Consider the following 116,519-nt stretch of genomic DNA (forward strand, 5'->3'; position numbering starts at 1 on the left):
AGCCTAGGGAGACAGAGTGAGACTCCGTCTCAAACAAACAAACAAAAGAACAATGTATAACACATTTATGCTTCCAAGATTTTATTTTGCTTTACTTCACAATTATTTTCATCTTGGTTAAATTAGAAGTTAGGATAATTGAGGCTCTATTAAAAGCATTTTCTTTAAATATTATTCTCCTTATTTGCATTTGGCTTTTCCTCAAATGGAAAGGAAAACGATATCCAAATAGACAATTTTTAAAAATCTCTCCTTATTTAATTACCTGTTCATATAAATATATGAAAATATATATGCTAGCCTTTTTTTTTTTCTGGGAAAAACTCAAAGGCTACAATTAATCCTCTTAAATGTGAGTCCCATGTTTTCTCTGCTTTTGGAATCACTTCAACATGTGGCACAGCACCTGCCTTAATATTTTTAACATTATATTGACTCCTTTTGCTGTTCCTCTCGAAGAAAATGTCTTCCTTGAAAAAGTGTGGTGTCTAACCGATCCCAATAGCGCTTTAACCCATGCTCTTTCTCTTTGCATCTGTGGGCACAGCACTGGTTCCCAGACTCTGGGGGTGGGGGTGGGGGGTTTCTACTGGACCAAACCCAGGATAGACTCCGTCCCTCACTTCTGAGATCCAGAGGCTGCCTGTCTGTGGCTGGGCTGCCCAGCCCTTTGGAAGAGAGTAGGTTGATGGAGCCTCTTCGAAATCAGGCAGCAGTGCCCGCGCCACGGCCTCTGCAGGACAGACTCCAGCATCCCCGGGGTGGGTTTCCGGAGGCCCCGCTCCCCGCCGCGCCCTGGAAAGGCTCCAGAATCTCTCGGCCTGGAGGCCCCTGGCGGCTTCTGCTCCCAAGCGGGGAGTCGCAGCCAGGCTACAGCGGGCTTGATCCTCAGTGCTGGGTGGAAAAACCGCGGCGGCAAACGCCGGGCCTGCAACTGCTGGGTGTCGGCGTTGCTGGCTCGCGGGCGGCGGCGGCGGCGGCTCCGCGACAACAGAGGACGCGAGCAACCGGCGCAGCGCCCAGCAGGGCCTTGGCGGGGTGGAGGGGCGCAGGCTGGGTTAGCGGAGCAGAGCGGACCGATCTGGTGCCCTCCGTGGCCCGAGGCCTGCGGACCTTCTCCGTTCTCCGGCCCAGGGCGAGAGCGGGGGAAGAGACAGCGCCCCGATAGTGGCGCACGCTCTCCGCCATCCCCGGGCCTCGCGCTTTCACCTCGCGTGCTGGGGCGAGGGCGGGGCTGCGGGGTGTACTGGGTCGGGGGTAGGAAGGACCTGCCAGGCCTTAGCCCTGAGCTATCCGTCATCCGCTAACGCCGCGCTCCCTGCATCCCTGGCTTGGCCCCCAGGCTCTGCGCCGCTTGTCTGTAGCAGACACAACTCAGCTCCCTTACTGTCCTCAGGCCCGGCTATTTCAAGAATTCCAGAAAAAGAGTGCACCGGCGTGTGCGGGCCGGTGCTGCCCGGAAAACCCGTGAAGCAGGCACGCACGGCCCGGATGCAAGCACATCTGTCCCCTCCCCCAAAGGTCTCCCCAGCTTTATTGACCGCGTGGGTGCGGGTAGGGATCTAAATTTGTCTCCCAGATTTTCTCTGAAATCGAGTCTCTTGGGAGTGAAGGTCCATATGATTACACCACGTCCATAGCAGTCGCGTTGTGTTCAAAATGGGCATGGGTGCTCGCGGCGCGGATACTGAGCTCCCCAGAGACGCAGAGTCTTTTGCCCCAGGGGCTTATTCCTGTTTTCTCAATGGAACAGGTCTTCGAATCTCCCCAGGAACATCTCAGTAAGTAGGGGTGTGCGTGTTTGTGTGTGTGTCAGTGTGTGTGTGTAAATGGTTCCTATGAGCTGACAGTTTGGTATTTAAAGAACAAATGGACATAAGCACAGAAGTCATGACTTTTCTATGGATAAGATTGAGATTTCTGAGATTTCCAAGACAAGGTTGACCTGTCACGGGATAGTATTTTCAATCCTTCTCATTAAAAAAAAAAAAAAAAAAAAAAAGCCTGCACTTCTGTAGAGATTCGTTGGACATTCTTGTTAGTATCTGAGATTACTTTGATGTTCTAAGTTGAATACAGGCATGCATTTTCATAATAGAACATTTGTCATATCGTATGTATTCCCATTGCAGATCATTTTCCCACAAAACTGTAAGCTTCTTCAAGGCAGGAAGAGCTTTTATTCGCCTCTGACTTGTCCCAAACCAAGTAGTGCCTGCAAATATCAAGTACACAATAAATGAGTGTTAATTACACCACTCACCCCCAATCCTTACATTTCCTGTAGGCTCTAAATATTTCTATGTGTGTGCAAAGGAGAAGAAATGGAGGAATGTGGACATAGGGTTCACAGATACTAAATAAACATAAAGACATGGCCATCCATGCTGATGGACATTTACCAGATAGTAATGGTGCTCAGAATCAATTTGCTAATCAAGTCTCCATAGTTTTAGGGTTGTTATGTGCAAGAGGTAGGAATGACCTACATTATCAGGCAATTCTCTTAAAAATCAATATCTGGATATATATGTCTCCCACCCCTCAACCCCCATTTTTTCTTCCTTTCTATAGATTAGGTGTGGTGTAAACCATTATACTTGAAGTGGAAATGAGCTTGCTAACCTGTGATACCTTACCTTGGATTTACGGGTACATTTGGCTAACCTCATATTTCCCTTTTTGCATTTTTTCACTGGAATCCTAAGATAACATAAACTGGTGAAACCTGGTTTGGGTATCTAAAATACTTGGGAAAGTGAACTGAAAATATTAAAAATCATTAGCTGCCTTAATTGTTCCTTTTTCAACTCAGTGATACTATTATATCCTCTCTTCTCAGCCTTTGAATGTACTTCCCAGTCTCTTCCATGAGTAAACGTTTGAAGATTAAACATTTGAAGATTCTACCTTGTTAATATGTAATATTAACTGATACTGTTTTTCATAAGGGGTTTAACTGTGCCTGGTCACCTTATATAATGCCGCTTTAAAAACATCACCATCACTGATGCGTTATAAAACATTTATTCTGGACAACATAGTATGTAGAACACTTTCCATTAATTACTAGAAATCTTTTGAAGAGGACGCTGCCCACAATGGGAATTATTTTTATTTTAGATTCTTGTACTAAAAAAATATACTTCACTCAGAGTAAATGAAAAGACTGGGTGCCTCATCAATATCATTGTTTCTAAATTTCTGTAGACTATTCAGTTGCAAGAGAGATAGGTCTTTTGTCTAATGCTCTAACGGTAAAAAAAAAATATATTAGTTTTATTAAGAACTTTAGGGTTAAGCTCTTGGATTTTTGTAGCACCTCTTCTACTCTTTTGTTCAGTGCCAAGTATTAATTACTTTCAGCTTATAAGTAAAATGTGGTTCAGAATGCTACCTCTATTTGTAGCATTAGGAAAAAAAATGCTGTAGATATTTATAATAATTCTCGACAATATTGTTTTATTTTAGCATCAATTTCCTCTCCTCCGTTATGATTTTTAAAGGAGTCCTTATTGGTGTTTTTTTTTCCTTGACCTACTTTCTTTTCAATAGCTTTCATATATAGCCTGTTGTCATTGTTGGTGATTTCTGTAGAGTGTAGTAGAGTCTAAATCACGGTGAAACAGAGTAGTTAGTTATCACTTATTCTAGAAATGTTTTCGTGGTTTAAAAGTCATCTGGTCTGTTCATATTCTGACTTCTTTTAAACTATGCTTTTCATGAATTTGCTCCGTTCTCCAGACTGAGGATTGAACCTCATTCTGCTCTGACCCAATTGTTCTTTTCCTTTGTTGCCTCCACCCCCTAGAGAATGTGTTTCCAGGGGACAGGCGTTCTTGGTGCTGAAGAGGAGGAGAGTCAAGTGAGACGAGATCTGGTACCTCACGCACTAGATCCCTCCTCTCCGGCCTGGTGAGAAGTCAGAGACAATTTTGACAGTTCATAGTCCTGCCTTGGCTCTCACGCTTGCGGTCCATGGGCGGGTTTTACCTTCTCTCTCTTCCTCTGCTTCTGGCCTGCTTACAGGCCAACAGCAAATGCAGCCATTGCCCGAGACCACTCAGAACTCTCCCTGTGCCATCCTCTTGGGGAACAGGAGGATATGTCCGTAGAAGACTTCGTGGACTGGGGAAAGCCACGCCGGGATCGGGACGCCGGAGAGGGTCGCCCCTCCCTAGGCTTTTTCCCGTCGCGGCGCCCACGTGACCGAGAGCAGGCCTTCACCAGCCCGCCCCTTTCGGCCGCTGCTGCCCACTTCCCGCTCGGGGTAAGTAAACCGCTGTTTTCCGCACCGCCCCAACCCCGCCCTTCTCCTTTCCCCTTGCCTTCACCTCCCTCGGGCTCTCTCGCGCCACTCTCCCCACCCCCATATCTTCCCCATCGGGCCCTTTGTACGTGCTCGGCGCCGTGCAAGCGCGCCCGGCACGTGACCCCGCCGAACGTGGCATTGTGTTATCACGTGACCCAGGTGCGTACGCGACGGAGCGGGGTGTGAAGATGGCGGACGAAGAGGCCGAGCAGGAGAGGTTGAGTTGCGGCGAAGGCGGCTGCGTCGCGGAGCTGCAGCGCCTGGGCGAGCGGCTCCAGGAGCTGGAGCGACAGCTGCGGGAGAGCCGGGTACCGGCCGTGGAAGCGGCCACCGACTACTGTCAGCAGCTGTGCCAGGTGAGGGCGCCCGGTGGTCCCCTCCCCCTTTCCCCAGCTAGAGGGGGAAGAGGGCGAGCGAGCGCTAGGCGGCCGAGAGGTGGTCGCCGCTTCCTTGGCATCATCGGCGCCTCCGCCTGGGTGGGAGCGGGAGTAGAAGGAAGGCGCCTTTGTGTGGCTGCAGTTGTGGCGGTTGTTGTCGTCTGCAGCTCCTGGCTGGGGGAAGGGAGTTGTGGTCAAGGCGGAAAATCCCCCCTCCCCTTTCCTTCCCTGAACTCGGGACTGCGCGGTCCCCGCGGCTGAGGAAATGTACACGGTGCGGATTGGAGAGAGTAGGAGGAGAATGGAGGCCAGGTTCTCTTCCTCCTCCTCCTTTTATTGTGCACTGGGGATTACCGCGCCTCCCGCCTCTGCGCCTCTGCTTCCCACTCCGACGGGCCTCCGCCCCCACTGGTTTGATTCCTGCTTTCATCCGTCCCGCCCCCAGCCCCGGCCCTGTCCTGGCTGTCTCCGGGCCTTTGTTGATCGAGTTTCGCCTTAGGACTGAAGGGGCCTTTGTTGATGTTCGGAGGAGCAGTCCCCGCCGACCCCTTCTAGTTGAGCTAGACGTTCGGGAGGGGGTGCTTGGCGGAGGTTGTCTCCTCCTGCCCATACTTGCTTTCTTGGTGCATCACTTCTGTGGTAAAGCTTTATCTCCTTAGTGTAGAGGAGCTGTGCCTGTACATCTGTCTCAGGTTGAGTGTCCTTTTGGGGCGGCTTTTCCAGAGTCCGTTTCTCATTTGCTTTCACCCTTCGAGGAGTATGATTTCCACTATCCTTTCTGTCCCGATCACCCCCTCACCCCTGTTTCTTGGAGTCCTTCCTATTTGGCTTCCTGATGAAGTGGGAGAAGACTGAAGTTCATGTGGATCTGTGCTTTGGGTAGTTTCAAATCTTTTCTTTGCTTGCCCAAGGGCACTGCTCACCAGTGACTGCATTCTAACCAGCATTTGCAATGTTAATAACACTGTTTGCTAGTGATGAAAATCATTTCATCCATGGTGAAAATCGGAGAGTTTGGGACTACATTTGGACTTCATTACGAGCCTTACACTTAGGTTTAAAATTTCAAGGTAGTGTTGCTGGCTGTGGTGAAGACTTTGATTTGATTGTCTTGAGGAGGAAAAAGACACAATTTACACAGGTCATATTTAGAGTTAACTTGTGAGTGTATCATTACAGAGAATTCGTTTTGGAAAAATACTGATCTTAACGTAGAACAATGGTTGACCATTTTAGCTGAGTAGATTACATTTTCACTTATTTTTTAGCTTCCAAATATTGAAATATTTCCTTTATTATGTCGGGGATACGTGATCACATACAAAAGAATCTCCGTTGCTGTATGCACTTTATTGTCACAAATTATTTGATGGCTGTTCATAATCTTAAAAACAAAAACTGTGAGATCAAGTGGTGACGTCTAGGAGGATGTGCAATGCGAAAGCTCCCTACTTAGGTAAATAGGTCTGGTGAGTACCTGTGGCAAAATTAAAGTCTCATTCCTTTGAATTTTAATATTAAAAAATTGTTGAAATTTCTCAGTTTCTCTGCCTTGCAGTACCCACTCATTCTTAATTGGTCTTTAAAGATTTATTTTAGAGATAAAAAAATTTCTCTAAGATACCCATAATAGGAAGTATTTCATTTGTAAGTCGAATCAGTTTTTATATAATAATCAGTGAAAACTATTAAAGTCTAGCTTTGCTGAAAGACATTTTCCCCTAATAGTGTCCACTGATAGTTTTAAGGCTAATTACTGTAAATTCTTTTTTTGACAGCAGTATTTGTAAGCAGGATTAATAATTCTGGGAAAATAGAATCTCATGCAAGCTGGACTCCCCCCCGCTTTTTTGTGAGTGTGTGACGTTGTAAAGTTATCACTTAAAGATTTTTATTTATTTATTTATTTTTGAGAGATGGAGTCTTGCTCTGTCACCCGGGCTGGAGTGCAGTGGTGCGATCTCAGCTCACTGCAGCCTCCATCTCCTGGGTTCAAGCGATTTTCCTCTCTCAGCTTCCCAAGTAACTGGGACTACAGGCGTGCGCCACCAAGCCCAGCTAATTTTTGTGTTTTTAGTAGAGATGAGGTTTGGGGTTTCACTGTATGTCGGCCAGGCTGGTCTCGAACTGCTGGTCTCGAACTGCTGACCTCAAGTGATCCACCCACCTCTGTTTCCCAAAGTGCTGGGATTACAGGTGTGAGCCACCGCGTCCCGCCAGACTTGAGTTTTTTAATGAGTGAAACAGCATTTTAAAAATCAGAATGAAAGTAATTTCCTATATCAGTTTCATTAAGTGATTAGTCTTGCCACATAAATTGTTATTGATGCTACTGACAAAAAAACATCAAACACTAATGAAACAAATGCTGGATTTGTGGATTTCAAAAATTATAAAATATTTCATACACTGTAAGCTCAGAATAATTTAAATACACTTAAAAGTAATCTCCATTTGAAACGATACAGAGTGTGTCTGATTTCCTCTGGAACATTTTCTGGGGTGGGGTTTTTTGTTTTGTTTCTCAGGTAACCTATTTATGTTAGTGATCTTGTCAAGTGGAGGTAACTTGAAACAATTGTTTATTTATGTTTATTTACAGGGGTGGAGGTGGCTCACACCTGTAATCCCAGCAGTTTGGGAGGCCGAGTTGGGCGGATCGCTTGAGCCTGAGCAACATGGCGTGGCCCCTTCTCTACAAAAAATACAAAAAACAAAACAAATCCAAAAAATTAGCCAGGCGCTGTGGCGAGTGCCTGTAGTCCCAGCTACTTAGGAGGCTGAGGTGGGAGGATCATTTGAACCCGGGAGGCAGAGGTTGCAGTGAGCAGAGATGGTGCACTGTGCACACTCCAGCCCGGGTGACAGAGAAAGATCCTGTCTCAAAAAAATAAAAAATAAAAATAAAATTGTATCTTAGCAATTATCACCTAGCATTTTGATACAAAGTTGAGTGAAGCAATGGTTAACAATTAAAGAATTTATTGGCGCAATCTAAATATAGTACCAGGGATACTAGGAGCTAGAAATTATGTCTTAGTTTCTAACCTTGAGATTATTATTTAACTTTTTCTGTTTAAGCTTTTCCTGTAAAACTGGGATAGTCACACGCTTCAAGAAGGCAGAGATGAATAAACGTTTGTCAAAGTTAATGGGCTTCAGAATTAATATTCTGTCAGTGTTGATGCTCAGTGCTTGTGTAACCCTTAGTTTTGCATTTACTTTAAAAAATGAATTAGTTTACATTCTATGTAATTTTTATGAGCAAAAGTTCAGTTTCTGGAGAATGTGGTGAAACCCACAGAAACAGGAGTTGCTTATGATCCCTAGTTTATAGATTTTTATTTTTGAGTGAGGTAGAAGATTAATAGATTTTTTGAATTCTGAGTAGCAGAATAGAAACGAAAGGCATTAAATGTTTTTGTTATTAACAGTGTTGTTTTGCTCATTCTGGAAATAAGCCACCTGCCCCCCCTTTGCTTATTTAAATGAGAATTTGCTTAAAGCTTAAGTGGGAGGAGGGAAGAGTAAGTAGAGGATGGGCATAGTGGAGCGCCCGTCATAAATTTAAAATTTTTTTATATATTTTATTTTATTTTTGAGAGATGGGGTCTTGCTACATTGCCCAGGTATGATCATAGCACACTACAACCTCAAACTCTTAGGCTCAAGTGATCCTCCTGTCTCAGCTTTCTTTTCTTTCTTTTTTTTTTTTTTTTTTTTTAAAGATGTAGTTTAACTCTGTCACCCAGGCTGGTGTGCAATGGCGCAATCTGGGCTCACCACAACCTCCGCCTCTCGGGTTCAAGCAATTCTCCTGCCTCAGCCTCCCGAGTAGCTGGGATTACAGGCATGTGCCACCATGCCCGGCTAATTTTGTATTTTTACTAGAGACAGGGTTTCTCCTTGTTGGTCAGGCTGGTTCCGCCCCTCTCGGCCTCCCAAAGTGCTGGGATTACAGGCGTGAGCCACCACGCCCGGCCCTGTCTCAGCCTTCTAAGTAGCTGAGACCTCAGGCATACACCACCATGCCCAGCTCTTAAATTTCCTTGTATCTTTTCAAAGTTAGCTTTAATATGGGCAATATAACCAACTCATTTTCTTAAAATTGACTTAGAATAAGTATATAGAATAACCAGAAGTAATTTCTTGCATTTACTTGTTTTAGGATTATTACTGTATTTATTATACAAAAATTGGTTATAATTGGAACCTTTTAGACTAGTTAATTGTATTAGACTGGGCCAGTAGTCACTCATTCAACATTTCTATTGAACATCTACTGTATACAGGCTAGGCAAGGATGATCATGGTCCCTGGCTTCAAAGAGTTTATAGTCTCTGGAGGAAGGTAGACAGATAATCGTAGTAAACTATGATTTATATATTTTATCACTGAGATGAGTACAGTAAAGAGGGAGGTTATTTGGGAGTTTTAAAAGAAACATTCCAACAGAGGAGTTGTTCTAAAGAGATTTTAAAATAATAGTTCGTTGGAAAAATTGGCCATTGTAATAGTTGATTTGTTGGAGTATGATATTTGCTGACAGCACTATATACTGGACTGGCTGACTGGTTGATTGTAACTGTTACTGGCCATTGATCAGTAGTGATCTGGTGGCTGACAGTTGTTTTAAAGGGTTGAATTACAGTCGTGTGTGTATGTGTATACATACGTACATGTGTTTGTATATATATGTATATGTGTGTGTGTGTGTGTGTGTATATATATATATGCAAGGACCTAGGTTTAGATGTTACAGAGGATATAAGATACAGGACACTCTAATAAAAAAATATGTTTGTGTGTATATATACATATATACGATGTGTGTGTGTATACATACATGTATACGGTGTGTGTGTGTGTGTATACATACATATATATGATGTGTGTGTGTATATATATGTAATTTTCTTAGTTCATATAAGCAGGGCTTCTCAACTGGGCATAGTACTTTCCCTACCTCCAGTTCTCTCTTTGAGGGCACTTAGAAATATGTGGGATCAGGTTTTTGGATGTTGCTATGACTAGGGATGTGGTACTGGCATTTAGTGCCCATGAGCTTCAATGCTAAGTTTTCTGAAGTGATCAGGACCGTCCCAACAAATGAAAGCGTAATTCCTCTAAGTACCCTTTTCAGAAACATTGAACAGAAAGAAAAATAGTATATCTAGAAGATTTTTTTTTTTTAGTCCTTCTACTCTTTTCATATTGAGATAGTTAAGCTCCAGAAATATACTTTATTTGGAACAGGTCCAGGTAAATGATATTCAACAATATTTAAGTATAATTTATACTGACCATGAGAGGTCAAGAAACTTTCTACTTTCTTAGCAGAAATTACAAGCAATTGCATAAACAGTAAAACAACTTTTGCTAGGTTAAAGAGGGTAGCAAATTCAGCATAATTATCCTGATTAAAGAAAAGATTTGACATTTTGATATAATAAATTCTGTACTTTTAAGAAAGCATTTATATGCAAAGACCTAGGTTTAGATGTTATAGGAGATAAAGGATACGGGCAACTAGTGGGATATAAATTAGTAAGATAATATTTAAATATCACTTCAAAATGACAGCTGAAAAGATGTCAAAAGGCAGTGTATTAACTAACAAATTGTTTTGCTTTTTTTTTATTTTTTTGAGACAGGGTCTCCACTCTGTCACCCAGGTGGGAGTGCAGTGACACAGTCACGGCTCACTGCATCCTTGACCAACTGGGCTTAAGCGATCCTCTTGCCTCAGCTTGAGTAGCTGGGACCACAGGTGCACATCAACATGCCTAACTTTAAAATTTTTTGTGGAGACAAGATCTCCCTACATTGCCCAGGTTGGTCTCAAACTCCTGTGCTCAAGCAGTCCTCCCACCTTGGTCTCCCAAAGTGCTGGGACTATAGGCGTGAGCCACTGCACCCAGCCTGGTTTTGCTTTTTTGTTGTTTGTTTTGTTTTGTTTTAAATTGAAAATGTACTAATTGAAATGGTTTTTTAAAATTCACCCTGAGAAAGGGCATACAATGAAAACTTGATCTTTTTCCCATTCTAGAGGTCCAGTCTCATTTCCACAAAGACAAATCCCCTAATGGTTTCCAGAACTAGTTTGCTCTTTTTAAGAAAATAAAGATAACTACACTGTATCTTGCTTTCCCTCCTCCCAAAAGCATCTTCTAGCTCATTCCATAGCTGCTCATGTAAGTTTTTGGCTTTCCGTATTATAGTATATAGTAATTCTAGTCTATGGCTGGGTCTAATTAATCAGTTCATTATCAGTGGATATTTAGGAGAGTAAGTTAATTTTATGTATAGCAACTTAAAGAGTTCAAAGTAGGTAGTAAGCACTTCAGGCTGGGGTATCAGGGAAGGCTTTACTGAGGAGGTACTATTTGAGCTAGTCTTCATTACCTTTGTTAGCCATTATTGGTGCCTGATTGGTATAAGAAATAAAAACCAAATTAAAACTGTTAGAGCTACAGAATGTTTAGATTACATATTTAGGACATTTCTTTGTATATTTTATGTCTCATCAGTTTGATACAAGTTGATTCTTTTGTTTATATACATGTTACATTATAACTGCAAGATCTTTGAAACTAAGCATTTTCCTTAAAAATTAGACTTTCTTTTTGACTATTAGAGGCTATCTTAATTTGTAGGACACTTTAAATCAGAAGAAAAGACAGCTTGCTTGTTAATTAGTGATAATTACTTTAGGTATTGAGGGAGCAATAAGTCATTTAAACTTTTAGAAGTTTAGATAGTGCTCATGGGAAATAATTTTTTAAATGTTCATAATTAGTATGATTGCATGTTAGAGATAATAAATTCTACTTTGCAGAGTATGCTTATATCAATTGTAGCAAAACTAAGCTTTGCTTGCCCCCTTCTTATCCTTTTTGGACCTAAATTAAAATGAGGGAAGAGAAGATTTATTCTGCAGCTGTACTTCATAACATTTACTAACCTGCCAAACAGGATTTTCATAGGTTTTTAGCTATAAAACTGCTGCTCTACTTATTTTCTTGAGATTCTGTCAAAGGTGAGAGGTTACATTATTTTTCCCAACTCCTACAGATAAATTCAGTTTATAAAATTAACCAATCAGTGTGAGTATGCTCTTATAGTTGTAAAATGGAAAGTTTGCTTTCATTAATATGTTTGTCAGCATACATACACTGTGACTTTTAACAATGTATTATTTTCCAGGAGAGCCTCCTGATTCATTGTTTTTCTTTTGGCATTGGCAGTTGCACAATGTATCTCAAAAGAAAAATGTTACCTTTTCCCCCTTGACTTACATTAAAAAAAGAAAGACTAAAGTCCCTAAGTATATATGTTCAGCTAAGAAGATTTGTTAAAATTCAGTTACATACATAGGGCTGGGCGTGGTGGCTCACGCCTGTAATCCTAGCACTTTGGGAGGCCGAGGCGGGCAGATCATGAAGTCAGGAGAGCGAGACCATCCTGGCTAACATGGTGAAACCCTGTCTCTACTAAAAATACAAAAAATTAGCCGGGTGTGGTGACGGGCGCCTGTTGTCACAGCTACTCAGGAGGCTGAGGCAGGAGAATGGTGTGAACCCGGGAGGCAGAGCTTGCAGTGAGCCACAATGGCGCCACTGCACTCCAGCCTGGGTGACAGATCGAGACTTCGCCTCAAAAAAAAAAAAAACCCCCCAAAAAACCACATACATTTTAGTTACATATATCTTTTGATTTATTCTAATCAGATGTTTAAATTGTTCTTATGTGGGAACACTAAGGTAGCTATGGAGAATTGTGGAGTGGACCTCCACCCATAAAGAGCTTACAAAATCTATAGCATGTATCAATTGTTAAGTGACAGTATTAGATAGTAAGGCATCTAGCGGGGTAGTAAGTATGGATTAAGAGAAGTAGAGCATCTTGAAATTATTTTAGCTGAAAATTGAGCAGGAAAGGAAAACAGTATTTACATTGGATCTTGAAGGATTTTGGATAACCAAAGAGAAGTGGGAGGGATGAGAATAAAAGCTCAGATAAATGGACCAACTATTCAAACTGGCATTTTTGGAGAAAAATGCCAAGTGATAGTATTGAAAGGATAGATTAAAACCAGACTAAGACTTTAGGATGCCAAGCCAAGAAGTTTTGATTAATCTTGTAAGTGTAGATTTATGGTTACATGGCCTTCTGAGTTTGAGGCATTGAAATAAAAGTTAAATTCAGAATGTTACAACCATTGTTTCGCCCACCTCGCCCCGCCAAGTATCCTGTATCAGTTATTGTCATGTTACAAACTATCCAAAAACTTAGTACCTTTAAAAGAACAGCCATTTTTATTACTGTTCACAAGTCAGTGGGTCTGCTGAGTGGTTCTGCAGTCAGCTCTCATGTTTTCTGGGGCTGAATAGTCCCAGATGGTTTCATTCATGTGTCTGGTGGTTGTCAGACAGGCTGGTCTAAAGGCTTCACTTGGGCTGGCTCATTTTTCTGTTCTTAGCCTTCTCTAGTAAGGTAGTCTGGATTTCTTCACGTAGCATCAAGAGAGTAAGTTCTTTTCCACACATGCTTTACTTTGTATGCCCCTCCTGGTGTCATATTTATAATGATGTCCCGTTAGCTACTGCCAATTAAGTGGTCAAACTCAGCCACCTTGTGGGAAGGGGATCACACATACTATGGGTACAGGGAGATGTGATTCTTTAGGGACCATTTCTATAACACTCTACCACATGTCCCTTTTCCCTTTATTCCCTACTGTAGTGTGAGGCACTTTTATGGGACACATTTAATTTTTTTCCTTTCAATAGCACTGCTTCTGCTTTCTTTTTTGTCACTCATCTTCTCTAACCACATCTGACTGTCCCTTCGATTGGCAAAAGTCATTTGCATTCCTGCTTTCTGATCTCAATCTCTAAATAGAAGAGAGGCATCCCCGCCCCATCACTGAGACTTTAGAAGATTTGTGGAATGACCTCTTTTTTTTTTTTTTTTTTTTTTTGATATGGAGTCTCGCTCTGTCGCACAGGCTGGAGTGCAGTGGGGTGATCTTGACTCACTGCAACCTCTGGCTCCCAGTTCAAGCGAGTCTTCTGCCTCCGCCTCCCAAGTAGGTGGGACTACAGGCATGTGCCACCATGCCCGTCTAATTTTTTTTTTTTTTGTAAGAGATGGGGTTTCACCATGTTGGCCAGGCTGGTCTCGAACTCCTGACCTCTTGATCCGCCCGCCTCGGCCTCCCAAAGTGCCGGGATTACAGGCGTGAGCCACCTCACCTGGCCAGAATGACCTCTTTATTTACCATGGTTGTTTACCTTGATATTAAACCTGGTCTGAATTTGTTGTGTTACATTATCTCTACCTTGTATAGTCTAATAATGACATCCTAGTTCTTGTCCCAATGAACTTGCTTTTAACATTCCTTTCGGTTTTTGAAATTCCCCAAAGTTCTGCTTTTGTCTTTCTCAGTGGCAGTCTACCTCTTGTAACAGTGTTTCTCAGATTTCAGTTTGCAGAAATCAAAGAGAGTAAGTCTGTAGATCTCAGTTAGAGTTACAAGTTATTAACCTCAGCTTATCCAGGTTGAGCATTCCAAATCTGAAATGGTAAACACTTCTGGTCCCAAACATTTTCAGATAAGGGATACTCACCCTGGAGTAAGATATAACTTTATTTTACTTCACCATTTAGTTGTCACACTGAAACAAAATGACCACAAAACCATACTTATCTTTACTATGTGTGGCACATTCAGTTTTTCACTTATTTTAAAATGTTGCTCTTGATTTTATAATCCACCAATAGGTCATAACCCACAGTTTGAAAAATACTATTTTAGAGGGTCACTGGGATTCAATTCAGTAGTAAGTAAAAAAGTAGGCAGTTCCTATGTTTAAGCTAGTCTTTTAGTCTAGTTGGCCCAGAACATTCTTTTATTTAGGAGAAGCATCAAAATTAAAATACAGGTTTACATTTCTTTTTTTTTTTTTTTTTTTTTTTTGACATAGAGTTTTGCTCTTGTCTCCCAGGCTGGAGTGCAGTGGCGTGATCTCAGCTCACTGCAACCTCTGCCTCCAGGTTTAAGCAATTCTCCCGCCTCAGCTTCCCGAGTAGCTGGGACTACAGGCAGGCACCACCAAGCCTGGCTAGTTTTTGTATTTTTAGTAGAGACTAGGTTTCACCATGTTGGCCAGGCTGGTCTCAAACTCCTGACCTCAGGTGATCTGCCTGCCTTGGCCTCCCAAACTGTTGGGATTACAGGCGGGAGCCCTGTCACCTGGACAGTTTTACATTTCTTAAAGTGAATGCTAGAAACCCAACATATTATGTTCACAGAACCCGATTTGAGAAATACTGATGCATAGGAAAAAATCTACATTTAAGCACGAACCCAGTGCGCTCTCCCTCCTTCATTGGTTACTTTTTTCAGCATTACTTTTTATTATTCTACAGGAACTTCCTGCTCCCTTTAAATTTATTAATTTCCTCACAAGCATATCTGTTCATTTTACTGCCTTTGTGACTGCTTAGATAACTTTGCAGTGTTACAATAGTGGAAAGCCAAATGGCTTTGAGTTCAACTATGAGCTCCCCCACAATCTGGGAGAAATATTTAGCTCTAAGTCATGCTTTCTTCGAAAAAATAAGGCTGAGGTAAGGGATGATAAACACCTACCCATAGAGGGTAGTAAGAGACACTGGTGAAGGCTCCCAGCACAGTGTCTGGCACAAGGAAGACATCATAAACAAGTAGTTTTTGAATCATTCTCAACTCTACTTGTACCTTAAAGCCCAGCATGATCACGTATTTTCCAAGTATACCCTTCTCTGGTCTGCACTTGCTCTGAGAGTTACTTTTGACTTCTGTCATTGACTATGTTATGTTGCTTGTATAGCATGGATTTTTCAGTATAATTTAACTTTATTTTCAATGTTTGAAAATTTTTTCAAGCTTTGTCAATTTTGGTTAGAAAAGTATACATGAGTCATAAATATGTATGCATTTGTTGCCTTTTGTTTCTATATTGCATGCTCTGTGTCCTCAGATTTTGGATTCCTTCATTGTACATACAATGCTTTGATGTAGTAAGTTCTCCATAAGTATTTCTTTGAGATTTTTTCTCAGAGCTTTACTTGTCCTCAGGCATTAACACTTTTGAGTTTTGATTTGCCCAAGGTCCCAGAGTTAGGATATGGTTAGAATCCAGGTTCAAATTAAGTATATTTTGCTGCCTGTGTTTTCCGTGTTCTATTGTTAAAGAGTTACTTGACTCTTTTCCTGAAATAGGTTATACTGTTTTATTGTAGTAGTGTTGGAAAACTATTTTAATAGTAAAAATACTACCATTTATTTCCTTAAACTAGGAAGTGAACTGCAGGAAAAATCATTTATTTATTACATTAGCAGTTACTTGGTGCGTGATTTGTGGCAGACACTGTACTATTGGTATAGGAAAAATTTGCTGTCACTTCAGCGAAAAACTTGCAAAAGTTAAACTTCTGAAGGCAATCCTGAAATCTTTTTTCCCTCAGTACATTTTGTTTTCAGTTAAAGTAAAGCTGACTCTTGAGTCTTCTGTTTTAGGCCAGGTGCAGTGGCTCATGCCTGTAATCTCAGCACTTTGGGAGGATAAGATAGGTGCATCACCTGAGGTCAGGAGTTTGAGACCCACCTGACCAACATGGTGAAACCCCATCTCTACTAAAAATACAAAAATTAGCTGGGCTTGGTGGCACATGCCTGTAATCCCAGCTACTTGGGAGGCTGAGCGAGGAGAATCACTTGAACTAGGGAGGCGGAGGTTGCGGTGAGCCAAGATTGTGCCATTGCATTCCTGCCTGGTCAACAAGAATGAAATGAAACGCTGTCTTAAAAACAAAAAACAAAAAACTTCTGTTTTAATGACAACCTTGCTGTTTGTACATTTAGTTTTCCTGTAATACTTTTGAAATTATGAGATTGAGGAGAGCTATGTTTGTCAGATATATTTTACTGCTCTTTATGTGGTTGAGAAAGTAATTTGAACTAAGATTGTGTAGGAATTCTTGGCTGATTCAGAAAATGCCACCTAACTGGCATTCAAAATTAAAGCAAATATGATTATCCAGAGTGTAGTCCTTTCTTTACCTATAAAGGCAGAACCAAAAGGACTCTTAGTGAAGCTTCTGCATTGTCTTTGGTTGAAGGCACCTATCCTCACTCAGACTGTCATTGTCCAAAATCAGTAATGTTGTTTTACTTACAAGTTAGGAAATTCAGTTACCTAATTTCCGTAATCTGCAAATGGGTGGAACCTTGGAGTTAGAGGCAAGACCAACCAGATTGAAGAGAAACGGAATCAGTATTCAGAACAGGCACTGTTAGATGCTTTACTAACGATGAATTGTTTAATCTGAAGACCTATGAGATCATAGGATTCAAGAACCATTTAGTTTGTTTTAGTGTCCAAGTTAATTCAAATTGCCTTGTAGGACCTCATCATTACTACTATGTAATACTTGCTCAGTATGACCCAGTGTCATCAAAAAATGTTAAATTTTATTAAGTGTTTAGGAAGACTGAGGCATATGGTTAAATGGCTAAAACTAAGCAGCGCTTTAAAAAATAAAATTTCAAATACCTGGAAAATGTCTTCATGTGGAACATTTGGCATCCTTATTGATGCCTGATATATAGGAGGTGATGTTATATATTAGCTTCGTAATAGTTTTTTTTGAGGTCGAGTTTCGCTCTTGTCAGGCTGGAGTGCAGTGACATGATCTTAGCTCACTGTAACCTCTGCCTCCTGGGTTCAAGTGATTCTCCTGCCTCAGTCTCCCGAGTAACTGGGATTACAGGTGCGCACCTCCGTGCCTGGCTAATTTTTCTATTTTTAGTGGAGACGGGGTTTCACCATGTTCGCCAGGCTGGTCCCGAACTCCTGACCTCAGGTGATCCGCCCACCTCAGCCTCCCAAATTGCTGGGATTACAGGTGTGAGCCACCGTGCCTGGCCAATAACAGGTTTTATATTTAGAAAGAGGTAATTAAATTTAAAAATAGTATGATCATCCCTCGGTATTCGTAGAGAATTGGCTCCAGGACCCCCCTTAGATTCCAAAATCCCCAGATGCTCAAGTCCCTTAAATGAAATGGCATAGTATTTGCATATAACCTAGCACATCCTCCCAAATACTTTCTCTGTAGATGCTATGTAAATAGTTGTTATACGGTTTTGGTTTTTTGTTTGTATTTTTATTGTCGTATTGTTACTTTTTATTGCTTTTTTTTTATTTTTATTTTTTTGAGACAGAGTCTTGCTCTGTTGCCCCAGCTGCAGTGCAGTGGCACCATCTCGGCTCACTGCAGCCTCCGCCTCCCGGGTTCAAGCGATTCTTGTGACTCAGCCTGCCGAGCAGCTGCAATTACAGGTGCGCCACCATGCCCAGCTAATTTTTGTATTTTTAGTGAAGACAGGGTTTCACCACGTTGGCCAGGCTAGTCTCGAACTCCTGACCTGAAGTGATCTGCTCGCCTCAGCCTCCGAAAGTGCTGGGATTGCAGGTGTGAGCCACTGCGCCCAGCCTGCTTTTTTTTTTCCAGTGTATTTTCCATCGAGTTTTGTTGAATCTATGGGTATGGAACCCATGGATACTGAAGGCCCCCTGTAATTAACAATTGGCTTGGTTCCTCATTGCAGACAGTGTTATACAGATAATCAGAAAGCTATTATATCAGCTATTTGATATAAATAATCTAAATTAAGTCTAGCACTAATTTTGATTTACCAAAGTTAATTGAAGTAGTTATTTGTGATATTGAGAAAATTATTTCCAGTAAATAGGAATGATTATGCTACTTTTAAAAGATGAGCCATTAGCATTTAGTTGTTTTTTTGTTTTGTTTTGTTTTGAGACAGGGTCTCACTGTCACCCAGGCTGGAATGCAGTGACACCATCAGAGCTCACTTCAGCGTCCACCTCCCGGGCTCAAGCGATCCTCCCACCTCAGCCTCTTGGATAGCTGGGACTACAGATGTGCGCTACCATGCCCAGCTAATTTTTGGAAATTTTAGTGGAGACAGGGTTTTGCCATGTTGCCCAGACTGGTCTTGATCTCCTGGGCTCAAGCAATTTGCCCATCTCAGACTCCCAGAGTGCTGGGATTACAGGCGTGAGCCACCGTGCCCAGCCTAGAATTTGTATATACTCAAAATAGTTTACATTTTGCATTTTTCTATATGAACATATGCATGTATTGCTGATCTTTCCCTACTTTTTGCAAATATGATAGATTTCACTATATACAAAACTTAAAACATTATACATTAACTCAAAAGCATTGTCAATTTATATTCTGAAATAATGCAAATTTTAATTTTTTTAAAAACAAAACTTCTACAAGATTATTATATTATTTTAGGAGACTAAAACATAAAAGCCTGATACTTAAGTAGTTTGAATCTGGTGATTTATTCCATGACTTAACCTATTCATATTTGTATAATCTTATTTTAAGCCTCGGCTTGGGATTTTTTTTAATTGCCTCCTTAAAATAGGATAGTGCACATTGAATAAAATGACATTGTCAATAAAATTTATATCCTCAAACTGACCATGAAGTTCATCAGCATGAAGATATTTTGTAGAAAGCATTTCTGAATGCATGTGTCATAAAACTGCTTCTTGTAGTAATTAAGAATTAACCCTAGTAAGTGAAGTTGAATATGTTGGCAATAAATTGATCAGTATATCCAGTATTGTGACTTGCTTATGAAATATTTTTGAAAAGATTACCTGATACTGCAAATTCTGCCTAAGGAGAAATTATTTTCAACACCAAAAAACCTTTGAGGATTTACCTATAATTGAATGAAAATATTTGTGGTGTGGGTTTTTTAATCCATGAAAACCATCCTTTATAAATCTTGTTTTATTTGAGCAAAAGAAACTACATCCTAGATTTTGTCTTTCATATATAGTTTGCTTGACAGCCCATTAGATACTGTGAATTAAAATCTTGGGATTCTAAGGATATTGGTTTTTTTACATGTTGTTTATTGTGACCTTGGCATGCCACTTGTAGCTTTTCTTTGTTTCTTTATCCTTCAAATGGGGACCTTTTATGGTTGTTATTAGAATTGATGAAAGCCATAATTATTTTAAATGATTGTTGTAATATAAAGTAACATTTTCATTTACACTTAGACTACTTTGGAAACACTTTGGATGTTTTATGTATGATATGACCTAGCATAATTTTAAAACATTAATAATTCCACTGTTTTCAAGTTACCCATGATTATCACTTTTAAAAAATAACATTAAATTACTGATTAATTTGTTTGAAGCCTACCTTTTAAAGAAAGTAGGATTAGACTTTATAATAATTTATAAAAGATACTTTTGCATGTGTGTGGTGGAGGGTTTGGAGTTAGTTGATGGGAGTGAATGTGCCAGGAGATTAGTGGCTTTATAGTTGAAACCTTTCCTTTGTCCAAAATTTTAAACTAGAATTTGAGAGGCTGGGGATGAGAGAGAAGCTGGGATTATATAGTAACTAAAAGAACAGATTTTGAACTATGATTTGAATTCCAACTCTGGCACTTCCTGAAGGACTTCAGGGTTGTGGTTTTTTGTTGGTTTTTTTTTTTGTTTGTTTTTTTAATCTCTGTTCTTACATATAGACTAGAGGTAATAATATCTGCTTAAAGCTGTTGTGATTAAGGCATAATGTTTGCTGAGTACTTTGCTTATTATGGTGCTAGAATTACAGAGTAATTGTTAGCTATTAATACATTTAAGAGGAGTAGATCCAAAATGTTCCCTCATAAAATAACATTAGTTTTAAAAAGTTATTTAACCCACTATACCAAAAATGTTGTAATTTCACCAACATAAAAATTGACATAGTTTACAGTCTTTTTTGTACATCTTCAAAGTCTGGTATGTATTTTATACTGATGGCGTATGTCAGCTTGGACTAGTTAACATTTCAAGGGCTGTATACTCACATGAATCTCAATTGTAATGAAATATACTGGTTTGCACCCTTTCATTGTCTGGCACATCTACTTGTAAACCAGTGGGAATGTCTGCCACTCTCCAACCTCTATATCCTATCATCTAGATTTAAATCAAGATATACCACTAGCGGAACATACTTATTATTGAACATTAAACTATGAGATTAGCACTATGTCTGGTACTAGTTAAATGACAACAAAAATGCCTGACATGGAGAGTTCAATTCAACCATTTATCTGTTTGCAAATACTAACAAAGGTAACTGTGAATGGGCAATCTCTTTTTCTTCATAGCACTTAGCACAATTACTAATTTTCTATAGTCTCTTATACTGTGTACTCTTTACCCTATGATACCCTATGAGGGAAGGAACTGCATCCACCTTGTTTGCTACATTTTCTTAGTGAAAGCAGTGAACAGCTGTTTTTCTCTTTAGAACAATTTATGATAGCCTACCCCAATCATTAAAAAGTAATCAGGAAATTTCCCAGTAGTCAGAATCACATTTATCTTGCTTTCATCCGACTACTCCTCCAAGACACACCAGAATCAGAATGGTTGAGGCACAAATGGACAAGTAACAAAAGAACAGCTCTTTTCATCAACCTCTTAGACTTAAAGAAAAAAGAAAACAATACATATGCACCTGGTGGGAAAGAATAGTGAGTATTGTTGCCCAGGAGTCAGTGAGTGGCATGGTTCATTAGCACCCTGGAGACTAATTAAGCATTCTTTAGAATGTTTAACCATTCTAAGTTAAACAATAGAAGTACTATAGTAGTCATGATAAAAGGAAACCTAATACCAATAAATGCCCTGAGTTTTTCAAAATGCAGAATAAAATAGGACCAGGCATGGTGGCTCATACCTGTAATCCCAGCACTTTGGGAGGCCAAGGCAGGTGGCTTACTTGAGCCCAGGTGTTTGAGACCAGCCTGGGCAACATGGCAAAACCTCATCTCTATAAAAAATACAAAATATTAGCTGGGCGTGGTGGTGCACACCTGTAGTCCCAGCTACTCAGGAGGCTGAAATGAGAGGATCACCTGAGCCTGGGAAGTCGAGGTTGCAGTGATCCAAGATTGCACCACTGCAATCTGGGCGACAGAATGAGACTCTGTCTCAAAAAAAAAAAAATTTTTTTTAATTAAAAAACGAAATGGCATGTAATGATTAAAGGTGAAATCTGTTTCAAATAAAATTAAAAACCTATATTTAACTCATTTTTAATGATGTAATATTGTATTATAATTCTTTCTGATAGTCTTAAGATTATAGGAATAACTTTATGTAGTATAAAACCTGGAAAGATGGAAGAGTTGAGAGTGACAGCAGCTCTTACTTTTTTATTCTATATACAGTAAAATGGCACTTTAATAATATTGGAATTCTCCAGATTAATTTATTGTCAGTTTTGTAATTTTGGCACAAAAAAAAAATCCAACTCCTTATCAAGTGTTCCCTGTTTTGTAAACTGCTGATGTACACTAGCATTCCATATCATTCAAAACATTTATTCATCCGTTGTGTATAAGTCAATCTTTTAAAAACTGAATCATATTTAAAACTCCCTAAGGAAGATTACTTTTTTATTTTCTGTTTAGGCGAGCATTCCAAAAGTGGGGTAAATTTAGCTTCTTCACTGTGTTTCTTTCTTTTTTTTTCTTTCTATGGTCACTTTGATAACCGCTGGAGTCACTGCTTTGGAAAACAAGGTCCTAGTCCTGATGCTTTTTCTTTTTCTCCTCCTTTGGCTCATCTTCCCAGAGGCTATTCACATTAGTAATAATCTGTAAGTCTAACTCTTCCTTTGGGGTGACATCTGCAAAATTTGCTAGCTTGTGGTACCATCATCCACTTCATTCATCTCTGGGTCTTTCTGGTTTCTCTTTTTCTTCTTTGGAAGTTTTTCAAAAGCTTCTTCAGTGCTGGTTTATCAGAAACTTCAGAGCTCTTGGGTTGTAAACTAGTGATTGTTTTCCCTAAATGCAGAATATTTCAGTAGCATCTTAATCTAGATGAAACACTTCATATTCTGGTTCATCACCCACATTTATCTCCACAGCCTGCCACTGCTCAGCTGACATCTCAGGTTTAGGGATGGACGTATTAAAATATTTTTGTACAAAATAGCCAGTCTGACTAGAAGACACTTTGTTAACTGTAGTATAACCTTTTACCCTGGTTCAGGGCAGAAAATAACAAAATCTGCTTCAATGTTAAGATTAATGTGTCCTTGATCATCATAAATATCTCCCAGTTCACCACAACTTTCATGTTATATGCAATGGGGACACCTAAAAGGCTCTCAGAATAGTGCAGGAGCTTCACATTCAGCTTCTCTGCAATGCCAGTGTATTTCCTGTTAAGGTAGCAGAGTGATGTGCTTTTGGCTGGGCCACCAGGCAGGAATTCACCAACACCCAAGCAGCAGGATAGGTCGGCAGCTCTAGGAAAGGAAGGACATGTTCAGCCTGCGGCACCACCTCTGAACAACCTGCAGCCGTGTGGCTTGTCCAAGAATGTTAATCTTAGTGTTAATAAAATACTGTTCAGTTTCTTGTCATCTAGATAGTGGTTTTACAGTTAAAAAATAGAATAGGGAAACTCCCTTTTCTCCCCAGTCTTACCTGATACCTTGATGTATAAAATAAAAAAGTAACTGCTGCAGAACAGTTTGACAAGTAGTGCTCTAGAATATAACAGCACTGTTGGCAGGGGTCATGAGGGGAGTTAAAGTGTAGTTCTCTTCTGACAGTATTTTCTTCCTAAACTGGTGTTTTTTCCTCCTATTTCCTCTTTCTACTGCTTGCTTCTCTGTACTAAGATAGTGAATGTTCTTGTCCTAGAGTCATAATAAAGCCATTCCTGAAGAGTTTCATACCTTTGATTTAATTTTTAAAGACTTATGCTGCTTATTCTTGTCTTACGTACTGAGGGCCATTAAACTCATTTTTTTGGTACCTAAGATTTTAAATATATTTCTCTGGAATCATGACACTGATGTGTATATAGTATGAATAGGGGAATTATACTTTATCAGAGGAACAATATTATCAAACAGTGAAATTTATGCAAATATACTCAGTGCTAATGTTTCTAAAAATTTATTGAGAAGACCGAGGTTATCTTACACATTTCCCCAAGTCGTCATCTCAGATTTTCTCTGGACTTTTCATTTCCTTCCTGGGAAACCTAAGGAAGAAGTGGCTGTTCCCTTTCCAAAGTGCATCTTCTCGTATGTGTACTTGATCCCCACCACTTCAGAGAACCATCCCACTTTTTTGAGTCTTCATCACTTTTCATCACTTCTGTCTTTTAGCCTATGGACTAATACATGTCTTTCTCATCTTTTTGCTTCACTGGTCATCTCTCTTCAGATTTTGCCTCTTCCTCTGACTTCTTCTCTCCTTATATGAAACTTCTCCTTCCTAAAAAAGGTTTTCCTTAATTCTTTTTTTTCCCCTCATCGTTATTGCCAGACTTCTTGGAAAGGTATTGTTTTTATTGCCTTCATTACTTTTTCATTGCAGTTTGGATTCAACTCCTCAACCATACAGAAGAAAATGTTCTCTTTTTTTGAGTTGGGGTCTCACTTTTACCCAGGAGTGCAGTGGTACAGTCATGGCTACCTGCAGCCTTGAACTCCTGGGCTCAAGTGATTCTCCTGCCTCAGCCACCTGAGTAGCTAGGATTACAGGCCCACACCACCATGCCTGGCTAATTTTTAAGAATTTTTTTGTAGAGACAGTGTCTCACTATGTTGCCCAGGCTGGTCTTGAACTCCTGGCCTCAGGCGATCCTCCTGCCTTGGCTTCCCAGAGTGCTAGGAGTACAGATGTGAACCATCACCCTTGACCAAGAAAATGTTATTTTAATGGTCACCTGGCTTGGCATATCTGTAGTAGTTGTAGACCTGCATAGCAACCCAGCAGTTTAAAGACTATTCATGTGCCTATACATTGTTTTAAAGAAAATTTGTCAGCATTTAAGAAATCATAAACTTTCATATTGAAATGAGAGTTTGGGGCTTTTGGAAAATCAGAAGATCTGGCAATATTGAACTGATGCCTGGCTAAGGATTGAAATGGCTTCCTGGCCAACTCCTCTTGGCTGTTTAAAATGTTTGTGACCCCACCTAGACTTACCTTCAATTTATTTACACTACGCTCCTGGTTCTACGTTTGTGACTGTTTATTGTCTTTACTCCTTTCACCTTCTGGAAGGTAAATGATAGCTATTATTAATATATTAAAGAGGACTAGATCCAAAAGTTTGTAGTATATGTGTGGTGGGGGGGGCTTTCCCTCATAGGGAAGAAAAAGTATTAGCTTTTTCCCACCTGTCACTAGGTTCGTGGCTGAGTCACCTTTAACAGACTACAGATTAAGAAGAGAAAATAACACAAATTTATTTAATAAAAGTTTTACATGACATGAAGTTTTCAGAAATGAAGACCCAAAGATACAGGGAAACCTGTGTATTTCAGTGCTTGGATTTGATGAAGAATAGACAGTGGTGGGGAAATGTGATTGGTCAAAGCAGGTAGGATCTAATGGTAATAAACTGGAGGGGAGCTTAACAAGGCCTGTTTGTGCAGATTCTTAATGTTCCTGTGTTTTCAGAGATAAGGACATTTCCTTTCCTTAGGGAATAGCGAGGGCACCTCTGGAATGAAGGTCTTATGACCTACTTTAGAGGAAGGTCAGAAAATTGTTTTATGGCCTGTTTCAGGGGAGAAGGGTGGGAGGAAGTCAGAAACCTTCCTGCTTCTGCTACTTTCTCAAATACCAAGGTACCATATTTTGGGGTAGCATTTACTGAACCCTATCACCCTCAATGTTTTCTTCCTTTCACTCTTCACTAGCAACACTCAAGCATTTTTCCCAACTCATCATTATGTCTGAGGCAGGACTTTCTCCTCAGAAAGTGGTTCCTGATGACCTGGTTGATAATCCATGCTTTACATACTCATCTTCAGCAGTCATCCACTCTGACATTATCTCCCGTCACTCACTCTGGATAGGATTTCCAGGTGTCCATTATTTTTATAGACTTTTAGCCCTTGGCTTCCATTTTCAGTCACCTGTGGAACTCTTCCTCGTGGATGTTTAGTAAGTACTTCTAATTAAATATGTCTAAAATGGAACTCATCCAGTTTTCCCTCCATCCTCCCACCAATAAGAAAGCCTGTTGCTATTCTGATGCACCGCCTCCCCCGCCCCCCCCCCCTCCCCACACACACACACTTAAGTTTTTAATCCTTGGCCAGGCACGGTGGCTCACACCTGTAATCCCAGCACTTTGGGAGGCCGAGGTGGGCAGATCACCTGAGGTCAGGAGTTCAAGACCAGCTTGGCCAACATGGTGAAAACCCGTCTTTACTAAAAATACAGAATTAGCTGGGGGTGGTGGCACATGCCTGTAATCCCAGCTACTCAGGATGCTGAGGCAGGAGAATCACTTGAACCTGGGAGGCGGAGTTTGCAGTGAGCCGAGATCGCACCACTGTACTCCAGCCTGGGTGACAAGCGAAACTCCATCTCAAAAAAAAAAAAATGTTTTGAATCCTTCAGTCATTTTTAGCTCCTCCTCTCATTTCCACAGGCCAGTTACCAAGTTTTGTCAATTTTATTCCTGTACTATTTCCTGTATCCTTTGCTGCTTAAATTGGATATGTCATTACTGGCTACATAGTTTTCTTGCCATAGGAAAATTTAACAAATATTTGTTTTTTCATGAAGGTACTTTTCTGTCCTCCATTCACTTCTTTTTAAATCTGTCTTCTATACTGTCACTAAGATTATTAGTTATCCTTCCAAAGCACAGATACCATATTTGTTCCTTAAAGACTTTAAAAGACTATGTGATGTTGAAGAATTCAAATTCTGGGTTGGACACCATGAGTTAAAATCCCAACTTCACCATCTACTAGTTATGGGCTCATTTTCTTAATTTCTTTAATGAGGATAATAGTCATATCTACTTCATAGGTTTGTAAGGATTAAATGAGGCATCAGTACAGTGCACATCACATTAACAAGCACCATGTAAAATGCTACTGTTCCATGAAAACTAAAATTCTAGCTCATAAACCTTACATTCAGGAATATTTCATGCTTCCAGTGTCCCATCCTAACTGATTGGCACCATATCTCTTATTTTTTTGTAGTCTTAGGGCTTTGTAGTCTGTTCTTATACTACAGCTTATGTATCCTCCCTCACTTCTGTGCATTTGCCTTAGCTTTCTCCTTTAGTGTTTTCTTTTTTTTATTGACTTGGTTTCACCACATCTCTTTGCTTTAGTCTATGGTAAGGCTATTCAAATTCTACATTTTCATTAGGCCTTCCTATGCTACTAAAGGGATTTAATTACGTGTTCCTCATTCTTTTTATTGAACTGTGTATGTTTTTCATAGTTTCTTTGTATTATGATTGTGTTTCTTTCTTCTACCTCCCAAGCTGGTGTTCTTAAAAAGAGGGACCATGCCTAGTTTGCTGAATTGTAAGTAATTAAATCTTGTTGAATGGTTTTCTTCTTGAATAGGTGGTTTCAATTTTTGGAAGAAAGGTGAATTTTGTGCCTTTAAGAAGCTGTTCTTTACTGAAATTATGTTACTTTTGACTATTCTTATTTCATCTCGTTTCTGAATTGGATATCTATATTCAGGGCAAGGATTCAGTTTGATCAAACAGTTCTTATAAAGCAAATGTGAGTGTATAATAAGTAGTAGTACTCTTATTAGCTTACATTTATTAAAGTTATATGCCAGGAACTGTTACGTTTGTGTGTTGTGTATGTCTGCCTGTGTGTATAAGAGAGAGGGAAATTATTTATTTAGTCCTCAGCACCTCTCCGAAATAGGTGGTTACTATCCCTGTTTATTTATGAGACCACTAAGGTACAGAGATGTAAAATAACGACCTAGTCAAGTAACTAGGAATTTTTAACAACACAAGAAAAGCAGAACCCAAACTAAGTAAAACATTTTATTTCTTTTTTTAGGGACAGTGTGTAGGTGTGATTGTTGAAGTTTGCTTTAGGGTACTAAAGGAATTTGTGAAAGAAAACTTGAATCTTTTGAAACTAAGTTTCAGGAAAGCAGAATGTAAGCATTTTACCCTTGTGGAGGCTGAGTAATACCCTTATTTAAGAATGTGCTAATTAGGATTCTTTGTTCTATATTAGTGGGAATTTCATTAGTTTTGAATTTAAGTGATGTATAGGCCCTTTAAAGGTTGAACAATACATATTTATGAACTATAGTGATAGCAATTTGTTGAAGACATTGTTTCCCGATCTTTAAATATTAATATAAGATTAATTGTTTGTTTTATTGGATTAAACAAAAACAAGTCTGTATTTGTGATATATGTGGCTTTTTTTTTTTTTTTTTTTTTTTTTTTCGGGGGGGAGATGGAGTCTCACTCTGTCGCCCGGGCTGGAGTGCACTGGCGTGATCTCGGCTCACTGCAACCTCCACCTCCCAGGTTCAAGAGATTTTTCCTGCCACAGCTTCCCGAGTAGCTGGGATTACAGGTGTGCACCATCATGCCCAGCTAATTCTTGTATTTTTAGTGGAGACAGGGTTTCACCATGTTGGCCAGGAGGGTCTCGAACTGCCAGCCTCAGGTGATCCGCCCGCATCAGCCTCCCAAAGTGCTGGGATTACAGGAATGAGCCACTGTGCCTGGCCAATGTGGACTCTATATGGTATAAAGGAGTATGTAAACTGTGGAGAGAAGTAGGGCTATTTTCTACAGCAGTGGTCTTTAAATTTTTTAATTGGGTACCTTACCAGCAAACATTTGAATAGAAAACCTCAATATAAGTATGTCTAATTATAAATCATACGTATAAATATATATACTATTTCGGCTTATATAGTTTTTCAAGTCTGTTTATGATGTAATTTTATGCTTTAGAACAATTTAATATAATTTTTTTCCTGCTGTACTTCAGTGTACATCCTCTGTTTGGAAACCACTAGTTCATAGTGCTATGAGTAATGAAGTTTTCTAAGAATACATTATTAAATAACTGCCTGATTTATTTGCCCTATTTCCTCCATGTACAGAGACGTTACAGCAACAGCCCAGTCAGATTTTTTTCATGCTATCTTTTAGTCAGATTTAATTTAATGTGTATTTCTAGTTTATTGCTTCTGCCATGTTTTACTCTTTATGATGAAGATCCCCGAGTATTGAGTGTGCCAGTTATCAGATTCTCTCCCAGCTCTAAATTACCTCTTCATTACTTGATCTGCAATATTGGAGCCTAACCCTTTAGGCCAGGGGTGTCCAATGTCTTGGCTTCCCTGGGCCACATTGAAAGAATTGTCTTGGGCCACACATAACATACACTAACAATAGCTGATGAGCTGAATCGCAAAACAAAACAAAACAAAAAAACAGAACAAAACAAAAACCTTATTTACGAATTTGCATTGGCTCGCATTCAAAGCCATCCTGGGCCACATGTTGAACAAGCTTGCCTTCGGCATTTCTTCTTTGTATGATGTTAATTTTGTGAGTAGAGAGTGCTGGAAGGACAGTGCACAAGGGCGGGCTTATGGTTTTGTTTCTTCTTACTGTGAATGCACGGCTGCCAGTAGTGTGGCTATGGATATCCAGGGGTCCTCTGCCCCAGGTATGTGCCAAGAGCAGACAGACCCTTGTCTAGCTCACAGCCCCAGCGTCAGCTTAGTGACCTCCTCTCTGTAGTTTTCCCAGCATGAGGCTGCACACCCCAGACCTCATGCCTGCCTTCTGGAGAGCCAGCTGCCAATATTCCAACTTCCCCTGCATGTCTACTTACACTCAGGAGGGCTTTCCTTGTGCAGGCCCTGCTGGTAATGAGATTCTCAATGTCCCAACTGACTGTGTGTGCTCAACCTCGAGCCCCTTAAGCCCCAGCAACCACACAGGGAGAACTACTTTGCCATCCAGTGGGCTGCAGCCATACTTCCAATAAGGCCTGAACCCTAGTTATGGGGAGGGGGGACCCTCTTCTAAGTTTGTTCCTTCCGTGGATACCCTCACTCAGCCCTTGAGTACTTGAGTATTCTTCAGAGTTTTCATTACACATTGATAGTTATTTTCCTATTACAATTAATAATTGTAATTGAGAGTTCCCTGATTCCCCTTGCAGGAGATGTGACAGAGGTGTGGCTCACCTGCTTGGTCGCCCCGCAGCTCAAACCCCTAGGGCGAGCATGCAGACAGGTAGGTGCAGAGACCAGGATGGAAGCTTTGGGCTCTTGGCCCCATGGTAATGTCTAGGGGTGAGTGCCTGCAGCCCCACTGTTACAAAGCTCTTTCTTTCAGCTTTGCCGTCTGCAGACGGCTTTGAGTGTTAATCAGCTCAATGGTCCCTCTGCTTTATTGCAAGGAAGAGGGCCAGTGTGACAGCCTTCCATATCCCAAGCTGTTCCCTAGCGTCCCGGATCACACGCAGGCTCGAAGGATGAGTGCAAGATTTTACTGAATGGTGGAGATGGCTCTCAGTGAGATGGATGGGGAGCCAGAAGGTGGGGAGGGGTGGGGGATATAATCTTCCCCTGGGTTCAGCTGTTCTCAGCCAAACTCCTCTCAATATTCAGGTGCCTCTTTCCTCCTCTGCCATGCCGCCCTGCTGCTCTCTGCCGCTCTCCACCGCTTCTCTTGACATTCAGCAGTTTGTGTGTGTGCCCACTAAGGTCTTGGGTTAAATGGGGGCAAGATGGGGGAAGTGGTGGGCCAAAGGCAACTTTTTGGGTGCAAAAACAGGAATGGCTGTCCTCTTTTAGGGCCACTGGTCTTCAGACTTGAGCGTGGGGCATTTGCCGGGGATCCGCCCTCTTCTACCCAGTATTTTCCTGTCTTCTGTTCATGTGTATATGAAACTTTGCCTGTTCAAGTTAGGGTGTGGTTCTTTTTGGGTTTTTTTTTTGGGTTTTTTTTTTTTTTTGGTTTTTTTTTGAGATGAAGTCTCACTCTGTAGCCTAGGCTGGAGTGCAGTGGCACTGTCTCGACTCACTGCAACCTCCACCTCCTGGGTTCAAGCAATTCTCCTGCCTCAGCCTCCCAAGTGGCTGGGATTACAGGCACGCACCACCACACCCAGCTAATTTTTTTTTATTTTTAGTAGAGATGGGGTTTCGCCATGTTGGCCCGGCTGGTCTCAAACTCCTGACCTCAGGTGATCCGCCCATCTCGGCCTCCCAAAGTGCTGAGATTACAGGCGCCCGGCGGTTCTCATTTTTTTGATTGGATCCTACCAGATGCAATGGGCTAAAGTGAGTTAAATTACATATTATCCTTGTGCTTGAAAACTGAAGATTTGTACCAGTGCTTCCTCCTCACCCACTCATATACAGGGCATATTTGGGTCACTGCTAGTCCATGGTAATTAGCTTTGTTATTAAAAAATATCATGGTTGTAAATGCAGTTATTCACTCTAGTGGAATATTACTATGCAGGAGTAGCCCTTCAAAGTCATCGATCCCAAAAATGGTTGAGCCGAGAGAATGGAATAATTGTGTAAGTGTGTTTCCATAGTTAAAAGTCTATTATATTGTAATTTAAACAAGAAACATCAAATGAGAACTTTTCAATTCTATTACTTTATTATCATGCTTGGTAGCTTAAAAAATTTCCACCTGGTTATTTCCTTTTGAGTAAATTAGCAAATGACAGTCATGTAAATTATCTTTTAAAAATTTCCCCAAGTAGGAGGCTCGGGTAAAAGAAAAGCACTCCTACACTTTTAGAGGATGTGGGGTTGGTGAGGCAGAGAGACCAGAAGATGAACTATTGTGACTAATTTATTAGTGCTAACTTGTTACTAATAGATGGTTCATTTGTAGACATCTAAATATGATTGTATTCATTTTCATATTTGGCTTTTCCTTTGAAGTTATATGTGTAAAATAGTTGGTGATGATATGTTTCTAGAAATTGAAGGAGGAAAGAATAAAAACAAATTAACAATCATATTATTGATTCCATAGCAACGTGTTAAATTTGCTATATCCAGTAGCCTTTACATTAGTATAGAAGTAATGAACCTGCATTTTGTATTAAGTAAATTATATTATTTTTAGTAAATCAGTAAAACAGCAGGACACCAGAATCTTTTTGAGAGATTTTCTACTTCCTGGTCCTACTGCTTTAACTTCACTGTTTGTGACAACTTTGTGTAGAGAGATATTATTGAAGATAAAACTGATGGCCCTGGCTCTGTAGGTGATCTTCCCAATGAAACACTTATGGAGATAGTATTTTACATAAATTTTTAAAAGCAGTGATGACTTCTGTGTAGGAGTCAGTTTTTTTAAACTTAGATTATAAATGACTGTGTATACAGTGAATGTTGCTGAAAAAGAAAAAATGCTTGCAATAAAGTTACAAATAGTCATTTCCCCCCTGCAATTGAAAGAATGATGCTTCATTCAAGTCTTTGACACCTTAGAGTCAGTAAGGGTGTTAAGTACTAGAGGAAGTTTATAATCACAAAGAGCTGCATCTAATAATCTTAAAGGCAAATAGAATGCTTTGCAATAGACAGTAACAGGGAATAAAATAATTTAAAATATATATTGCTATCAAATACTTTTTTTTTTCTTACAGGCTGGCCCCTGCAGGAAAATATAACATCAAATTCAAGCATATTGTATCTAAGAAATGACTGTTTAAAAAAATAAAATGGTCCCTTCAGTTGAGGTTGAATCATAATTCTAAAAGACACAATCCTGAACACCATAATCCCAAATGTTGAAATCCTGAATGATCAAAATCCCTAATGTCTGAAATCCCAAAGGATTGAAATTCCATTAATTCTGGAAAAAATAATTTTTACAAACTTTTTAAAAGATGTTTATTTACATTTTTAAAAGGGGATTTGAGAATCATAAAATACCACAGAACATAAACCACTTTACACCATAAAATAGGCAGTAACGACATACATATTTTTGCAAGCATAAATAGATACACTAAGGATAGTCACATGGGTATAACAGTTATAAGCAGATAAGCCATATTCATAAAGAAATAGGTCACAAAGTGAAATGTGTAAATACATATCACTATGGTTGGTAATTGTATACACGCAGTATTATAACTGTAGTCATCTCAAATACCATGATGGACAACTGAGTCTTTTGATGAGGTCAGCCAAAAACTGTAATGATTCACCACCACATATGCAGTTGCCCAGAGAGCCAAGATCTCAAGAGATTTTGTCTTTCACAAATACAGATGTAAAAAAAGGACATCTCCATTTATTGAGGAAATTTCAACGTTTTCACATATACACACAGTGCTTACACACAAAGTCAGTGTTGTGATAATACACTTTTGTAGAGTCACATTTACTAAAATGCGTATAACGAATTAGAACTCTCTAAACCTTTATACAATTTATACCTCCAAAAGTGGAAATGATGTGAAGATGAAAGATAGCATAGCTAATTGGCACAGTGTGTGAAGGGGCAGAAGTAATACATGATTGAATAATTTGGCATGGGAGATTTCTCCTACTTTTTGCCTGCATTTTCACTTCTGTGAACTTTTGGAGAGTGGTGTACTCTACACATTTTGTAAGTATATGTTGTCTATTTGGAAGTCTGGTTATTGTTTGGCCATTGCAATTAAGTATTTTTCTGCTTTCACATCACCAGTAATAATTAGCTTTTAAACTTCTGTCTTTCACCATTAAGGAGCTTAGTGCGCTCAACTTACCATAGGCTTTTTTTTTTTGAGGGGACAATTCCGTTGATGTCTTCCATTGTGTTGTAAGGAATACAATAAGAAGGAATGATTGGCTTCTCCAATACTAGGTCTGTATTAGGGTTCTCCAGAGAGAGAACCAATAGGATATGTATATAGATGTATGAGAAGAGATTTATTAGGAGAATTACATAAGAGATTCTGGTGGCTGAGGAGTTCCACAACAGGCCATCTGCAAGCCAGAGACTCTGGGGTTGCAGTAGCAAAGCTCAGTCCACTTCCTAAGGCCTCAACCAAGGAAGCTGGTGGTGTAACTCTCAGTGGGAGATTGAAAGCTTCGAGGACCCTGAGGGGCTGCTTAGTGTAAATCCTGGAGTACAAAGGCCCCTGAGCCTGAAGTTCTCATATCCAAGGAAGCAGAAGAAAAGTCTTGTCCTAACTCTCAGAGACCAATCCATTTTCTGTATTTGCTCTCTTGGCTTCTGGCCAATTGATGGTGCCACAGTGAGGTCAGATCTTCCCTACCTAGTCCACTCAGACTCACACACTAATGTCCTCTGAAAACATCCTCCCAGACACACCCAAAATAGTGCTTTAACAGGTTTTTAGGTATTCCTTAATCCAGTCAAGTTGACACCTAAAATTAAGTCCGTAAGTCTGCCCTTTGACCACGTACTCATATGCATTTCCTTAAACTATACTTAGTTTCCAAATAAAGACATTAACAAAGGAATAGTTCCACCTAACATGATGCAACTCATATGATGCAAATGTCCTGTGTACAACCAAAAAATGTGCTAAACCTTTCCCCAGAATTCGACTTTCAGGATTTTGACATTTCAAGATTGATTTTCAGGATTTTAGACTTCCGGGATTTTGATATTTTGGATTTCAACATTTAGGATTGTGTGTTTTGGGATTATGATGAGCACTGCTTTCGTTACCGGTGTCACAATTTAATTAATACAGTAATTTAATTCTGTTGGTGTACCATTTGTATTCTAGAATATTCGAGAACTTGAAGCATACTTTCTTTGAGAGGAGGTCTTGCCCTGTAACCCAGGCTGGAGTGCAGTGGCACAATCTCACTCATTGCAACCTCTGCCTCCCGGACTCAAGTGATTCCTCCCACCTCAGCTGGGACTACAGGTGCGTGCCATCACACCCAACTAATTTCTTGTATTTTTGATAGAGATGGGGTTTCACCATGTTGCCCAGGCTGGTCTTGAACACCTGAGCTCAAGCGATCTACCCACTTCAGCTTCCCAAGGTGCTGGGATTATAGGCATGAGCCACCACGCCCAGCCCTCTATTTTTCTTACTTTTTATTTTTTATTTTTTAAACATTTGCTAATTTATTATAAAGGATTTTACAAAGTATTGACAGGAAGAGATGTATAGGGCAAGATATGGGGGAAAGGGGCTCAGGGACCTTCCACGCCCTGCCTGGGTACACCTCCCTCCAGAAACCTCATGCACGTTCGGCTATCCAGAAATTCCTGAACGTAGTCCTTTGGATTTTTATGAAAGTTTCATTACCTAGGCATGATTGATTACGTAATTGGCCATTGGTGATCAACTTAGTCTTCAGCCCCTCTCTGCTCTCCAGAGGTTGGGGGGACAGGTGGGGATAAAAGTCTCAACCTTGTAGTCATGCTTTGGCCTTTCTGATGTCCAGCCCCTGTCCTGAAGTTACCTATGGGCTGCCAGCCATCAGTCAACTCATTAATATACAAGGATGCCTTCAGGCATATTTTTCTAGGTTATTAATGGAGGTTAAATTCCCAGACTAGTTACAAAAAGTATTTTTTAAATTCACAGTAAAACTGTAATGTTACTTTATATTCTAGGAACAGGATACTGTGCAGGAAAGACCACTGTCAAATTCAGAGTTTTGTTTTGGGAATGCCTTAACACTTCATTTTCATTCCCTCTTCCTTCTCCAGTCCTCTTTCTCAAGTAGCTGATGTTCTCACATTTCTGTGAGTACACTTTGCATCTTCACTCAAACCTATTCCTTCAATATAGGAGAGCTCAGTTAGCTGCTAAAGAAAACAATATGAACTAACTTATGATACTGTATGGATGTGCCTTAAATAGATAAGATTTCAGGTAGATAATAAGTATGGGGAAATGGCCAGGTGTAGTGGCTCATGCCTGTAATCCCAGCATTTCGGAAGACTGAGGTGAAAGGATCACTTGAGCCCAGGAGATTGAGGCTGCAGTGAGCTGTGATCATGCCACAGCACTACAGCCTGGGCGATAGAACAAGACCTGGTCTCAAAAAACAGGCAGGGAAGTACAGGTGATTTGGAGGGAGGATAATTTGGAGTGGAAGGATCTCCAAAGAGGCAAGCCTCTCAGTTGCTGCTGTGTCCAGTCTTTTGTTATAGTTGTTCCTGTATTCCAGAACTTAAAGTAAAGAACGCGTGAACTAAAAATTTTTCCTCCAACTACTCATGTTACATTAGCAGCAAGGGTTCATGGGATAAATGAGGAGGGTAAGACTAGAGCCTTTGGTGTGTATGATTTTCTCAGCTCAGGACTATAGTTGTATATCATTCTAGTCTTTTTTAGTTATTAATATTATATGAGCTAGTAAATTAATTTTTTCCTCACTTCAGTGACATTGCGTTTAATTTCTAATCTTAAGACAAACAGTAATCCAAAGTTTTAGAAAAAAGAAATTCCTGCAGTAACTAGAAAAAGTTGTCAGTCTTCTCTGATTTAAATGTATATTAAGTACTATTAATTATGGGTCCAGGTCAATCATGATAAATATCAGTAAAGTTTACTCACTTTACTAAATCTCTGTACTCATGATAAATATCAGTAAAGTTTAAAAGAAAATCTTGTTCAGTAACTCACTTTACTAAATCTTAATGCTTGAAAACATACATATTTACAGCCAGATCTTAAACTGGAGAGTGGTTGAATGAACCCACTCTGTGGTCAAATGTTTGATATTTGGCCAGGTACAGTGGCTCACACCTATAATCCTAGCACTTTGGGAGGCCGAGGTGGGCGGATCACCTGAGGTCAGGAGTTCGAGACCAGCCTGGCCAACATGGTGAAACCCATCTCTACTAAAAATACAAAAATTAGCCAAGTATGGTGGCGCATGCCTGTAGTCCCAGTTCAGGAGGCTGAGGTGGGAGGATCACTTGAACCCAGGTGGCGGAGGTTGCAGTGAGCCAAGATTGCACCATTGCACTCTACCTTGGGCAACAGAGTGGGACTCTGCCTCAAAAAAAAAAAAAAAAAAGTTTGATATTTGCTGTTGACTTAATGTAGTTTGATACTCCAGATTAAAAGCTGTGTTTACTACTTAGCTGTTTCCCTATATGAGTAGTTGCAACATTAAATGCCTGTAGACCCCAGGCATGTAAATTAATGACTTGGATAGAGAAAGGACAGTGGGGAACAAGAGAGCTCTTACCCTAATTCACCAACTGCTACCTATCTGCTTATTACTGCCATATGGGAATGCTGGCTGGTGTTTGCTGAGTCTTTTGATTTTTCAGTGAGAACTAGGTCCAGTTGCTTGTGTATAGTGTCTCAATTTTGAAATATTGGCAATTAATTCAAAATATCTGGGGGAAAAGACCCCAAAAGACTGTATGAGCCAAATAAAACATGCCTGGGGAATTTATTCTTAGATATTTTGAGCATTCTCTAGTTTGCCAGTTGTACATGAAAAACAACTCTCTGATAGTGAGTTTTGATTCTTTAATTCTACCGTGGTCTCTGTGCTTTCATCATTATTCACATACCTGGAAGTTGTACAGTTATGAATGCATTTGGAAACAGGTGTACAAATGGTCAGCGTGGCTAGGGAAGGGAAACAACTCAGGCTGTTTTGATACCTTGAGCAAAGAGAAATCGCTAAGGTAAAGATACCCAACTGACAGATAATGTAGAAATCCCTTACTGTCTTCCTGGCCTTATATTTCTATTATAGGCCTCTATGCTTTGTTTAATTTATCCTGAGATCTCAGATTTTTAACCAGTATTCTAAGCTTCCAGAACTATATAAACATTGTATATATCCAAGAGTGATTTTATGAGTATTTCAGTGGAAGAATAGAGGAGAGCAAATCAGATAACACTAATTTGTAACCATGTTAACTTGAAAATTACATGATTATTTAAAGTTCTTACAAAATGCTTATGTTAAAATTAGTTTTTAGAATGTCAGTTTTCTTGTTTAATTTTCTGCATTGTATTAATATATAGCCAGCCGTAGTAATTTTTTTTTTTATTAAACAGTTTAATTCACTGTTGTTTTGGCTGTTTTTACTTGAAAAACAACAGTGAATTAAACTGTTTAATAAAAAAATTACTATGGCTGGCTATATATTAATCTAAACAAGACTTTTTTAATACAATGCAGATAAATTATTATAGGTTTGAAAATGAACATAATAATGAAAGCTTTTAAAAAGTCTTTTTCAGGCCGGGCACCGTGGCTCTTGCCTGTAATCCCAGCACTTTGGGAGGCCGAAGCGGGCCGATCACCTAAGGTCAGGAATTAGGGACCAGCCTGGACAACATGGCAAAACCCGGTCTCTACTAGAAATACAAAAATTAGCTGGATAAGGTGGTGAGCGCCTGTAATTGCAGCTACTGGGGAGGCTGAGGCATGAGAATCGTTTGAACCCGAGAGACAGAGGTTGCAGTGAGTTGAGATCGCACCACTGCACTTCAGCCTGGGCGACAGAGTGAAACTCCAACTCAAAAATAAATAAATAAAAATAAATAAATAAAATAAAAAATGTCTTTTTCAAAATAAATTTTTTATTAGTTTTAAATTTGTAGAAGCATGGGGAAGATAGTATAGTGAGTTCACATATAGCCACAGTTTCCCATTAGTCAGATCTTATATTCACATAGTATGTGTCACAATTAATGATCCAATATTCATATATTATTATTATTATTAACTAAGTCCATACTTGATTCAGATCTCCTTAGGTTTTTCTTAATTTTTTTTTTCTGTTCCAGAATCCCATCTAGGATACACATTACATTTGTAATATCTCCTTAGGCTCCTCTGAGCATGATTATTTTCCAAACTTTTCTTTTAGGAGTAATGGCCATGTAATGTAGTATGTAGAATATATGAATTTGTCTAATATTTTTCTCATTATTAGACTGGGATTATGTTTTTTTTTTTTACAGGGTGGGGGGAAGAAGACCACAGAGATAAAGTGCCATCATCAAAGATGTATATTCTCAACATGACTTAGCACAGTTGATGTTAACTTACCTGGCTGGTTTAATACTGTTTGTCAGATTCTACACTGTAAAGTTATTCTTCACCCTTCCCCTTCCATACCGTACTCGGAAGGAAGGAAGCCACTATTTGTAGCCCACACTTAAGAGGTTAGGCTGTTTCCTTGAGGGCAGAATCTAGATAAACTATTTGGGATTCTTCTACATGGGAAATTTTTCTTCTCCCACATTATATTTATTCAGTGATTTATTTATGTCAGTATAGACTCATGGATATTTATTTTATACTTTGGTTAATAATCCAACACCACTTTATTTTGTTGCTCAAATTGTTCCACCTTTGCCCACAGGAACTCTTTCACTTGTATGTCCCTTTGATATATTCCCTAACCTTTGTGTGTGTATGTGTGTATGCATATGTGTGTATTAGAGGGATATTCTAGTCTTTGGATTGAGAAGAAAATTTGTAAGATGTAAGTTTCATATACAGACAACCTTCCATTTTTATATCTTTGCTAACCATAATACCACATAATAACTAACAAAATTTATTATGTTTATGCTTTACTGCTAGCTTTCTTCATTCAAGTACTTTCAGAAGCATTAATGAACATTGTCTTAGAAGTGAATATTGTTAAGAAAGATCCTAGGAGATTTTTAAGTTATTAGAGCAGTGAAGATTACCTATGCTTGCTTACAGGGAAATTTATCAGGAAATGGAGTTGTTAGGCCAGTGAATATGTGTTTTCATTTTTTATTTTATATTTTTATTTATTTATTTATTTATTTTTGAGACGGAGTCTTGCTCTGTCGCCCAGGCTGGAGTGCAGTGGCGCGATCTTGGCTCACTGCAACCTCTGCCTCCCGGGTTCAAGTGATTCTCCTGCCTCAGCCTCTTGCGTAGCTGGGACTACAGGTGCGTGCCACCACACCCAACTAATTTTTGTATTTTTAGTAGAGATGAGATTTTATCATGTTGGCCAGGCTGGTCTGGAACTCCTGACCTCAGGTGATTTGCCCACCTCAGCCTCCCAGGATATGTATTTTCAAGAAGACTGGAGAAAAATTTCTCCAAAGGAACATTTAAATAGTTAATAAACATCTTTGAAGCTATCTCTCTGGTACATAGTATTGATAGTCTTTTTGCATTTTTTCTTTACTGTTTCTTCTGAAGTTATAAAAGTAACATTCTTCTTTAAAAATGAAGCAATACAAATATCTTCCTTAAATTGTTCCACTCTTCAGAGGTAGCTGTTTACAAAACTGAGTATACTAGACATTTTCCTATGCATTCACACAAATATAATCCGTTTGTACTTATATGTTTATATTTAAATAGTGGGATCATATAATACATAATATTGTGTACCATACTTTTTTTTTAACCTAATGATAAATCTTGGTCATGATTCCATATCAGTGTATTCAAAGCTACTACATCCTTAAATATAATGTTTCATAGTATGGACATTCTATAATGTGTTAGACCAGAAGTGTTCAATGTTTTGGCTTCCCAGGCCCACACTAGAAGAAGAATTGTCTTGGGCCACACATAAAATCCACTAATACTAATGATAGCTGATGAGCTTAAAAAAAAAAATCACAAAAAACTCATAATTTTAAGAAAATTTACAAATTTCTGTTGGGCCACATTCAGAGTCATCCTAGGCCACGGGTTGGACAAGCTTTTATTAAACAGTCTTCTATTAGTGACACTTAGATTGTTAACAATGTTTGGTTAGAGTTTGTGTCAAGATACCCTTATATTAATATCAGTATCTTTACATGTATGTGGCAATAGTTGGTTAGAATTGTTTTCTGGAACCAGAATTTTTGGTTCAGAGAGTATGCCTATGTAAAGTTTTGCATTCCCAAATTGACCTCCAAAAGTGCAGTGATAAACATTCTACAACACTTGTTTTTGAAGCTTTATAATTTATAATTACAATCATGTCTCCTTGTTGCTTTTATTTTATTTATTTATTTTGAGACGGAGTCTTGCTCTGTCACCCAGGCTGGAGTGCAGTGGCGCCATCTCGACTCACTGCAACATCCGCTTCCCGGGTTCAAGCGATTCTGGCTCAGCCTCCCAAGTAGCTGGGGTTGCAGGAGTGTCCACCACACCCAGCTAACTTTTGTATTTTAGTAGAGACGGAGTTTCACCATGTTGGCCAGGCTGGTCTCGACCTCCTGACCTCAGATGATCCACCCCCCTTGGCCTCCCAAAGTGCTGGGATTACAGATGTGAGCCACCATGCCTGGCACTTTTAATCTTTATGCGCCTGATACTGGGGAGGTTTGAGAATTTGTTTCTCATAAACATTTGCTTTGTGATGGGGAAGCCTTTCTAAGGGTAACACAAACTTAGAAATGATTAAAGATTCACTGACAGATTTGACTACAAAAACATTTATAATGTCTTTATGGTGGGAACCACAAAAGGCAAAACAACAGACCGGGGAAGAAAATGCTTTTAACATAGAACTTTGTTTTTATGGTTTACGGATTAATTTATCAGAGAATGAGTTGCAGTTTCTCATTGGAAATTTTGCTGTATGTAAGAAGGTCCAATTAAATATCTCAACAGTCTTTCTAGAGCTACTGGAACAATTCTGTTATTTTAAAAAGTGAATATAAATGTAGATGCACTTTTTAGGGTGAGGGTGGTTTTTTTTTTAACCCTAGCGAAAATAACTTTTTTGGTAAGTTTCTTAGAATTCCATCATTGATAAGTCAGTTATTGTGCTTCCATGCATGTTGTACATTCCAATATACACTGTAATTTTTCACAAAAAGGACGATTTTACGTTTTTTATCATGAACACTCTTCCACATACCCAGACCCCTCTAGGAAACCCTTATTCACTTAGGTTTGTGCCGTTCCGTAATTTTTTAAAGATCCTGTAATTCTGTACACACACATAGATACATCCACACATATAGACAATGCCTTTGTCAGTTCTGATTTTTCAAAAATGGAATTATATACTTCGTTGCATTTAATTATTAAATAAATAATGGCTCATGTGAATGTTTCCATGAGAATCTTATAGTAACTGTATCACAGTTTATTCATTAATTCTCTACTGATGAACGTTTACTTTTTTGTGAGATCTTGACCATCAGGAACAGTATTGCATTGCACGTCCCTGTATTTTAACTTCACGTATACTGGTACTTTTATTTCAGTGGGCTGGATTTCCAGGGATCTTAATGGATAAGGAATAGATTTGACCAGGAATGTGTTCAATTACTGTTATATGAAGAATCTTGAAGCAAAAAACATTAAATATGAGGAAGTTATTTTCTAAAGACAGGGTTTCATTCCTGTTGCCCCAGCTGGAGTGCAATGGCAACTCGGCTCACTGCAGCCTCCACCTTTGGGTTCAAGCAGTTCTCCTGCCCTAGCCTCCAAGTATCTGGGATGAGGGTAATTTTAAGTACAGGTTGAGCTTCCCTAATCTAAGAACCCTAAATTAGAAATGCTCCAAAATCTTAAAGTTTTTGAACACCGACATTATGCCACAAGGGGAAAACGTACCTGAGCTTATGTAACAGGTCACACAGCTGGGTATGGTGGTATTCCTGCAATCCTAGCACTTTGGGAGGCGGAGGCAGACAGATCGCTTGAGCTCAGGAGTTTGAGACCAGCCTGGGGAATATGACGAAAAACATTTCTATCAAAAATTCAACAATTAGCCAGGCAGTGGCACACCTGTAGTTCCAGCTACTTGGGAGGCTGAGGTGGGAGGATTGCTTGAGCCTGAGAGGTTGAGGCTGGAGTGAGCCAAGATGGCACCACTGCACTCCAGCCTGGGTGACAAAGTGAGAGACCTTCCAAAAAAAAAAAAGAAAAATGCAGGCACAACACAGTTTATTCAGTGTCCCCAAGGGAAAAAACAAGCTGCGCCCTTCAACTGTGATGTAACTTTTCTGCACGTGCATACTCAGATTCCCACACAAGCACGCCATCCGAGGGTAATAAGACAGCTCGGTGTGCACAACCTTTGTTTCATGCACAAAGTTATTTAAAAACATTATATAAAATTACTTTCAGGCTAAGTGTAGAGTTTACATGAAACATAAATGAATTTCATGTTTAGACTTGGGTCTCATACCGAAGATATGCCATTAATGTGTATGCAGATATTCCAGAATTTGAAAAAATCTGAAACACTTCTGATCCCAAGCATTTTGGATAAAGGATACTCAGCCTGTACTAATTTATCTTAACGAAATCTAGGAACTAAGATGAGGAGAGATAGAGGAGGGAGATAAAACATCTTAAAGGTCTAATGGAGGAAGAGGAAAAACAAGAACAGAGGAAATAAACTAACCAACCTAAAGGGCTCATCCTTTAGGTTGATAACTAGGGAGAATTGGAGCACAGGAAATTCAGTGTGGAAACTTTTTCATGTCGTAGGTCTAGAAAAGGCACAGCTATCAGAATGAATTTAGAACTTCTAAGTAAGTGTGGAAAACAGAATAAAAACAAACTTGGTAGCACAAATAGGGAAAAGAAAGGGGGAGATTAAATGATAAATATAGAAGGAATAAAATTAAATGTGAATAATTTGAGTTCACTCTTAGACATAAAAATGCTGTTTACAAGCTCTTTTTAATTTAAAGAGTGAAAAATGAAATTTAATATTTATGTAAAATTAGAAAAAAAAGTTCAAATTAATGAAGCAGAAATAAATAGAATTAAAAATAAATGAATTCTTTGAAAAAGAGTAAATTCATAAGTAAGTTTAACTTGCACATCTGACCAAGTGAAAAAAGAGAGAGCAGAAGTAGGCAAAATCAGGAATAAGGAGACAACCATGGATCTAGGGGGGAGGAACTAAGTTTGCTGCTCTGTAGCACCAAATTTGAAAACAACAAGAAATGGTGGATTTCCATTTAAAATACAAACTACTGAAATTGAATCAAGAAAAGTCTGAATGGTTACAAGTTCTATTGTTAAAACTGTTATAGGCCATAAATAAAAGCTTCCAAATTTATTTTACAAAGTAATATCAAAACCTAACAAATAATGTTTAAAAAGAAAACTGTAGGCCAGTTTCACATATGACAGAATATATATGCAAAAGTTTAAATAAAATATTAGGAAATAGAATCCAGCAATATATGCGAAAAATCCTTATAACAAAACAGATGGTATTGCAGGAATTCAGTGCTGGTTCTGTACCTGAAAATGTCTATATACTATATTAAATTGAAAAGCTCATTTGAAAAAAAAAAAACCTGTATTCAGTAGATGCTACAAATGGCCTTCGATAAAATCACCATTCCCAATAAAAACTCTGTAAAATGGGAATAGAGGGAAATTATCTAAATGTAATAAGGACTAAGTTTTAGAAAGTAATAGGACATAATTTTAAATGATAAAATCACAAAAATCTCCATTGTAAACAGGTTACAGATAGGCATCCCTGTTAGTACTATTTTTATTTAACATAGTGTTAGTAGTTTAAGACAAAGTAAAATGTTGAAGAATAGATTAAAATAACTGTGCAAAAGATAGTAAAAGGAGGATTTGCCTTTTCGCATTTTAGATTATAGCAATATGTAAACATTTAAGGAATAGAAAAGTATATTAGTAGAACAAGTAGAGAGTGAAAAAATTCTGGTACAAATTGGGAAATTAGTATATAACAACATAGTGTTAAATTCAATGGGAAAAGTTTAATAAGAGGATTTGGTATCAACTGACTGTCCAAAGATAAAAATGGACCGTCCCATCACATACAAAATTGTTTTTTAGATAAAGATTTAAATACAGGCACTCCTTCATTTGCGTGGTGCACCTTGAGGTGTTGCAGAAATGATAAGAGCTGAAACTGCAAAGCAATTTTAATACTTTATCTGTTGGAAATTTTATAGTTTTCCTGTGACCGTTAAAATTTTTATTAAACTATTAAAAACACCCATGACTGGTCATGAATGTATTGGGAAATGGAAAAGAATTAATACACTAAAAATACAAAAAATAGAAAATATTTAAAATTATCTAAAAATTTGAAACATTAGAAAAATTGAGAACTAGGCAGGGCGTGGTGGCTCACACCTGTAATTTTAGCCCTTTGGGAGGCTGAGGCAGGTGGATCACCTGAAGTCAGGAGTTCGAGACCAGCCTGGCCAACGTGGGGAAACCCCGTCTCTACTGAAAATACAAAAATTAGCCGGGCATGGTGGCACATGCCTGTAATCCTTGCTAACCAGGAGGCTGAGGCAGGAGAATCGCTTGAACCCAGGAGGTGGAGGTTGCAGTGAGCCGAGATAGCACCACTGCACTCCAGCCTGGGCAGCAGAGTGAGACTCTGTCTCAAAAAAAAAAAAAAAAAAAATTGAGAATTAGGATGTTTCTATTTGTAAAAAGCTTATCAAGAATACTTTCAATGATGCTTGCCTTCTAATTGTATAACTTAAGATATGGAACAAGCATCTCTTCTGTGCCTTGCCAAATTGTCATTTTCTTTTCTAAATTTGTATTAGTTTTCAACATTTTATATAGTACTTTGCATTTCCAAAGTCATGAAATATTTCAGAGACTTCCTTTAATGTGATTTTTTTTCCTCTGGGATATCTTCATCTTTTGGTCATAACCAGTTTCCAATTCCACTTTCAGCATTGCCACTTTTTGTTTCCTTGCTACACTTTCATTTTTGTTGGTCAGTCCCCTCTTTTGACTGTTTACTTTTGTAAAATGTCAAGTCAGTGTATCACTGGGAGACAGGAAGGCAACACAGTTACACACTTTGCTGTTCATGCATATACTGAGTAACAAATAGGTGCCCAGTAACCAGTTGCTGTCAAATTTTGGGAAAAGTTATGTGATTGCTTACTGATCATGATGCACATCTCTTATTTACTTAGTGATTTGTGGACCAAGCATCCAGAAGCTATGCACTTACTCAAAGTTGATATACTGTGGTAACTAAGTGTTGAACCAGGTTGTTGGGGACTGTTATTTATACTGTGATGACTGGTACCTGTGTATTTCAGAACTGTGCAAAAGCAAAGACTGCTTGTGTTCATGACACACACACAAAATCTTGAAAGATAATCTGAGAGACTGCGTATTTAGTCCTTCCTAATGAAGACTTTCTAGTCTTTATATTATTCCCAGAAAGCATAAAAAGACGGACATATTTCATAACATAAAAATGAATTTTTATGGTAAAAATAACAAAGCCAACAGGGAAAACAATAGATCCAGAAAATTATTTCTAAAACTGTTGATAAACAAAAAGTGAATTTCTGTAATATATTAAATTCTTGCAGTGTGACAAGAAAAGAGACCATCAGTGTGATAGAGCAACAGACAAAACAAATCCAAATGTCCAACAAATGAGAAAGGAGGTCAGATTCATTATTAGTTAAAGAAGTGCAAGTTAGAGAAACTGTAGAATTTAATAGGCTGTATATGACTTCTTGCTAGAGGTAATACAGAGAAAGGCACTCTCAAACTTTGGTGGACATGAGAAAACAACCTTTTGGGAAAGCAATGTGGCCAGTAAAATAAACCTGGCCAGTAAATGTGTTAGTAAAATAGCATATCTGTTTGCTTTATTCTAGCAGTTGCTCTTCTGGAAATCTATCCCATAGCAGAAAATTTAGTATTTCATTTAATTGCAGTAGGTTAGGTAGTACCATAAATGTTTTTGAAACCTGAGTACAATTTGAGAATATCAGATTTTTAACATTTGGGTTTTTTTTTTTTTTTTTTTTTTTTTTTAAGCATTAAGTAAGGCTGGGCACGGTAGCTCACACCTGTAATCCCAGCACTTTGGGAGGCCAAGGCGGGTGGATTACCTGAGGTCAGGAGTTCGAGACCAGTCTGGCCAACAGGGTGAAACTCCGTCTCTACTAAAAATAAAAAAAAATTAGCTGAGCCTGGTGGCGGATGCCTGTAAGCCTAGCTGCTTGGGAGGCTGAGGCAGGAGAATTGCTTGAACCCCAGAGGTGGAGGTCATGCCACTGCACTCCAGCCTGAGCAAGAGTGAGACTCTGTTTCAAAAAAAAAAAAAAAAAGCATTCATTAGAGCCTGAGTTAGTTTCAATTTTTTATCTAAGAAGTATCTGTTTTAGTTGAAAGAAGTACATTCATTTCTAGCTTTCAACAGTAGGTGTTTTCAGTCTTTAATTCTGGGTTATGAAGTTGCTACAGTTAAAGGGATTTTCAGATCATTTCTATTTTAAGAATATTTATGTATCTTAAGAACAGGTCTCTCTGAAATGTAGTTAATTTTTCCTGAAGATAAAAGTAATATGATTTGAATCATTGCTGTTTTAAGCAATGTTTAATAGATACTGATTGGTATTTTCTTTTTCATCAGTTTCAAATTGATTCTATAAATTTGATAAGTTGGAGAGAAAATTCAGATAGCTAGAGATCTGTGTAACAGATGACACCAATTAGCTTAAAATTTAAATCCTGACATAACCAAGTCACCATTGCATGTTTATTTTATTTATTTATTTATTTATTTATTTTTTGAGATGGAGTCTCGATCTGTCACCCAGGCTGGAGTGCAGTGGCGTGACCTCGGCTCACTGCAACCTCCGCCTCCTGGGTTCACACCATTCTCCTGCCTTAGCCTCCCGAGTAGCTGGGACTACAGGCGTCCGCCACCACACCTGGCTAATTTTTTGTATTTTTAGTAGAGACAGGGTTTCACTGTGTTAGCCAGGGTAGTCTTGATCTCCTCACCTCGTGATCCGCCCGCCTCGGCCTCCCAAAGTGCTGGGATTACAGGCGTGAGGAGCCACGCCCGGCCCATTGCATGTTTATGTGTTCCATGTTAGTCATTTTAGAAAATATTAACATTAGAACTGCTTTGTAGTTGGGAAATGGATGAGACTTAAAATAGGTTTTATAAGATACGAAGTACTTAAATATATTAGACTTGGGGAAGTTATTCTCTGTGAACTTTGCAATCTTTATCTGAAACTGAGCCAGATGTGAATCAGAATTCAGAAATGTTCTTCGTTCAAAAAAGAATATGGTGCATATATTGTATTACACAATAACTTCAAAAGGGTCCTTGGGTTGCGTCTCATAAACACAGCAGAATACATGAATATTCTCACTAAATGGGATAAAAGCTATCAAATATTTCATTCCTTTTTATTGTTGAAAAATATTCAGCCATATGGATTTATTACATTTTGCTTATCCATTCAAACCATTGATGGACATTTGGCTTGTTCCTAGTTTTAGGCAGTTATAAATAGTGTTGCTGTGAACAGTCACATACTTTTCTTTTGGCCAACAAGCTTATATTCGTTTTGGGTGGATTGCTAGGAGTTGAATTGCTGGTTTGAATAGTAAATTTATGTTTAACTTTTTAAGAAACTGACTATCCAAAGTGACTGTGCCATTTTACATTCTCCTTAGCAATGCATGAGAGTTACAGTTTCTCTGTATACTCACCAACACTTGATATTGTCTTTTTAAAATTATAGCCATTCTAGTGGATGTGGTTTCTCATAGTTAAATTCGTATTTCCCTAATGGCTAATAATATTGAACATCTTTTCATGTGCATTTTCAGCCATTTATCTTCTTTGGTGAACTGTCCATTTAAATCTTTTGCCCATTTTAAAAAACCAGGTTGTCTTTTTATTAGAGTTGTAGTAGTTCTTTATGTATTCTGGATATGAGCCCTTTGTTAGATGTATCATTTATAAACATTTTTTTCTCAGCCTATGGCTTGGCTTTTCATTTTTTAATGGAGTCTTTTGAAGTGCAGAAGTTTTTTATTTTGATGAATTGAAGTCCAATTTATGAACTTTATAAAAATAGATCATGTTTGGTGTTCGAAGAACTCTTCAAGAAGTTTTATAGGTTTAGTTCTTCATTTAAGTATGGTCCATTTTGGGTTTTGTGTATGATGTAAGGTAAGCATCTCATTTCATTTTTATGCATGTAGATATTCAGTTGTCTCAGTACCATTTCCTGCGCTGAGAATGGATCACATGCCCTCTGGTTCAGCCTATATTAACATTTGTTTCTAGGAAAATGTTTTTAATTTCTTTTTCATCAAAAAGTCACTTATACAATGAGTATAAATGACTAAGGGAAAACCTATTTCTGTTTAATTTTATTTCTATTCAGAGCAGTTACTAGAGAATATAGAAATTAAAGGAATCAATCACCTTTAAAGCTGGGTTTCCTACCATTGTATTTCATGTTCTGAAGTAAGGATGTATTGTGTGTGCCAACTGGCCCATGATAGACATACACAGTAGACTGTGGCACCCTTTCTGGCTTATCCCCAGCAAGTTGAGATTGAGGCTCATGCTATAATTATTTATGGTAGCTAGACTCTGCTTCTTTGAATCTAATTATGTACATCCTAGGCTTGTAGGTCTCTGAAGTTACTAGGGGTTATATTCTGTATAAGGGGGTTTGCTCTTAAGGATTTTGGACCTCCCACATGATATTTAGCTATATGTTGGGCTAAAGTCTTCACTTCAGATTTGAGCTATGTATTTACCTTCATTATGACTGCTTGACTATGGGCGTCACAATGTAAAGGTACAGATCAAACAGACATACTATGTTAGTGTTTTTGGAAAGTAAGTTCAAAGCCAGAAATACTGTGGAGACTAAGCTGAAGTCAGAATTGTCCTTTTCAGAGTGTTTTATACGGAGAAACAGTTACATAGCATTATGAGAATTAATTCAATGGATGAAACCTAAAAACATTCCCTTTCTATGTTATGTACTAGACATTTAAAAAAAAAAATCTCTGCTCCCATTAAAGTCAGGTTTCTTAGCAATTAGGTTAGCATCAAACATGCTCGTGTTTTTCCAAGATTGAAACCCTTTGTGCCAAGGCATCAATGTGGTTGCTTCTGTAAGCCTAGTTTATAGCAAAGAATATACAAGAACAGAGAAATTATGGGCCACACCATGTCAGGCTAGGGAATAGGGAGGTTTTGGGATTATGATTGGTTCATGCCATCAGAATGCTACAAAGAGAGTAGGCCCTGGAGCCAGAAGTTTTAGAATTCTCAGAAAGTCTGGAGATTGTGTTATAGCATCCATATTGGAGATTATTTAGGGATTCAAAACTATCAGAAACTCAGTTTTGTGAATGGTTATTTCACATCCTAGCATTGAGTATATATGGGAATGTGAATCATGTTAAATTCATAATTGATTTTCTTTGAAAATGCTAAGCTGCTACTGAAATAACTACTGCACTGGGCCGTTTGCCAGGGATGGTAGACTGAGATATGGGGAAACAAGTGTCTCAACCAGAACAATGTGGAAATAAGATTATTGGATTTCATCACAAGTAAGAGATTCTCCTGAATTCTCACAATTTGGGAGAGAGATGATATAAAGGCAACATACTCAGAAGTAAAAATGGTGGTGGACAGTCTCAACCCTGAGATTCCGAGGTAGACTTATATTTATATTATGAATTTTGTATTATGCATATGGCACTATGTATTATTTGCGAATATGAGATACAAAATGTCTTCCCAGTTTGTAGCCTTTTATTTGATTTTCTATGGGGTTTTGTTGAACAGAAGTTTTTAATTCTATTGTATCTACAGTTATTATTATCTTCCATTATGGTGTGTATTTTCTGTCTTAAGAAAACCTTCTTTGCCCTAAGGTCTTAAGATGTTCTCCTATGTTTTCATCCTAAAGTTTGTTGTTGTTGTTTCATTTTTTTCTTTGTAACGGAGTTTTGCTCTTGTTGCCCAGGCTGGAGTGCAATGGCATGATCTCGGCTCACCGCAACCTCCGCCTCCCAGGTTCAAGCGATTCTCCTGCCTCAGCTTCCCGAGTAGCTGGGATTACAGGCATGCACCACCACACCCAGCTAGTTTTTGTATTTTAGTAGAGACGAGGTTTCTCCATGTTGGTCAGGCTGGTCTTGAACCCCCGACCTCAAGTGATCCGCCCACCTCAGCCTCCCAAAGTGCTAGGGTTACAGGCATGAGCCACCACACCCGGCCTCATCCTAAAGTTTTAAAGTATTGCTTTTCACATTCAGTTACTTGTCCATATAGGATATAGTTTTGTTATATGCTGGGAATAGTTATAATTTTTCTTTCCTGTTTAAATGGTTGTTTCAGGTTATTTATGGAATAGTCTGTGCTTTCTTCACTGGTTTCTGATGGGGCTTTTTTATATACCATGCTCTCACATATATGTAATTCTGTTTTAAAGCTCTTTCATTTCTGTCATCTATGTCTATAACAAAATCACACTGTCTTAATTTCTATAGCTTTGGGATAAGTCTTGCTATCTGATTAGGGCAGATAATCTTCCAAATTCAAAAACCTGGCTCTTCAAAATTGATTTGGCCTTTTGTATGATTTTTAGAATCAACATGTCAAGTTCTGTAAATAATCCTATGGAGAATTTCATTGGCATTGCTTTGACTTTTTAAATTTGGCTCATATTGTCATCTTTAACTTGTCTTCCACTATCTATGTATGTGGTATTTCCATTTATGCACCCTTCCTTTTATTCTTTAAATAAAGTTTTATACTTTTTTTTGAAAAGATCTTATAAATACTTTGTTAGATTCATTCCTAGGTACTTCATGAGTTTTGTTATTGTGAATGTTATCTTTTTAAAAATTATAGTTTCTAACTGCTTTTTTAAAAAAATATAATTGCAGTTGATTTTGTGTATGGATCTTATATCTAACTACTATACTGAATTCTCTTGAAGTTCTTACGTGTGCATTGTCTGCAATGGTGGCATTTTTATTTTATCTTTCTGGTTCTTACTTTTATTTCTTTTTCAGATTGTGCTGATTAGCCCTACAGTTTTGAATAGAAGCAGTGATAGGCATTTTTGTTTTGTCTTCTGACTTTAAAGGGAAATGCTTCTAACATTTCATACTCCCAGAATGTAGTTTGCTATGGGTTTTTCTGGATACCCTCTATGACATTAAAGAGCTTTCCTTCTGTTCCTTGTCGTAAAGAGATACTGATTCTTCTTTACCTCAAGTTGCATTTTGATTACAATATTTCCCCCTCCCCCCGCCCCATCCATGATTTTGTTTTCTGTGGTTTTAGTTACCCTGGTACAAAAGTATTACATACAGTAAGAGGGGAGAGAAAGAGACCACATTCACATAACTTTCATTAATACAGAATATTGTTAATTGTTCTATTTTATTATTTTTGTTAATCTCTTACTGTGCCTAATTTACAAATTAAACTATCTTAGGTATATGTATATATAGGGATAAAATAGTATATGTAGAGTTCACTACTATCCAGGGTTTCAGGCATCCACTGAGTCTTGGAATTTATCCCCCATGAATAAATAGGGGACTACTGCATATCTTTTTAATGGTTTTGAGGTAATCATATAATTTCCCCCCTTAAAATCTGTTATTAGAGTGAATTACATTAATATATTTTCCTTTTTTTTTTTTTTTTTTTAAGTGAGACAGGGCTCACTGTGTTGGCCAGGCTGGAGTGCAGTGGCATGATCATGGCTCACTGCAACCTTGACCTCCAAGGTTAAGGTGATCCTCCCACCTCCCGCACCCCAGAGTAGCTGGGACTACAGGCACATGTCACCATACCTGGCTAACTTTTTGTATTTTTAGTAGAGACAGGGTTTTGCCGTGTTGCCCATGCTGATCTTGGACTTCTGAGCTTAAGTGATCCACCCGCCTCAGCCTACCAAAGTGCTGGGATTACAAGTGTGAGCCACTGTGCTGAGCGATTTTCCTAACTTTAAATTATCCTCACATTTCCAGGATAACACCTACTAGGCCCAAAATACATTTAAAATGTATATTGCAACCGTTTCTCTTCCCTTCCTGAATAATTCAGTCCTGAAGCCATTATGTGGGTCAGAGCAAGGTATGTATCTGCAATGGGGGGTGGGGTGCTGCAATGGCCCAGAGTGGAATGTCAAAGCCCAGATTGAGTAGTAGCGTCATGTTGGGGGAAGACATCAGACCCCACTCAACATAAGGAGGGCACCATAGGGAGGTGACTGGGGTGGCTGTGTGTGGGGATTTAGGGCCCAGGTGAGATGAGTTAGGCATCCATGGGTGGGGAAGGAGCTACCTGGTATGGGGAGTCAGAGCCAGAGCAGGGTGAGCAGGCATAGGGGCAGCCTGGCATAGTATGTGAGAGCCTAAGCAGAACAGGAAGGGACAACTACCTAGAGAGCCGCCTAGTTCTAGCATGCCGAGTCAAAGCCTAAGCAGAGTGAGGAGGGCAGACACTACTTTAATCAAGGGATCAAAATGAACATCATCCATAATGTGTACCACCTGATAGGATATAATGAGAAGAAATGACCATTACTTCTGTGCTGTTCTCACTAAAAATGCGTAGCCTAAATCTAATCAAGAGAAAATACTAAAGCCAAATTGAGGGATATTCTACAAAATAGGTGGCCTATAATAATCTCCAATGGTGCCAGGGTCCTGAAAGAGTCTTTCAAGTGTTACTTAGGATTTAAGGAGACTGAAGGGACATGACAAATGCAAACTGTACTACTACTGTATCTTTTTCTATAAAACGTCATTGGGATAATTTGGCATACGTGAATAATGTCTGCAGATTAAATAATAGTAATGTATCAGTGTTTATTGCCTGATTCTGGTGGTCATACTGTGGTTATGTGGGAGAATGTACTTGTTTGTAGGAAATACATACTCTTTGAAGGTAGTGAGGCATTAGGTTGGCCACTAACTACCAAATAGCTTAGGAAAAAAATGTCTTTGTACTGTATCGCCAACTTTTCTGTAACTTTGTGATTGTTTCAAAAATTTTTTTTTAATTTAAAGTTTATTGTAGGATTTGGTGGTAACATTTAGGATTTTTTTTTTTTTTTTTTTTTTTTTTTGATACTAAGTCTCGCTCTTATTGCCCAGGCTGGAGTGCAATGGCACGATCTTGCCTCACTGCAACCTCCGCCTCCTGGGTTCAAGCGATTCTCCTGCCTCAGCCTCCCGAATAGCTGGGATTACAGGCGCCTTCCACCATGCCCACCTAATTTTTGTATTTTTAGTAGAGACTGGGTTTCACCACGTTGGCCAGGCTGGTCTCGAACACCTGACCTCAGGCAGTTTCCCTGCCTCAGTGCTGGGATTACAGGCGTGAACCACTGCGCCTGGCCACATTTAGGATTTTTAAATCGCTGTGTATGTCTGAGATTGGCCTGTGATTTTTTTTCCTTTCTCATACCATATGTACCCAGTTTTAATCTCAAGTTTATAGTAGCCTCAAACAATGAATTAGTGAATTTTCCCACTCTTCCTTTCATCCAAAAGCTTCTGTAATAAAGAGATTATCTGTTTCCTAAAGAATTGTTTGCTGGGGTTTTTTCCCGCTCTCCACTGGCCCCAGACATGATATCTCTCTCTGTCTTCAGGCTGTAGTGCAGTGGCAAGATCATAGCTCACTGCAACCTCAAACTCCTGGGCTCGAGCGATCCTCCAGCTTTAGCCTCCCAAGTAGCTGGGACTACAGACATGTGTCACTACACCTGGCTAATTTTTTAAATTATTGGTAGAGATGAGGTCTTACTATGTTGCTCTGGCTGGTCTCGAACCCCTGGCCTCAAATTATCCTCCCACCTTGGCTTCCCCAAGTGCTGGTATTACAGACATAAGCCACCATGCCCAGCCTGCTTGCTGGACTTTTCTATAAAAATTGTATGATAATTATTTTTTTTTCTTAACCTGGATTTAGTTTCTTAATAGGTAAAGGACTATTTTTTTTCTATTTCTTTGTGAGACCATTTTAAAATGTTAGAACATTTTAGTAATGTTCTAATCATTCCCTTTTTATTCAGATTTTTAAGTTATTTTCAGATAAGATGATTCTTAATAATCTTATTTCAAATAATATTATTCAATATATTTTGATTTTAAAACATCTTTATTGCTCTTGTAGTTATGGTTCCTTTCTCATTTCCAATACTGTTGATTTGTGCCTTCTCTTTTTTTCTTGACCAGCTTTGCCAGATGACTAGATTTAGTTTTGTTGACCCTCTCTGTGTGTTTTCTTATTTTTTTAAACATCCTCACCACAATCTGTGTCTTTATTTTCTATGTCATTTATTTCTCATCTTAGTTTTATTACTTTTACATTTTTATACTCTGAGTTTATCCTGTTCTTTGTCCAATTTAAGTTGGCTACTTAGTTATTTTCGCCAAATTTTGCATAATAAACCACTAAAACCTTAGTAGCATTTAATGTAAGCATTATCGCTCACTCATCTGAGGTCTGGCTAAGTATCTGTTGATCTTGACTGGACTGATAGATATGTTTCAGATTGGCTGTTACCTGATACAGGTTGGACTCAACTGGAGCAACAGGATGACATCTACCTCTCATTACCCTGCTGGGGACAGCAGGCTAATCTGGACGTATCTTCTCATTGTGAGGGCAGAAGCATAAGAGAAAACAAGATGCTTAAACTTACAGCTGTCCTACTATCACTTCTGCCCCATTCTCTTGGTCAGAACAGGTCACATGGTTAGGAAAATATTTTCTACCATTATGATAAGTACTCCAAAGTCATGTGACAAAGGACAGGGAAACAAGGAGAGGTGAAGAATTCAATCTACCACACTTCCCACCCTCAGTACTTTGCTTTTCCAAACTCTTCATAACAGAAAAGTTAAAAGAATAGTACCATGAATACCCACATAGCTTTCACCGAGATTCCTTCATTCACATTTTGCCATATTTGCTTTATCTCACATTTTATTTTCTGAATCCTTTAAGAGTTAGCCAGTATTATGACATTGCCCCCCCTTATATACTTTAAGCGTTTATCTCCTAAGGCCAAATACATTTTTCTGTATACTCACAACACAATCATCACACTCAGGAAATGTAATATTGACACACCACTATTATCTAATTAAATATATATTTAAATTTCTCCATTTGTCCCAATAATATTCTCTTTGGCTATTCTTTATTTTCTCTTTTTAAATGCAGCCAGTTTTGTTTTATTACAATATATGAATTCCTAACAATCACTTTGTCATGCAAAATTGCACATTAAAGATCACGGGGCTTATCGAAAAAGTGTACTTAGAGACACAGCATGCAAAAACGTCATCACACACGCAGAACCGTATTGAAACAGTAGCACAGTTTTATACCTATTAAGTAGTTAAGAAATACATAGGTAGTTTACCTTGAAAAAGATCTGAAATTTCTTTGCAGAAGTGGGCACCAGAAGGAAAGTGGGTGTCGAAAGGGATGTAGTTTGTGAGTTAATGTGAATTAGCAGGAGGAGAGTTCTGTGAAATTGGATAGAAAGTTGTAACACCACTTGTGAATGGGTATCACTAATAACACTCATGGTGAACTAAGGTAGCTGGTACATCTTTGATTTGCGTGCGCATGTGCATTTTGCGTATTCTAACAGCTCAGTTCATTTGGGTACAGTTGCCTGCTTTCACCTAATGTTTCCCACCAAAAAATAGTACATAAGCAAATGAGAAATTCTTGTTTTGCTAATGTTGTGTCAGAACATATGTACTTTTTTAAGCTGTAACAGAAGTGACAGTATAAACATTTGCATCTAAAACTGTCCCTCTTAAGATTGCTTTAGCTGCATCCTACGAATTTTGATAGGTTGTGTTTTTACTGTAATTCAAGTCTAAGTATTCTCTGATTTCTATTATGGTTTCTTTTACCCCTGACTGAGAAGTACAGTTTAAAATTTCAAGTTTGTAGTTTTCTTTGTTAGGGTATTCTTTTGTTAAGTGTTTAACTTTATTGCGTTTTATTCAAAGAATGTGGAAAAATGTGAAAAAAATATAAAAAATGTGAAACATATTCTTTATTTCATGTGACTGTCTATGTGGCCTAGTTTGTGTTCAGTTTTTTGTAACTGTTTTACTTGTGTTTGTGAAGAATGTGCATTTTCTAATTGGTGAGTCCAGTTTCTCCAGACGTAAATTATTGTATTTTTTTCTTAGCTTAATTTTCTGTGTGTTTATCACCAATTCAATCCAAATTCTCCCTCAATTGTTTAAATCTCCTCTAAGCTTATTCAAGCACATTAGGTTATCTATCAATTTCATCTTGAAGAAATTTATCCAAAATCCATCTAATATGCTATAATTATTTTCCAGGCCCATTGCACAACTGTCTTCTTGGAATCTTACTTGCATTCATCTCTCTCATGTTAGAGCTCCCTTTTTTCTGTGTATCATTCTGACTCCTTTCCTGGTTTATTTTTCATTTTGGTGAAATTCTTTCTTCAGTAACATCCTGAAAAAATGTGCCTAGAGGGTAAAAAATTTTAGACCACATATGTCCGAAAATGACTTTTCTATTTTAATAGTTACAATCGTTGGATATAAATAGTTTCCTCATAGCTTTTAATGCAGTGCTTCATTTTCTTTTTGCTCCAGTGTTGCAGTTGAGAAGTCTGCTGCCTCTTCCCCCACCAATCTTATTTTGATCCTCTCTTTGTTTTTGAGCTCTGAAATTTTATGAGAAAGTACTTTGGTACAGTTCTATTTTCAGTAATTGTGCTGGACATTCAGTGGGTCTTTTCATTCCTAAAATTCATGTTCTTAGGTTCTAGAAAATTAATTTGAATTAAATATTTTCTTTATTCCCCTCAATTTCTCTATTCTGACTTCCTGGAACTCCTGTTATTTATTATGGGACTTCTAGCATTTTTCTTTAAATTTTAAAATCTTTTTTCTCCTATCCATAATTTTTATTAGTCTTTTTTCCCTTAACTATTTCTTATAACATGGTGTTTTTGTTCGTAGATGTAATGTTTTCTCACATATCGAAGAATATCAGTGATAGTTTCTTGAAATTTTACTTTCTTCCTGCATGATTTCTCTTTATTCAGAGTTGCTTTTTTTTCCCCCTTGTTTTGATTTCTCTCAACATTAGAAGCTTTTAAAAAATGTCTACTGGTCTTTAAATACCATATTTAAGGGTATACTGCTAAAAAGGTGATTGAGAGCTCCAAGTTCATGTATGACATGTGTTGTGATTTTCACAAATAAGGGGGTCTAGTTTGTTTCAGTCTCTGATGAAGGCTTGGTGTCAGAATATTGGGTCTTTTCTTTTTGATTTCCCAGAAAAAGACTCAGCTAGGGACCTGGAAGTTCAGGCAGTGAGTTGAAAGAAAGGGGCTTGCTGTCTATAGGGAGTATGTAAAGTTGACTTATTGCCCTGAAAAGTAAGATACTTTTCCTTGACTGTGTCCAAACACCTCTTTTTAAACTTCTTTACTGAGGAAGAGTGGCAGTACCTCGCTTGGGTTTTCTAGCTGTGGAGAGTGAGGAGGAAATCAGGGAGGCTTAACTCCTAAAATAGACTTTTCAACCAGTTATCTCATTTTTAGCCCCACTTTCACCCCCCCCCCACCCCCCCCACCCCCACCCCCGTTTTCAGAGGCATCTGGTGCTCCCAGTTCCTGAGCCCTTTGGTGATTATGCAGAGTTAGTGGGTTTTGTTTGTTTGTTCTTGTTGTTGTTTTTACCTAAAGCCTATTTAGGAGTCACTTTTCTTGGAGTGTCAGTCTTACATATGCTTTCCAGCTTTTAAGATTTTATTTCTTTTTGTTCCATTCCCATGTTCCTATTCTTATGGATTTATGCCACTTTAAAAAAAATTACTGTAGTTTCAGTGAGGTTTGGGGAGAGGAGAGTAAGGTGCAAAATGAATGTGTCCAGTCTACCATTTCTACACAAAACCTTAAAATACATTTTAATAACTTAGAAGTTTTAAAGAGTATTTCACATTCATCAAAGGCTCCTCAGCGGGTTTAAAAGGTCAAAACTGTAAGACATTATTTGCCACCTTTCAGTCGTGTACAGTGGAGTTTTCCAAAGTTTACATGATGTGTGGTATTGCAGCAAATTAAGTGCATAAACTGATAGGAGAAACCTGCTCTTTTCTCTTGTCAGGCATTGAAGAGATTTGAAAAATGTAAAACAATGCCTCTCTTTTCACTTTTTTCAGAAAATGCATTTTTATTAAAAATATCTTATTTATGGTAATGTGATGGGTTTATTGTTATTTTAAACTTGTTTATAAGTAAGTAAAAGTCTCAGTTTTCGTTTTGAATATGGTGAATGTCAGTAGTTGTAACTCACATAAACAACTCTTTGGGATCCTCAGTAATTTTTAAGAGAGTAAAGAGTCATGAGATCAAAATGTTTGAGAACTTCTGTTCTAGAGAACCCTAGATGTAAATTGGAAGTGGAACATGAATGTAATAATATAACCATAACCAACACTCCACTAGTCTTATCTTTACATAGGACAATAATGTAATTTAATCTCCATGTTTATTAAATTAACACCCCCCGCGGTTTTATTTCTCTTTTATTTTCCCTCCTAGTAATCCTTAGGGCAACTAAAGGAAGCTATCAGAAGTTAATCTATACTCTTTCTCCCTAAAGCATGTATGTTCTAGACTCTGCTGATTTAAATAATGAGAAATAAACTTAAGAGCCAAATTGTTAAAGTGTGCATTTTTGTTCTCAAGGGGTTAAAAATTGGCTCTTAAAGAAAAAAGTTTTTTTTTTAATTGTTTGTTGCATGTAAACAGATACATAGTTTAATTTGTGGTATCAAAATATCATTGAGGATGATGAACAATTAGAAAAAAAGTCAAAAGTCTCCTTAAGAGGGGACAATAATGAAAAACACCGCAAGAAACACTGTGTTACAGATCCTTTAACCTCTTACCTATTTCTTCTATCCTAGGCTTGCCCCAGAACACACACTATAGAGCAGATGCAGTAGCCACAAATAACTTTGTGGGGATCTAGTAGCTCCCTTAAAGAATGAGGTGAGGCAGGCCGAAGCGGGCGGATCACGAGGTCAAGAGATCAAGACCATCCTGGCTGACAAGGTGAAACCCCGTCTCTACTAAAAATACAAAAAGTAGCCAGGCGTGGTGGCGGGCGTCTGTAGTCCCAACTACACGGGAGGCTGAGGCAGGAGAATGGCGTGAACCCGGGAGGCGGAGCTTGCTGTGAGCCGAGATCATGCCACTGCATTCCAGCCTGGGGAACAGAACAAGACTGTCTCAAAAACAAACAAACAAACAAAGAATGAGGTGAGGCATGTAGCAACCACAGAGCCTGTGTCTGATCTCAGTGGGAGATCTTGGATCATCACTCAGCCCTAGCTAGTTGCCATGCTGGGATGTGGGCCCAAAGTTGCCAATTTTTTTTGTTTTAAAAGAAAAGTCAGAAACCCAAGTTTTCATGTAAAATATATGACTTCTAAATATTAGAAACTAATTCAAATATTTTTTGAACAATGTGCACATCAAAATATCCATGAGCCACTAGTTTATGAACACACACATATACTCACTAGTGTAGTCCCTTCTGGTATGGTGGAGTGTGTCTTTAATATATGACTCCTTTCAGTATCCTCAACTCTGAATCATCTTGCTCCTCTTTGAATAACTTCAGTTGGTGGGCCACCACCTGTCTCAGGAGGCCAACTTGTTCTGTTTTTGGTTATTCTAATGGTTTGGTAGTTCTGTCTTATAGGAAACAGGAAAGTGTCTCTTTTAAACTTCAACCTAGTGGTCCTGGTATGACCTGTGAGACACACAGAATAAAATTAACTCCTCTCTTATGTGACAAGCCTCTAGATTTGTGAATTTGGCTAATTTAATCTAAAATTTAATCCAAATTTTAAAAATTGGATTTACAAGTCAATTTTTATTTCTCCAGAAATGTATCACATAGTAGTTAAGAATGAACACTCTGAAGTCAGACTATGAGGATTTTAATCCCTTCTCTGCCTTTCCTAGCTCTGTGGTCTTATGGCTTTTTATTTCACTACTTTTGGTTAGTTAATTTTTAATATAAGCATATTACTATAATTTACCTAATTACTGAATAGGTAGTACATGTAAAGCTCTTAGAACAACGCCTAGCACATGGTAAATATTCAGTAAATATTATTTAGTATCCAGATAAAGCATCCCTAGTTCCATCAGTCATTCATCAAAAAACAGTTTTAAATTTTCTTACCATATTTTTCTTACAGGTTACTCATTAATGGAAGCAATATGGTGCATTGCAGGAAGACATTTAGGTTTTGTTCCTTGTCTTTTCCCCTCTGTGCCATCTCCCCCCAACTCATCTTCAAACCAGATTACAGTGACGTTTATCTTTGTCTGTTCATATGTGTATAAATATAAATATATGTGTATAGACATTCATTCATTCTTGAAGGGGTGTCGGAACAAAAACCATTGGTTTAATGGGGAAAAAAGTGTAGGACTTTGGTCAGATGCCAGTCGCAAGTACCAGGTCTCCAAGTCTGTCCAACTTGGCTACAACGTTAGGGGTTCTCACAACCCCCTCCTCAGGGTCAGTAATTTGCTAGAATAACTCACAGAACTCAGGAAAATGCTATACTTACTATTACAAGGTATTATAAAGGATACAAATGAACAGCCAGATGAAGAAGTACCTAGGGTGAGATCTGAAAGGGTTCCAAGCACCAGAGCCTGTCTCTGTGGAGTTGGGATGTGCCACCTTCCCAGCACATGGATGTGTTTTCCAACTCAGAAGCTCTTAGACTACTGTTGTTTAGGAGGTCTTGTGGAGTACATAGGCATGATTGATCAAATCATTGGCCATTGGTGATTGGGTTCAATCTCTGCCCCTTTACCTCCTGCAAGACTGGGGGGTGGGGCTACAAGTTCCATCTCTCTAATCATGGCATGGTCTTTGTAGTGACCAGTCCCTGTCTTAAAGCTATCTAGAAGCTCCTCAGCCTAATGTTATCTCATTAACATGAAAAAGACACTTATGTAGATTTCAAGGGTTTTAGGAGCTTTGTGCTAAGAACCTAGGACAAAGACCAGTTATTTTTTATTATACCATACTTGTATGCCTGCCAGTGGCACAAACTGAATTCAAAGACTGGTCATGAATCTTAACATCCCTTTTGATTGAATGGTTGCATCATTGAATTCCAAATTTTCTTGTATAATCTTTCCTAGTTCATGTTGGTTCAACCAGGAACTAATCCCAGGTTTTAATTGCTCTAATCAAAATCACCATGCAAGAGAATGTTTTCATTTCTAGCAGTCCATAGTTCTCTGTCATTGTCCTCTGAATGATCTAGCTGGTCAAAAGATTGGAGAGTATAACCATTTCAGATCCATAAGAAATATAAGTTCTTCTTTATTTGAGGGCTGTTTAGAAGAAAGTTAAGAATTCTTCTGTGTAGGGGTCAAAAGAAAACTTCCCTTCATCCTCTGAAGGTTCACTGAAAATCACCTGACAAACAGCAGATTAATAGGAGAAGTGGCATACAGATTTATTAATGAAAGGGAGGTGGGGAAATGTGGGTGATTTTAGAGGAGGATTGTAAATTATTTTTAGGGGAATTCAATGGACTTGAACATACAGTGGCCTGGGACAAAGTCTATTGAGCCTGCTAAGCATTCAGTGATTTGTGACAGAAGTCTGGCTAGGTGTGTTGACAGACTTCCGTCTTCCTGCCCTATGAGTTCAGTTAATGAAAACTCAGGGAGGGGACTGTTAGAAATGCTTATTCCCGGTGCCACAAAGAAATAGCACTCAAACATAAATTTAATTTTCACAGAAAGGCAATTTTTACTTTCTGCAGAAAGGGTGCTCCTTGCAGATGGAACAATGGTGAGACCACACCCGGACAGGGGAGGGGAAGGAGTTCTTGTTCCTGACGCAGGTATCCCCTACTGCTGTGTCGTTCCTGTATTGGCTAGGGTTGGCCCGCACAGTCTAAGCTAATTCCAACTGGCTATTTTAAAAAGAGCAGGGGGTATGAGCCAGAGTGGTAGGGTGAGTAGTTTGGCGGGAAGGATGGTTAGAAACAGGTAACTAAAGGTGACTTAGGTCAGAGCAGGTGACCAGGGGTGACTAAGGTAAAGCAGGTGACCGGGATGAGTCAGGATGGACCAGGTGACCAGGGAACAGATGTGAACTACTGATTAGGACTGGTGGGAAAGTTGTTTACTGAAACTTAGAAGCAAGGGGGTGAAGAGAACCAGGAAGCTAAACTTTAAAATGGAGAATCAAAGAATAAGAGAGCTGAACATACTGACATACTGATTCTTTGAAGAGAAACTTGGGGTTCACTATATTTAACAGGATCAAAGGTAATTTTCTTCTTCTTTGGTGGGCCTGGACTTTAGACAGATAAGGAAACTTCACAGAACAACTTCATACTGTGTTTTGCGAGAAAGAGGATCAAGAGATGGAAAGAAACAGGGGAAGGTCAGAGAGACTCTGAGGCTGCTTCTTCAGCATGTCAAAGTGCCACAGTTTGGGGTATCAGTTTCTGAGCCCCAACACCTGCAAAAGTGAGTCTCTGGATTGGGATTATATGTATAATAGTGACATGATTAGGCAAATAAAAGGCTTTAATTTCTGTGTTTACATCGAAGCTGAATAATCTTGGATATAATGTAGGCAGCTTGGGTATAATGTAGGCAGCTTCATCTCATGTTCCATGTTGACCAGCTACAATGTCATTTGTTCATCATTACATTTAACAATGCCAAGAGGGTACAGAAACATGGATTCCCCTCTTCCCCAGCATCTCTGTCCCTGCTTGGAACTTAAAAGATCAGGAATAGCTTTACCTTCGGGTTTCATGTGGATTGAGCTAAGGAACTTATCTCTGGTTGTTTTTATCCTCACGTAGAATCTATTTTGTACCATGAAGGTTTGGGATATAATGGGATTGTGAGGTGAGGTGCAAGTGTGGACGAGAGCAAATTTGTTTCAGGGTTCATCTGGGAAAGATTGCAGTGTTTTTTCCTGGATATCTGAGAAACAAGTTTTTCCACTTCAACTTTACTGAGAAATTTTGCTGTGGAGTTGGTTTTGGACCTAGTTGAGTATCCCCCGACACCCCATCCTACATCCTGCACTGTGGCTGCAGGTTTTCTGTCCTTTCTGTCTCTAGCAATCAGTATTTGCCCTCACTTCTTAGGGGGAAAGGAAAGGAAAGGATTAGTTGAGAGCCAAGGTCTGTGAATATATGGCTATTCAGTTGGTGAGTAGTTATTTTGTTGCCCTTTAGTTTACCAGCTTACTTTTTCTATTGCTTTCGTCTAATCACTTACTAATTCTGTTAGTTGGAAGTTAGTAGAGAGGTCAAGGTAGTAAGTGCTTTGGTAGTAGAATACAATCCCCCCCACCCCTTCCCTCCCTCCAGTTTTTAAAAGTGCTTCTGTATGCCAGAGGATACAGGCCCTCAGGAAATTTTTTTTTCCTTCAATACCCTATTTTCTAGGAAAAGACACCTGAATTTCCATATGTTTGATTAAATGAGTCTTAAACCCTGAAGTGTGGAGAGGACCAATTGTGGCAGTCTTCTGTGTTATAAAAACATTTAATTAGAATCTCTCTTCATTTAGCCTAACTATAGAACCTTTTAGGTAAGAGTCTTAACGTGTGTGTTTCTGTATAACTTATCTTTCCATTATCTCCCATCTCTTATTCAGTAAGATAAATAGCATCTTTTAAAGTAATTCTGATGAGGTAAATTTAAAATATTCACTTAATTGAAAGATGAGAAATATTTTTAATTAAAAAAACACTATTACAAAAATTGCTTAACCTTATAATAATTCTTTAATATCTTTAATGTTGATTTTTATATGTTGAAAGTCTTTGGATGACTTTTTAATTGCTAGTGCTTGTCAAAAAATTATTAATTTGTATGTACTGTTATTTTTTTATGGACTGAAAAAGGACACGTCTTTGCTGACCATACATGATTTATTTTGTTGTTCAATATTGAATTTTCTGCTGCTTCTACGAGAAACAGAAAACAGATATTATTTCAAATTCTTCACTGCATACCTGGTCAACTGTTACTTGCTCAGGTGTCTTTTTAAAATAACTTTAAAAACTTACTAGGGAATAGAGGAGATAACTCTTGCACTATTTAAAACTAGCCTTGATGAAATTATGCTGTTGCTGGATGAATTAATACTAATCTTTTCTCCTACAGAGAGCTGCCAAAAATATGACTATGACTTTATTTCATTTAATATTTTAATCAATATAAACTACTTTTTGTTTTTATAAATAAAAATCTGTATTTTTCAAAATTTTTCAGGAAAAAACAGCTGATGAGTCAATGTATATTTTGATTTACATTTTGAATACTTTTTATTATTCCTTCCAAAACAGACACTCCTAGAATATGCAGAGAAATGGAAAACTTCAGAAGATCCCTTACCTTTATTGGAGGTATACACAGTGGCTATCCAAAGTTATGTTAAAGCCCGACCTTATCTTACCTCTGAATGTGAAAATGTAGCCTTGGTTCTGGAACGCTTGGCATTGTGAGTAGACCTTTGAGTAAATAAACTAGATTTAGCTTTAAAAATACATAGACACACACACACACACACACACACACACACACACCATTAAATCTCAAGTCTTATAGTTTAATTTTAAGTAGATTAGTTATGGGGAGTCTGCTTATGATACTAGAATTACTGGTTTTATAATTTCCTTTGAATTTTAATAATTATTCCTCTCCTTACCAACTTTTTGTTTTTTAGAAGCTGTGTTGAACTTTTACTGTGTCTGCCTGTTGAGTTATCAGATAAACAGTGGGAACAATTTCAGACACTGGTGCAGGTGAGAATCTTTATCTTTAGATTTAATACAGGTATATCTTATGTCAGTTTTCCTTACTCTTAAAAAAGTTATTCAGTTAAATTTTAAGACATCTCAATAATGACAGACATTAATTACTGATCTTATTGACACTAGTATCTTACATAGAGTAGATCTCAACAAATGTTTGCTAAATGTATATATACATTTAGATAGATTGAATAATCTTTATGATCAGATAATTAGGGCTTTGTAAGAGCAGCAAGGGAACACAAAAGAAAGTGCCCTCATTTGGATTTAGAAACAGTTAAACTGGTTTCTGAAAGTCTTCAATGTGCTTTATAAGAATTTCACATGTATCATTTAATCCTCATGAAAATTTGTGTGGATAGGTATATTTTCCCCATTTTAAAGGTGAGGAAACTGAGGCTCATACTCCAAAATAATTATATGCCCAAACTTGTCTAGCTAAGATCACATAGTAGTTATTCGAACTAAGGTTCTTTATTCCAAAGCCCATGCCTTTTCTTCTGTCTGAAAACACATGCTTTGTCTATTTTATTTAGTGTTGTTATTCTGCTTATATGAGGTACTACACAATTTAGCAGTTAGTAGTCTTGAAGTTTTTTCAAGAATGTTAAATTTTGTTTCAACACTAGAGCTGGATGTATTATGGCTTCAACTAAATTTTGATTAATTGGTTAGTTAAAAAGAATGCTCCTGCCAGCTAGTTTCAAAGCTATAGTTCTCTTTCTCTCCATTTCTCTTTCCAGAGTTCTTAAAATATCTTTAGGCCTTAAGATTTTCTGTAAGAAATATATTAAAGAGGTATAGCCTTAAATTTTAGAAGCATGTAAAATAAGCTATAGTTAGGCAGAGAAATAAACTTTCCTGTTTTAATATTAAACATTAAAATCTACATCAAGTGCAACAGGCCCTTGAAGGTGGAATTCATATCTTATTTAACGTCATAGGATTCTGCATAATGTCTTACACATAACAGATGCTTAATAACTGTTTGTTGAAATGAAAGTGTCTTGTCCTGTTTGTCACATTGCAACTAACTTTTTGATCATGCATATTCTACTTCAGATATCCGTAACTTGTATCTTAGGTTTTTTTTCCAAAAAGTATTTTTAGGTAAATTATTTTGAAACTTCTTATTGCTTGCCATTCAGATACACCCTACCACAGAATTAATATGCATAACCAGAATTCCAAATGCTACTGATTTTGTTTGCCAACGTAAGATAAAATTTTACACTTTCCTTTTTGAAACAAAAGGACTAGTTAATACCTTTTTAGATGGATTATGAAGGAAGTAACTCTTTACATCCCTCTACATTCAGTTACTTAAAGAAAACTTAGTAAAGCACCTGAACTTTGTTGGAATGGGAATATTTGGATGGCTTTGAGGATTAGACTTTTTGTTTGAACATAGCATGCAGCTTTAAGAGTTTCTACAACACTTTGCTCCCATTTCTGAGCTTCCTCAAGGTTAGTTTATGCCTGTTTAACAGCATTTATTTTCCCTGTGTTTTAACTATTTAAACATTTCTTTACCCAGAGGATAAGCCCCATAAAGTCAGGGACTAGTTGCTCTTCTCTAGAACTTTGTTCGTAGAAATTCTCAATAAACAGTTTCTGAATTGAATAAAAACTATTGGTCTTTTGTGGACTGAAGACTATGCCCATTTCATGAACACTTGGAAACAACTAGCAGGCAAGGTTCATCATCAGCTTTAATGTGAAATTGCCAGAACTATACAATGAATAAATGAAAAAATCATGCATTTAGTTATTTTCTTTTTGTAATTCCCTTTTATTGGAATATGCGTAAGTTGTCACTTAGTTCGTTATGCAAATCTTTTTATTAATGGTAGATTTGGGGGAAAACTTTTTTAAACAAAGAGGATATAAAATGTGTAAGGTCTTTTATGCGTATGGATATTCTGATTGCTTCCTTGAGGAATAACTTTACTCCTGGCTTAGATTTTGGGGAAGAAAAAATACAGACTTACTTCTGTAAATACATTATATTTATTTAAGATTTGTAAATGATGTATTTCTTATCCTTGAAATTCATCTTTAAATATTAGAAGTAAAGGAATTGAGTACTTTGTAATGTGATGTGAAATTTTTAAGATGAAAGTCTTTTCAGAAGTTTAGTGTTATATTTAAAGCCTGATAAGCTTGCTTTTAAAAATCTGTTGTAATTCTTTGGATGTTTATTTAATATTTATAGGTAGCTCATGAAAAGCTGATGGAGAATGGCAGCTGTGAATTGCATTTTTTAGCTACTCTAGCTCAAGAGACTGGGGTGTGGAAAAACCCGGTACTGTGCACTATTCTTTCCCAGGAACCATTGGATAAGGATAAAGGTAAATTTTTGAGAGACAGAGAAAAAAAGAATAATTAGACTAGAAAAAATAAGTGTTAAAGTTGTTTTGATATAATTTATCTCAAGATATTCCAAAGAAGGACCATTTAATTAAATATCTTCTGAGGTGTGCTTGAGGCCCTGCGCCTTTATTTTATTTTGGGGAAGATGAATTTATACGATTATAGAATCGTAGATTAACAGATAAACTAGAATTTTTTCCCAACATCTTTTTAACAGAGGAATTCCTTCTGTAGCTTCTGACAGGTGGCAATCCAGTTTATATTTGATAATTTATTTGATAGTTGGGAGAAACAGAAATAGGGTGCTGAAATGCTTTTCCTCAAAATAAAATAAGAAGTCAATACTAGAACTCTTTAAGTCTTTTGTCTCTAAGATTAAAATGCTTTCTCAGTTTATTGCTCAGTCTTATTGTATCCCCTGCGTTTTTCTTATATGAGCTCAGCCTGGTATCCTATTGAAAGTAGATGGCTAAATTACTTATATGTATAACACTTAATGTTTTTTAGAGTTTAAAATTTATATAGACCCTGAAGAAAAGTACAGTTGTATTCTAGATACTTTTCTTGAGATTATTTAGGAAAATGTGCCCAAATATCACCCTAACCTTTCCCAAGGTATTTAACTAAAGAAGTAAATTTTTTAAAAAAATTGTAATATATCTAATGGAAAAGCATGTATTTACCACTGTAAGCTTCTTCCGTCATTTATTGCTGCTTTTCTTGTTGATCAGTGGCAAATTCTAGGAAGTTTTGCTATGTGATAGCAAGTTATGAAGGCCATGAGAAGGGAGTGTTAAGTCTATTGCTTGTGAGCTCTTCTGGTACTTTGATATTTACCCAAAGCCTTCCCAGCCAATCTTCAAACTTCTCTTTAGGTTGGTTATTCCTACTTGATTTCTGTTTTCACCATTTTCTCCATGCTTTCTTGATCGTTCTAGCAGTGTACTTGTTTCTTAGTTTTCACAAGAGGTTTATTTTTAGTATCCCCTACCTTCATGGATATCCAAAAATTAGCTACAGTGTTCTCGAGACCTTGGAAGGAGATCCTTTCATTACTTAATAATAGTAATTTATTTATTTATTTACTTATTTATTGAGACAGAGTCTTGCTCTGTGGCCCAGGCTAGAGTGCAGTGGTGCGATCATGGCTCACCGCAGCCTCACTTCCAGACTCAAGTGATCCTTTCAGCCTCCTGAGTAGCTGGGACTGCAGACACATGCCACCACACTCAGCTAATTTTTGTATTTTTATTTTTTGTAGAGACAGGGTCTCCCTGTGTTACCCAGGCTGGTCTCGAACTCCTGGGCTCAAGCCATCCTCCCACCTCAGCCTTTCATAGTGTTAGGATTACAGGCATGACTGACCACACCCAGCCTAACAATAAATTTAAAAGTTGAGAATCTTAGATTTTTTTTTTTTTTGCCTTGCCATATTAACTTTATTCCCAATAGATTAATACCAGTATGCTTTAGTTCTAGCACCAAATTATACTTTCTGATCTTCTCAGCTTTTAGAAATATTAGATGTGATATATTAGTAATAATATCAAATTACAAGTTCCTCACAGTTTGGAAAGTGCTTTTATATGCATGGTTTTATTTAACCATCATAGTGAATGCTTTGAAAAAGATAGGATCCTTATTGTCCCTGTTTTTCAGATGAGAAAATAGAGGCTCAGAAAGATGAGTATTTTTTTCATACCACATTACCAGTGATGAGAGGCAGAGCCAGGAATTAAAATCAGACCTCAGCCTCTCCCTATTATGCCCTGTTGCATCTAGCCTAATAAAATAGAGTTGCACCTACTCTAAATAAAGGAGTAACTCCTTTTCCCATTGTCAGTTTCTGAACAGCATTTTGCCAAATTCACATATTATGCTAAAGCAGGAAAAAGGAACCTTTATCCTAGCGGAGATTTCAACTTTATTTGAAAAGATAATGTGCTTGATTTCTTTACTTGTTTGTGCCTAACATTGTATCTGTTAACCAATGTCTCTGCCCATCTCTGTGCTGCTTTATTTCTTGACCTTCATCTGTCATAGCCACTGGAATAATTAGGACTATGCAGCCAGGGGAGTTTTCTGCAAATTAGATGGATTGTAGGTAGCCAAACTAATACAATACAGCTCATGAAACAACCAGAGAGATGTTACATGATGGAGAGATTTGCACCCATAATCTAGCCTGCAGCAAGTTTGAAGAGAATAAGAGCCCAGAAAATAAGTATACCTCTATAGGTTATACTCATTCGTTTGTTTATAGTGAAGCCTTTGAAGTTTTGGTGTAGTATTTGAACAGTGAATAATCTGATTAATTCTGAGTTATTTTAGTTTATTTTTTTCAATTGACTGATTTTGGACCTACTAAAGCCCAGCTCAACCGAGAAATACTCTTTGATTTGGGAGAGTAAGGGTGGACAGGACTCAAAGATACTGGTTTCACTTCAACATTTGAGTATCCTAGAGTGAGGTAGCTCTAATAACTAAACCAATACAAGTCAAGTAGATGGTTTTGAATATCAAAGGAACTTTAGGCATACTTAAATATTACTTATGCCTCTCTTTAGTCATAATCTTGGGATTGGAAAGGTGCTTAATGCTCAATTATTTGTTACTCAATTTTAATTCCCCTCTAAAACATCACTGATAAATTAGCTTTTGCTCAAACACTTCTAGAGTATGGTACTTATGTAGTTCAGTCTATTCTTAGCCTGCGATTAGAAAATCTTCATTGTGAAAATTGTGAAAACTAATTTTTGGAGCTTCCAGCTTTTGGACTTGGTGCTGCCTCTAAAGCCATAGTAAAGTATAAATCTCTCTTTCACTTGGTAGCAATTGAGATTTTTAAAGATTGCCATCATGTCTACACTTAGTCTTCTTTTCTTTTCTTTAATTTTTTATTTTTGTGGATATATAGCAGGTGTACATATTTATGGAAGTCTTCTTTTGTAGACTAAAAACCTTGATGTGGCATGATTATAAATCTACAATCGTGATTCCTCTTTTTTGAGTGCATTTTATGTTTTTGTAGTTCTCTTAAATGTGTAAGTCTCAGCACTTCATCTGTACTCTAAATATGATCTGGCCAGTTTTGAGGTCAGAGGTATCCTCTTTCTCTTCATGCTAACAATTTATACTTAAGTTAGTGTAAATGTAAGATGACATTACGTTTTTGGGCAGCCATGTAATTCTCACAACTCAATGAGGTTACTAAAATCATTTAAAATTTTTAAAAAATAAATGCTAACTTTTAATTATGTCTTCTCAATCTACGTTTGTGTACTTTTTCTTTTGGTGTACAAGTGTATTACCTTTTTCTTCCTGTGTAATTTTACCATATTAGATCCATTCTGTCTCCCCAACTTGTCAAGATTCTTTTTAATCCTGATTTTGTTATTCAAGGATTTTGTCCTTCCCAATTTCCTCTCGTTTTGCAGACTTCATTTTCATATACCATATTGGCATCCAGGTTCTTCATCATAACCATAAAAAGGTCATGTCCAGAAATCAAGCTTCTGGGATACTTAAAAAATCTTTCTGCTTGCCTTTAGTTCTTACATCCATATCCGTTGATTATTATTGTTTTATCAAATATACCTATTTTCCCATAATGCTGGCCCATGGTTCTCCTTTTCTGTCTAAAGGATTTGGTGAAAGACCATAACAAGTGTTTGTGGCTGTGAAAAACTGGCTGTGACAGTTTTTCAGACTTTCCTTGTTTTTGACAAATGTTTGGCTAAAGTTCTTTTACGTAAGATTATTCAATACTGAGGTTAGTCTGACCTAATTTATTTTTTACATAAAAGTTTTTATTTTAGAATAGTTTTAAATTTATAGAAAAATTGTGAAGAGTTTCCATATACCCTGAACCCATTTTCACTCTCATTAATATCTTACATTAGTTTGGTACATTTGTCACAATTAATAAACTAATATTTATACTTTGTTATTAATTAATCCATAATTTATTCACATTTCCTTAGTTTTTACCTAATGTCCTTTTTCTATTCCAGGATTCCATCCAGGATACCACATTACATTTAGTCGTCATGTCTCCTTAGGCTCCTCTTGGCTGTGACAGTTTTTCAGACTTTCCTTGTTTTTGATGACCTTGACAGTTTTGAGGAGTACTGGTCAGGTATTTTGTAGAGTGTCCCTCAATTGAGATTTGTCTGATGTTGTTCTCATGATTAGACTGGGGTTATGGGTTTTGAGGAGGAAGACCAGAAAGGTAAAGTACCATTGCCATCACATTATATAAAGGGTATCTGTTGTCAACATGACTTATCACTGTTTTGAGGTTTTTTGAGGTTTTTTGTTTGTTTGTTTGTTTTTTGAGAAAGGGTCTCTCACACCATCACTCAGGCTGGAGTGCAGTGGCATAATCCCAGCTCACTGCAACCTCCAACTCCTGGGTTCAAGCGATTCTCCCACCTCAGCCTCCCGAGTAGCTGGGACCGCAGGCATGTGCCACCATGCCTGGCTAAACTTCTTTGTATTTTTTGGTAGAGATGGGGTTTCACCTTGTTGGCCAAGCTGGTCTCGAGTCCCTGACCTCAAGTGATCCACCTGCCTCGGCCTCCCGAAATGCTGGGATTACAGGCATGAGCACTACACCCAGCCGACTTATCACTGTTGATGTGAACCTAGACCACCTAGCTGTGGCAGCATGTGTCAGGTTTCTCCACTGTGAAGTTACTCTTTTCTCCCTTTCCATGCTATATTCTTTAGAATGAAATTACTATGTGCAGCCCATACTTGAAGTGGGAAGTTATGCTCCACCTCCTTGAGGAAGCAGTATCTACATGTTATCTGGAATTCTACACAGGAGATTTGTCTCCTCCCTATTTATTTTTTCAATCAGTCATTTATATTAGTATGGCCTTATATATATTTATTTTATACTTTGGTCATAATCTGATACTACTTTATTTTGTTGCTCAGTTTCTTCCAGTGTTGGCAGCTCTTTCCTTTGACTCTTGTGTCCCTCATCAATGGGTTTTGTTTTTTGTGTGATTACTTCCTTGCTTTCTGGCACTGTAATATGCTCCAGGCTCATCTGGCGTATTTCCTGCCTGAGTCCTGGAATCAACCATTTCTCTAGGGAGGACTTGCTCCTTTTGTTGGAGAATGGTATTAGAAACCAAGATCTATATTAAACTAAATATGAATTCTTACTGATGTCTCCAAGTCTAATTCATTAACACAAAGATCACTGTAGCCTCCTTCCCTTGCTTATCTGTGACCTCCCACTTCAACAAAATGTCATATAATTGGAATCATACAGTATGTAGCCTTTCAGACTAGCTTTTTCCACCATTGGCCATCCATTTACTTAATCCTAGTATACCCCTATAGGAAAAAACTTTATTAATTACAGTACAGTGCTTTTGTACAGTTCTTTTTTACTTTATTCTTACATTCTCCACTCATTTCCAAAGTTACTTAGGTCAGCACCTTATTTCTCCATTCCTTTCAGTGAGGTTCTTTTCATACATTTGTAATATATTTTGTTGTATTCTGTATTCCATCTTGGGCTTCCTGAACCTCCTAAATAACGTTTTTTTCAATTTGCATACCTTAAGATTCCCTCTTTTGTGTTGTATAGTTTTATAGATTTTGACAAATGAAAATAGTGTCGTGTGTCCATTACAGTAGTATACATAGTAGTTTCACTCCCTAAAAAAAAAAAAAGAAAAAAACTGTGTTTCATCTATCCAGCCTTCTCCCAAACACTTGACAACTACTTATCTATCTGCCATCTCTATAGTTTTGCCTTTTTCAGAATGTCACGTAATTAAAGCTTTTCATTCAAGCTTCTTTCACATAGCATTGTATATTTAACATTCATCCAGGGCTTTACGTGTCTGTTAAACCAATGAGCTATTAGCTCATTCCTTTTTATCACTAAATAATATTCCATTATATGGCTATACCACAGTATCCATTCACCTGTTAAAGGTGAATGGCTAAACAAACTGTGGTACAGCCATGTAATGGATGCTGTTTTTGATGTATGTGCTGCCAGTTTTTGGTGATTTGAATAAAGCCGTTATAAACATTTGCATGCAGGTTTTTGTGTGGATGTCAGTTTTCAGATCAGTTGGGTGAAAATACATAGGAGTATGATGGCTATGTCATATGGTAAGACTGTGTATAGCTTTGAAAAAAAAACTGTCTTCTAAAGTGCCTGTACCATTTTGTATTCTCATCAGCAATGAATAATTCCTTTTGCCCCATACCCTTACCAGCAATTGGTATTGTCCGTTTTTGGAATTTTAGCCATTCTAATAGGCATGTAGTGATATCACATTGTTATTTTAATTTGCATTTCTGTAATGACAAATGATTCTGAACATCTTTTCATATGCATATTTGCCATCTGTATATCTTGGGTGAGGCATCTGTTCAGATCTCTTGCCTATTTCTTAATTGGGTTGTTTGTTTTCTTATTGTTGAGTTTTAACAGTTCTTTGTATATTTTGGGTACAAGTTCTTTTTCAGATATGTGTTTTGCAAATCTTTTCTTTCCCTCTTGTGAAAGAATCCTCTTGTGGCTTGTCCTTTCTCTTAAGAGCAACTTAGCAGAAGTTTTACATTTTCATAAAGTCCTACTTCCCAGTTTTTTCTTCCCTGGATCATGCTTTTGGTATTTTATCTAAAATCTCATCGCCAAATCCAAGGCCATATAGATTTTTCTATGGTCTTTTCTAGAAATTTTATAGTTTCACATTTTACATATGGGTATATGATCCATTTTGAGATGAATTTCTGTGAAAAGTGTAACTTAATTTATGTTTAGTGAATTCATCTTGGCTCTTACTAGTCTCACTTCTTTTTCTGAACAATCACAACCCATCTTTTTTAATATAATTAATTTTTAAACTCTTATTCAGGATTACATCTGTTGCCATTTCTACAGTTTTGCAAGAAGTACCATCAGCCCCGTTTTGAAAATTACATTTTGCCATCTGTTTTCACTTATTCTATGGTGTGTTCTACTCTTAAATCTTAAGCTTATCAAAGAAGTAGAATAGTAAGAGTAGAAGAAATATACCTTTCTCTGCTATCATAAATAGTACATAATCAAACCCAAGTAGCAGACTTTCCCAAGAAGGTCTCACCATGCTCAGTTTTATTGTTCTCAGCATTTTTGGTGAGTTAGGTGTCATCTTGGGTTTTACTTTTATTAACATTTTGCATAGGTTGTTAGTACCAGGTGTCTGACACTCATGGTGCATCCTTGGTCTTAAACCTGTTTTTCCTTCTTTTGTATGTATTATTTTAAAATCTAAGCTCTAAGACAACTCCCTATTATAGTCACACTGAATTTTTTAGGCACTTTCCCTCTACTTCTATATTGGGTTAATTTGCAATTGCATAAATTGCAGTTTTGTCAGCTTGCCAGTCCTTTCTTGCATCTTGAGCACTGCAGTTCTCTTTTTTCCCCCCAGAACTCTTTTGTTTTCAAAGGAAATTTCTAAAGCTTTAGATTTTCCATGATACTTACAAATCATTCATGGTTTTGTGGGAAATAAGCCCTTATTTTAGTAATAAACTTTGCATTTTAAAGTGAAAATGGAAAAATTGCTCTTAGTTTGCTAGATATTAGCATACCTAAGATGCAATAATATTTTAGCAGGAGAGGGGATGGGAGGAGAGAGCTAGCGATAACTAATGTTGCCCAGGTAAATAGGGTGAGGTCAGCTCTGATTACATGCAGATTATACCCTACTATCTTATAATTAAATATAAGTATTTAATTATATGACCCAAAGTTTTCAGTTTTACTGAAAAGGATTTTTAAACGCACTCTTTGGTTTCTTAAAGCTCCTAGACAAGGACATTATTTTTTAGTGTGTGTATATATATCTATATATATAGATATATAGATATATAGATTTTTTTTTTTTTTTGAGATGGAGTCTCCCTCTGTCGCCCAAGCTGGAGTGCAGTGCGTGATCTTGCCTCACTGCAACCTCCGCCTCCTGGGTTCAAGCAATTCTCCTCCCTTAGCCTCCCGAGCAGCGGGGACTACAGGCATGCACCACCATGCCCAGCTAATTTTTTATATTTTTAGTGGAGACGGGGTTTCACTATGTTGGCCAGGCTGGTCTCAAACTCCTGACCTCAGGTGATCCACCTGCCTTGGCCTCCCAGAGTGCTGGCATTACAAACGTGTGCCACCATGCCTGGCTTTAATGCGTATATTTTATAATGTTACATGGAAAAATCTGTCAGAATTTAGTTAAATCTAATACTCATAATTAAATCTTATTTTACGCAAAAATTGTAGCATACTAAGTTCATCTATGATATGAAATACTTTCTAATCTTTGAAAGTTAATTCTATTTCCTGAAAATGTAACATCTTTCTTCAGGAAAGGGTGAGAGGTGGGGTCAAAGTTGATTATCCCTAATTGGTCATTTGGAAGTTACCATGAGCAGTAGTCTCAATCCTGGCTATAATTAGAATTACCTGGAGAGGTTTTAGATAGACCAGTGCCAGGGCCCTACCTCATACCAATTAAATTAGACTCTCTGGGCAACCAGTATTCTAGAACTTGAAGCATTGTGTTTTATTAAATGTCTTAATTTGGATTTTTTTTTGACCAACAATGCTGAATTGTGTCTTTTTAAATATATTTTTAATTGTGGTAAAAAAAAACCACACACGCAAGATAAAATGTACCGTCTTAACTGTTTTTAAGTTTGGTAATGTCAAATACATTCACATTGTTGTAAACATATTTCAGAACTTTTTCATCTTGAACCCCAAGGTGAAAACTATACCCATTAAACAACAACTCCCCTTTTCCCTTAGCCTTCAGCCCCTGTAACCACTACCCTACTTTTTGTTTCTATAATTTTGAGTACTTTAGATACCTTATATAAACAGTATCATATCATATTTTTCTTTTTATGACTGACTTATTTCACTTAGCATAATGTCCTCAAGATTCATCCGTGTGGTAGCATGTGAAAGGATTTGCTTCCTTTTTAATGCTGAATAATATCCCATTATATGTTTATACCACATTTTGTTTATTTATCTGTCGTAGTTGGACATTTGGATTGCTTCCACCTCTTGGTTATTGTGAGTAGTGCTACTATAAACATGGGCATACAAACGCTTCTTCAAGAGCCTGCTTTCAGTTCTTCTGGGTATAACCAGAAGTGGGATAGCTGGATCGTATGGTAGCTGTATTTTTAATTTTTTGAGGAACTTCTGTACTGTTTTCCATAGAGGTTACATCATTTTACAGTCCTAACAGTATTGTACGAAGGTTCCAGTTAATCCACATCCTCACCAACACTTGTTTTCTGTTTTTTTCGTAGTAGTCATCCTACTGGGTGTGAGGTGATATCTCATTGTGATTTTCATTTGCAGTTCTCTGATGATTTTTGATGTTTCGTATGCTTGTTGGTCATTCGTATGTTATCTTTTGAGAAATATCTATTCAAGTTATTAGTCCATATTTTAACTGGATTTTTTTGTTGTTGTTGAGTTAAAGGAGCTCTTTATATATTCTTGATATTAATCCCTTATCAGAGATATGATTTGCAAATATTTTCTCTCATTCCTTTTCACTCTGGTGAAAAGGTTGCCTTTTTACTGTGTTGTGTCCTTTGCACAAAAGTTTTTAAGTGTGATGTAGTTTTATTTTTGCTTTTGTTGCCTATGACACATTTGGTGTCATAGCCAAGAAATCATTGCCAGTCTATTGTCATAAAGCTTTTCTCTATGGTTTCTTCTACGAGTTCTGTAATTTTGGATTTTTCATCTAAGTCTTTAATCCGTTTTGAGTTAATGTTTGTATATGGTGCAGGAATAGGGTCCAGCTACATTCTTTTGCATCTAGGTATCTAATTTTTCCAGCACCATTTGTTGAAGAGACTGTTCTTTCCCCATTGAGTCACCTTGGCACCCTTGTCAAAGATCATTTGACCATATATGATAGGGTTTATTTCTGGACTCTTTTCTATTGCATTGGTCCACATGTCTGTCTTTATGCCAGTATCATCAGTGTTTGATTACTTGAGCTCTGTAATACATCTTGAATCAGGAAGTGTGAGACCTTCAACTTTGTTGTTCTTTGTCAGTTATTTTGGCTTAAAGATTCTATATGAATTTTAGGATGCATTTTTCTATTTCTGCAAAAAAAAAAATGCCATTGAGATTTTCATAGAGATTGTGTTAAGTCTATAGATTGCTTTGCCTAGTATGGATATCTTAATAATATTAAGTCTTATCATCCATGAACACAAGATACCTTCCCAATTATTTATGCATTTCATTTCTTTTAACAATGTTTTATAATCTTTAGTCTACAGGTCTTTCGCCTCCTCCTTGGTTAGCTTTATTCTTATTTTATTGTTTTTGTTGCAATTGTAAATGGAATTATTTTCTTAATTTCCTTTTTGAACTGTTCATTGTTAGTGTATAGATGCAACTGATATTTATGTGTGGATTTTTATATCTTGCAACTTTACCAAATTTGTTTATTAGTTGCAGTAGTTTTTAAATGGGATCTTTAGGGCTTTCTACATACAAGATCATGTCATCTGCTAACAGATGATTTTACTTCTTTTCGATCTCAATGTCTTTTATTTTTCTTGCCTAATTACTGAATTGTTTCTTTCTTTCTTTTCTTTTTTGAGACGGAGTTTTTGCTCTTGTTGCCCAGGCTGGAGTGCAATGGCGCAGTCTCGGCTAACTGCAACCTCCGCCTCCCGGGTTCAAGCAATTCTCCTGCCTCAGCCTCCCGAGTAGCTGGGATTACAGGCATGCGCCTCCACGCCCAGCTAATTTTGTATTTTTAGTAGAGACACGGTTTCTCCATGTTGGTCAGGCTGGTCTCAAACTCTCGACCTCAGGTGATCCACCTGCCTTGGCCTCCCAAAGTGCTGGGATTACAGGTGTGAGCCACCGTGTCCAGCCTAATTGTTGAATTATTTCTAAGAGAGAATACAAATTAAGTATTTTTAAAAAGGATAAGTGATCCTTGCTTTGAAAGCAATCGAACCACTAGAAGGTTTTAAACAGGGAAGACAATCAAGTGTGTGCTTTAAAGTAATACCAGATGCACCCTGGATTCTAGTGAAGTGATGGAGGTGGTAAGAGTAGATGGAGAAGACTAGCAGATTTCTACGAAGTAGTCTGATTAGTGATTTGGGCTGGGTTGGGTTGGGTTGGGGGAGCAATATGGAAGTGGAGATGAAGAAGAGTTAATGGAATTGAGTATTTAAGCATTAGAAGTGACACAACTAGGTGATAGATTGATGTCTGGGTGAAAAGGAGGTAGGAGAGAGCATTTTTAAGGCAGACTCCTAGGTTTCTGCCTTGAGCACAACTGAATAGATGGAAATGTGGAGATGACACGTAATGTGGTGTAGAGATTTTGTATGCTGAGTTTGAGATGCTTTTGAAACAGCTAGTCAAAGATGCTGCAAAGGAAATCATGTGCAAATCTGGGCATGAGAATAGGAACCCAGTAAATGAGTTGACCCCACTTTAGGGGGAATCTAGGACCTAGTGTAACCTGTGGTACATAGTACACAATTAATTCTTGTGTAATTATTTATCACAGAAAATCAACTCATATTTTGTATTTAATTATCTTTAATGTAGGAATTAGTAGTTTCCTTTTAATATTATGAAGGTGACATGGCCAGGTGTGAGGGCTCACACCTGTAATCCCAGCACTTTGGGAGGCTGAGGCGGGCGGATCACGAGGTCAGGATATCAAGACCATCCTGGCAAACACGGTGAAACCCCGTCTCTACTAAAAGTACAAAAAATTAGCCGGGCGTGGTGGCGGGCGCCTGTAGTCCCAGCTACTTGGGAGGCTGAGGCAGGAGAATGGCATGAACCCGGGAGGCAGAGCTTGCAGAGAGCCGAGATTGCGCCACTGCACTCCAACCTGGGTGACAGAGAGAGACTCCATCTTAAAAAAAAAAAAAAAAGAAAGTGACATAGGAAGAAGGCTCTTTTACATTTTTAATCAAATTGGCTAAATATCATTTATTTATATTGCCAAGTGAAGTAGTGTTATCTATGTCACATAGCTTTCTTGGTAGGCCCAAATATAGTAAAGCCTGCTTTTCTGTTGAAGTCTGTGAATATAGAGAAAACATAAAAAGGTGACACATGAGTAAAATTATAAATATTTTATACTTTGTGGGATGCTAGTGGGAAAAGCAGACTAGGGAGTGAAATTTGATACGTCTAAGCTACTCAAAGATAAGTCTGAGAAGCATGAAAACAGTCTTTGTTGCAATATTGTAACATTATAAGGAAAAACATCTTGGATTGCAGAGAAATAGAGAAAGATGCAGAGGAGTGGGAAAAAAAAGTAGTGAAGAAGTAGAGGGAGAGAAGTGAGCTTTCAATAGGACTGAATTGAGTGTAACCCACTTTTGATCCATTTGAATCATGAACTTCAGAATATATAATTATCTTCCTTTAAAGGCTGATGCTACTTCACAGGTTTTTACTGCCGTAAGGTGCCATTCCAATGAGAAGTAGACCCAGTAGTCAAATAGAAAAAAAAAATTCTTTTTCTTATCTCACACTGAATAAAGCTAGAAGTCAGAAGACTCATTCTACTGCTAGCTATGTCATTAACTGGCTTTATGTCCCTAGGAAGTCACTTGCCTTCTCTGAGCCTCAGTTTACTCATCTGCCAAATGATAGAACAGACAAAATGATCTATAAATTTCCTTCTACTCAAATATTCTGTGTATTTTTGAAATCCATTTTGCCCTAAGTGTGGCAGTGGTTTCCCATCATTAAGAGACAAACAAAAGCCTATGGCTTTGAAATTTGCAATATTAATATTTTTCTACATTGATTTAATGCAAAAATTACACAATTTGTCGTTCTAACTTAAATGCTGCTATTTGAGAATGCAGGGCCTATTTGAGATTGGGACCATCAGTTTTGTGAAATACTTCCCACCTTTAAGTTATTTCTTCACCATGATCTTTTAGAGTCTGTTGATTATGACTTTTTTGTGAGAATATTTGCAATAATTCCCAGACTTTGTATCTCTAGAGTTTCCTTTGGAGAAAATTGTTGAATTAGGAAACTAAAGCTCTTGATAGCCAGAATAACTTTATTATAACTTTGTTTTTTAGTCTTATATTTAAAATCTTTTGCTTTGGCAGTGAACTAAACTGTAGCTGCATTGTAATTGTCCTAATAGGATAATGCATATTAAAAAAGAAAAGTAATGCCCTTTATCTCATAAAGACATGTAGTCAGAGGCACCAGAAACATATGCTTTATTTATCTGTGCTTACCCTTTATGCCTTTTAGTGTAATGTAAAGAATAGAGGGTAGCAGGTGAAAAGGTCTAGACTTCAAGAAAAGGATTAGATTTGAGATCTTGTGTTCTATTGCTTATATGTTTATGGTTTTAATACGAACGAGCCATGATCATAGCATTTTATAGAAGAATCTTTTCTATAGTGGAGTACAGTTAGATCTAAAAATGAAAGTACTAGAGGGAAACAAAGGATATTACAAGAAGTAAAGAACATCTCTCATTTTCTGTATTCTAACCTGCAAATTACTTACCAGATGTATCTTTCAGTCTGTTAACAAGCAGAGAAGATACTGTGTTTTATTCATGGAGCATTTTAAATGTTATTACTAAAAGCCTTCCCAAGGTTTCAGGCTAGCCATTGTCAAATAAATTTTTAAACATGATTTCTATTCTGGTAAAGAACACTTAGGAAAAATTTAAACTTGTTAAAATTTAAATTCTCCTTCATAAATACAAAAAAATAAAAATATTAATTCTTATTTGTAGATGACCAAACAAGCACTAGGGGATAGTCAGAGGTTTGAACAAAGTAGAAATGTTTTATGCATAAGTGACTGTTTTGAGTTTATTCATTGATGTTTTAAAAATAACGACATAAAACCCACAGAAGTTTTATCCTTTGGCAAACTTTTCTCCCATCTTATTTATTTTTCTGTAGATATTTTGATTCATTATAAAACATCTATTTTTAAAAGTCAGATTTCAGCTTTGTAAAATGAAAAATATACCATCAGTATTGAACAAAATATTAGTTGAATCTCTTCTTCTGGAATGTCCCAGTAGCTTTTTGTGGTTACTCATCATGGAAGGTTGTAATGCCCTAGCATTACAGATTTTAGGGATGCTAACTGCTGGTGTTGAAGAATAACTGCTGTAGGAAAAAAAATTAGTGTAATTTTAATAACATTGACTATTAGCATTTAACACAGAACTATTTTCATCATCAACAAGTTTATTCAGCTCATTCTAAATGGTCCCTTATGTAAGGGCCAAAAGTACTTAACTTTTAAAAGTTAGCAATATAATCTCTTCTTCCTTATAAGGTCAAGTCTTTTGTGATAGCCTTACTAGCAATAATAGAAAATTGAAAAAAAGCATTTTAGTTCCCGTGTTTAAAAATATTTCTTATAAGTGTTTGTATTGCAAATGAATTATTACCAAATGTTAATAATCTATTATGTCTTGTTTTTTAAAGTGAATGAATTTTTAGCTTTTGAGGGTCCCATCTTGTTGGATATGAGAATTAAACATCTAATCAAAACAAATCAGTTAAGTCAAGCAACTGCTCTAGCAAAGCTGTGTTCTGACCATCCAGAGATTGGCATAAAAGGTAGTTTTAAGCAAACTTACCTTGTCTGTCTTTGTACATCATCACCAAATGAAAAGTTAATCGAAGAGGTGAGTATGTTTTCTTTCATTAGTAATTATTTTTTAAGTTGAGAAATTAATTTTTAATTAGAATGTCTTTGATTTCCTTTTCTCTTAGATAGTGAAGAGATCATTGTCAATCTTACATTTTTGGTATGTTCTTGAGTGGTGGCAACTTGATTCTAAGTAGCTTTTAGAATTATATGTAAACTGATTGCACCTAGTTTCTGTTTTAAATAATATACATCTTTTAAATGCTTTGGCTAAATTGTGGGAAAGATAGTGGTGGCTTAACAGTTTAGTAAAATATCTATATTTGTCAGCTTTTGGCCTTAACTTCAATCTTGTCTGACTTCAAGATACTTGCACATCTTTTAAACTGGCTAATTTAAGTAACTTTATAGAATTTTTGTGACTTATCTCTGGAAATACTTTGTCATATAAATTCTATATAGAATATATATATGCACATCTATGCTATATATCATTTTGAGTACGTATTTATTTGCCTATTTAATGTAAAACCTGATTTTCTCTCTGAGACATTGTCTTTTCACTTCTAGTTTGGTATAAAGCATAGTATTCACATATTTGTATAGTTTATGACTACAAAATTCTGAGAATGGAATCATGATCCAAATGGGAATTTTGCAATTTTGCATTTTGAGGGACTTACAATTTCAAAAGGAAGTTGGAAACAGGGTAGGAGAATTAGAAGTTGTTGATCAAGAAACAGGGCGTGTATATTTAAAGAATTTAGATAAAACTATAGTAGATTGGCTGGGTGCCTGTGGCTCACGCCTGTAATCCCAGCACTTTGGGAGGCCGAGGCAGGCGGATCACGAGGTCAGGAGTTTGAGACCAGCCTGGCCAACGTAGTGAAACTCCTCTCTCTACTAAAAATACAAAAAATTAGCTGGGCATGGTGGCGGGCACCTGTAATCCCAGCTACTTGGTAGGCTGAGGCAGGAGAATCGCTTGAACCTGGGAGGTGGGGGTTGCAGTGAGCCAAGATCATGCCACTGCACTCCAGCCTGGGTGACAGTGTGAGACTCTGTCGCAAAAAAAAAAAAAAAAAAAAAAAAAAAATTTTTTAAAGAAAACCTATAGTAGGTTGATCAGTGTTCAGTGGGCACTGAATGTGTACAGTTGTCTTATATCTGTAATATACATATCCTTTGACTCCACAGCAATAGAGAGGAAAACAAAGGGATTGTAGGTAAAACATAAGGATATGTTAAGGGAAAAATTGAGATATAAGACAGAGAAGTAAACTAATAGAGCATGCATGATCCTCTTAGACAGAGAGGTATTGTCATCAGTCTCAAAGCAGAATAGCCTCATACAGAAAGCTCAGTGCCACATGAGGTTTGTAATGATGATTGTGTGATTTTTTTTTTCCTTGAGAATAGACAAGTAGGAAGGCAAGTGGTAGGCTTGGACCAAGATAAGAAATAAACCTGTTGGGTTTCTTATGTGAGGATATTGAGGATAGTGGGAAGAGTAATGTCAGACAGTTTGTAGGCTAGATGGAGTGGAACCATGGTCTGTAGCATAGGATACTATATCACTATTAGTTTGGACTTCAACTAGTCTATAGATTTTTTTCTTTATTATTTATTTTATTACAGGTAATTGGCCTTTTAATTGCTATTATATAGGAGAGCAAAATAGAAGACTGACATTTTCTTATTAGTTCCAAATAACTAGATAAGTTAATTTGCAGATGTATAAAATTTATTGAAATCACCTTTGACACGTGTTGTAACATTTTAAAAAAAATCATTAGTTATTGTGCTGCTGCTTCTCAGATATTTTTCAGTGCCACGAAAGCTTTTATTATCAGTTCAGTCCCTGCCCTTAAGGTTCATCTGTCCTCCCTTCCCCTTCCACAGATGTGTATTAAGTGAATGATTTTTTCTGTATAAGCAGTGGGGGGGATTAGGGGGAGGTGGGATTTAAAGGTGAATAAGGGGTAGGCCCTTCACTAAAGAAGCATATCTCCTGTTAGGAAACTGACTATCTAAGCATAGAGTTGTTGGGTTAGCTTTGAAGTTGAAGACTGTGAATCTGTGTCTCAAGTAAAAATCTAGTTTAAAAAAAAAAAAATCTGTATTTCTAGCTCTCTGAATAATCCAGTCTTGCAATACTGAGCCTAAGTTCCTTCTTGGTTTAATTATCCAGAGTTGAGTAACAACAGTCCAGCCTACTCTGGGAGATGATCAGGAAAATTCTGTGAAGACCCTGGGTACTTCCAATGTCATATGGAACTATTTCCCTCCCCCCACTTCTCATGTTAAGCAGGTAGAATTAAGACTTTTCATGTTCATAAGCAGGGTTCACTAAGGTTTATATACTCCATCCCAGGAAAAAAACTAGATCATATAGTGCAGAACAGGACAGATAGATGTTAAGTCTACACATACATAGCACTACACATATATAGTAACATTACTTTGTTAAAAGTCCCTTGTTACAAAGTAACAACATTACTTTGTTAAAAGTCCTTTTTTGCTTAGAGATGATTGCTCTTTAATGTTTCTGTTATAGACACATTAGAAACTTATTCATTGTTCCATATGAGGTGAGTTAAGATTTATTGTCCCCAACCCAGAGACATTGCCCCCTTTAGAAGAGGTATGCACCATGTGCTCTCTCACTTGCCCACCCTACTCTTTGTCCACTTCATTAATGTACATTACTTGCCTGTTTCTTACAAGTATTTGAGGTTTGGTTTTGTTTATGTGTTCCTTAAAGGACAGTGGGAATAGACTTTGTTAGAAGGAGTCAGCAATGGCCTGGATTGGTGGTGATCTTTCTGAGGAAATCTTTGTCCAAGTGAGGCAAGGGATTGACTGTTTCCCAGGACCCTTTCGGTGTGATAGAAATAGCAGCTAGTTGATACCCCATAGGTTGTTTTTTTTTTTTTTTTTAAAGAAAAGAAATAGCAGCTAGCCTTGGTAGATGGCAGAGGAATGGGGCTGGGAGAGATTAAGTGTTTATCTGGCCTTTCGGGAAGGAATGAACTTTGGTCTGGATTCTTGGTATAGTAGTAAAAAATTAAGTTAGCAGTGTCTAGTTTAGATCCAATATTTCTATTTGTTTTATCATTAAAATATAGAAGTTTAAAAACTAAAACTTTCTATCTTGTATCTCTGTAGCTGTCTCATTTCCCTAATTAATACTCCACTAGGTAATTATTATTAAGATTAAAATTTGATATATAATCTTTCTGACATTCTTCTATGCACATACATGCATTTTTAATACTTAAAATCGCATACACACTCCCTGGTTGCCGGTCCCTTTTCCCTCTATTATTGTGGACATGTTTCCATATCATTTCATATAGATCAACCTTATTCTTTCTCATGGCTACATAATTCCATAGTATGGATTTGTAACATCTTTAACCAGATTGGTATATTGTTGCCTTTTACATACATCCGTGTATCCTTGTGGGGAGTATACTGGTAGGGTAAATTTCTGGAAGTGAAATTGCTGGATCAAAGAATCAACACATTTTAAATTGATAGGTTCAAACTATCCTCCAGAAAAGATTATGGCAATTTATGTTTCCAAAAACAGTAGTGTGAAATATCTTCTTAGAGATTATTAGTCTTAAATATTTGCTAGCCCAAGAGTTAATTTTGATTAACTCTTGATTTTATATTTTCTTAGTTATGACAGGTTTAACATTTATTTTCTATATGGAAAGCAATATTATTTTGATAAGCAAATCAATTTTTTAAACTGTTTGTTTGTTTTTTGGAGACAGAGTAAGCTTACTCTGTTGCCCAGGCTGGAGTGCAGTGGTGTGATCTCAGCTCATGGCACCTCTGCCTCCGGGGTTCGATTAATTTTGCCTCAGCCTCCCAAGTAGCTGGGACTACAGGTGCACGCCGCCATGCCTGGCTAATTTTTTGTATTTTAGTTGAGACAGGGTTTCACTGTGTTGCTCAGGCTGGTCTCAAGCTCCTGAGCTCAGACAGTCCTCCTGTCTTGGCCTCCCAAAGTGCTAGGATTACACACGTGAGCCACCGCACCCAACTGAAACTGTTTTTGAAATGTGATTACAGCCAATACTTTTTAAAAGTATACTTCATAAATTCATATAAAATATTGATAGTGTTCTATATTTTTTGAATAGTTGGCATAAAGAGCCATTTTAAAACATACAAAGTATTATTTACATCTTTGAAATAATTGTTATGCTTTACAAAGGGACTTTATTCAGCATAATGTGTCTTTAGCAAACAGATCATTCTAATTGGTTTTAAATATTTTATTAAGAGTTCTAAATTTTCTGGTATTTAAATTTTTGCTCATTTGTCAGAGCAATAGAGAATAGTCCCTATATAGGTAATATACTGGTAATCTCTGAATTTTGCTTCTTTGGATTTTTAAATCTTGTTCGTTGGTGGCTATGTTTCACTTTTCATGATTTTAATTAGTAATTTACTACTTTGTATATGACTTCCTTATTCCTACATTCTATTTAATGTCATATTTTTTCAAGACAGCCATCTAGTGGCAAATAAGAGAAATGAAGGATCCCAAGTACATCATAAAAATTGTTTCATTAGTATGCCTATGAAAAATGAAGTTTGCTGTGTTACTGAATATAGCAGATGTTTCAGTTGGTATGTTGCATGTATATGAAAAATACACATAGGCAATCACAAATTTATATTTTTAAATATTAAGAGTAAGCTGGGCGGGTGCAGTGGCTCACACCTTAATTCCAGCACTTTGGGGGACACCAAAGTGGGTGTATCACCTGAGGTCAGGAGTTTGAGACCAGCCTGGGCAACATGGTGAAACCCCGTCTCTATGAATATATAAAAATTAGCCAGTCGTGGTGGCACTAGCCTGTAATCCCAGCTACTCAGGAGGCTGAGGCATGAGAATCGCTTCATCCTGGGAGGTGGAGGTTGCGGTGAGTCGAGATCGCACCATTGCACTCCAGCCTGGGTGATTGAGCAAGTCTCCATCTCAAAAAAAAAAAAAAGTAAGCTAATGATAGTAATAACATTGGGGAAGTAAATTTCTTGCCTTATACATAATAGATAAATTTGGTACCATATGAGCACTCAGCAAGAGTGGCTCAGGTTTTTTTTTTTGTTTTTTTTTTCAGTAAGTATTTATTTTTTTTATTTTTTTATTTTTTTATTTTTTTGGTTTTGATTTGTATTTTTTTTTTTTAATTGATCATTCTTGGGTGTTTCTCACAGAGGGGCATTTGGCAGGGTCATAGGACAATAGTGGAGGGAAGGTCAGCAGATAAACAAGTGAACAAAGGTCTCTGGTTTTCCTAGGCAGAGGACTCTGGGGCCTTCCGCAGTGTTTGTGTCCCTGGGTACTTGAGATTAGGGAGTGGTGATGACTCTTAACGAGCATGCTGCCTTCAAGCATCTGTTTAACAAAGCACATCTTGCACAGCCCTTAATCCATTTAACCCTGAGTGGACACAGCACATGTTTCAGAGAGCACCAGGTTGGGGGTAAGGTCATAGATCAACAGCATCCCAAGGCAGAAGAATTTTTCTTAGTACAGAACAAAATGGAGTCTTCTGTGTCTACTTCTTTCTACACAGACACAGCAACAATCTGATTTCTCTATCTTTTCCCCACATTTCCCCCTTTTCTATTCGACAAAACCGCCATCGTCATCATGGCCCGTTCTCAATGAGCTGTTGGGTACACCTCCCAGACGGGGTGGCAGCCGGGCAGAGGGGCTCCTCACTTCCCAGAAGGGGCGGCCGGGCAGAGGCGCCCCCCACCTCCCGGACGGGGCGCCAGCCGGGCGGAGGCGCCCCCCACATCCCGGACGGGGCGGCTGGCTGGGCGGGGGCTGCCCCCCACCTCCCTCCCTGACGGGGCGGCTGGCCGGGCGGGGGCTGCCCCCCACCTCCCGGACGGGGCGGCTGCCGGGCGGAGGGGCTCCTCACTTCTCAGACGGGGCGGCTGGGCAGAGACACTCCTCACCTCCCAGACGGGGTCGCGGCTGGGCAGAGGTGCTCCTCACATCCCAGACGGGGCGGCGGGGCAGAGGCGCTCCCCACATCTCAGACAATGGGCGGCCGGGCAGAGATGCTCCTCACTTCCTAGATGGGATGGTGGCCGGGAAGAGGCGCTCCTCACTTCCCAGACTGGGCAGCAGGGCAGAGAGGCTCCTCACATCCCAGACGATGGGCGGCCAGGCGGAGACGCTATTCACTTCCCAGACGGGGTGGCGGCCAGGCAGAGGCTGCAGTCTCAGCACTTTGGGAGGCCAAGGCAGGCGGCTGGGAGGTGGAGGTTGTAGCGAGCCGAGATCAGGCCACTGCACTCCAGCCTGGGCAACATTGAGCACTGAGTGAACGAGACTCCATCTGCAATCCCGGCACCTCGGGAGGCCAAGGCTGGCAGCTCACTCGCGGTTAGGAGCTGGAGACCAGCCCGGCCAACACAGCGAAACCCCGTCTCCACCAAAAAAATATGAAAACCAGTCAGGCGTGGCGGCACGCGCCTGCAATCTCAGGCACTCAGCAGGCTGAGGCAGGAGAATCAGGCAGGGAGGTTGCAGTGAGCAGAGATGGTGACAGTACAGTCCAGCTTTGGCTCGGCATCAGAGGGAGACCATGGAAAGAGAGGGAGAGGGAGACCCGTGGTGGTGGGCGGGGGAGGGGGGGAGGGGGTTTTATTTTTTATTTGATTCTATTTTTAATTTTTTCTTCAGACAGAGTTTTGCTCTTGTTGCCCAGCCTGGAGTGCAGTGGCACCATCTCAGCTCGCTGCAACCTCCACCTCCCAGGTTCAAGCAATTCTCCTGCCTCAGCCTTCCAAGTAGCTGGGATTACAGGCACCTGCTACCATGCCTGGCTAATTTTGTATTTTTAGTAGAGACAGGGTTTCACTATGTTGGTCAGGCTGGTCTCGAACTCCTGACCTCAAGTGATCCACCCCATTGGCTTCCCAAAGTGCTGGAATTTCAGGTGTGAGCCACCGGGCCCAGCCTAAGAGTGGCTTAGGTTTTAGAAGAACAACAAAAATGATAAGATTAAAAATAAATGAGACTTTCAAGAAATACGGATTTTTATTAAACCCAAACAAGTAAAAATCTGTATTTAGCAGCATACGAATATATGGCCTTAGTATTCCTGTGCAGGTGGAATTCTGGAAAGATCACAGACTATGAAGCTAAACTTAGGTTGACATCTTGACTTTGCCACTAAGTGCATAACTTTGAGCAAAGAACTTAACTCTTAGGCCTTCTTTCTTTAAAATAAGTATTAGCATTGGCTGAGCACCGTGGCTCATGCCTGTAATCCCAGCACTTTGGAGGCCGAGGCAGGTGGATCACGAGGTCAGGAGATCGAGACCATCCTGGTTAACACAGCAAAACCCCATCTCTACTAAAAATACAAAACATTAGCCGGGCGTGGTGGCACGCACCTGTAGTCTCAGCTACTCAGGAGGCTAAGGCAGGAGAGTTGCTTGAACCTGGGAGGCGGAGGTTGCAGTGAGCTGAGATTGCACCACTGTGCCCCAGCCTGAGCAACAGAGCAAGACTCTGTCTCATAAATAAATAAATAAATAAATATATATATATATATAATAAAGTAGTGGCATCTACCAGGCAGCATCGCATGAGTGTCACAGGGTAATTGTTTAACGTAATTTTGAATAAAATATATTGTGATGAAGTGGAAAGAGCTTGGATTTTTTTTTTTTTTTTTTTTTTTTTTTTTTTTTTTTTTTTTTTGAGACCGAGTGCTGCTGTGTCACCCAGGCTGGAATGCAGTGGTGCGATTTTGTCTCATTGCTGCCACCTCCCAGATGTAAGCGGTTTTCCCACCTCAACCTCCCCAGTAGCTGGGACTACAGGCATGCATCACCATGTCCAGCTAGTTTTTGTATGTTTTAGTAGAGGTGGGATTTCACCATGTTGGCCAGGCTGGTCTCGAACTCCTGACCTCAGGTGATCCACCCACCTTGGCCTTCCAAAGTGTTTGGATTACAGGCGTGAGCCACCGTGTCCGGCCAGAGCTTGGATCTTTAATGTCAGCCAGACATGATTGGATTTGTGGCTTAACCACTTAACTAGCACATTCATCATACAGATGGTCCCCCAATTTATGATTGTTCAGCTTACTGTTTTTCAGCTCTACAACGGTGCGAAAGTGATACACATTCAGTAAGTTTCTGGACGTATGATGGGGTTACATCTAGATAAACTTACTTTGAATTGAAAATATTTTAAGTCAAAAATGCACTTTCAACTTAACATTATTTTCAACTTAGGATGGGCGTATTGGGATGTAGCCCCATCATAAGTCGCAGACCATCTGTATATAAAATGTTAGTGATAATACCTACCTAGTGGGAAAGTTATGATTAATAATATACATAAAATGTCTGACAGTGTGTTTAACATATTGTAGATATTTTTAAATCTTTACTTTATAAATATATATCCTTCGGTCTTTTTTTATTCGCTTAAATCAAGTTGCTTATAAAGATTTGTTGAAAAAGAGGCAGACAGAGGAGTAGTGGAAACAACACTGTACCAGGTAGCATAAGACTAGATTTCAGTCTTAACTCTTCCACTAACTTCATAATTCCTGTGGGTAATCATTTATGTTGAACACACGATTTTTTTTTCTTGTCTTAGTGTTTTCTAAGAAGGCCCAATTTAATATGTAAAATAGAACCTGTGAATCTATTGCCCCACAGCGTTTATCCTCATTATCAAAGATTGACCTCAGGATTACCCGCATTCTCCATTTACATACTTGTTGAATCCTAAACACATTACATTTTACACATGCACATTTTGCTTACTCAATATTTTATGAAAGAAAATCAACTAGGAGAGGCATAGTCTCTGTGGTACGTGAGCGCTAATGGTCTGTTTTGTCTTCAGTTCTTTTTGCCATCTGTCAGTTGTACCATATTGGAATTAATCTTTCTATTCTGTGGAACACTGGTAATTTGTGATTGTATGCTGTTTGTCAGATCCCTTGTCTTATAGCAGATGCTTGTAGCAATCACAGGTAAAGTCTGTTCGTTTTATATAGTACATCATTGTAATGAGGTAATAAATTTTAATTTTTTTAAAAAGAAATTATAGATGTAAGTGCATCATTAAATGAAGCAAGTTGCCTTCGTCTAGGTTATACGTACACATGCATGACTGTTGGCAAGCTTTGAGATGGAGTAAATTTATATGAAAAGAAAAATAGTGGAGATTTATAGAAAATTGAGGTGAGCTTATTTTAAAAGTGGTATAGTTACATAAAATGCTTCATACTATATTTTTCCCTCATGAATAGATAAGTTTATTAGTCTATACCCAGTGTACCTCTCTGTGTGTCTCTGTTGATTCTAATGCTTGTTTAAATCAGTGGATAAAAGGGGAAAAAATAAAAGTACCGCATTTTTTTTCATGATCAGATCTGATTTAATGGGTAGAGATTGCTTATAGTTATCATCAGTTAGTTACATATAAATGCTTGTAAATTCTTAAATAGTTGGTTCTCCGGTGTTTCTTAATTTTCTCAGAATTACTATATAAATTTCTACTGGCTATAAAGAAAGGTTTTGTTTTTTTTTTTTTTTTTAACTGCAGCCAGTCTTTGTCCCAGTAATGACAAATTATAACTGACTTGATAGTGTATGAATTAATGGCATTTTATTCATAAAAACTATCTAAATATTTAATGAAAACTAAAGGTATATTGCTCTATATTCTAATATAAAACCATTTTGTGGCATATTTCTATTGGCTTTTTCTTTAGATTTCAGAAGTTGATTGCAAAGATGCACTGGAAATGATCTGTAACTTAGAATCTGAGGGTGATGAAAAAAGCGCTCTTGTTTTATGTACTGCGTTTTTGTCACGTCAGCTCCAACAAGGAGATATGTACTGCGCTTGGTGAGTTGATCTTTTTTTTTAAAGAAATATTTGTTAAATAAGAGTGCAAAATAGGCTGTGAGAATTCATATAACTTAGGAACATAATTTAAAATCTTTTTAAGACAAAAGGCTTATATTTAGATATTACATGCTGTGCAAACTTATTATCGAGTAGTTGTTACAACTCAAAACTTTGTGTATTAAAGGCCACACAATTCCTTAGCATGCATACCAGGAATTATCTTTGGTCAGGAAATTTTTAAGTGTTAGAAAGTGAAAGAAAGACTTGTTTTGTCTAATGCCACCATAACATTTTTTTAGATATGTAAGCAATACATTTCTTTTTATGGTTCATTTTCAGTTGGGCATAGCTTGTTATATGTAATCCTTTGGGAGGCTACAGGAAACAGAGATCTTGGTTTCAGTTAATGTAAAAACTGAAGATCAGCTGCCTTAAATTAGCTTTAGCTAACACTGACAATTTATCTGGTCAGTCAACAGCACTATTAGTCTTCAGTGTTGTGTTGATATTATGGGAACACATAAGAAAATTTGATTTATAAAATTCCAACATTTAAGAATATTTACCAAATGACAGCATACAAATGAATAATAGAACAGGCAAGGTAAATCAATGGTTGTGTAATCAATAAAGATTGAAGCTTATAAAGGATTTCTGAGCATTGAGCCTCGTTATGAAGGAAAAATAGTATATGCAATACAGAGAGGCTTGGTGTGAAAGGCAGAAAGATTCTGAAGGGAGAATAAATAAGAAATATTTATCCAGGACAAGTGTAATAGGTTTTCTAGTTATACCAGCATGAAAATCAGCGATGACTAAGAAATTAATGTGTTTTGTTGGTTTTTACAAAGGCATCAAAAGCTGAGTTTCATATGCTAAGCAAAAGCAGTCCATTATAAACTCTTGAAGGGCAACATAGAAGTTTATGTTTAAGAAACACTGTTGAAGATAAGCAGTTGTGAGTTGATTGATGACTCAGTAGTGAGGGCAGAGTTGGGCAAAGAAGTAGTAGTACAGAGTTCAGACAGAAAATCAACTGGAAAGCCAGTAAATCAACTGGGAAATTACTGTGGCACAGATTGGTTTCTTCTGGGTTTTTTGTCATCATTGGTTCTTATATTCATCTAATAATAATAACCTTATTGTCAATTTTAAATTTGTTAGAAGATAAAAGAGAAATGCTGTTTAAAAATCATGTCATTGATTTTTTATATATATATATTATATATACACACGCACACACATATATACGTACACACACATATCTTGAGCTTTCTTACTACATAAAGTTCACATGTGGCTCAAAGTTATCATCTGTAAAACTTGTTTAAATGTTAAATGCTGGCCGGGCACAGTGGCTCATGCCTGTAATCCCAGCACTGTGGGTGGCCGAGGTGGGCGGATCACCTGAGGTCAGGAGTTTGAGACCAGCCTGGCCAACATGGTGAAACCCCATCTCTACTAAAAATACAAAAATTAACCAGGCATGGCAGTGTGCGCCTGTAATCCCAGCTACTCAGGAGGCTGAGGCAGAAGAATCGCTTGAACCCGGGAGGCAAGGTTGCAGTGAGCCGAGATTGCGTCACTGCACTTCAGCCTGGGTGACAGTGAGACTGTCTCAGAAAAAAAAAAAAAATGTTAAATGCTTTCCTAGTAGAAGGTAGTGCTTCTCTGGGACTGAAAAATATTAATTAATAAAATGATAAATCATATTCTGATTTTATTTGGTATTTAGAAAATTGGGATCTGTTTTCTTGCATTTTAACTTAAGCATGCATATAGGATTGGAATATAAAACCAGTTTTAATTTCAAATGTAATGACTGGACTGATGTCCATGATTATTACCTTACTGCTCCAACTTTTCTTATTATAACTTTTTTTCTTTTTTAAGGGAACTTACTCTCTTTTGGAGTAAATTACAGCAAAGAGTAGAACCATCTATACAAGTGTACCTTGAGAGGTGTCGTCAACTTTCTTTGTTAACGAAAACAGTATATCACATTTTCTTCCTGATTAAAGTTATTAATTCAGAGGTAAGAATAATCAAAATATTTTTAAGGTTAAAATGTGTACATTATCATTAATAAAAGACTATAACTTTTATGATTTTGGCTCCCTTTTCAGTGATTTTTAAATTTTTTCAGTTAGTCCTTTGAACATTTTCTTGTTAGTCCTTTAAGATATTTGATACAGAAAAACTTAAAAATGCAGTTGAGATCCAGGGACTTGTTCTTAGCCAGAAGAAAAGTAATATGTAATACTTAAATTATATCATTCTTCTGTTTTGGTTCTAGGGGTTATACTACTTTGATAATTTGGCTATAGAAATTTAAAAAGTAGGCTGGGCGTGGTGGCTCATGCCTGTAATCCCAGCACTTTGGGAGGCCAAGGCAGGCGGATCACAAGGTCAGGAGTTCGAGACCAACCTGGCCAATATAGTGAAACCCTGTCTCTACTAAAAATACAAAAATTAGCCAGGTGTGGTGGCGTGCACCTGTAATCCCAGCTACTCAGGAGGCTGAGGCAGTAGAATTGCTTGAACCTGGGAGGCGGAGATTGCAGTGAGCTGAGATCGTGCCTCTGCACTCGAGCCTGGGCAACAGAGCGAGACTCCATCTCAAACAAACAAACAAACGAACAAAAAAAGAAATTTAAAAAGTATAAAGAAAAATATATAGTGCTAGGTTCCTCTGCTAGCAGAAGGGAAGATTACATTATCTGAAATTTTACAAACAGCCACAAATACGTGATAAAATAAAACAAACATCTTTTTTAGTGTATAGCAGCTGAGATTGCAGGAATATTTGGGCTCAAAAGGTAAAACCTAAAAACGGGAACAGAAAGCTTGAACTGATGCTGAGTCTCACCTAACCTGGAGATTGGGATATGTTGCTTCTTGCAGTAACTAAGTAGTTGGAAGTTTGATATCTACACAGGGACAGGAGATAGCTATACGGATATAAGATCCTGGGGCAGGCCAGGCTGCTCACATCCATAGTCCCAGTACTTTGGGAGGCCAAGGTGGGCGGATGACTTGAGGTCAGAAGTTTGAGATCAGCCTGGCCAACATGATGAAACCCCATCTCTACTAAAATAAGTACAAAAATTAGCCACAATTGGTGGCGCCTACCTGTAGTCCCTGCTGAGGTGGGAGGATGGCTTGAACCTCAGAGGCAGCGATTACAGTGAGCCGAGATTGCACCACTGCGCTCCAGCCTGGGTGACAAGCAAGATCCTGTCTCAAAAACAAAAAGCAGGCCGGACGGACATGGTGGCTCACGCCTGTAATCCCAGCATTTTGGGAGGCCGAGGCGGGTGGATCACATAAGCCCAGAAGTTCAAGACCAGCCTGGCCAACATGGCAAAACCATGCTCTACTAAAAATAAAGAAAATTAGCTGTTCATGGTGGCAGGTGCCTGTAGTCCCAGCTACTCTGGAAGCTGAGACACAGGAATCACTTGAGCCCAGGAGGTGGAGGTTACAGTGAGCCGGAGGTTACAGTGAGCCAAGATTATACCACCGTACTCCAGCCTGGGAAACAGAGTGAGACTTGGGCTTAAAAAAAAAAAAAAAGATCTTGGGCCAGCTCTTCTTGTCGACTTGGGTAGGTAGATCTGAAACAACCACCCCCTCACCACCGCCCCTGCCACCCGCAACACACACACACACATGCGCACTCACGTGCATGCATGCATGCACAGTCACTACACGAAGCTGGAACCTGTGAAGTACTGTAATTTTATTGAAAAGGTAGACTAGAAAAATAATACTGTCTAACACATATGGATGGTAGGGAATTTTAGGTATGTCCAACTGGACTCTGGGTCAGAGGAGGAAAATCTTTAGGAAGTTATAACTACAAGTCTACCCTCATACAGATTTGGGAGCCACATTTACCCTAGCTGTGTAGTTCAGAAATCCATATGCCAAGTAAGTTAATGTTTAAGAAGGTGAGGATGAATACCTAAGATTCCTGCAGAAGAAAATGCAGAACTGCTTTAGGAGGGACATATTGTCAACACAGGCGTCTCATAAAGCCCTGCTTAACATGAGTTCACCATTAAGATTTATAAACATACAAAACTATCTGACCTGAGTGATTTTCAGCAAAGGAATAATAGGATTACTTGCCTAATACTTTAAATAATATAATTATGGAAAAATCTAGGAAGTATATGTATTTAAACACTTAAAATTTAGGAATTAAAGTATGAGAAAGACAGTATCAAAATGACCAAGCAGATCGTAAAAAGAGTCAAAAGAACGTTTGGAAATAAACATACATAGTTATCGAAATGAAAATTTTAGCAGATGGATTATACAGACTAGACACAACTGAAGAGGGAGTTAATGAACAGAGGTTGTATATGTGCTTCCACTTATTTTTTACTATTAAGTATTAATAAATCAGAACTCAAGTTTCATAAAGTTACTGATTTTCTTATAGTAACCTTTGTAGAAATGCAGTTGGTTTCCATTTAAATGTACACAGAAAACACCTTCCAAAGGTGCTACCATTGTGTAGAATCTAAAAACTGAGATGCAGCATGATAACAAGAAGTATTTTTAAGTGAATTTTTTATTTGTTTTTTATTTGTATTTTTTAATTGTTTTTGAAAGGAAAGACCAAAAGATACTTCCCTATCCCTCTTTATAAGTACCTTTTAAAATCTGTCATTGGTCAGTAAGTCTTAGATGTATCTTCATTTTTCTCTCCTAAAAATAATTTCATTTTCAGGAGGAAAGAATATGAATGAATCCTGCTTTCCAGTTTTTCCTCTGTCAACCTTGTTAACTTGTCCTGATTTTTCATTTATATATTGTGGTGCTGCAGTTAAAAAATAAAGTAGCTGGGCATGGGAGTGCATGCCTGAGTCCCAGGCTAGTTGGGAAGCTGAGGCTAGAGGATCACTTGAGCCCCAGATTTCAAGACCAGCCTGGGCAACACAGCAAGACCCTGTCTCCAAAACAAAACAAACAAAAACCTGAAAGGGGCCAATAATAAATTTCCTATGAAACTACTATGCAGTTTTAAATCATAGGTTGCGCCACTAACTTAAAGAGCAGCATGACAGAGTAGAGTAGAAAGAACTTGGAACTAGAAGCCAAACTGGCTATAAATCTTGACTTGCAATTGACCTTAATCACCATAGGTTTCATTATTAAATCAGATGAATGGAGGAGGTTAGGTAAAAGTGACCATCCTTCTTCAGTCTTACTCACCACTCATAAAGAGACCATGGTGGGCCAGAGGATGGGGTGCAAAATACTGGACAAGAGCTGCATTGTCCATTATGGTAGTCACATTTTAGTTGCTGAGTAGCTCCATGTTGCTAGTGGCAATCCTACTGGACAGCACAGATATAGAACATTCCTGTTATCACTAATAATTCTGTTGGGTAACACTATTCCAGAGAGTTTGGGTTCAGAATTAGAGTATATAAAAAAGCAGTTAAAAGTATGAATAGCTTTGGAAGTTGGCAATGGCAGCAGCCTTCTTCTCTGTTGTTGCTTTTGTTGGTTCGTTGGTTTTTGAGAGAGTCTTCCTCTGTCATCCAGACTGGAGTGCAGTGCTGCAATCACAGCTCACTGCAGCCTCAACTTCCCAGGCTTGAGCAATGCTGTCACCTCAGCCCCCTAAGTAGCTGGGACTACAGGTGTGTACCATCACACTTGGCTAATTTTTTTATTTTTTGTAGAGATGGGGTCTCACTATATTGCCCAGATTTATCTCCAACTCCTGGGCTCAAGTAATTCTCCGTGCCTGGGCCTTCCAAAGTGGTGGGATTACAGGTATGAGCCACCACACATGACCTTCGCAGCAGCCTTCTTGACAGGGATAGTATGCACCATGGTAATTGCTCTGTCCAAAAACCTTGCTTCTTGTTGCATGAAATGTTTTTCCCTTTTTTTTTCTACTTTCTGAAATCTGATCAAGCAGAGGTTTTATCTTAAAACTAGAATCATAGATTATTATTATTTTAGGACTGAAGAGACCTTAAAGTTAAGCTATAGTGATTAGATTCTGGTGTAATAACTCTCTTCATTTTCCATATAGAGAGGTTAACCTCGATGTAGTGATTTGAATTAACTGGTAACCTTTTTTTTTCTTTTTGTTATGGAGTCTCCCTCTGTTGCCCAGGCTGCAGTGCAGTGGTGCAATCTCGGCTCACTACAACCTCCATCTCTTAGGTACAAGCGATTCTCGTGCCTCAGCCTCTTGAGTAGCCAGGATTACAGGCGGACGCCACCATGCCCAGCTAATTTTTGTATTTTTAGTAGAGACAGGGTTTTACTATGTTTGCCAGGCTGGTCTCGAACTCCTGACCTCAGATGATCTGCCCGCCTCAGCCTCCCAAAGTGCTAGGATTATAGGCGTGAGCCGCTGTACCCAGCCAACTGGTAACCCTTAAAAAAAAAAAAAAAAAAAAAAAAAAAAAACTCCAGGAATTGAAGACTATCAACCAGCTACTCATATGTTAATTTAAAATACAGTTGGCCCTCCATATTCATAGGTTCCACATCAGTGGATTCAACCACCTACTGATTGAAAATATTCAGGGGCCAGGTGTGATGGCTCACCTGTAATCCCAGCACCTTGGAAGGCTTAAACCCAGGAGTTTGAGCCAGCCTGGGTAAAACAGTGAAACCTGATCTCTACCAAAAAAAAAAAATTAGCCAAACATAGTGGTGTGTGCCTGTAATCCCAGCTACTCAGGAGGCTGAGATGGGAGGATCACTTGAGCCTGGGAGGCAGAAATTGCAGTGAGCCAAGATCATGCCACTGAGCCAGGTTCACTCCACTGCACTTCAGCCTGGCTGACAAAGTGAGACCCTGTCTCAAAAAAGAAAAGGAAAAAAAATTATAGAGTTCCAAAAAGTAAAACTTGAATTTGCCACAAGTGTACTGTATTGAATCTATGCAAATGAAGTAATATGTAGCCATTGTATTAGGTATTATAAGTAATACAGAGGTGAATTAAATTATGTGAGAAGATGTCCATAGTTTATATGCAAATACTATGCCATTTTATATAAGGGACTTGAGCATTGTGGATTTTGGTATCCACAGGAATCCTGGAACCAGTGCCCCCAGATTCTAAAGGACAACTGTAATTAATGTCTTAAATCCTAATTGAGATCTGCAAAGGAATTGGAGCAGATGGCTTGGGATCTTTTTATTTATATAGTATACTCTTCCCTAGACTCCTTGAGGTTTAAGAGTTGAAAAATACATCCCTGCCTTTAAGGATTTCGTAGTCTGTTGATGGAAACTCCAAACCAGTAGCAATATTATATGGGTCTTTCTACTAGAGTGGAATCTTGAATATCCAGTGAGGGTACATTGCTTAGTGCAGTGCCTGGTATAAAGTAGGTGCTGAATGAATAAAAGAAGTGGGCCATAATAACCCACTTGTCTATTTTCGTTACTCACTTAGTAATGGCTAAAGAGGGAGGAGAGAGTGTTCCTAGTCACAGAAAAAAAACACATAAAGTAGTATCAAGACAAATGAGAGAATGGAATATTTGGGGAACTACAGGTAGCTCAGTTGTTTGAGTAGAGGGAAAGATAAAAGAGGAAACTAGAACAGATGAGGCAGTGGTCAGACTGTGAAGTCCTTTTCGTATTCCACACTAAGGTTTATATTTTATTCTGAAATACATGGTAATTATTTAAAGAGTTTTAAAACAGGGTAAAGCATGATGTTATGAGTGGGCAGGGAAGAACTGAATGGGATGTTACATGGGAAACTAAAAGCAACATGCAAGCCTTGGGTGGCTTTAGGTCAAGGATACTAGGCAGCCAGAGGGAAAGAACAGAAAAGGCAATGGGAAGAGGGTACAAAAGACAAACCTTTCTGTTTTCCAGAACTTACCTGGTGCTGTTCTTTTCCTGGAAAGGAATTGAGTTTCTGTTCCTCCTCTGAATTAATGTCACTTAGCTTTCTGTTCCTGTGACTCATCAATTTAAGCTTGTGCTATTGGTATTTATGATTAACTGTTAGGAATTAAATAGATTTTTATGGGCAAATCACTTAATTACATTGTCTTTATAGAAAATTGTTGTGAATTCTAATTCAACTTTTAAAACTTACCTGCTGTATAGCCAGTTTATGATTTGAATATTGCCTGTTCACTTATTTTCAAGTACACACATGAAAGGTCAGAAGGAAAAAAAATTGTAAAATATAGTTTCTTTTGTTTCATTGGCATTAATATAAAGGTTTCAGGTTTAATTATAACATGAAAATGTTTTTAAAGCAAATTTATTGAGGCTCCTCACCCTTAATGAATCAAAATGAACCTTTGAATTTAGTTGCAGACTGGATTAGAATAGAATGTCAGTGGAATTCCCCTTTTAAATAATTTTAGATGTGTCTTGTGAGCAATAAGTAGAATTCTTTAATCAGCTTTTGCCATTCCTGGAGAAAAGGCTCAATATTCATATGATATAAAATAGTTATATTCTGCAAGACAGATACCCTTCATCCAGAAATCCTTCATTCTCTGAATCCTTTCTGTTTGTTGTTTGTTTTTTTTTGTTGTTTTTTGTGTTTTTTTTTGAGACGTTGTTTTGCTCTCGTTGCCCAGGCTGGAGTGCAGTGGCGCAGTCTCGGCTCACTGCAACCTCCGCCTCCCGTGTTCAAGTGATTCTCCTGCCTTAGCCTCCTCAGTAGCTGGGATTACAGGTGCCCGCCACCACGCCTGGCTAATTTTTTGTATTTTTGGTAGAGACTGGGTTTCATCATGTTGGCCAGGCTGGTCTCAAACTTCTGACCTCACATGATCCACCTGCCTCAGCCTCCCAAAGTGCAGGGATTAACAGGCGTGAGCCACCACACCAGGCCTCTCTTAATCCTTTTTTAAAATTTCTCCATCATTTCCTGAATTTCTGAATAATCACACCGCTTCTCAGAACTTTCACCAGTAAGAACTTGTACCAGTTCTTCTGACATTATTATATGTGCCTTCAGTATTACTTTTAATCATCTTTATGGTTTACTTGGCCCTTAATTCCTCCCAGACTTCTTTCTTTGTGTCTTTCTGTGTGTAGTATGCAGCTTCACAGACCACAGGTGATTTTTTTCTTTCTTGCATATCGTAATAGAGGAGTGGCCTAATTGTTCACCATTAGCAGCCCCTTAAGGCATGTAACAGAGATGCAGATGTTTTACTGTACAAGTTTTAAGGCACAGATCTATCTAGGAATAGTATAACATATACAAGTTTATATGAAATCAAGAGACACCCATATGGTCCCACTTCCTTCCCAGTTTTCATCTTCCCTGTCATTTTTTATTTTTTTATTATTATTTTTAAGAGACAGGGTCTTGCTCTGTTGCCCAGGCTGGAGTGCAGTGTGCAATCCTAGCTTACTGCAGCCTCGAATTCCCAATTTCAAGCAATCCTCCTGCCTCAGCTTTCTTTGTAGCTAGGATTACAGGCACATGCCACCATGCCCAGCTAATTTTTTTTTTTTTTTTGATAGAGATGAGGTCTTTCTGTATTGCCTAGGCTGGTGTCAAACTCTTGGCTTCAATCAGTCCCTCCCACCTTGCCTTCCCAAAGCACTGGGATTACACGCATAAACCATGAGCCACCATGCCCAGCCTTTTTTTTTTTTTTTTTGGAGGCAGGGTCTCACTTTTGTCATGCAGGCTGGATTGTTGCAGTGGTGCGATCTCTGCTCACTGCAGCCTCAGCCTTCCAGGTTTAAGCGATCCTCCTTCCTCAGCCCCACAGGTAGCTGGGACTACAGCTGCATACCACCACACCTGGCTAATTTTTGTACTTTTTATAGAGTTGGGGGTTTCCCTATGTTGCCCAGGTTGGTCTCTAACTCCTGAGATCAAGCGATCCTCCTGCCTCGGCCTTCCAAAGTGCTTGGATTATAAGCATGAGCCACCGCACCCAGCCTAACCTATCATTTTAAAAATACGTCTCTTCATGCTTTTCTTTCTATTCATTTTCTTTTTGGTCATTGTGCTCTTGCTGTTTCTAAAATCAAGACCAATTCAGTATCCCAGGCTCCTTTTCCTTTTTAGTAAAAATACTAAAATACTTTTGCCCTACAAGTTTAAGCTTCTGATTTAGTAAAATATTTTCTTCTTAACTTAATGAAAATAGAGGCCCTATCAGTTCTCTCTACTTACTTTCTTTGTTGCCTTTTGATCCTGTATCGTACATATTTTATTCCAATGAATGTGGCCACATCCTGTGGCTATCTTATTTCTCATTTATCATTGTTCCCTTCTGGTCTTTAAAACCCATTTTTATCTCTTTACTCCATGTGTCTTTCAAATGACTTACCTTTGTTATTGCTATCTAATAATAATAGTTAGAGATGCTAATTCAAAAGAAAAAGTTTGCTGGGCTATGTCTACCCCTACTCCTAATTCTTAAGCTGGTCCAGCCATGAGGTAGGTAATTTGACATTTGGTTTTATGATAGCACTAGAATCTCCACTATTAGGGATTAGTACCTTATTTTATAGAAGCAAACTATTTCTTTCAGTACTGATAAGTTTGGAAATATGGGGATGTTCTCAGTTTTATAATTAGATTAGGAGGGTTTTGTTTCAGTTAGATTGCTTATGCAAACAGGAAGTAAGAGTTACAATAAGGATGACATTTATTGATCATTTACTATGTGCCAGACATTATACTAAACTATAACACATATTTAATCTCCTTTAATACAGCAGTTTAATGAAGTTTAAGTGCTGTTTTGACCTCTGTTTTATAAGTGGGATGGGAAAGGTCAAAAAAGTCAAATAACTTCCAAGTTTGCCTAGCCATTAAATAATTTCATACCAAAGTCTTAGCTTCTAATACTTAAACATTTTCTGCCCTTCTATGCAGTTCATTTTACATACACACATACCAGACTAAGCTGCAGTGCTTTAGAAGGGGAATCCTTTCATAAGTTCCTATTGCAAGATTTGAGAAAAGCAAATCTCAATCTTAACTAAATTCTGAAATAAATTAGTGTTGATTAGTGTAGATTAAATTAACATTTCCTATTTGCTTTTTCACAGACTGAAGGGGCTGGACTTGCTACCTGTATAGAACTGTGTGTAAAAGCTCTTCGCTTGGAGTCTACAGAAAATACTGAAGTGAAAATATCTATTTGCAAGACCATTTCATGTTTGTTGCCTGATGATCTGGAAGTTAAACGTGCTTGTCAACTGAGTGAATTTCTTATTGAGCCTACAGTAGATGCGTATTATGCTGTGGAAATGTTGTATAATCAGCCAGACCAGAAATATGATGAAGAGAATCTTCCAATACCAAATTCTTTACGCTGTGAGCTGTTACTTGTATTGAAAACTCAATGGCCCTTTGATCCAGAATTCTGGGATTGGAAAACCTTGAAACGACAATGTCTTGCATTAATGGGAGAAGAAGCATCCATTGTGTCTTCAATAGATGAACTAAATGACAGTGAAGTATATGAAAAAGTGGTAGACTACCAAGAAGAGAGTAAAGAAACTTCTATGAATGGGCTTTCTGGTGGAGTTGGTGCTAATTCTGGCCTTCTTAAAGACATTGGTGATGAAAAGCAGAAGAAGAGAGAGATAAAACAGTTAAGAGAGAGGGGATTTATATCTGCTCGGTTTAGGAATTGGCAAGCCTACATGCAGTATTGTGTGTTGTGTGACAAAGAATTCCTTGGTCACAGAATAGTACGACATGCTCAGAAACATTACAAAGATGGAATTTATAGTTGCCCCATATGTGCAAAGAACTTTAATTCTAAAGAAACTTTTGTCCCTCATGTCACACTGCATGTTAAACAATCTAGTAAAGAGAGACTAGCAGCTATGAAACCATTAAGAAGATTGGGAAGGCCTCCAAAGATCACAACTACCAATGAAAATCAGAAGACTAATACTGTGGCTAAACAGGAGCAGCGACCTATAAAAAAGAATAGTCTCTATTCAACAGATTTTATAGTGTTTAATGACAATGATGGTTCAGATGATGAGAATGATGACAAAGATAAATCCTATGAGCCAGAAGTGATTCCAGTCCAGAAACCAGTACCTGTTAATGAATTTAATTGCCCTGTAACTTTTTGTAAAAAGGGCTTTAAGTACTTTAAAAATTTAATTGCTCATGTGAAGGGGCATAAAGATAATGAAGATGCCAAGCGCTTTCTTGAAATGCAGAGCAAAAAAGTTATTTGCCAGTACTGTAGGCGGCATTTTGTGAGTGTTACTCATCTCAATGATCACTTACAGATGCACTGTGGCAGTAAACCATATATCTGTATACAGATGAAATGTAAAGCTGGTTTTAATAGTTACGCCGAGCTTTTAACCCACCGAAAGGAGCATCAAGTCTTTAGAGCAAAATGTATGTTTCCTAAATGTGGAAGAATTTTTTCGGAAGCTTATTTACTATATGATCATGAAGCACAACATTATAATACGTACACTTGTAAGTTCACAGGTTGTGGTAAAGTTTATCGTTCTCAGGGTGAGCTGGAAAAGCATCTGGATGATCACAGTACTCCTCCTGAAAAAGTGCTGCCTCCTGAAGCCCAACTTAATTCATCTGGAGATTCCATTCAGCCTTCTGAAGTGAATCAGAACACAGCAGAGAATATTGAGAAAGAAAGATCTATGCTTCCTTCAGAAAATAACATTGAAAACAGCTTACTAGCAGATAGAAGTGATGCTTGGGATAAAAGCAAAGCAGAATCAGCTGTGACCAAACAAGACCAGATTTCTGCCTCTGAGCTCAGGCAAGCTAATGGACCATTGTCAAATGGTTTGGAAAACCCTGCTACTACTCCTCTACTTCAATCCAGTGAAGTAGCTGTGTCCATTAAGGTGTCTCTCAATCAGGGGATTGAGGATAACTTTGGAAAGCCAGAAAACTCAACTGTGGAAGGCAGTGGTGAAGCACTGGTCACAGACTTACATACGCCAGTTGAAGATACTTGTAATGATTTGTGTCATCCAGGTTTCCAGGAGAGAAAAGAACAAGATTGCTTTAATGATGCCCATGTTACTCAGAATTCTTTAGTAAATTCAGAAACTCTCAAAATAGGTGACCTTACCCCACAAAACTTAGAAAGACAGGTGAACAACTTGATGACCTTTTCTTTGCAAAATCAGGCAGCATTTCAAAACAATTTACCAACTTCCAAATTTGAATGTGGAGATAATGTTAAAACATCATCCAATCTTTATAATTTACCTCTTAAGACATTAGAAAGTATTGCATTTGTTCCACCGCAGTCCGACCTAAGTAAATCATTAGGAACTCCATCAGTGCCTCCAAAAGCTCCAGTTCAGAAATTCAGCTGCCAGGTCGAGGGATGTACTCGAACCTATAATTCTTCACAGAGTATTGGGAAACACATGAAGACAGCACACCCTGACCAATATGCTGCATTTAAAATGCAGCGCAAAAGTAAAAAAGGTCAGAAAGCTAACAACTTAAATACACCAAATAATGGAAAGTTTGTTTATTTTTTGCCATCACCGGTGAACAGCTCAAATCCATTTTTTACATCACAGACCAAAGCCAATGGGAATCCTGCTTGTTCGGCCCAGTTGCAGCATGTCTCGCCTCCCATTTTTCCAGCTCATTTAGCAAGTGTGTCAACTCCATTGTTGTCCTCAATGGAAAGTGTCATAAATCCAAATATAACTTCTCAGGATAAAAATGAACAAGGTGGTATGTTATGTTCCCAAATGGAAAATTTACCTAGTACTGCCTTGCCAGCACAAATGGAAGATCTAACCAAAACAGTTCTGCCTTTGAATATTGACAGTGGCTCAGATCCTTTCCTTCCTTTACCTGCAGAAAGTAGTTCAATGTCTCTCTTCCCTTCACCAGCAGATAGTGGGACTAATTCTGTTTTTTCCCAACTGGAAAATAATACAAATCATTATTCCTCACAGATTGAAGGAAACACTAATTCCTCCTTTCTAAAGGGGGGTAATGGTGAAAATGCAGTCTTTCCTTCACAAGTGAATGTTGCAAATAACTTCAGTAGCACCAATGCCCAACAGTCTGCACCTGAAAAAGTCAAAAAAGACCGTGGGCGGGGCCCAAATGGGAAGGAAAGAAAACCTAAGCACAACAAAAGGGCTAAATGGCCTGCAATTATCAGAGATGGGAAATTTATCTGTAGCAGGTGTTACAGGGCTTTTACTAATCCCAGATCACTGGGTGGGCACTTATCCAAGCGATCTTACTGTAAACCACTGGATGGAGCCGAAATTGCTCAAGAACTTCTACAGAGTAATGGACAGCCTTCTCTTCTTGCCAGCATGATTCTTTCCACAAATGCAGTAAATTTGCAGCAGCCACAACAATCTACCTTCAATCCAGAAGCATGTTTTAAAGATCCATCATTTCTACAGCTTCTTGCTGAAAATCGCTCGCCAGCATTTTTACCAAATACATTTCCTCGATCTGGTGTGACTAACTTTAATACCAGTGTCAGTCAAGAAGGTAGTGAAATTATTAAACAGGCTTTGGAAACTGCTGGCATTCCCAGTACATTTGAGGGTGCTGAAATGCTTTCTCATGTTTCAACAGGTTGTGTCTCTGATGCATCACAAGTAAATGCAACAGTGATGCCAAATCCAACTGTGCCACCCCTGTTGCACACTGTATGCCATCCAAACACCTTGCTGACCAACCAGAATAGGACGTCAAACTCCAAAACTTCCTCCATTGAGGAATGTAGCAGCTTGCCTGTTTTTCCAACAAATGACTTACTACTGAAGACTGTTGAAAATGGTTTGTGCTCTAGTTCATTTCCTAATTCTGGTGGGCCATCACAAAATTTTACCAGTAACAGTTCTCGTGTTTCTGTTATAAGTGGTCCTCAGAACACAAGATCCAGTCATTTAAATAAAAAGGGAAACAGTGCTTCTAAGAGAAGAAAGAAAGTTGCTCCTCCACTAATTGCACCTAACGCTTCCCAAAACTTGGTAACAAGTGACTTAACAACAATGGGACTCATAGCAAAGAGTGTTGAAATCCCAACTACTAACCTTCATTCAAATGTAATTCCAACTTGTGAACCTCAGAGTTTGGTGGAAAATCTAACACAGAAATTAAATAATGTTAACAATCAGTTATTTATGACTGATGTAAAAGAGAATTTCAAAACCAGTCTTGAGTCCCATACAGTGTTAGCCCCTTTAACATTAAAAACTGAAAATGGTGATTCCCAAATGATGGCTTTGAATTCATGCACAACCTCAATAAATTCTGATTTGCAGATTTCTGAAGACAATGTTATACAAAACTTTGAAAAGACTCTTGAAATTATTAAAACTGCTATGAATTCTCAAATACTTGAGGTAAAAAGTGGATCTCAGGGTGCTGGTGAAACATCACAAAATGCTCAAATAAATTATAACATTCAGCTTCCTTCAGTAAACACTGTGCAAAATAACAAATTACCCGATTCTTCTCCGTTTTCCTCCTTTATAAGTGTCATGCCAACAAAAAGTAACATTCCTCAGTCTGAAATATCACATAAGGAGGATCAAATACAGGAAATTTTAGAAGGCTTACAAAAATTAAAATTAGAAAATGACCTATCCCCTCCAGCATCCCAATGTGTACTGATAAATACATCAGTGACACTGACTCCCACGCCTGTTAAATCAACTGCAGATATCACAGTTATTCAGCCAGTTTCTGAAATGATAAACATTCAATTTAATGACAAAGTTAATAAACCCTTTGTGTGTCAAAACCAAGGCTGTAACTACAGTGCTATGACAAAGGATGCACTATTTAAGCACTATGGTAAAATTCATCAATACACTCCAGAAATGATTCTTGAAATTAAGAAGAATCAATTGAAATTTGCTCCCTTTAAATGTGTAGTACCTACATGTACAAAAACATTTACAAGAAATTCTAACCTCCGGGCACACTGTCAGTTGGTGCATCATTTTACAACTGAAGAAATGGTAAAGTTAAAAATTAAAAGGCCTTATGGAAGAAAATCTCAGAGTGAAAATGTGCCGGCCTCACGAAGTACACAAGTGAAAAAACAGCTAGCTATGACAGAGGAAAATAAAAAGGAATCTCAGCCTGCTTTAGAATTGAGAGCGGAGACCCAAAATACCCACAGTAATGTAGCAGTGATCCCAGAAAAACAACTTGTAGAAAAAAAAAGTCCTGACAAAACAGAAAGTTCTTTACAAGTGATTACAGTTACTTCAGAACAATGTAATACAAATGCACTCACAAACACACAAACCAAAGGACGGAAGATTAGGAGGCATAAAAAAGAAAAGGAGGAGAAAAAACGAAAGAAGCCAGTTTCCCAATCCCTTGAGTTTCCAACAAGATACAGTCCTTACAGACCTTATCGATGTGTTCACCAGGGATGCTTTGCTGCCTTTACAATACAGCAAAACTTGATTCTCCATTACCAGGCTGTACACAAATCAGATCTACCTGCATTTTCAGCAGAGGTCGAAGAGGAAAGCGAAGCTGGTAAAGAAAGTGAAGAAACTGAAACTAAACAAACTTTGAAAGAATTTCGATGTCAGGTAAGTGACTGTTCTCGAATTTTCCAAGCAATTACTGGCCTAATACAACACTACATGAAACTTCATGAAATGACTCCTGAAGAAATTGAAAGTATGACTGCTTCAGTGGATGTTGGGAAATTTCCATGTGACCAGTTAGAGTGTAAATCTTCATTTACTACATATTTGAACTATGTTGTTCATCTAGAGGCAGACCACGGGATTGGACTAAGGGCAAGTAAAACAGAAGAAGATGGTGTATACAAATGTGATTGTGAAGGCTGTGACCGTATATATGCAACCCGGTCGAATCTCCTCCGACACATTTTTAATAAGCATAATGACAAACATAAGGCTCATTTGATTCGTCCGAGAAGATTAACACCAGGCCAGGAAAATATGTCAAGCAAGGCAAACCAAGAAAAATCAAAGTCTAAACATCGGGGGACAAAACACAGCAGATGTGGAAAGGAAGGAATAAAAATGCCCAAGACCAAACGAAAGAAAAAAAATAATTTAGAAAACAAGAATGCAAAGATTGTGCAGATTGAAGAAAATAAGCCTTATTCTCTGAAACGTGGGAAGCATGTATATTCTATAAAGGCTAGAAATGATGCCCTGTCTGAGTGTACAAGCAGATTTGTAACCCAGTATCCATGTATGATAAAGGGATGTACTTCAGTTGTTACAAGTGAAAGCAATATAATTAGACATTATAAGTGCCATAAATTATCTAAGGCATTTACATCACAACACCGAAATCTTCTTATTGTATTCAAACGGTGTTGCAACTCACAAGTAAAGGAAACGTCTGAGCAAGAAGGTGCTAAGAATGATGTGAAAGATTCTGACACTTGTGTATCAGAGAGCAATGATAATTCAAGAACAACAGCTACAGTTTCACAAAAGGAAGTTGAAAAAAATGAAAAAGATGAAATGGATGAACTAACAGAATTGTTTATTACAAAATTAATAAATGAAGATAGCACAAGTGTAGAGACCCAAGCTAATACTTCTTCAAATGTAAGTAATGATTTTCAGGAAGATAACCTCTGCCAGTCAGAAAGACAAAAAGCAAGTAATTTGAAGAGAGTTAATAAGGAAAAAAATGTCTCACAAAATAAAAAAAGGAAAGTTGAAAAAGCTGAACCAGCATCAGCAGCTGAGTTAAGTAGCGTGCGTAAAGAAGAAGAAACTGCTGTTGCCATTCAAACCACTGAGGAGCATCCTGCATCTTTTGACTGGAGCTCTTTTAAGCCAATGGGATTTGAAGTATCATTTCTGAAGTTTCTTGAGGAGTCTGCAGTGAAGCAGAAGAAAAATACTGACAAAGACCATCCGAATACTGGAAACAAAAAAGGATCCCATTCAAATTCAAGAAAAAATATTGATAAGACTGCTGTGACTAGTGGAAATCATGTATGTCCTTGTAAAGAAAGCGAAACATTTGTACAGTTTGCCAATCCATCACAGCTTCAGTGCAGTGATAATGTAAAAATTGTTTTAGACAAGAATCTTAAAGATTGCACTGAGCTTGTCTTAAAGCAACTTCAGGAAATGAAACCTACCGTCAGTCTGAAAAAACTTGAAGTACATTCAAATGATCCAGATATGTCTGTTATGAAAGATATCAGTATAGGTAAAGCCACAGGCAGAGGTCAGTACTGATAATTAATGTAGTATAAATACATCATTTACCATTTTATTTTAAATAGGAAGCCATCAAGCATGCTAGAATTGTGAAACTTTCATTATATTTTTTTGTTGTTGACATGAATTAACCTGGCCAAAAACAAAAAAGAAAAAAAAACATGACATTTGTCATGTAAAACTTTTTTTTATCCCTATGGGACTTGAGGAACAGAATCAGTACTTCAGTTATTGTAAATAGTGAGCTAAACCTCAAATTTCTATCACCCAGTTGCCCTTTTCATGAACTAAACAATTATCTGTGTGATTGGTATGTTTCACCAGGTCACTGCTCATGTATAACAGTACTCTTTATTTGTAGATACCTTTTTTGTATATATTTATTATTGTAAATCATGTGCTGCCACCAGCAGTCTGTAAGTCTAAACTATTAAATGACACATTTATATTTGGAATTTTAATTTTTAACTAAGCGATCAAGTTTTTTAAATTGTTCTTTTATTGTTTTAAATTAAGAACTTTTTGAACTAAAACCAGAAACTCTGCCATAGTTCATTGATTTTTACATGAAACATTTATTTACAAGATGATATCAAGATTACTTTTCACAAAATAGGCACATTATATCAACACTTTGCTCTGCTTTGTAAATTTGCCATCCAGGATTTTGGGGTGGTATTCATGTGAAATTAAAGCAGATTCTCTAGCAGTTTCCTATAGCTACAGTTTTTTTTTTTCATTGCTTCTAATTGGATATAGTTACTATGAGTCCATGAAATACAATGGAAATGTGAATAAAGAATTTACTACATTGAAGATTTTAAACATTTGGTATTAAAAAAAATCCTTTGTGAATGTGATAGAAAACTAGTAGTGTGGAGCAGTGTAAATATTTGAGGTGGTGATTTGTGAAGTAGCCCAGTATTGCCTTAAATAAAATCACATTTCATTTCTTGTTTTATACATGTGATCTTATAAAGATTTTTTGTTTTGTTTTGTTTTCCATTTTCTGAGATTTATAGATTGGTGTATAGCTTTAAACTGTATAAAGTTTTGTGGAAAGATTTTTTTAAACATTTTTATAAATCTTAAAATTGATATCATCAAAGTGAGCCCATCTTGTGTTTATAAAATACAAGAGTCCTTAACATTTATAATTACATAGATAAAACACTTTCTATAAGGAAGTTGGATGTTTTGATTTTACTGTTTATAGATGTTAGATTGTACAGATTTGTCTGTATTTCTCACCATATCTAATGATACTTTTTTCATTAGATTGGTCTTCAAGAACAGTATTAGTTATAATTATTTTGGTTATTCAGTATATAGTTAGCTCTTACAGTTTAGCTTTATTCACCATATTTATACTGTGGATTCACAGCCAGAGGTAGAGGTTATTCCAGGAGAGTTGATGACCTTCATTTAAAGTCCAACTAAAATCAGTAGTAGAAACATAAGAAAACATCTTTGCAATATTTACTTTTGTTTCTGTTTGCCATAAATAGTAACATTGTTTTTTTTTTATTTTGTGTTTGTTATAAAACAGTTGCATTCACAATATTATTGGCCTGAGATATTGATGATATTGTGATGGTATGAAAATGTGTACATTCCCTGTGCAACATCAGATTTGCAGGAAAAATGAAGCACTTACTGAAATCGCTGGTACTCTGAATAAATAAGCATGGTCAAGGAGTGAACTATTTTCTTTTGGAAATTTCTTTTTAATTTTTATTATTAAAGTATCATTTTATTTTTAGGGCCTTTTGGGTTTTATTGAATAGTTCATTTCACCTCTTTAAGACTTACTACCAATAAGCATAAAACCTGACACGTTAAAATCCCTGCCCTTTGGTGAGCCCACTGTTATTTATTAAAATAAAAGTTATTTTATGGGTGATTAATACATGGGTTTTCTTTTTCCTAAATTAACAATAATTTAAATAACTGAGTAATTTTAATATTAAATTTTTGTTAACAACTGAATGTTTCCATACAGTTTTCTTAGAAATTGACCTAGCTCTTAAAGGTGGGCACTTGGCAAAACTGCCCTATATAGCACAGTAGCAAGTAGGTTTATTTCTGATCATTGTAACTATGAGCCACTGTTAAGTGAAAATGCCAATGTATTGGGGCTTTTCTTTTGCTCGTTAGCTTAAGAAAATTTATAACTAGACATTTCTAATTGTTTTACATGTCATGGGGAAGAGTTTGCCAACATATAATGAAATTTTTATATTCCAGGTAATGTATACTAAAGGTAATTATGAGAGTGGGCTTTTTAGCATGAAACAAAAAAAATCAAACTATGGTAAAAAGACATGAATTTATAGAATAGCATGTTGGTAAATTTTGATATGGAATGTTATGTCTAAGTATTAAAAAATCATAAAATATATTTTTTTCATGGTATACTTTTCCCCAGCCTATTGTCTTGAGATATCTTCTACAGCCTAAATTTGCTAAAGTTTCATCACTAAAAAGTAGGAGTTTTTCCTCTTCTGAACCCGCAAAGTTTGCATATTACAGGTCAGAATTGTATTATTCAAAATACATCACCTTAAGTGAAATGTAACAGTTTTTGAAATTTTCAACGGTGTTAAATTTAACATAGGTACATTATTATTTTAAAGGGCTAGACAGATTTTTAAGGCAAATTTTTATCAAGTGAGCAGTCACAGTTGCTGTAGATAATATGAAAGTACAATAATACTATACCTAGGGACATCAGAAAGAATGCCCTATTTTTCTGGAAAAGGAGGTAGGTAGTTGGGAAAGTCTTTGTAGAAAATATGAGTTTTGAAAGATGAATGAATGCTCATTGGTTCAGGGGGACAAGGGAATTCCAGACTTGGGGGTAGAGCGTAATTGCGGTATTGCCAGTGGGCCACTTGGAAAGATAGGAAGTTGAAGAAGGTGAAGCTGAAGAAGCAGATGGGTGGCAGGATCAGGAGTGTTCTTGTATGCTGTATTAAGTCTTTATTTTGGTTTTTGAAAATTGTTATTGGATGCATGTATATTGAACAATTTAATCAGTATCAGTTTTAGAAAGATAATTGTCATGGTATAGTGGATAAATTGAGTAAGTTGGAGATTAATTAGGGGGACCTAAAATAGTCCAGGCAAAAAATGATGGGAGCCAGAAGAAAGGCTAACGAAGTTGGGGAAGAGACTAATGGATAAGAGAGATAATAAAAAGTAATGTCTAAGGCAGCCTGTTTCAGCATGTTTATTGTAGTGAGATACTAGGCAGGTGGAAGGTTATTGCTGTGATGAAATAAGTTTTCTAAATTGTGTGCTGTAGTTCTCTCTCTCTCTCTCTCTTTTTTTTCTTTGTTTTTTTGGAGACAGAGTCTCGCTCTGTTGCCCAGGCTGGAGTGCAGTGTTGCACGATCTCGGCTTACTGCAACTTCTGCCTCCCAAGTTCAAGTGATTCTCCTGCCTCAGCCTCCCCAGTAGCTGGGACTACAGATGCATGCTGTCACACCCAGCTAATTTTGTAGTTTTGGCACAATCTCAGCTCAGTGCAACTTCCATCTCCCAGGTTCAAGTGATTCTCCTACCTCAGCCACCCAAGTAGGTGCACACCACCACACCTGGCTGATTTTATATTTTTAGTAGAGACGGTTTCACCATGTTGGCCAGGCTGGTCTTGAACTCCTGACCTCAAGTGATCCACCCACCTCCACCTCCCAAAGTGCAGGTATTACAAGCATGAGCCACCACACCCAGCCTCTCTTAAAGGATTTAATGCATGTTTGCATATTAAAGACAAAAGTTCTACTGTAAATATGTAAAAAGTTGAAAGGGAATTTTCCAGACTTGATTGACCCTGAGAACATTTTTCTTCTTTTAATGTTAATACTTAGTTATATCCCACTGAACTAGCATTCTAAAGAACACACTTTGGGAAATGCTGATCTCAAATGGCATTTATTCAACCAGGACTGATAATCAACGTGTACACCAATTCAATTGTATCAGCTGTTTGCAAATGGTGATTATTCTGATTGATCAATTTATATATCCCAATGGGTTGATTCCTTTGCTGTATTGGTTGTTAATGTTTTGAATATTACCTGGTATTCAAGTAATGCTCATTGAATTTCAAGTAATTGTGATTAAACGTTGATTAAAATCCAGTCATACTTGCCAGAAGCCCCTGCCTTTAAACATTCTTATCCTACTTCCCATTTCCCACTCTTCTCATTTCATTGAACGCATAGTAACCTTCCTTCCCCACTTCAAAGCCTATCTGGAATGCTTATTTCTCTTATTTCTATGGCTGACTCCATATCCTGTCAGTTCGCAGCTTAAATGTCACCTCATCGGAAAGACACCCAGATCATAAAGTTTCACATGCCCATTCTTTACAACAGTTTTTTAAAAAATATTTATTTTAATCTGTATCTTCCAACACTACCAGTCAATGAAGAAAATGATAATAATACCTGTGTTCTTCAATGACTTTGCCACAATCAAACCCCATATCACTTCCAAATCTTGAATTCAATTTATTTTTCTGGCCACAAACTTGTAGCTCACCTGCTCAAGATATCTCTGCTAAAAAAATACTTCTACATTATTACTACCACTTGCTGACTATTCATCAGCTTACTCCTGTCCTCAGCTTGTTCAGCCTAGAAACTAGCTAGATCCCATTGTTAAACGCACTCCTTTGCAAATATCCTCAGACCATACACCTCTCCCTCTGTCATGATCCTGAAAAATCCTCAAACCGTCTGTCTACTCTTGAGCAGTGGAATGGAAGAAAATTATTCCAGGAGATAGGTTGGTAATCCCAAAACTTAAGTAGACTCAACACTACCTGGCAGTTTTTCTATAGTTTTCTGGTAACTTGCTTTCTCAAGCTTAAATGACATACATCCCTCGTTTCATGACCTTTAACCACATTTTGCTGAGGAAAAAGAAAAACGACATGAACCTTTTCAACTTTTCACCACCAAATCAATAAACCTGCTTGTATTTGCACTGTATTCTACTTAGTAAAAACAAATTCCTCTTCTGGATTCCATCCCCCCACCGCCCATCTCCTTAAGAACTTCCTGTTGCTCTCTTGTTTCATCAATATTTCTTTTACTTGATCCTTTCCAACAGTTTATGAATAGACTCTAGTAGCTACTATTCTTGAAAAAAATAGAGGTTAGACACTTTATTCATCCAACTATAACCCTATTTGTTTGGTCCCAGTTACAGCCAGTGTGACTTGTCTGCTCATATATGCTCCATTTCCTCACTTGACTTAACTGCCACTTTCTGTGTTCCCACAACACTCCTAAAATTTTTTCTTGTTAGGATCACCACTGTCTTCCATGCTGCCGTATGTATTGTTTATTTTTCTGCCCCCACTCACTACCTCAGGAGCCTGCAGAAAGGTTGATGACTCCTTGAAATATTCTCTTGGTTTTCTCCTTACCTATTCTGGCTGCTCCATTTCTGATTCCATCCCTAGCTCCATTTTGAGTACCTGACCTCTGGGTCACTATTTCTCTCTACACTCTCTTTGCATGATTCTGTGGAGTTTAGTATCTGATCAATGTATCTATCCTACCCATATTTATACCTCTGAAGACCAGAGTTTTCATAGTTCTCTGCTTGTATATGCAACTGCCTACTTCATAGTTAAGTATATCATGTCCAAACCTTTATGTCCTTCGCCCTACTTTCAGTCTGCTCCTCTCCCGATATCTCTTATCTTGATAAGTGAAGTCACTACCTGGTTTTCTGAAGCTAGGCTTTTAGATGTCCTCATACCAATTCATGTTTTTTCCCTTTGTTTAGTCACAATTGTCATTTTTACCTTCTGATTTTTTTTTTTTTTTTTTTTTTTTTTTTTTTGGAGACGGAGTCTTGCTCTGTCACCAGGCTGGAGTGCAGTGGTGTGATCTTGATTCACTGCAACCTCCACCTCGTCTCAGCCTCCTGTGTAGCTGGGACTACAGGCGCACACCACCACACCCAGCTAATTTTTGTACTTTTTAGTAGTGATGGGATTTCACCATTTTGGTCAGAATGGTCTTGATCTCCTGACCTCGTGATCCACCCGCCTTGGCCTCCA

General features: G+C 37.9%; 1 protein-coding gene and 1 pseudogene across 10 annotated transcripts; one reads left to right on the forward strand and one right to left on the reverse strand.

Annotated features, from left to right (window-relative positions):
* The first annotated feature begins 758 nt into the window (after window positions 1-758).
* Window positions 759-112,140, forward strand: ZNF292 (zinc finger protein 292). 10 transcript variants are annotated; one of them, XM_063812518.1, is made up of 11 exons: window positions 809-1,476; window positions 1,754-1,781; window positions 4,030-4,270; window positions 4,472-4,668; window positions 64,802-64,956; window positions 65,182-65,260; window positions 67,485-67,620; window positions 82,169-82,371; window positions 92,123-92,259; window positions 94,156-94,297; window positions 103,304-112,140. In XM_063812518.1, the coding sequence occupies exons 4-11, from the start codon at window positions 4,501-4,503 to the stop codon at window positions 110,453-110,455; spliced, it is 8,172 nt and encodes a 2,723-aa protein (XP_063668588.1). In that variant the 5' UTR covers window positions 809-1,476; window positions 1,754-1,781; window positions 4,030-4,270; window positions 4,472-4,500; the 3' UTR covers window positions 110,456-112,140. The 10 variants fall into 10 exon arrangements, with proteins under 10 accessions (XP_063668587.1, XP_063668588.1, XP_063668590.1 ...); XM_063812520.1 differs by lacking the exon at window positions 809-1,476 and adding an exon at window positions 59,343-59,490 and having other exon boundaries at window positions 1,646-1,781; window positions 4,100-4,270; XM_063812517.1 differs by having other exon boundaries at window positions 759-1,781; window positions 4,100-4,270.
* Window positions 22,257-23,829, reverse strand: LOC104006920 (DNA-directed RNA polymerase I subunit RPA43-like; annotated as a pseudogene).
* Window positions 112,141-116,519: the final 4,379 nt, after the last annotated feature.

This window comes from Pan troglodytes, chromosome 5, assembly GCF_028858775.2.
Source record: "Pan troglodytes isolate AG18354 chromosome 5, NHGRI_mPanTro3-v2.0_pri, whole genome shotgun sequence".
Classification (NCBI taxonomy): Eukaryota; Metazoa; Chordata; class Mammalia; order Primates; family Hominidae; genus Pan; species Pan troglodytes.

Coding starts and splice junctions, on each gene's coding strand:
- ZNF292 (XM_063812517.1), top strand. CDS start 4,501: ATGGCGGACGAAGAGGCCGAGCAGGAGAGGTTGAGTTGCGGCGAAGGC. Junction 4,669..64,801: donor ACTGTCAGCAGCTGTGCCAG/GTGAGGGCGCCC, acceptor CTTCCAAAACAG/ACACTCCTAGAATATGCAGA. Junction 64,957..65,181: donor GTTCTGGAACGCTTGGCATT/GTGAGTAGACCT, acceptor TTTGTTTTTTAG/AAGCTGTGTTGAACTTTTAC.